Source organism: Taudactylus pleione, unplaced genomic scaffold (genome assembly GCF_031769625.1).
Source record: "Taudactylus pleione unplaced genomic scaffold, aTauple2 ptg000155l, whole genome shotgun sequence".
NCBI lineage: Eukaryota > Metazoa > Chordata > Amphibia > Anura > Myobatrachidae > Taudactylus > Taudactylus pleione.
In genome coordinates, this window is record NW_028284557.1 from 10,402,405 (window position 1) to 10,546,583 (window position 144,179).

A 144,179-nucleotide genomic window follows, 5' to 3' on the forward strand; every position below is an offset into this window, starting at 1 on the left:
GGCATTGTGTAAGGGACACCACTGCTGGGGGCATTGTGTAAGGGACACTATTGCTGTGTGCATTGTATAAGGGGCATTACTACTGTGGGCTTTGTGTATAAGGGTCACTAATGTGGACATTATGTAAAAGGGGCACTGCTGTGGGCATTGTGTAAAAGGGGCACTACTGTGTGTCGCAACATAAATAAGATAAACTACTTTATGGTGTACTGTGAATCAGGGGCACTATGTGCGGTGTAATGTGAATAAGATTGTACACTGTGACTCCTTGGGCGTAGCCCACTGTGTAAACAAGTACTGTGATTCTGCTGGCCGTACCCCACTGGGTGGGTGGGAAGGCCCAAGGACAATTCCATCTTGCACTACCTTTCATTTCTGCCGGGCTGTGTGGCAATGTGTCATAGATGTGCTTTAAACTGTGGTGTCTGTGTTGCTGCGCCACTGCTCTGTCGCTTGGTAACCAGTCAGCTCACAGCAACCTTTGGCCAATAATGGTGAAAACAATACTATAAGCTGTGAGGTGGTCTAAATTGACTGTAAATGACTGGAAATTAATGTAATTGAGGTTAATAATACTCTAGGAAGAAAAAAAAGCTCAATTTATGTGATTTTAGCTTTTTTTGTAAATTTTTGTAAATAATCCATATCCAAAGCCAGTCATCGCAGTTTGGCAAATCCAAAGCCGGACGAAGAATTAGAACCAAATCCAAATCCGGCAAAAATGGTCGGGCGCACATCCCTAGTAAATATACCCCTAAGTGTGGAAATGAAAGAGCAGAAAATACATTTAAAAACATCTGAAAGACTATGTGATCAGTAATAAATTCATTATGAGCCTATGTATAGTTTACATAAATGCTTTACTTTTTTGCATACTTTTGTGTTTTGCTATCTATCGATATCTAGCAACCATAGATGACTTGCCACTGATTGCAGAGATCTGATGGTTCTCCTCCATCGATGGCAGAGAGTGTGGCAATGTTTTTTCTTCTTAATGGAGCAGAGGCCAATGCACATTGCTCCGTTCTCATTGCGCCACAAAGCCGCCATCCCCTCTTCCCTGATAAGTCCACTGTCACCGAGTCTCACAAGCAGCGATGTTCATTAATGGTTTAAGTCATCAATGGTTTCTCATCATCTATGTAAATCACCAATGGAGCCATCTATGGCGCACCATTTGATGACCATCCCTACCAAATAGGCAACTCAGGATTAGATTTCAGTTTCACATGGGAAAAGGGAGGGGGCTTGAACTGCACACACTAATTGTCAGCATAAGAGGTGCTGCCATTCTGAGACTTGTAGTGCCATGCAGGAAAAAGAAAATGCAGATGCACATTATAAGCTTGAAGATTACTGATAATCAAAACAATAATGATGAACTCTACAATTAACATGGAGTGAGGTTCTTAGCACATGCTTGCCCATACACCACATCTAGATGATCCCGATCAGATGGGTCACAAACATCCCTAATACTAACACATTATATAAATTTATCAAGGACTTACCATATTAGTGCTCATTCTGATATGTAGACAGCAATGACCAGCTTACCTCTTGCAAGTCCCATTGCCATAGCCCTTGGTAAGAGTATTCTATTCTATTGCTTTTATGTGGGATAGAAACTAATATTATTAATGTAAACAACACTGGAGTTTCGGGACCTGATTCTGATTTGTACGCTGCGGCGATGTTGGACGCAGTGGAGTATTTTATTTCTTCTGAGCATGACCATGGGATGCGTCCAGCAGTGTGCGTGCGTCCATCACTGTGCATGCAGATTCCGTATGCACAGAGTTGGAGTCGTGATTGAGGTACACAGGAGATACACAGTTTCAAAAATGTAATTGATTGTTCCTGGGTGGAGATAGGGAGGTGGCTTAGCAGATATACGGAGATGGTCCATCTTATGGGCAGGTTATGAGAGTGTCCACATTCAGGCAGGGAAGGTTTGATGGTGTGATTAAAGACGTAAGAAGTGATATTTGAACTTCTGAAGACGCTCAAAGTGGGCATCTCAGTCCTGGCACATGCAGACACACAGATGTACACCAAGGAAGGACTTGTAGTGGTAGTTAAATAAAATCGTAGAAGCATTACCGGCAAAAGACACACACAAACGGATGCTGTAGCTTCCAACCCAGAATCAAGCTCTAGATGTCTGAAAATAACACTACATGGTAGAGAGTGAGCTGATCACCTGACAATCACATACAGGGCCTCATTCAGAAATGGACGCAGTTCCGATAATTACGCTGGTGAGCAATTATTGGGAGACTGCACGCGTCGAAATGCGCGCACACAGTTCCTCTGCAATCCCGCACGCAGCCCTCCTGGGATCACAGAGTGATTAACAGGAAGGCAGTGTTATGGGTGGAAATGGAACATTTTGGGGAGGTGACCGGGGATTGGTTGGATAAACACAGGTGTGGTGGAGTTGTTTTATTGGCTGGCATCTTCAAACACATACGCAGAAATCATAAACGTGTTTGTACAGCCAGCCCTGCTGCATGACCAGAAGGGTACTCCGGACTGCTAGCATCGGTGGTCCTCTGTATGGGCCGCTGCGGTGTGCAAAGCTGCGATACTGGTTGTGATGGCTGCGGTGAGTGTCTCCATGCTTTTTGGAGGTAAGTGTATTTTGTTTACAGTTTGGCACCTCCGCAGCTTGCAAACTAGCAGCTGCTATTGGACCTGCTTTCGTCTCTGAATCAGGAGCATAGTCGTGGAACGAGTCTCCCAGCCAGGGCCGCCATCAGGGGGGGACTGTCGGGACTACTGTCCCGGGCCCGGACACTCCGTCAAAAAAAGGGGGCCTGGCCGGCTCCTACTACCCGCCCGCTGCCGCTGCTACTTTGGATGAATGGGGCCACCTAACCCACCCTTGCTTCATGGTCCCCAAGGGAGCCTGCCGCCCGCTGCGAACGAGGTGCTTGTCTGCCCCTTCTGCCGATGTAACTTTATTGTACATCGGCAGAAGAGGCAGACAGGCCTCCCGTTCATGGCAGGCGCTGGGCTCCTTATCCGGCGCGCATGACATTATTACGTCACCACGCTCTAATGAAGAAGAGAGGAGCCACGCCATCACCAGCCTGCTGGCCCTGGAGCAAAGGCCCGGGGTAAGATTTATATGCTTCCTCGCTGGGGCTGCAAGAACACTGCGCAGGGATGAAGAGAATATATATGTATATTGTATGTACTGTATGTGTATATATATATATATATATATATATATATTGTATGTACTGTATGTATAATGTGTGTATATATATATATACTATGTGTGTATGCATATATACTGTGTGTATATATATATATAGGCACAAATGCTGCATGTGCAGATGCAGTTGTATATACCGATATGCAGGGGTATGCGACTGGTGCGGCCACACAGGGTGGGATCACCTGGGGGGTGGTATTAAGTTTCCATACTTAGGGGGGAGGGGGGCCCTGCCCTGCCTATTTTGGCAGTCCCGGGCCCCACAATTTCTGATGGCAGCCCTGCTCCCAGCCAATCGCTATAAATATTGTGATGTCATCAGGGTTATCCATCATCTTTATGAAACTATTCTACAAACATTTGCTAATTTATGATGTCGCTGATTAGCTGCAGATTGCACTAGAAATGTGAACATTTTAAATTTTTGAATGAAAGTATCAGGTGTGTCCTGAAGGGGGCAGTAACATACAACAAATACAGAATCACTAACACTAATAAAAGTTACATTTTAAACTTGTGTCACTCTCTTTTCTCATCTAGATGATAGTATTGTCCTACAGAAACATTTTCTTGATGAAGAATAAAAGGAATAAAATAAGTCACCCTGCACTCTACAAGTACCCAGAAGTTCAAAAAATTTATTTTGGTTCCATCCATTCCACCCTCCTATGTAATAATGTTCTACGGCACAACAACAGTTTAAACACATGAGGGCTGATGCAGAGCTGAACATGTCAGTTTTACAGGCATGTCTTGCATGTTTTCATGCTGGACATGCTCCAGAATTTAACATATACAATTTCAAAGCGCAGTGGAATATGCTGGCACTATCTATAGAAATGTTAATAAACAATAATAAATAAATAATGCTGAGTCATAGGCAAGTCAGTCACATCTGTACTTGGAGCTAGAGGGGTGTAACAGGTGATAGTGGAGCATTCACGTGTACAGGGGAGTCACCACAGAGAGCAGAGGGCTGTACGCAGCAGTAATATGCTGCATGGCTCCAGCCTTGTTCTGGCAGCACGATGGTGTCACTGAGGCCGCTGGACCACACAGGAAAACCTCTGTTGGTGGAGGGGTTGATTTGAGCATGGAATGGTTTCCTGATTGACCTCCTCTCCTTCTGCTCATTTTGAGCCATGTACACCAGTATGCCTGCTGGAGGCCTTTCAAAAGACTACATCCAAATACAACCACAAAGGCATGAGTGTAAGCCTTGGAGATAAAGCCCCAGCACAATACGGAGGATAACAGCTATAGAGGAGATTTGCCAATCCCTAACAGCAATATGGTTTGGCTGGTACTCACAGTCCTAGGGCATGACACTGCATCTGTCCCTGAGCCCCATCCTTAACACCTCTGTTACAGCAGCTTCCAGTACTTGGGCCACTCATAGACAGATTGTAAGAGGCAAAAGCAACATCGGCCCTATGTGAAAAAGATTAAAAAATAAAATAATAAATTTGCATAACAAAAACAGGAACAAATAAACAATGTTGCAATAATTATGCTGTTTTTTATCAATTATTACTAACTACTAAGTGACTACAGATTATCTTAAAGCAAAAAAATATATTGCTCTTAGTAAAGGTGGACTTTTCATTAGGTTGAGTTGAGAAACATACGCTTCATGGTGAAATGTGTGTTGAGACCAACAAGTAGCATGTGTCCTTTGTTATATACACAGGGCAGTTATATTTGGATGCAAGGTGCATATAGAATTGTGTCAAACACTCCATGAGATCAAGTCTGATGCAGAGAGGACCTTCCAGGCCAGGAGAGGGTAGAAGAAAAGCAGCAGCAGTGACCCTGGGTACATGTGGAAGATATGCAGGTTACTTACTACAGGCTTATCCATCTCTCTGATGGGAGATGCGTGAGGACCCACAAGTACAAACCGGTTAGACAAAAGAACAACAGCTGTTCTGCACACAAAAGAAACCTTTATGTGAATCGCTGACAGAATATAAATGTAAGTTCCTTCCTTGTTTGTTCCATGAAGATGCACGCACACCATTTTGGGACGTATAATCAAGGTTTTATAAAAGACCAAAGAAATATACAATACACTGCTACTGTAGTTATCTTATGATAGTAATTGTTGATGGAATCCTTTCACTGGGATAATTTACTTGCTGCATTGTAGAAAAATTACATGTTTATAAATAGGGGTGTGCGAGCGGTGCTGTCACACAGAGGGCGTGATTCAGACCCGGTCGCAAGCGCTGAGCGTTCGCAACCGGGTCGATGGTGGCCCACAGCGCATGCGCATGACGGAGCCGGCTCCGTTGTGCGCATGCGCGAGACCTGGCTAGCGACGGGCAATCCGTCGCTCCGGGTCTCGCTCCAAAGGGGGCGAGCTGTCGATGTTGAGTGACAGCTCGCTCCATTTGGTGGGCGGGCTGGGCGGGGGGCTGCCCAAACGGAGGCGTTCCCATGAGAACGCCTGCCATTTGGGGGCGGCCCCACTGACATCACGAGTGATGTCAATGGAGAGATTCCGGCTCTGTTAGAGCCAAAATCTCTCTGGGGCTTGCGGCCACGAGACCCTACCACAAGGGTCTCATCGCAAGCCCGATGGTCGCGATGGTCTAGACCATCGCGACCATCATAATGACCGCTCGCAATAGCTGTGGGTGGTCACCCACAGCTATGGAAGCGGCCAAGAGGCCGATCCAAAAAAAAAAAGCCCGGCCCAGTTGCAGAGCGAGCAGCTCTGAATCAGGCCCAGAGTGCAGGGATCTGTGACATATATACACACAAATATATATATATGTGTGTGATTTTATATATAAATATATATATATATATTTAGCAGCAGATGGGCGGCACTCGCAGGACTTATAAATAAACAGGAAAAATGATGGACCTTTAGGTCATTTTAATACCAACGTTTCAATCCCTCTCAAGGGATTTTTCAATCCGTCTCAGGGGATTTTTCTCAAGGCTCCCTGAGAGGGATTGAAACGTTATTAAAATGACCTAAAGGTCCAACATTTTTCCTGTTTATTTATAAGTCCTGCGAGTGCCGCCCATCTGCTGCTCTATTGTTTGGGGTTTACCCTACATTACTGTGGAGTGCCAGTCGTGTGGAGTGCCAGTCGTGTGGTAACTATATATATATATATATATTTATATATATATATATATATATATTAGGGATGTGCGCTGGTACATTTTTGCCGGATTTGGATTCGGTTCTAATTCGTTGTCCGGCTTTGGATTTGCCAAACTGCGGTGACTGGCTTTGGATTTGGATTTGGATTTTTTTTTTTACAAAAATTGACAAAAAAGCTAAAATCACATAAATTGGTCTTTTTTTTCTTCCTATAGTATTATTAACCTCAATAACATTAGTTTCCAGTCAATTTAGACCACCTCACAGCTTATAATATTGTTTTCAAAATTACTGGCCATAGGTTGCAGTGAGCTGACTGGTTACTAAGCGACAAAGCAGCGGTACAACGACACAGGCACAGACACCACAGTATAAAGCACATCTATGACACATTGCCACACAGCAGTGGCAGAAATGAAAAGTAGTGCACCCACCCAGTGGGGTACGGCCAGCAGAATCACAGTACTTGTTTACAAAGTGGGCTATGGCCCTAGAAGTCACAGTGCACAATCTTATTCACATTACACTGCACATAGGCCCTCATTCAGAGGCTGGTTAGGAGACTGAGGGGGGCTGGCTGGGGAGGCTTGCTAGAGAGACAGTGGGGGCTGGTAGGAGAGACAGTGGGAAGGAATACACAGTAGAGGATAACTGGATAGACAGAGGGGGCCCTGCTGGAGAGACAGTGGGAGCTGGTTGGAGAGAGATGGGGACAGGTTTTAGAAACACTGGGGGTGTTGACTAATGAGACACTGGGGGTGCTGGCTGGATAGACACTGTGGGTGCTGGCTAGAAAGACACTGGGGGCTAACTGGAGATACAGAAAGCGGCTGACTGGAGCTAGAGAGACACTGGGGACCTGGAGCAAGCCGGAGCCACCAGAGGGAGGGCACCACTATCTATTTTGCCCCTGAACTTATGCCCCTGCTTATAACTAAAGTACAGTACATAATCTAGAAAGGCGAGATCTTCCTGAGAGCTATATGTAGTTGTTATGTGCCTCTGGCCTGCATCTACATTCTCCTCTTTCAAAGGTAGCCCACACCTAAATGCAATATTATGAAAACTGCAAACAGACCAATAATGTTGTACACAGGCACATACATACGGCCTCCAACAGACTTGTCAAGACAGTGGATTAAGGCTGTCAGAAGAACAAAGCATATTGATTAGAAGAGAGGCCCATGTGCCGGTACCCCCTCGCACTGGCACAGACTCCAACATAATTTTCTCAGTGATTTTTGTACTATTTAATCTCCTAACCTGAGCTGTGATCTGTGACCAGATAATTTAGTAATAAAAGTAGTGAAAGGTAATATAAGTTAATTGGTAATAGTGAGCATTGCAGAATATCTGATAAGGTTAGATTAGTATTTGAATAATTAGTGCACGTAAGGCTGTCTTAAAACTGGAGATGTGCGGGCTCAGTTTTCTGAAAACCAAGCCTACAGTACCTGAACTCCCTCGATCTGAGTGAATCCGAGCGGTGGCTCGGCTGTACCGGCCTTGCTCGGATTCCAAATCAAGGAAAAATGTCATCATTCCGGAGTCAGATTCTCGCGGGCTTTTCATCTGCTGTACTGTATCCATCCTCTCCACTTCCAGTGGCTGCTGCTGTGCTGTGTCCACTCCACTGCCTGTGTCCAGTGGCTGCTGTGTCCATCCTCTCCAACTCCAATGGCTGCTGCTGAGCTGTGTCCACTCTAGTCCCTGTGTCCAGTGGCTGTTGTTGTGTCCATCCACATCTTGTGTCCAGTGGCTGCTGTGCTGTATCCATCCTCTCCATCTCCAGTGGCTGCTGCTGTGCTGTGTCCACTACAATCTCTGCGTCCAGTGGCTGTTGCAGTGTCTATCCACTCCTTGTGTCCAGTGGCTGCTGTGCTGTGTCCATCCTCTCCTCCTCCAGTGGCTGCTGCTGTGCTGTGTCCACTACAATTTCTGCGTTCAGTGGCTGCAGCTGTATCCATCCACTCCTTGTGTCCAGTGGCTGCTGCTGTGTCCATCCTCTCCTCCTCCAATGGCTGCTGTGCTGTGTCCACTCTAGACCCCTTAGTATTAAACACTGTTAATATTGAGTGAGCTAGATTTACAGTACAGTCAGATAGCAAATCATTATTCATTATTTTTTTATATTGCAGGAATGATCATAGTATTATTACTAGTCTAACTGTCACACAGTTGTGCTGCACTGTGGCCCCTCAGATAATACCCCACTGTGATATAAGCAGTGCGACTCCACAGTTGTCATTTGCAAAAAAAAAGTAAAAAATAAAATGACCCGGTTTTTTAATTTGTTTATACGTTCAACTTGTGTGCGCTTACCCGATTGCACTGGTTAGTTTGCGTACGCGCAGTGCAATGCATACACGTGCGCAGTTCCTTGCTGCATTCTCTCATGTGCGTTCCTTGCTGAATCAGGCCCTCTGTTTCCTAGATGTGCCATGTTGGAAGTTGAACTGTCATGTTTTTGTGCCGACCCACTGCTGTTGCTTAGCTTAATAAGGCAGCTAGCTCGGTGTAACCTTTTGGCCTAAACTGAATGAAAACAATATTGTGAGCTGTGAAGTGGTCAAAATTGACTGAAAATTACTGGAAATTAATGATATTGAGGTTAATAATACTGTAGGAACCAAAACAGGGTGTCATTGTGATTTTAGCAGTATTATCATTTAAAAAAAAAAATACAGATCCAAAACCAAAAACCTGTGAGGGTGGTTTTGCCAAAACCAAAACACGAAGTTATTACAGATCCAAAACCAAAATCCTGGGGTCGGCGCACATCTCTACTTAAAACCTTATGCATATGCTGCTACTGTTGAGGCATACAAATCTTTTGAGCTTTGTATTTGGCAGCAAAAAAACACTAAACTTGCACTTGACATAACTCTAGGCTGCAAACAGCATTTCATTATATTAAAGCTATTTAATTGATTGGCACCATAAAATGGCACCACCCCCTGGACATACACCAACCCCCCAGCACTGTATCATAGACTACCTCCCCCCTGGAACATAGACTACCACCCCAACCCCTTCTTCCATAGACTATGAGTGATCTGTGCTTTATTTAATGTAATAGTTTTCATGTTGAAATACATTTTTCTCATTTTATTAATACTATAGCAAAAATGTTGTCCCTTCCAAAAATGTTGCAGCAGTTACAGAAAAATTTATAGTCGAACACATATTTGTTTGAAAATGTGTCTTGTTACCCTGCCATTGATGTACTGTATGTATTGTAACCTGACAAACAAAGGAGTAATGCATACAGGAAGCATGCCTTAGTGAGCCTGTCATGTATAATAATTTAATAAATCAAGCTGGTGTCATAGATTTTATTTATTTAATGAGCTAGAATTTATACCAATACAAAATAAGTGCTCTATTTATCAAACACAAAATAATTTACTACATCATGCTATTTAAGAATGACTTAACTACTTTATGCACAAGCCTCTATGGAGACAGTGGCTTAACTGTATTTACCAAGCAGTGAAAAGCCTAGCTTTTTGCCCCTAGGCTGTGCCCGGGCCACCATGCATAGCTCCTCTATCCTATTGGGGCACAAAAATGTTACATATCTTTTGATGCTGACCCAGTATGAGACGTGATTAGCTCTGCCTTATGTGCTTTTTCCGTGCAATGAAATTCACCGAAGTGGCCATTTTCATGGAGACCAAAATGTAATTGAAGACTGACAGTTATCTGACAGAACATAACTTCAGTATTGGAGACAGAAATGTGAAGGACATTAGGGCCTGATTCTGCGTCGGATACAGCTGTGTCTGCATCTTTTGACGGTCGTCTGTGACCTTAAACAGTTACCGCTGCAAGTCCTTCCTTGGTGGACAGCTGTGCATCTGAATTTACGTGGACTCAGACACTCACTTTGAACTTCTTCAGACCCTCAAATACTGATTGGTGTGTCTTTAGATGCAACCATCAGTCGTCCCATCAAAACTCCAGCCCCATTATAGGAGCAGATTGTCATTCAGAGCATGGTCTTGAATGTGAGCAGCGAAGCATCTGAGATCACAACCACTTCAGTGACACACTTGTGACACTCCCATAACATGCTCTGTGCATCCGCATAGCCAACTCTCTCACCTCCCAGTCACCACCTAGGAATACGCAATACATATTCAACATCACTATATCAGTCTACAAATCACTTATCTGCATTAATAGCACAATTTAATTAATTTATTGAACAATAGGTGATAGGTATTATTATCTTATTTTATTTGAATGCACAATGTAAATGCTCCAATGACCCAGTACATAGACTGTGCTGAGGGCTTGAATCTTTGGACCCTTCCCAACACAGAAAAGGCCCTGTTCCTTCCCATCCCCCAGAGCGGGAGTAGAGACTTCTGGCCCTTGCACACCAAATCTAGGAGGGCCCATTGACAAGACCAGCCCCCAGATCCTAATGGCAATGGTTTCCAGACTCACCTTGGCTGCATGACTCTAGAAATTAACTGAAACTTGCCTTAGGGAGTTAAATATTCTGCTTTCCCCGAAGGAAGACTTTGATAACTTGGGGAGAGGGTTGCCCATACAAGTTTTCTTGAAATCTCTCAAAAACAAAAAACACAATTATGAGTACAAGTGTAGGATAAATTAAAGTAAATATGCTTTAAAGACATCAGTCTTTTGGCCAGGAATATAAAAAAATTGTCCTTGCCAGAGGCTGTTAAAGAGAGCAAATGTCCCATGTGCAGACTCTGTGTGGGTCCCCTCCTCTCTTTCAGTGCAGTAATCTCTGGATTTGTGCCAGAGTCAACTGCGGATGTACAAGGTCTCCGGGAACATTTTATTGTCTACTGGCATGCCTTTAAGCCAAGCCTACCTTGGAATCTACTCATAATCTTAGGCAAAATACCAAGAAGCAAAGAATATGACTACTTTTTTTTGTTTTCTTTTATTGAAACTCTACATTTGTGATCTAGTCACCCAGAGCAGTGATTACACTATGCTGAGGGCTTTAATCTTTGCATCTATACCAAGAGAAAAGTAACCTGGTCAACCAATCCTCTTTGGTCATAAGGCAGATTAAAGTAATAGGCATCTTCAGGTCATCCTTTAAAAAAAAAGTGTGTGTCTTTGACAAGGTATTTCAGGTCCACCTCCTCTGCAAAGCTCTGTAGGGGGGAACCTCCCAGGATTTGGGAAGAATGTTGCCTATATGGTTTTTCCTTAAACCCCTCAATAACAAAAATGTGATATATACATATAAAAAAACATAAACAAGTAAGATGTAAGTGCAAGAGTAGGATAAATTAAATAAATAATGACACAAAGGCCCCAACTTTTTGGCCTGGGGTATAAAAAATTGCGGGAGTACATGACTAGTACAAAGTGCCTTTCTCTGTGTATCAGTGTCCTCTGCCACTATGTGCGTTTTGACTCAAGTACCACTATGAGTAAGTAGCACCTCAGAATATAGGCAACAAGCCTTTTGGTAAGTGGACCAGGTGATGGTCCTTTGCTACTAATGGTGAACACCACAATATTAATATAAATATAAACCTGATCTTAGCCAAAAGACTGAGAAGCATGGACAAGACTCACATATCTCTTTATTGAATAATATATACTCTATATATATATATAAAAAGATACTTAAAGGCATTAAATACAGTGTCACAGTGCAGGCAAAAAAACACAACATGAAATATAAATCAGTCCCACATTATAGAGCAATACAGGGCATACAGCATTTGCTGTTACTCTCTACATCATGTACTGTATCATTCATTAATTACTTAAACAATACATATTTTTTTTTGCCAAGAACAATTGGTTTGATGGGAAGAAGGGAAGAGGAATATAGGAGTAATAATCACAGACTGGATGTTTTATTGAAAGCCAGACACATATAGGTTGAAGGGGAGAAGGAGTGGCGTTTACAGTGGCGGGCTGGGCCGGGGGGCAGGGTGCCATGTGCCCCCCGGGCCGCAGCGCCATGCGGGCCACGGGCAGTCTGTGTCTTTGTGACACAACTGCACCGCGTGTGTTGCGCTGACCGGATAGAGTTCGGTCAGCACTACACAGTGACAAACACACAGCCGCAGGCGCCAGCTGGGGGGGCGGGCACTACTGGTGGCACTACAAGGGGGGGACTACAAGGGGGGTGACTACTACTGGGGGAACTACAAGGGGGGGACTACTACTAGGGGCACTACAAGGGGAGGGGACTACTACTAGGGGCACTACAAGGGGAGGGGACTACTACTAGGGGCACTGCATAGGGAGGAGGGGACTACCACTGGGGGCACTGCATCGGGGGACCACTGCTGGGGGCTCTATATAAAGGGCAATACTGGGGGTACTGCATAGGGGGGAGACTACAACTGGGGCCAGTATTTAAGGGGCACTGCATAAGGGTTACCCCTATTGGGGGCACTGCATGGGGGGTGGACTGCTACTGGGGGCACTATATAAGGGGCACTGCATAGGGGATACCACTACTGGGGGCACTACTGGAGGCCTGCATAAGGGGGTCCTCTCCTGGGGCACAAGGGGCACTGCATATGGGCACCACTTTAGGGGGCTGCCCCTAATCTTTATTTTTACTTTACATTAATCCCATATGGACCGTCTTCTCCCTGGAACACTTGAGGGGGGGGCGCCGTAGCACGCACGTGCTCTAGGCACCCCGACTACATGCTACTCCTCTGCCAGGGCCACCTGCATGCATTTGCCCCCCAGGCTAAAAGTTGCCAGCCAGCCCCTGGGCGTTTAGATCCCTTCTTCCTCTGTGTTCCAGATCAGAGGTTTCCAAACTCCTCCATTACAGCCCAAGTTTTAAGGATATCCATGCTTGAGCACAGGTGACTTAATTAGTACCTCCATTTGATTTAACCATCTGGACTATAATGGCAGAGTTTGGGAAACTCTGCTCTAGATGACAATGGTCATACAAGAGTTTGAATGGGATCAATTTCCAAACCAGAAAGAGGACAGGCAGCTCAGTAAATTAAATTTCCTGACTGTATAGTAAAAGTAAATAACACTATATTATATTAAAACAAATATATTAATTTTGGTGATGTCTTTAAAATATCATTTATTTTATGCCCAGGAGCATTTATGTTTATACTGCATAGTACATACATGTTTGCATAGACAACATACTCTTCTCATTAAACCCTTAATTTATAATCTTGAATTTTTCAAGGACAGGCTCTCTTAAGAAGTAGCATAAGTAGCCTTGCATCACTGTGCATCGTTTATTCTTGTGCAACCACCTTATTTTTTGTATGTAGTTCACACACTGAAATCGCCATAAATAGTTTTACAAAATATTGAGTGTCACACCCTCTGTGTCGTATTATGCCTTACTTTCCATGATCTAACGGTGAGTAGGTATTGAGTCATTGCTGATTAACTCCTTCATTAGCAGCAATCCTACTATTACTTTGTGTACAGTAGCATGGGAAATTATAATTATTTTCTTTGAAAACTTGTGGTATTGGCATAATAGGATGGCTATGGCTATCACCCGAGGCTAGGAGAGGACTTTGTGCCTAATGGGCCCCATCCATCTGCGAAGGATTGCCGCGATCCCGCAATGCTGCAACCCGGCATTGCGGGATCGCAGAAATCCAATATGTTGGATTTTGCCGATTTGCCGATCGCGATCAAAAAATGATCGCGATCGTCAAATCACCGACATTTAACATGGCAAATGTCTGCAATCCGGCAACGGATCGCAGAACATCGATGGTGTGTAAACGCAAGTTTCCGATGGGCGTTCGGAAATTTCTGAGTGCATCCCTGCATTGCGACAATCCGTTGCAGATGTATGGCCACCTTCTCTGTTCCAACCCAAACTATATCTCATTGTATGTAGAATAATGACATGCTCATAATTTAGTCCAAACTATACCCATTGTGAAATGTTTTTAGCAGTTATAATACGTAGATAATCAGTCAGACCTTGACCTGCCATTGTGAAGGCTGTATTTGCCCCACTGTCTAATTTCTATAATAGTACAAGTTCTCAAACATTACATAGCCTGCATGCTACCATTACACAATTACAACCTCTTTTAACTTCACCTGGTAATTTGACACATTGTTGTTTAACATTGTCTATTACTGTATTCCTGCATTCTGTCTTCACACATTTTGCAGTATGGCATATCAGCTATTAATTCATTTTACCTTGTACTTTTATGTGCAATATACTGACTGCTTTGCATGTGTCTCCGTATTGTGGCATCATGGACCCTGCCCACTGTAACCTACGTAGTGCACCCAAGATGGCTGCCTCACTTGGTACTTTCAAGGGCAGGATGAACAATCCGAGGAACTATTCATGCAGTGGCTATCTTGCTAGTCACTGTTCATTTTATCCTGGGGGATGGGATGCATGACGCATCGCATTTTGAATGTGATGCATCCCGGCACTCTTCGCAAGCATAACAGCTTTATTATTTTATTATTATTGCTGTTATGCTTGAAAAAATCACAAAGAACAGCTCTCCCAGTAAGTGTTGTCCTTTGCAATAGAAGGACTTCCGGGTTTATGACCCAGAAGTCCTTCTACGCATGCGTCGAGTGACGCATGCACCACAGGGGGTGCTGGGAAGGATCCCTCTCATGGGGAGTTGCGAATAGAAGCCCATAGGTCTGCTAACTACATCCTCTATGACCGTGCCCTAATTCCATTACAGCTGAAAGGAGAAGGTGAAATAGTAAGAGGCAGAGACAGATACGCCCCCTGCCCAGGTGCTACATACAGTTGAATTGAATTGAACTCCGCTTCAATCTTAGTTCTGAGCTCTTTGGTAACCAGAACCCTATCAAATATTGTGGACATTTAAACTTTGAGAGATGTAACATTATACAGAGCCGCTCTCCTCCACACTGTCACCTGTTCTCTACACTAAGACTATGGCAAAGCTTATTACTGGAATACAAAATAAAAGACATCTCTCAGCCTGGGCCTGAGTAAATAACTAGAGTGCACTCTTTTATTATTTTAAACTATATATGTTGTATATTATATAGAGATTGTACTGGTAATTTATTGGAATATATGCTTATGTGATTGTTACACCTGATATAGCGTATATTGTAAGCTTCACCCAGTAAAAAATTTCTTGCAGATGGATATAGGAATCTGAATTGTTCCAGATCAATAATATTGAATTCTGTTGTCAATATCATGTTATGTATTGTGTGTATTTTGTGTTTAAATTGGACCTATCATATCACTTATACTAAGAAGGGGTTTCCCGAGTCATCCTCTCTACTCACTGACATAGTGAAGTTTATCGACTCGGGTGGAGGCACACCAAGGTGAGATAGAAGTCCAACTATTATAGGACAAGCTGTACTACAGTATATAGCAGTGAAGTAGCAGTGGGTACATGTACATCTCTCAATCAGGCCCTGAGCTCACAATCAGTTATGCGACAAGCCCATGGCACTTTCTTAACACACATATAATACAGTGCATCTCTGCATCTGAATAGCCACTGCCCAGGAATGACCAATAAATTTCCAATTAATTTCTCAGATGATGCATCTGAATCGGTACTGCAACTCTGTGTGACGCATGCGCTGTGTGAATTTTGGCATTGCATCTGAATCAGAATCACGTCCCCTATGTTTAGCTTCTCTAAGCACTTGGAAAAATTCAAACTAGTCACTATAGAGATGGATCCGGCCAAATTTAGGTGCAAATGCACAGTAGAAAAACATGTAACATTCAACTCTACGTGATCCCCATAGTTGCTATTTTCATTGCCTTCACTTGCCAATGCCACCAGGGCTTCCTTAATTAAAAGCAAATAGCTTCAAGCTGACAGCAGAGTTGCCGGGTGGCATCATTAGTCCCATGACCTAAGAGTTTAGCGGATGGTTTAGAAAAATCTAGCACTGATAATTCTTACCTCCTGCAAACAGATTTTTATCACCATAAAATACAGTATGTTGTATACGTTAGTGGTTCCCAAACTTGGTACTCAATGCACCCTAACATTCCAGAGTTTAAGGATATCCATGCTTATATACAGATGACTTAATCAGTATCTGAGTCAGTTTGATTATACCATCTGTGCACAAGCATGGATATTCCTAAAACCTGGATTGTTAGGGTGGCTTGAGGACAGTGTTTGGGAAAAAATGGTATATGCTCATATGCCCAGATCAGTTATTACAGCCAGAACAGGCACATGGTAATATACACTGCAGTGTTTATTTTAACTACATAAATAATACAGGTTAGGAAACTGCCCCAGGTGAAATGCACCATGAGCAGTGGTTAGTGGTTTATGTTTCTAGTTTGTAAAAAAAACCTTTAGTGATATTAATACTTTTTAGTATCATAGTGTAATATTATCCTGAAAAGCATGATTGTCACATCAATAGTATTACATTGACAGGGCAGCATTATGGAAAGTTTCGGGTTCTGTTTCCCTTTGGTTAATTTAACATCTTTTTGTAAATTGAGTCCTTTGTAAAGATGGTCCTCAGTGAGAATTAGGTTGAAGATTCATTGAAGCAATATGGCTGCCCTTTACTGGGTCAGTTTGCTTTAACCTCTTATTTGCAATACTTCCATCATGTTTCAGCACTCCCCACTGACAGTTGCTCTAACATTGTCAACTCCATAGAGACGCCCGGAATTGAAATATTACAGTGCGGAGACATTACTAGACCCTATGAATGAGGCATCTTATATTTTCTCCACCTGGTCCCTCGGTGAGAACATTCAGTGAGTCACAGCCTCTAAACTAATTCACCTAAGTAAGCACATCTAGCTAAATAGCTCTCAAGAGCATATATAACATCATCATAAACACTTGAAGTATGTCAACTTTTTTCATTTATTCACAATGCAAATATCAGTAAAATAGGAATTCAAATTAAGTTTTACCTCTCGGGAAATGTATCCTTAGGAGCCCTCAAGAATTTGCATCACATAGAGAGATGATGTCAATGTCATCGTATTGCATATATTGTACTTAGGAATGGTTACATTGGCATGGGTTACACATTGCTTTTGGCTGGTTACAGGTCTTTAAACCAACTTACAAACTGTTTTCTATAGAGAATTGATTGATAAACCGCATTTTATTGTGGGACTAAACCAAAAATAAAAAAGGACTTCTGTATGTAAATAATAGTCATCACTGTGAACTCTGCAGTGTGCCTTTGTGACTGGTTATTGAAAATGTGACTATTCTGTAATTGCAAAACACCTGGTAGTTCACTTTTTTTCAGCAAAATAGCTGCTTATTTTTAGTGTGGATATGTGTTCACCCTTACAAGCAATTCAGTGTGCTATTGTTTTATTATTTATGCTTTATGCTTTACCTAAAAAATCATTGCACTACACATGGGGGTATATTTACTAAAGTGCAGGGTTTATAGAAGTGGAGGTGTTGCCCATAACAACCAATCAGATTCTAGCTATTATCTTCTAGAAGGTACTAGATAATTATAAGTAGAAGTCATTAGACCAATCCTGTGATAAAAACCCTGATAACAGCACTAACATAGTGCATTGCTTGGTGAATTGGTTGAACACAAATATATGAGTTAGAGACGAATCAAACTTTTCAAGCATCTGAGCAACTGCAAGTAAGTCATTGGCCCTCAAATCAACCAGAGGGTGGGCATTCAGTATATTCTTTCTTTGACAGATGTTGAATGGAAAGTAAACCTGACCACCTTGATAGGATGGAATGCCCACTAGAGATAAATGAATGGAGTGGTGGCTGCTAACACAATACTTGCTATGGGAGACGTGCCACACTTCCAGGTGGATGCTAACAAGTAAATAATTATAGAGCATAATGGAGAGCTTCTGTCAATGTAAAATAAGTTCCAAACAGATTTCCTCTGTTAAACAATTGATCATTTCTCATTTAGTCAATGTTTTTGACCCTGTGCCATCATCAGTATTCCCATATACCTTTGCTCCTGAGTTACCGCTATGCTACACATCTGTTGAACTACCTTCCAAAAATAAAAGGACTACCTCTCCTGTGTCTCATCCAATACCCACAACCGCTATAACTGTTGCTAGTTTACCAGTGTATGAACCATTGGCGAGCTGTGATTATACATTTTCTGCAGCTGGCCATGTTGCAGAAAATGACTCTGATTCTGACTACTACTTCTATTTACTTTATTCATGTTCTCAATCTGTTGCCCCCTCCTGGACAAGGACTTTAAATCATCTGAAATCTGCTTGGTAACGGAAGGTATAATGTCATGCTCTAGATTCTATTTGCGCCAATGGTGCTGCTCCTTTGGTGTTTATGTTAGACATCCAGGCAATAGTTAATGCTATGGTTTGTTCCCAGCTAATCAACTACACCTGTGTCTGTGAAATACTTTCTTCAGCCAACAGCACTTATCAGATCATTGACTTTTCCTTGCAAAGCTGGGCATACAATTGTCATATAAAATGTCTGTCAGACCGAGCACAGCCTATAACTCACCAGATATCTCGGCCATACAATGTCAGATATGTTGCAATGCACGGCAACACGATATCTGGGCTCCTTCCCTGGGGAGGCGACATTCCACCATTTCTCCATTGGGGAGAAAACAGGATTAGTAATCCTAACGAAAGAACGATCAATACAGTTCTGAAACGTTGACATACTACACAGGGGTGTGTTGTCTTATTTAACAAGTCATCTATGAGTGATGCCCTCTCACCGGAATATTGTTTCCATTCCCTTCGGGCATGATAATTATATACATATATATATATATATATATATATATATATACAGTATAAATATTATAGACTTGTTATATCATTAATTATCACATTTTAATTTGCAAACACCTGTTGCTGTTTCCCCAGACAATGCTCCATTACCCTTGTAAGAAAGCCTATTGCACGTCTAACCTTATTCTTGCCTATGTTACGTATTTATTTGGGAGTTGGATTATGAGTGCGTAGCCTTTATGTGACACCTGTAACATTTAGCAACATTGGTGAGAACCTTGCCTGCCTTATTGCCCCAATGATCATAGCATTTTTTATAGCCTACTTTAATGAGCAGAGAAAAGCAAAAGACTCTCCAAAATACTTTTTCCACAGTTATATTTTCCCAGTTTAAAATCAGTAGGGTTTTGGGTATATATAAAAACGATGATATCAGTAAGCGCAAAGTGATTGTTTATCATAAGATATCATCAGGAATCAAATAAGATGAAAACAAAGTTTTGTCCACTGCACATTCTTTTTATTTCCTGATTTTAAAAGTTGCTCACTTTCTATATCCAATATATTTTCTTTTGGGTTCTCAATGATTACTATTACTTTTTTTAAAAATATGATTATTTTTGGAACTCCTCTAGTGCACCTAATAGACTCACCCTTTTTTGTATTTCCTTAGGAAGTGAGTGCCTGATTCAGACCCGGTCGCAAGCGCTGAGCGCTCGCAACTGTGTCGATGGTGGCCCAGAGCGCATGCGCATGACGGAGCCGGCTCTGTCCTGCGCATGCGCGAGACCCGGATAGCGACGGGCAAGCTGTCACTCCGGATCTCGTACCAAAGGGGGCGTGCTGTCGATATTGGGCCGGGGGAATGGCTGCCCAAACGGAGGCGTTCCCATGTGAACGCCTCCGTTTGGGGCCGGCCCCACTGACATCACGAGTGATGTCAGTGGGAGAGATTTCGGCTCTGTTAGAGCCGAAATCTCTCTGGGGCTTGCGGCAACCACAAGGGTCTCGTTGCAAGCCCGATGGTCACGATGGTCTTGACCATCGCGACCATCTTCCTGGCTGCGCTCTATAGCTGTGCGAGGGGCCAAGAGGCCGCTCTAAAAAACAAATAGCCCGGCCCTGATTCAGAGTCCGGCTCTGAATCAGGCCCACAGTTTGGAGTTTGCATGTCCTTATATTCTACACATAACACTATCGGAGGTCAAAGCCGCACCAGCTGTCCCGGACAGCTCCTCATAGTTCCTCTGCCCTTCGAGCTGACAGCTTTCTTTATTTACTTAGGCATGGTGATCACAATGCCCTTCCAACCAGGGAGGGCGGGCTTCCACCAGGGGCATAACTAGGTATTTGAGGCTCCATAGTAAAAGTTTGTAAGGGCCCCTATGTACCACCCAATAGTGAATGTATATAACACATGTAACTTTGACAAGGATGATGGACCCCCCTCAGCTCTGGGCCACATAGCAGCGGCAGCCCTTGCATCTATGGTAGATATGTCCATGGCTTCCACACTCCTCCATCATGGTTGCTGACATCTGTATCTCCTGTCAGTGCTGTAGACAGTGACGCAGCTCTCTCGTCTCTCGCTCTGTCCGGGACCCCTCTTCTCTTCCTCTAAGGCCACAGCAACAACAACTGTTGGCTGCCTCCTCCTATTTATGTTGTAGACTGTTAGCTCTTTTGCAGTGCAAGAGGTGAGCTACTAGAACATCCCATCCTCCAGCAACTTAGAGGGCTTGTTTACTTTCCTTGAGACATACTACCACTGAACAGAGTCCATCTTATTTCAACACTGTTTATAACTACACACATATTAATAAGCAGCCCAGCATGACTATTATTATATAACAACTCTTTAGTCCCTAAAAATGGTGTAAGCCCAACCTACCTGAATTAATATACCTACCCTGTATATAGGATTTACATTCTAATTGAGGTGGTCCCTTTGTACTAACTTGTTCTTCATTAGACTCATTGAAGCTCTCACAGCAGGTAGGTTACCTGTCCATTTATTCCTGGGAGAGGCGAAGAAATCTGGTCACAGATAGTCTTGTTCAAATCAGATTGTACCTACTGACTGGGTAGCTGTCAGTTCACTCGGTGGTTTGAGTTGGGTATAAAAAGGTCTCCCCAGGGAAAACCAAGTTCATTTTGAGAAAGAATGACCTACAGATGTGTCCTCATACATCTGGCCTGAATATGCCATGTGGAGCAAGATGCCTAGCGTGAATGAACCTCAAGGTCCTGTGTGACTCTGCTATCTGTTTGCGACTGAGGGCTATATTCAATTAGATGCAAAAAGCCGAGATCCACAGAAAAGTATCGCCGATCTCGGCTTTTCGCATGGCGGAAACTTATCTCCGTATTCAATTCCAGCCGCTTTTCGCGTATGCGGAAAGTCAATGCAGTGTAATAGGCGAAAATATTTGCCTCTTAATAGCAGGTGAAAAGAAGTGCAACATTTTTATGTTGTGGTGCAAAGCTGGGGAAGCCATTCAGAACCATTGGGACAGCCCCCCAAAGGACAACTGCGTCAAAAAATCCCCCCTCCAAAAAAACCTAAGAACAGCCAAAAACAGTACATTCTTTTTGGGGGCAGAAAAGTAAAAAGTGGGGGTACAAACATAAAAAACTAACGAATTAAACTTTTTGGGGATCTGCAAGGATGGGTCAGGTGTTTTTATGATTGCAGGTGACTGCAACAGGTGCATTTTTCATGTGTTTTTAAACATCACTTTAGAGACTTTAAAATATGCTAGCACCCATTTTCAAGTATGCCAAATTTGACAGGATTACTTATTTTAACCAAAAAATACTGCTTAATGCCATTCTTCACCACTTGTGCCAAGACACTAATAAGAAGCTATCGAAACAACTTAAGTACCCCAAATAGTTTTATTAGGGCTATTCGGGCACATCTACATTGATCCCTAATGTTAGTGCATCTTTTTGGGGGGTTCAGGCTAATTTCCCCATTTCTGACAGCACTTTCCGCCTGTTCTGGCGAATAGCAGAGACGCGCACCACGAGTTTCTGCGTCCAAAACACGTGATGTTGGCGGAAAGTCGGGCAGGCAAAACTTTATCGTGGCCCTGAGTCTGTAAATGGAGCACAATGGAACTTTGCGGGTAAAAAAGCCACAGCCGCTGCTTCTTAGCACTTCATATACAGATTCAGAGGCTCAGTCACACACAGATATACAAGTGTTGCATATCTACTTAATCAGTGAAATGAAATAAAAAAGTAAACAACTATTGTGGGAACATGAGTTCTATGAGGAGCAACAAGGGGAAACCTCCTAAAAGATTAGTGAGGAGTTTGCTGGACTTGTTCGCTGTATACCTCCGTGACTTCATGATCCAGGACCAACCTCTGATTGATAGGAATGGAAGTCTGCTATTAGTCCCAATTTCCAAACAAAGGCCTAAGAAGCATGATATACCATGTCTTGTATATCCAACTGTGAAGGGAAAAAGTTGAAGAAAACCTGCAGTTGCATTTCTGGCTTGTGAAATGGAATGTGATTTAAATATATTTAGTACAGAGAGGACCATCAACATCACTACTGAAGATCACTTTATCAGGGCTCTGATGAAGAATACTTTAGTCAGTGCAGTTTATGTTTCCAGTGAAATGTTGAGAGAATGTTTGACTTCCTGTGCTCACAATTTTCACTTGCAGGAATGTTGATGCTTGTTTTGAAAAATGTCTTTCCCTAACCCTCAATATCTTCCATTTCAAAAAGGAGACATCAAATGTGATGTGATGCTCATAATGTGTCCTGTGATGGATGGCAGTCTTGATGGAAGAGGAGTGTTGGAAGGAGTGTGCTCCTGCGTTGTCTCCCACCAGCATCCTGTTAGTTACACTGAGCCGGCAGTCAATAGGACCCACCGGATCTCAGTTAGAAATGGTCTGACTTACTCCACATGAGAGGCAACTCTGCACGTTTTTAATCCATTGCATCTATGAGGATAGGATGGACTCTGAGATTCTTACCATAGCGAGAGCCATGTCAGCACCCAAACATAACCAAAAGTTCCCTATACCACCAATATATAGTAGGAATATATATAGTGCATTTTCCCAGCTCACGGATGACGCACTACAACACCCAGCAACTGCCACAAATCACCAGAGTAAACTCCACAGCTTAGAGGTGAAAACCACAGACAGTATTCACGTGTTTCTAAGCCAACAACATGAAAAATTAAATGTAATAAATTTCCCCCTTAGGTTTACTTGATTTCAATATTTTTTTAATGTATTCGAATCACACCATTTTAATTGTTTATTTTGTGAGGCTTTCTCTCTATAGGTTTATAAGTTTTTAAGAGCTGGATTCTATGGGTCCTGTTGTCAATAGTGCTACGTTGAATTTGGTGTGAAGGGTTTTTAGTTTGCATTGTATGTAAATGTGTTGGCTGGTTGTAAAAATTAGTTTTCTCATGCTCCATTATCATTTAGGATAGCATGCACATTAACAAGAAATAATAATAATGACAACAATGATGATGATGTTGTTAATAATAATAATAGTAGTACAAAGCAATCTATCAATCCGTGCGTAGCATGCCTGTTATCTAAGAGACCACCTTTATCTTTCAAACTCCAATTGTTTTGAAATACAAAGTATCCACTATCAACAAAGGGATGGGAGAGACAGTGTGCTTTACAGATCTTTAAATATACAATTTAAGAATAAACACATTACATATGTAAGGTATATTATTTCGATAAGTAATATACTGTAAGTATAAATACTATGCATTTGTCAAAGGTTATATTATTTACAGTAGATGACTTCTACACATACATTCATGAATGTAGTTGTTGTAATCCTACCTGCATGTTAGGTATGCTCTTCTATAGGAAACAACTAGGTATCAACATTATAACATCAATGAATGGTATAAGATCATCTTACCTTAGAAAATGAAAACAAAATGTCTCACACAAAGAGTTAAACAAACTTTATTAAGTCAAACTAACACAGGCAAACATGTTGTCTTACAGCTTAAGTTTCCTATAACTGAATAGTTTCCACCCTTTCCTAGTCAATATTTTTCTTTCCATTTCCTTACCGATGACTAGTTTGTATGTATGGTATAACTGAAGGATCAGAATGAAAAGCGCCTTCTTTGTGCACAGGCATTTATAGTAAATTGCATCCTCAGTATTATTATGTCAAGTAATTACACACTGCAGCTCTTATGCAAGCTAATTATAATGTATGCTTTTCTTCACTCTGTATTGTACAAAGCCATTGATAGATGTCACAGGGTCTTATTCAGTATTTAGGTGCTTGTGCCTGTGTTGTTGTCAGTCTGCTCCCTATTCCACCTTTTCTTGAATTTCATTCATCTTGGTGGAAACTACTTTCCCATCTACCACTTCTTCAATGATTGTCTTCACAACTCTCGTTTTTAATGGATCTAAAAATATAAGAGGAATTTCAATAAGGTTAGATTTGAATTGTTAGTGTACACAGGGTCACATGGTCTTACATATTCAAGGCAATTCATCAGCATAGACTCTCTAGTAAGATGAGGCTTTGTCATCGTGATTTCATGTATGTTTTTTGTAATAAATGTAGCATGTACATGTACAGTATACAGTACATGAAGAAGCTATGCTGCAGTTAGTATAGTATATGTTGATAACTGATTATAGTATATTAAAGAGTGAATATTGAAATTATGGAATACCCCTGTAGCTCAAATAAATGTAATTAATAATAATAATAATATATTTATGTTTTATACCTGTGCTGTACACTTAGGAGACTGTCATGTAAAAGAAGTTACTCTCAGGGATCAATATTTGGAACATTAAAGTTTATACCAATTGATTAGGCTTCCATCATTTTCTGCACACCCGCGCACACAAGAGGGTTTCTGAATACTGTACTCAGAAACCACCCCTAACAATCCAATTTTTTTTTCAGAGACGGAGACAGCACTCTGTCTCCGACCTCTGCTTAACAATGCGGCTCCCTGCACTGCGAACACTAGCCACTGAAGCAATCGGAGGGTAAAAAAGCATCTGATCGCTCAGAGGCCAGCGTTCCCAGTGATGCACTGCACGGGTGACATCATGACGTCACCCTCCAAGTGAGGAGCCTGCTGGATCTAGACAGATCCAGTCAGAAGCAGCGGCGCAGTGGGAGCCAGCCGGAGTAGGAGCCAGCATGGTGAGGTAAGTACTTAGTGCGGGGGGCAGCACTGCATAATGGGCACTACTTTAGGGGGCCCTGCATATGGGGCATTGCATAATGTGAACTACTTTAGGGGGCCCGGCATATGGGGACTGCATAAGGGACACTACTTTAGGGGGACCTGCATATTGGGCAAAACTACAGGGGGCACTGCATATGGGGACTGCATAAGGGACACTACTTTAGGGGGCACTGCATATGGGGACTGCATAAGGGACACTACTTTAGGGGGCACTGCATATGGGGACTGCATAAGGAACACTACTTTAGGGGGCACTGCATATGGGGATTGCATAAGGGACACTACTTTAGGGGGCACTGCATATGGGGATTGCATAAGGGACACTACTTTAGGGGGCACTGCATATGGGGACTGCATAAGGGGCACTACTTTAGGGGGACCTGCATATGGGGCAAAACTACAGGGGGCACTGCATATGGGGACTGCATAAGGGACACTACTTTAGGGGGACCTGCATATGGGGCAAAACTACAGGGGGCACTGCATATGGGGACTGCATAAGGGACACTACTTTAGGGAGACCTGCATATGGGGCAAAACTACAGGGGGCAAAGCATATGGGGCACAAATGCAGGGGTCACATTACAGATACACATAACTAAAAATGGGGGTGTATCTCACATATATATATATATATGTGTGTATATATATGTATATATATATATAATTTTGAAAAAAAAACTAAACATACTGCGTTTGCCACTGCTGCACATACATTTCTAAGCTGGTTAACCTTTCATCCTCATAGTTCTGCATCACTCCATACAAAATAATCATTACTTTTATTGTTAATGGGGTTATTATTGTGCAAGGGAGTTTTAGTGAAGGTGTGCTGAACGTCATCATTACATTAATTACCACTGACTCATTTCCTTTCATGTTGTATGAATGGCTGGAGTTTCTGTAAGTTTCTAGGTAATGTGCTATAATTGATTCCTTTCCTGATTGTAGTGTAACAAACACACCAAATTAGAGTATGTTGAGTTGCTATATATTTATTCACCTAGCTAGCCAATGCTGCCAATAACAAGTACAGAAAACATATATATTTTGAGATTGTCAGAGCATTGTAGTGAGCGCATATAATGAGGATATATAATAAATGGAAAAGATACATCAGACATGAATTGTGCAGTATCATTAGACAGGTATGCAGCAAATGTAGCACACAGGTGTGCGCACTGCATTCTGGGCTGCTAACAGGACAGGATGTGTACACAGCTATCTCCCCTCTTTTACTTAGCTACATATACACCATCTCTACATTCACAGTATTATTTAAGTGCACAGACTATGTATATTCTTATTTGCAATCTAGTAACAAAGTTCTTACATTCCCCACGAAACAATTATTTCATATTTATGAAATCTATTATATTAACATTGACTATGCAATCTGTGTAACCCGTGTATATGACAGCCATTCTTCTTGCTTTCATCGCTTTCATAATGCCTATTGTAATTCTATTCACCATTATGATGTAATATTTCCTACAATACTGTACCTAGTCCTGCATACACAATGAAGTTTAGATATGTTAGCTTCTGTTTACTACCAGTACATTTTGTGTATCAAACCTTCACTTACCTTTCTTTGAATCTACTGATGATGTTTGTGACTTGACTTGCTGTGTATTGAAACTCCTGTGAATATAAAAATTGTAACTCAAATTATTATTATTATATTTGATGGTTCATAGTCCTTTGCGGCTTTAAACTGGCCACTCATGGATTGTTCCAGTAAGTCAGTTCTGTAATTTCTGATGAAATTACCCTGACATCACTGTGTGCTAACCAAAACAATTATTATGTTAATACGAAGCCAATCAGGATTGAGTAAGTTTTGATTATTGTTGCTTGTACATGTTGTTGGCAATGACGCACTGTATCAGTGGGTGTAATCCATTATCTAACAACCATGCAGGATACATTTGTTCAAGTAATGACAATATCTGCATAACAGCCCTCATATATCTTCCAAATAATCTCAAAGGGGTCAATTAAATTAGGTGCGACTAAGTCATGCCACGAGTAAGTGTGGCTACATGTCGCACTTACGGTGCCATCAGACTCGTGGATTTTTGTTGGCAGCCCCATGGGTCTGGAGTGAGTTTGGACTGTAAGGGGGGCAAGTTCCCCTCTCATATGATTGAATTGACGCCAAAGTATTAATAAAGTAATGCTACACTGTTAGGAATAACATGTAGATTAATGTCATGGTTTTGCACATGAATTAAAACAACAATACAGTAATTTGTCACACCAATATAATTGTCTTTACTTTCTCAGACTTCAATTTAGCAATTGGTTAAAGTTTAGTTGTATCAGTTATAACCATGCTTAACCCATAATTCTAAATCCACTCTCTTAAGATCTTTTGCTGTCACTTAATCATAGTCATCTGCAATGAATTTGTAGAGCGCATGTTGTGCTTACCCTAGTTCTCCCTCCAACAAGCGTCTGTAGGTCTCAATCTCCATCTCCAGCCTGGTCTTGATGTCCATAAGACGGAGATATTCTCCCTTCTGTCTTTCCATATCAATTCTGACCTGTTGCAACTGTTCTTCAATGCTGGAAATCTGAAGCTGGAGCTGACTGAGCTGAGCGCAGTAACGTCCTTCTGTCTCTGCTAATGTTCCCTCAAGGGAGCTTCTCTAGAAATGAGAAGGATGTGGAAAAAAGATGAAATCAAAAAGTTTCTCCCAAATTCATGCTAAAGAAATTCTATAAACATTGTCCTGAAATGTGCAAAGCTATCAGTGAACACATTTAATGTTATTTATTAGTTTCACACAAATCTTGCTCATTGTCACAGGTGTCCCAAAAAACCTTCCTTCTGTGAACAGTACATCGGTCAATGAAATAAACCATTCACACTGAATAAATGCTAAATGTTATTTAAATGCTAATTATGGATATTTGATTGTTTTATACAACTCCATGGATGTTGGATAGTGTGGTGCTTTACAGTCATGATATGTGATCTCTATTGAGAAGGATAAGATGGCATAACATTGTCTCATGCTTACCATGGACAACTGAGCCTGTAATTCAATTTCAAGACTTTGTAATGTGCGCTTCAGGTCTGAGATCTCAGTTCGGCTTGTATTGACTTCTTGCACGCCCATGGAAATGTCTTTTTTCAGCTCACTGCTCTGCAATTACATAACAAATACAGAAACCTAAGATTGTCTACATAAAAAATGTAACTCAGAAAAATGAAACATGATCAGTAACAGACACTCTACCTTCTTCAGGAACCAGTCTTCAGCTTCCTTGCGATTCTTCTCGGCCAGTGTTTCATAATCTGCTCTCATGTCATTCAGAAGTTTGGTAAGATCTACTCCGGGAGCAGCATCCATCTCAACATTGACTTGGCCAGAGCTACCTTTGTAGGCATTCATCTCCTAATCAGGCGAAATATAAATATTTATCAATAACCGAACTGTATTTATCCTCAGTGCAGTGGGAAAAGCCGTCATAAGACACAGATATGCCCAGCTATGTTGGCGCGGTGCATCGCACTATGCATAAGCAAGACGCACGCCCGCACTGCATACACGACTCCATAGGAATACATGGTGCGATCGCAGAGCACACCATAGTGAATGCAGGCACGTGGAAACACATGGTGCAATGCGTGCGTACGTTTGTGGAGCAATCATCCACAATGTAGCTGGGTGCATCTGTACATGTCTTGTACATATTCTAGGCACCCATTTTTACTCCATATTAATTTGTTGATTAATGTTGACAATGATGTCATCTATGAAAAGTGCCTGAGACAACATTGGTACTTATTATAGTTTATTTGCATAGCACCACATCATTGTGTGTGCATGTGTGTGCGCAAGCACGCGTGTCCATGTGTGTGTGAAAGCAGAGCTCCCATAGACAACCACAAGAAGCACAATGACAATATAAAGACTCATATACAGCTGGGGTCCTGGACTGGACTGAATAAAACTCATTTTCACATCACCTCAAGTCAGAAATGCTAACCACTGTGCCACCCATTAACCCATATATAATGTATGGCAGTGTACAATTTATCATTGCATTTCTTACCTCCAGATGGTTCTTCTTGAGGAATGCAAGCTCTTCAGTCAGGGACTCAAGTTGCAACTCAAGGTCAGATCTGGAGAGGGTCAGTTCATCCAGTACACGTCGGAGCCCATTGATGTCAGACTCCACACTCTGCCGTAAGGCCAGTTCATTCTCATACCTGAAATAAAATAACAATGATCATATAATAATTACATTTTACTTCAATTAAAATGATGAAATGATGAGTAATTTCCTGCATATGCAGAAATTTCTTGAGTTGTGCGTCAAATGCATCTTTTCACTGGCACAAATAGGGACTTTCAGTTTACAGCGCATGCGCAGAAGCATTCATGCCTATCTCCAGCCGGTTCTCAGTCAGATGTATCTTTGCAGCTTCTGGGTGTTTCCGGACGGGAACTGGGCAGGTACCTTTGCGATCGCACATGACTGTTCCATCTTGTGGGAGTGTCATGGGAGTGTCGTGGGTGTATATCTAAGGCTCCATGTGATTCTGAGTTGTGTATATGGGGAAGGGAAGCCTATCTCAGATGGATCTCTTGCACCCAGCATGTGACTGCTGCAAGTGCTGATACTAATAAGGATGGTTGTGGCTGTGAACAGAGAACAGTTGTAGGAGCAGCTTCCTTCTTGAAGCTGTACGATCCCCACATAGTCCCTACAGAACTTCGTTTTAGTATAAAGTAGTAAATCAGGCTTCCGCAGCATAACTCATATACAGCCACTTTGCGTCTGACTCTAAAGCAGCCCCTATGTTTCTCTGAAGTAAAATGAGGGAATGCTTATTTCACTACGAGAGAATCTATTATGACACACATAAGGTAGCATTTGACTAGGCTGTGATCACCTAATTGCTTTCCATCTCCAGCTCCTCCACGTCCAAGACGTACTCAGTTTTGGAGAGAGAGGAGATACACAATTCTGGTTTTATGTACTGTACTTTGTGAGTAAAGTCAAAAGATAATTACAATTTTTTTGCAACTATGTTTAATGAGAAAAGATCAGAAGAGATGATATGTTCATAGTGCTGATCCTCTTATAAAGAAAGTCATACTCACTTCATTCTGAAGTCATCGGTAGCCAGTCTGGCATTGTCAATCTGGAGGACCACTCTAGCATTGTCTGTACTTCCAGCAATAATCTGTATGACACAAAGATTTGCCATGAAAAGAAAGATCAGCTTTCATGTAACTATGTCCCATCACACAACGTGACTGATTTCATGTGTCAGATACTGCATGTGTCAGTTACTGTATGTAAGCTGTAGTCATATAGCAAATGTTGTGCCAAAATGGACAAGAAATACACGTCAGATATAATTTAAATAATTTTCTAGGTGTTTACACCTTCAGAAAATGTTGTTAGTGTGTATTGTGATTAAAGTGTTATTATTGTGATTGATTATTTATATATTTTATTTAAGTACTTATCTAGCATTGAAAATAATCAAAACATAGGATAAATATTTTTAACCAGTCGTATGTCTTAGTATTTTTATAGAGTATCCCAAATGTATACCTTGGGATAAAGAATCAGAAAAAAGGAATGGTTTAAAGTACTATACACAAAAGCTAATACATCATTATCTTCAGTAACATTCATAAATACTGTGTACATATAGAAATCTAGAAATTTTGGTAGGATTTTGATCATAATGTCATGAACACTATTCTTTTTCAATTAGTTAAAAGACATAAAAGCTTTGTTTTATTTGACTCAACTAAGCCTCATTCAAAAAACAAAATAAGTTAAGTCAGTGATAAATATCATCCAAACAGAATGGAACATTCTATGGTTCTGTCATGGTGTGGAAGATTTAACAAATATCAATAGTAAAAGAAACAGTGGGGGCATTTATGATTAGTAAGACGATTAATGTTGCCCATAGTTTTGAATTAGATGTTTGCTTTTATTTGCTAACCTGTAACTGAAAAAATATAAAATATCAATTTCAATCCAATTGGTTGCTAAGGGTATACACATTTTTAAAGTCACAGCAGTTTTCAGATTTGCCTCTACAGTGCTGTAAATCATTTTACTATGGATTTTTGGTTTAGGAGCCTTTATGTTTATATTATAAACCATGGAAATAAAAACAGCTAAAAGGGAGGCTCTTTCTTTATTATGTTTATGTCTATGTTTACACTAATTATATTATATTTCTATTATTACTGTCAGTTAATATGTTGTCCCTATGATACTGTTTCTCATAATGCACAAACACATCATGTATTGTTAGCTTTCTATGGGATCATGTTTTCATTATTCTTTAGTGTGTATTGGACGTGAGATAAAAGCTTCAGACATAGAAACCATCTCTATGGCAGAATGCCTCAGGGCAGCAGCATGGCAGATGTACTGTATGTAAACAGCTGAAATAGGAACATCCTGCTTCAAAGCATTGTGGTCAACTGAGACAGTAGCTTTAGTATCTCTTTACCACAAAGTAGTCTGTCATTCGTCACCACTGTTATAAGATAATGTAGTACAAATTTCTGTGCATTTAAAACCTTGGCAATAGAGATTACTGTAAAACATATTTTAAAGTTAGAAACATTGAAATTTAGGGAGAGCATTTTACTCCCAATTTACTAAGCGTTGGGTTCTAACCCTGGCGGTTTGGCGGCGATTTTGCTATCCACAGATTTACTAAGACCAAAACCGCAGCAAATTTTAGAATAGAATAGAACAGGGCTGTCATTTAGAAACCTCCACCAAACCCCTAGGGGTTAGAACCCGCCGTCAAACCGTCACCAAACCCCCGGGTTTGGAACCCAACATCAAACTGCCACCAAACTGGGGTTTAGAACCCACAGCTTAGTAAATGTGTCCCTATCTCTCTGTATAGGAACTCACCAATTAGAAGTATTTGAATTTTCATTATACTATCATTCATGTGATAACGTTTGTTATTTGTAGTCATTTTAGTTGTGTATAATAATTTTGTAAGTTTTATGTTGAATTGGGTCTGTCTTATGTAAAACATGCAAAACCGCTGAGCTACAATAAGCTCTTGTCTTTAAATGCAATAAAATTATTTTCGGTTTATACACCTTAAGCACCTCTTGGTAAGTTGATATATACTTTCATCTGATTATAAGTTAGCAACTTTTTAGCAAAGGTGGTAGTTACAGGTAATTTGGGCAGTATGTTAATATTGGATGCACACATATAGTGCTAAAGAATATAAATGAAGTACTGGATTATGAAGATCCATAGTTTATCAGAACCTGTGATCCGTGTTCTCAGCCCACTTTATGAACAACATGAAGTTGAAAGATATCATTCACCTTTATACGTACAAGACATACATTCATTTACCAAAATTATCATTCAGAAAATAGAACTGTGATAAATGCCATGAATGGTACAAGTGCAGAGATACACAGGCTGCAATTGTATTTACTTTTACACTGAAGATGACAATTTGTTTTTGTGCAAATTTTGATTTAAATATTAATTTCATATAAATGTTAACCTATTATATGTGGAGACAAGATGACTAGTTGAAATGAGTTATCTATCTCATAAACATAACAGTAACTTGCCTTGTTCTTCAAATCTTCGATGACTTGGAAGTATTTGGAGTAGTCTCGGGATTGGTTGTTGTTGAGAGCATGATTCTGTTCATACCATTCTTTAATTTTCTTCTCCAGCTCAGAGTTGGCTGACTCTAGTGCTCGCACTTTGTCTAGATAGCTGGCCAGACGGTCATTCAGGTTCTGCATGGTCTGTTTTTCCCCACCGTGCAAGAGACCATCACTCACACCAAAGCCTGAGCTACTACCATAGCTGAAGATGGCATTTTGAGATGAAAATCCTCCACCAAAACCAACTCCAGACAAAGAGCCACTGCTGAATCCTCCATAGCTGCTGGCCCTGTTGCCACTTTGCACCTTCTGGCTGGATGATCTAACCTGATAACTGCTTGAGTGAGACATGGTGTACAGACAAGCACCACCAACAGAGTTGATGTAATATTGGAGGATTGCTTAGTGAGTAGTCCTATCACTCTGATGCAGTGAGGATGCAAGAGTCTGTGCTCAGTGCTTTCTGTGTCACCTTTATATGGTGAAAGTGGGTGGGTCTCTGGGTGCTCATTGTGCACATTCCTCCTTTTCGATTGAGACATTTTTTTTATGGTCTGTTTACTGTACCTGTTAAGCATCTTGTGCCCACCTGTTTAAAACAACAGATGTATCAGGCATCCCTTTTGAAATGTGCCTGGAGCATTTTGTAGTCTAGTACAATAGAGCAGAGGCGGGGTGACATCTAACTTTTACAAGAATACTTTTCCTCTTATAGTGTCTTTACTAATGTCCTGGGCTTGCTGCTGCTTTACACACTATGCCTTAAGGCAGGAGAAGAGGCAATTTTAGCTGTATATTTTACCTATACTCTATCCTACCTGACCACAGTGACCAGCACTCTGTTACAGGTGAAATAACTTTGCCTTTTACACTTTATGTGGTTTAGAGCATCCTGATAATAATTTCTTGTTTTTCACAAATAATATTTTACAGTGTAAGGGCTCGTTACAATTAGGTGTGAAGGGGGCAAGTTGCGTTTGCAACAGCATAGAAATACCGGCAATGGCATCGCAATTCATCCCCATTGCGGCCCAATCTCACAAAGGACTCTTAGGGGCTGCAAACAAAATTATGCGAGTCCGGCAGTACTGTTAGTGATGCATACAGCCGCACTTACTCTCACTCACTGTGAGTAATTCGCAACTAATTGGATTGAGCCCCAAGAAATTTGGGTAATCCTATATATTTCCCAACTAAAAGAACACAGCAATGACTATAATATTACTTCAAAATAATATCTATTCAAAGTAATGTCTATACTAGGTTGCTTATATAAGAGCAGATGGTAGATGAAAGTGTGGCATGGTAGGACAGAGGTTAGGAGTGTTGCTTTCAGTGTCTGTTTCTTTAGTATTTGTATTCTTCCCATGTTGGCATGGGCTGTGTCTGGGTGCCACAGAATCCTCACACAGCCCAGACATTCTGGGAGGTGATGATTCCTGTGGTTTTTGTGTCTATAGTAATTGTTTTACAGCACTCCAGTGGGGCATAACTGTATTTGTCTGTATGTACAATACCACACTCACTGCTAAATTATTTGGTCTTATTAAAATAATGTATGGTAGTAATAATAAGAAGAATAGTATACTGTTGTATATGACATATAACCTAGGGGTCGCTATGTTGTTATTAGTGCTATTTATTGCCCAGTGATATCCTGGGTCCTGGGTAACCGATGGTTGCGATGATCATGATGGTCTCGATGGTGATCCCAGCCTGCGACTTCTGTCGCAGTGCTGGGATTGCAAATGCAGCTGGGGGTGTCATCCACCTATGCCTTTGCATTACTGCAAGGATCGCACTTGCTAAGCTGCCTGCGTGCAGCTTTGCAGTTGCGGTCCTTGCTGAATTAGTTGCAGTCCTTGCTGAATCAGGCCCAGGTGACCCATGAGGTCACGCAAGCCGGCCGCTGCATATGAGAGGCAGAGACCAGGAAATCGCCATTAGCCGACGGAGATCCTGGTCTCTTGTCTCCCCCCAACCGCAGCGACACACCTCCATTTTGGGAAACGGAGGCCATCGCCGACCCCTCCCCGCCCACAAACGGCAGCAGACTGTCAATCAATGACAGTCTGCTGCCAGTATACACATGCGCAGAATGGGTCAGGCGTCTGCACAGATTCCCTATTATCGAGAATCTGCGTTCTGCAGTGCACTAGCTGAATAAGGCCGTGAGACTCAGCAAGCAATAGCTAAGCCACTGATCCAAGGAAAACTTTCTTTCACAATTTTATCTCATCCGTGTACAGTACATTACTTAGTACTATGTACTGTGCAGTTGTCTCCAGGACATGAGCTGACATTATGAAAATTGCTCTTTTTTCAGACTCATTTAGAACTCCTGAAATTATTTGTTAAACAAAAAAAATAATTATCTAAAACACGGTCCTGTTACAATATGCAGTAGGCTATGGATCTGTGTTTAGCGATGTAGCAACAATTAATCATAATATGTGCAGCCAGGGTGTGGCTGCACCAATGTACATCTGCCATTCCTTTAATGCCTCATCACCTTTCTCTGTCATTCACTCTTATTATGATTCCAAATTGTGAAATGAAGTTTCCACACAAGTAAAGGAGATAACCATTATGTACTTGGGTGGGGGCAACATGTTGAACAATTTAGTATCTTGGTATGTGAATTCACAAAACGTCCCAAGGGAGATGATTTATCACTATGACGGGTGAGGCTCAAAGTTATTGCAGCTTTCTATAAAACTGACAGAGAACCCATGATGACATGATCTCCTATTCAGAGCCAGGCACCCATGAAAGCACATAAGAGAGACAATAATAATGTGTACCTAGTCAATTAAATGTTTGGTGCTGTTTAGTGTAATAAGCTTCAGGCACAAATGTGAATTTATTCTAGTTTATGTTATCAGTGTTATGTGTATGGAGAGGCAGAAGGAACTTTCATGGTGACTTAAATTCTGGACTCACATAAAACTGCATCTCCTATAAGATGAATGACTAATACCCCTTTTACACCAGAGCTAAAACCCGGGTAGCTCCTTGGTGTAAAAGGGGAAAGGGTTGGATTGCCGAGTCGAGTGATCCGCCAATCAAACCCAGGTAACTTGCAGGGTTAAACATGGGAATAACCCGTGATACCCTGCAGTGTAAATGGCGCAATCCAGGTTACGGTGACCTGGATCGTGCCGCATGCCTGCCGATTGGCCGGCTTCAGTGGCGCTTGGAGATGACATCATCTCCAAGTGTCCACTTCAACGCCGGAAAAGCCGGGTCTTTGCAGATCCGGCTTCGGTGTGAACGGCGCCAACTCAGGAGTATCCTGGGTCGGCTCCGGAGTAATTCGGGTCTGAGCCGGATTGGAACCCTGTTCCAACCTCCAGGTCAGACCCGGAATTTCGGTCTAAAAGCGGTATTATAGACATAATGGGTCATTTGCAAATCAGTGATGCATTTGTGATGTCCCACAAATACCATTGTGGTGCCACGCAAATTGTTCTGGACAGATTATGCACCAGATTCAAAAGAACTGAACCTGATGAGACTACATATTGCACAGCACATTGGGCAGATAATAGGAAATCGTAAAGGATAAGCTGCACAAAACAGGTATTGTGCATACACAAAGATGTTCCTGGATGTATGTGGTACTGCAGAATGTTATGCCACACAATATGACCAGAGAATTTAAGCTAGTTTGGAAGTGCCATTAAAAGAAACTTTGAAGAAATGTTAACAAAGTCATGTGAGCTACAGTATGCAGGAACAGGTACATAAACAATAAGATACAAATAAGCCTAAATATGCAAAGTAATCCATTGAGTTTAACAGAGGCATATTAAAATATTTATCATTTTAAATATTAGCAGCTCCAATGTCAACCTCTGTAAAGAGTTATAAGAAACATGACTGAGATAGAGAAAGAAGCAGAATATTGGGAGAAATGACACCTGTTGTTTTACTTGTTCTTAAATGTTGCCTGATGAGTTATATAGATATCAGTTATTACAGTCATTGGCACAGTGTGCTTGCTGTACAGCACTGTAGATAATGTTTATAGGGGGTGATTCAGCATCGGACAGAATTGCAAAGCTGCAATTCCATCCTTGCAAATATGCAAATGACACCCCCTTCTTCATTTGCAATCCCAGCACTGCGACCAAGGTCACAGGTTGGGATCACGTTCTCGAACATCGGTGGTCGTTGGTCATGATGGTGGACAATGCCGGGTCTCCAGCCAGTCGGGTAAATCTCAGCTTACTCAGGCTGGCTGGCTTGCGAGGCCAGGAAACTATATCCGTCAACGCAGTCCCTGGCCTTGCCTGTGTAACTCCCGGAAAACAGGGCGGACACGCCCACGTTTCCGGGAACGCCGGCCGCCCCAGCACCACACCTTAAATACCTCTGCCTGTCAATCAGGTAGAGGCATCGAAGGGGTGGCGTGTGATTATGTAGGACCCGATAGAAAATTTAGTAAAGGCGCCTTTACTAAATTTTCTATTAGTACACATATATCTGTGGAGTATCCTGACCCACATTGTACGGGCAGCCCAGACTAGACTGCACTATAATATACACACAATATTGTGTTATTCAGAAGCGCTCACTCGCACAATGGGTCCTGCATACGTGCAGATTCCCGTTAATTCAGCATGGCACTTGCATGCAATGCTGACTCATAGTGTCCTAATTTCTGAAATAGGATGTTAGTTGCTTGTTTGTATGACATATTGAAGCAGCATGTTATGTAAAGTCACCTGAAAATTAACCTTATCTCAGCCAGGTAGGGAGATGCTGTTAGCTCTCCAGGACTTTCTTATGTGTGAATGCATTCCTGGCTCAGCAGTGAGTCTATGTGTGTCTGTGAAAAAGACAGGGTGAAAATGTCTCCAAATAACCAATTATATTGTTGAATCACCAGTTATTATATATATTTTTAGATTACTGCATATTATTGTTCCCTGTAAAACTAACCCCTGTATAACAGTCAGTGCCAGATTAAGGCCCTCATGGGCCTGGAGCTGAAATTTACAAAGGGCCTATTGCGTGCTGCTGCAGGGGGTATGATTACTGATTTGGGGGTGTGACCAGTGGTGTGGGGGTGTGGTCTGGGGCGTGGCTAGCACCATGAAGTATAGCTACCCACCCCACCTACATTCAACTGTCTCAATCTCCCTCCCCTCTTTGATTATATGAACCATATACCACCTGGTTTATTAATAAAATACAACAAATTTTACTAAGAAAGTGTTTTAACAGAAACATATCTGAAAATTGCTAGTTTCCAATATCCACCATTAATATTTACAATTATTCAATATTTACAAAGTAAAAGGTGCAGAACATGAAAACATATAAATAATACTAAATAAATATTAAATAAAGCTAAAATAATATGCACATTATTAAATATTAAATAAATATGAAATATGTGAAGTGTGATTGCAAAAATGGCTCCATAAGTATGGGGCCAAACTGTTAAAAGGTACACGGGCCCTCATTCAGAGCCGTACGCTCTGAGCAGAGCGCACGCTCTGAATGAGGGCCGCCCTCCATGAAAATGGAGCGTCCTCCTGGACGCTCGTATAGCTGTGGGTCACCACCCACAGCCTATACGAGCGTGCATTTTGATGGCCGCGATGGTCGTGACCATCGAAACTGCGAGCCGGGGCCTGCGGTTGAGGTTTTCAACCGCAAGCCCCGGAGTGATTTTGGCTCTATCAGAGCCAAAATCACTCCCACTGACATCACTAGTGATGTAAGTGGGGCCGGCTTCTGACGGGAGGCGTTCCCGTGGGAACGCCCCCGTCAGGGAGGCACGCCCACCAAAGGGGGCGTGCTGTCAATCAACATCGACAGCACGCCCCCTTTGATCAGACACAACGAGCGAAGGACTTTCCTTCGCTCGTCGCGTCTGGCGCATGCGCACGACGGAGCTCCCTCCATCGTGCGCATGCTCAGTGCATAACATCGACCCACTTGCGAGCGGACAGCCGCTCGCGAGTGGGTCTGAATCAGGCCCTTAGTTTGGTAATTATTATGGACCTGATTCACTACGCATCGCAATATTGCGTACGCACGCAGTTCAACTACGATAGCAAGCCAAACCACTGCGATCGCAATGCATCCTCAGCACTACATAAGGGCGCCCACTTTACCATAAGCACATCTGTAATACTTAGCAGAATAGCGAAGCCATCGGTACAATCAAGTACCATCGCGGCCTCACGCACAGTAGGACAAGTCCTGATCTTACTCAGTAATGCTAACAGCCACGCACGCTGAGACCTCACGCTGAGTATGGCTTCGCAGTGACTAATTTATGCACCACCCTGAAACGGCGTGCGAACGCAGTGGCATGCCTGCATTTCCCCAACCACCCCACCGTCACCACCCACAAACAGCACTTCCTGTCAATCACTCTGCGATGGGTCTGCGTAGCCTTCGCAATGGCCGGTTCGCGCCCTGTGATGCGTACTCATGCGCAAAATGCAACAATCGCCCGATTGTGTGCGTAATCGCAATTGCAATCGGTAATGAACCAGGCCCAGTGTTTGTATGCAACCTGATAAAAATGTTAATCTTTCACCTCCCTTCCTATCTCAAATATTAAACTTTTATTTGCCGTTGTCCCAGACATGCAAAAATCAAACATGCTCTCTATATATATTTATAATATATATATATATATATATGTATATATTTCTATATATTTTTATTAACATACTTTTTTTATTATATATAGATATGTATTTTTATGTATATATAAATATATATATACATATGTACTAATATAGATATATATATATATATATATCTGCACAGCATATATAAAATGTGTGTATATATATATATATATATATATATATATACACACACACACATTATATATATACATATATATATATATATATATAGTATAAATGTGTGTATATATTATAAATATTTTCAGTACACTAATTCTGCTCTCCCTGCATTATGTGTACAATGTATACTACTACAGTACAGACAGCAGCAGCCAGGCAGCCTGGCCAGCAGGACTGACATGTACCTTACCTCAGGACTGCTGGACCACCTTCACACTGAGCTGCTGTGTGTGCCTGCTGGGTCTGCCCATGGCCATACTGGTGGATATAGCTGGGGGCGGGGCTGGCTGGGCTGCTTCAGGCTCTTGGTGCGGTGGTGGCGGACGGCAAGCATGTGACGTCACACGCAGTGCGTCACGTGGTGCGGAGGCGGCACTGCCGATTGACTGCGAGTTAGTGGCGCTTGAGGGCTACTAAAGCCCTCCGGGGGCCTCAATCATGTTGTTGCTTTCAACTTTGAGCCACAGGTGCCGCGGGTGGGGTGCGCAGCCAGGGGGCGGGGCCTCGGATAAGCACTGCAGGCTGCTGTAGAAGAGTAAAAAAAACCTGTGTCTACAGCAGTGCATACAGGCCCAGCACAGACCCTTCTGTGTGGGCCTATTCTGATTGTGGGCCTGGAGCTGTAGCTCCATCAGCCCCATTAGTAATCCGGCCCTGATAACAGTAATATGCAATGTTCCTGTGATGAAAGCCTGCTATTTACAGTATAAGACACCTGTCCTCTTTGAACTCCAGCCGAGAAATGGACTGGACATGCTCATGAAGCCTTTTACCATTGGCCCAGCCAGATCTAGTCAGGATTGGTTGAGTCAGTGCAGCCTACTCTATAATAGTTTGGTTCCTCTGCCCAAATATCATTCAGGATTACAGTAGTGCAGGATTTCAAGTGTATACACTGATATGTGGTGTCTAGATCAGTATTTCTTAGTAGACTCTTTCAAAAATAACTTGCTGTCACTCAGCTGCTGGTTTCTCCTTCCTATACTACAGCAATAATCTGTAAGCTATAGGCAGAGGGTAATGCAGAGAGGTAGTGATGGGTACGGAGGGGTCAGAGAAGTGGTGTAGAGAGGTAGTGATGGGTACGGAGGGGTCCGGGAGTAGGCAGAGAGGTAATGTTTAGTATGGAGGGGTCAGTAATACAGAGCAGAGAGGTAATGGTGAGTATGGAGAGGTCATGGGGAATCGTGCAGAGAGGTAATGGTGAATATAGAGTAGTCAGGGAAGTAGAGCAGAGAAGTAGTGCTGGGTATGGAGGAGTCCGGGAGTAGGCAGAGAGGTAATGTTTAGTATGGAGGGGTCAGTAATACAGAGCAGAGAGGTAATGGTGAGTATGGAAGGTACAGGGAGTTGCACAGAGAGGTAGTGCTGGAGTCTGCAGGAACAGGCTGCAGACAGGGTTAAATTCCCTCTAGGATTCTATTGTAGCACACAAACAGACCTGTGCATAACATGGGTTTAATTGATTTGTTGTTTTTGTGATTGGTTTCTAGTGCTTGGGTGGAGGATAAAACACTTTCTATTCTTGGGGGCGGGTGAGCGATGCCAGCTAGTTAACGGTGACTAGGCAGCCGAATTTGTGTCTAGCTAGAGTGAGGGTACCTGGTGTCATCCTCACAAAAATCTGCTGTGCAATTTGGGCTGTGACCAATAAAAAACAGTTTTCCAGCAAGAAGTTGTGCCTTCTGCCAGGTGACAATATGACAATATACATACATAAATTTATTCTGACTGCCGGGATCCTGACTGTCAGTCAATCTTATGTATTCCGTTTAAAGAACCATTTTTATTAGACACTTTGTTTGTCTTTTTTATATTGTTCAGGTTAAGGACACTTAAATGACCAGGTGCTGTCTGAGCATATAGTAAATGTTCATGTTCAGTGGAATTAAAGTTATTAACTGTCACTTTCCATTTTCTGGCTGTTATAGAGAGATCTTGGCACTCTTCCTACTAGCCACAGGGAGATCCTTGAAACTTGACGTGTCTTTCTCATATAACACTACGTTGTTAAATTGTTTCAAAAAGCATTGGAGATCTAGTGTTGACAGTTGTAAGGATTAGGACAGATATACATAATCTTTAACTGTTGGAGTATAAAGGTGTAATGATTATGACTGTACTTATTTAGTTCTATGAAACACACACACAAAAATGTTTAAGTGTTTCTCTGTTGATCTGTGCTCAGTTTATTTCTTATTCAGTGTACACATAATCCTCTGCTTTATCCATCCTTATCCTTGCCCTCTTGTCTCCTCCACTTGCTGTTTCCCCTTTTTGCTCTAATCAGTCAACCATCCAACCCCCTGCTTCTTTCCAACACCTTTCCTGTTCCTCCACTCTCAACCCTTCCTTCATGAGCTTGTTACCCCACCGCTAAGCCCCATTCCCTCCTGGTTCTGCCTGTCACCTCCAGGGCTGCCAAAATAAATTCTGGGCTCGGGTACAGCAACATCCCATGGGACCACAGCATGTTGGGTATGGCTGCACCAGTGGCGTAACTAGGGCAGGGCGAGCGGGGCATGTGCCCTGGGCACCATGGGACAGGTGGTGGCTGGGCAGGGGGGGGTGGGCGCCGCCGGCCACGGTACTGGCCCATCCTAGATAGCCAGTGTAGTGCCGTCCGCAGTGAGTGCGGTCAGCACTACACTTTTACACAGGACCGGCGTTAGGCTTCCCAGCGCCGGTCCTGTGCTGCACAGCTGAGCCCCTTCCCTCCCCCTGAGCGCTTGCCCAATAGCGCCAGGAGGAGGGTGGCAGGCAGGCTCATGCTGTGCATAACACACATCGCTGCCAGCGCTGGTGGCGATGTGTGTGTTAATCAGCAGCCAATGAGGGTCAGACAGACTCTCTCTTGTGTATTTGTCGGGGACGACGACACACACTTATACTGGGCCACTGCATCGGGGGGGACTACTGGGAGGGGACTACTACTGGGGGCACTGGTTTGGGGGGGCTACTACTGGGGGCACTGCATTGGGGGGGCACTACTATGGGGGTACTGCATCATGGGGGACCACTACTGGAGACTACTACTGGGGGGGACTACTACTTGGGGCACTGCATCAAGGGGGACTCCTACTTTGGGCACTATATAAAGGGCACTGTATAGGGGGGACTACTACTGGGGGCACTGCATTGGGGGGGACCACTACTGGGGACTACTACTGGGGGGGACTACTACTGGGGGCACTGCATCAAGGGGGACTCCTACTGGGGGCACTATATAAAGGGCACTGTATAGGATGGACTACTACTGGAGGCACTGCACAGGGGGGACAACTACAGGGGGCACTGAAAAGGGAGAACCACTAAAGGGGGCACTGCATAGGGGGGACAACTACTGGGGGCCTGCATAAGGGGAACAACTACTGGGGGCACTGTATAAGGGGCACTGCATATGGGGGATCACTACTGGGGACCTGCATATGGGTGATCACTACTGGGGGCACTGTATAAGGGGAACTAATGGGGGGCTGCATAAGGGGGACCACTACAGGGGGCACTGTGTAAGGGGCCCTGCATATGGTTGACAATTACTGGGGGCCTGTATAAGGGGAACTAATCGGGGGCTGCATAAGGGGGACCACTACTGGGAATACTGTATAAGGGGCACTACTGGGGTCCTGCACAAGAGGGACCACTACTGGGGGCATTGTATACTGGGGGTACTATATAAGGGGTACTACTGGGGGCCTGCATAAGGGGGACCACTACTAAGGGCACTGCATAGGGGGGACTGTATAAAGGGCACTGCAGTAGGGTGCATATTGAAAGAAATGTTCCCAGTGACAAGAAAGGGGTGTGTGTCAAGTTGACATGCCCCATTTTTAAGTGGCCATGCCCCTTGTGACCACTCCAATTTTCCAGCGCTCGTCTGCAGCGCACACACATGGGGGTTGGGGCGGGCTCCATTTTAAAATTTGCCCTGGGATCCAAATACCCTTGTTACGCCACTGGGCTGCACCCATTTGTGGGTGGGTCTAGTATGTGAGAAGCACCCACTCTCAGGAGCATGGCATAGCACCCAGCAGCTGGGACTAAAGTATTCACTATTAGGATGGTGGGGCAGTCCCATAATAGCTGCATTTTTAGCTGGATGTACAGTATTTAGATGCTAAAATGTAACAGACAAAAATTAAAGTGCAACTATTTTGTACATCCCTCATATTAATAACACATAAACAAAATCTATTTTTTGTCATAGAGATAGATGAATGACTGATTTCATTTTCACATAACATCAAGTCATCTTAAACACACACATTCCGCTGCTTGTATCCTTTCCCACTGCTCCATGCTCCTTCCTCACTATCTACCCTATCTGTGTCACCCCTGTCTGTCTGCCCCTCCCCTTTAGAATGTAAGCTCTCACGAGCAGGGCCCTCGTCCCTCAAGTGCTTCTCCTTCCCCTACTTATATTATCAATTACTCCTAACTCCTCAATTGCCACCTAACACTTGGTTGCTGACGTGCTGCTGCTTGTGTTATGCAGCTATGTTTATAAACCATGTCCTTGTCCTGCATTGTTTTGTATTACTAGTATTAACTGTTTTTCTTGTGTGCTCATTTATGTACTGTGTAAGGCGCTGCAGAACCTTTGTGGTGCCATATAAATAAAGGATAATAATAATAATAATATGATGTAATATGATATATGTATATTATGTAATATGATTCACAGGTTGACCCTAATGTGTCTTTTTCCGCAGTGTGACTGTGCCTATATACTAATGCCGCTACCGATGGTATTCATAGAGAGACGTCCACCGGCTGTGGCACTTATCTGCTGCTTTTCGTATTAAGACGCACCATCGATCCCACATCGGTTGCACCATGAACATTGCACAAGCCCTATGGAGGGGCAGAATGTCTGTCTGACCATGGCTGCTGAAATTAGTGCCCTGTGGAGGCGCAGAATGTCTGTCTGAACATGGCTACCATAATTCGTGCAACTGCGGAAAAAGCCACGGTCATTGACCACGGCAAAGCCACAGTAGCTGACCACGGCACAGCCACGTCTGGCTAGCCACCCCCCTGTTGCCACTGAAATTGATTCTCTCACTGTTCATATTTATTCTGCTACTTTTGGCAGTAACCATCGCAACGCATGCACAGTGTGCCTCGGCGGCGTGCACAGACTGAATAAATCGCCCTCTTGCATAGGGATTATTATATTTGGGAATAGTCAGGTTTCATAAAATCCATAAAGTACTGTAGAAAAGAGTTATTAACATTATTCATAATAAATATGAAAGAATGATTTGTGTCACTGAAATAGCCATTGTGATTTATCTACAGATCACTGTGAAGATATGTATTTGCTTATATGCTGTATATTATGGATTATCAATGGGGTTGAAGTCAGGGCTCTGTGGCGGCCAGTCAAGTTCTATTACACCAAACATGGCAAACCATTTCTTGATGGACCTCACCCTGCTTATGGGGGCACTGTCATACTGACACAGGAGAGTTTTTCCCCAACTTGTTACCATAAAGTCGAAAGCAATTCATTTTCTTGCATCTCATTGTAAGCTGTAGCATTATGATTTCCATTCACTGGAACTGAGGGGCACAAGTCAAACTATGAAAAGCCCCAGACCATTATACAGTGTACTATAACACTGCTATGCAAAGCCCCAGACCATTATACATTGTACTATAACGCTGCTATGCAAAGCCCCAGACCATTATACAGTGTACTATAACACTGCTATGCAAAGCCCCAGACCATTATACAGTGTACTATAACACTGCTATGCAAAGCCCCAGACCATTATACAGTGTACTATAACACTACTATGCAAAGCCCCAGACCATTATACAGTGTACTATAACACTGCTATGCAAAGCCCCAGACCATTATACAGTGTACTATAACGCTGCTATGCAAAGCCCCAGACCATTATACAGTGTACTATACAGTGTACTATAACGCTGCTATGCAAAGCCCCAGACCATTATACAGTGTACTATAACACTGCTATGCAAAGCCCCAGACCATTATACAGTGTACTATAACGCTGCTATGCAAAGCCCCAGACCATTATACAGTGTACTATAACGCTGCTATGCAAAGCCCCAGACCATTATACAGTGTACTATAACACTGCTATGCTCATACTTGCCGATTTTAGTGAACTTCTCTCTGGGAGAAGGCCAGAGAGGAATTGCTGCTGACAGTTTCTGGGGAAGGCGCCAGACTGTAGATGTCATTAGGCTCCAGCACAGCAGTAATGTTGTGATTCACAGGTCTGCGAGGAGGTGGTGGGGCTAAACGACAATGTTTGCATGAGTTTAGCACTGCCTCTCTGTATGTACGGACTCGCAAATTCTCTGCATAATCTCCCCATCCTGCCCACTTCACTAGGAAGTGGGAAAGATGCAAGAGATTAGCCTACTCTCCCGGGAGTGTGTGGGGGGGGAAGGGCTACCCAAAAAATCGTGACTCTCCCACAATTTCCGGGACAGTAGGTAAGTATGGCTATGTTATGATATTGCTATGCTGTTACACTAAGCTGAGACTATTATGCTATTATACTATTATCCATCAATACTGCTAAGCTGATCCTGTGTCACTGCCATGTTACTGCTGAAACACTACTGTGCTGCTGTGACTACTAAATACAGTACCAGTGTGTTGATTTATCATTATCACTGTGAATATTACTTGAAACTGGCCGGCTTTATGACCTATACAATCAAAATGAAAGTAGTCATGCAGTAGTTCCTGGTGCTTTTTAAAGATCAATTGAATGATTTGCTGTCACTCTTTTTGGAAGAGAGAGCTGCACATCAGGAAGAGGTGAAAAAGCCTTGATGGTTGGAGTGGAAGCACCAACTGACAACTTGCCATTGGATCCCATTATACCAAAAATAAAATTGGGTGATAATTCAGATACCTTTCTGACGGAATCAGTATGATTTACCGCCGGCCGCCCAGCAAGGGTGACAATCCCGATCGTTAATTAAGGTAAGTATCGCTGACCTTTCTCCCCCTAACTCTCCCTTAGGGGTGCCTAACCTAACCTCACCTCCGAGTGCCTAACCCTAACCCCCCCTCTAAGTGCCTAAACCTAACACCCCCTTCCCCGCAGCCTAACCCCAAGTCTCCCGGGAAGTGCCTAGCCCTAACCTCCCCCCGGGGGTGACTAACCCTAACCCCCCATTCCCCTAGCCTAACCCTCCCAGGGGGATGCCTAAAACTTAGTCCCCCCGGAAGCCCCTAACCTAAAACTATGGCTGTCCGCGCCCGGCGCCCGGCTTACCTTCGATCGGGATGGCGGGAGTCGGGCTCCCGGCATAGGTAAAATAACAGGTGTCGGGATTTCGACACCTGTCATTAGACCCTTGCCGGGATTAGACAGTCAGGATGCAGGCGGTTGGCTTCAGACCATCGGCATCCCGACTGCATACCTTTCTGACAACTTTTGAATGTGTCGCCATTATGCAGAAATGACCTAAGGATACCTGGTCAATTTGATTCTCTCTATTACTGGCAGGAGAGGCTAAACTAGCATTTACAGCTCTGTCTGATAAGGAGCCAGTGGCCAAAGAGGAAATAAAATGTCAACTGTGAACTATCGGCTTTGGATACAGAATCTTATCAACAGAGGTTCCGCACTAAGGCCCTCATTCAGAGCCACTCGCTAGCGGCAGTACGCTCTTTCCGAGCGATGTTCGCACATCTGCGCATGCGTACGGATCGTTATACGCATGCGCGAACCAGTCAGTGCGGCCGAAATTCATGTGCTCGCAATATAGCGAATGCCTGCTATTTTGAGTGACAGAATGAGGCGTATGTGGGTGGTAACAGGGGAAGGTGCTTGAAAATGGGGAGTGGAGATCCGAACGCAGGCGTGCTTAAAGGTCAAAACGGGCGTTTTATGGGTGTGCATAATTAATACAGCAGCGTCATTGACCATGTCACTGGGTTATTTTATAGCCAGAACTGCTCGCAAGATTGTGGTAGCAAAAACCAACCACAAGAATAGCGAGCAGTTCATAAGCTGGTCGATGTACTCGATTAATCTAATAAATAGCGGACATGACGTATGGTGCGAGCGGCCAGGGGGCGTTTTTAACAAATAAACGAGCGTATGTTTTGCTCACTCGTTCAGACTTAGAGGTGTGAACAGACTGCAATTTGCGAACGGATCATTTGAATAGCCACCCCTTGTTTTTGAACGAACGACCGCAAATAGCGAACGGCTCTGAATCAGGCCCTAAGTCACTGTCCTTGGCACATGTAGATTGATGGACCATGCTTCTAAGTGGCTGCAGCCGGTGCTTGATACTACATAACAATTAATGGAGGTGATTGTGGTGTGTGTTTATTTACCTACTTCCAGCTCGGCTGGCATACTAGGTCATGATTCATCAAGTGGAGAAATTGACTGTAGCAATCCATTTGATGGAGAATGCTCTGGCAGCGGAGAAGTAGGTTGGTCCACTGCCAGCACTGGGATATCCTCCGTTTGGGTCCTAACAGGTTCAGATGTGTACTCCTGCATCTATTCTCAATGCGATGTGAGTAAGCCACCAGGTCCCGGGCAACTCTGCTTGCGTCGAGTGTCTTTTTGTGCAATGCGCTGTGACTAGATGCACCAGAAGGCTGTGCTGATTATTTTGATATATGACACTTGTATATCTGTGTGCAACTGAGGGCCTGACTTAGAGCCGCTCGCTAGATGCGATCGCTCGCTCCCAGCGTATGCAAATCCAGCGCACGCCCAGCAAGGCAGGAGATTGCATGGCAAGGCATTAGCTCGCCCACTATGTCTTGGCGAGCGATCACTTTGTGTATGCAGACGCCCACCAGCCATTCATAAGAGGCCCACTTGCACACGTCATCTCCTGAAAGAGCATGAAAACATTGGTACATCGAGCACCATCGGATGTGCTCGCAGCGCTTGAGGTTGACTATACCTGGCCACAAGCACTGCGATCACTTCAGTGTGAAATACAAGCAGGTGACGTGTACAATGACGCTGCCTGTTAATTATGCACGCCTATGAAACGCCATTAAAACACACAGGCACGCTTGCGTTCGTACCTCCACTCCCCCGTTTCTACTGGCCTGCCCCTGTTACCACCCACAAACGGCCTCTTCTGTCACTCATTCAACTGGGCTGTCTATGTTGGACGAGCGAGCGCTTCCCGATCTGTCACAGTGGTTCGCGTATGCGCATTGTGATGCATACACATGCGCAGAATGCAAATATCGGCCAGCTACGACCGATCGCATCCTAGCGAGCAGTTCTGTATCAGGTCCTGAGTCTGTAAAGGGAACTTGGCTGCAGCCGTTGCATCGTAGCACTTCATATCCTGACTGAGAGAGTCAGTCGCACACAGATATTCAAGTGTCACATATCAAATTAATCAGCACAGTCACCTGGTGCTCCCAGTAGCGTCTCATTGCAACTTAGATGCATTTTCAACAAAACAAAGGCAAAAAAGATGCCCGGCACTAGCAGAGTCTCATGAGACCTGGCACACTGAAAGAGGCTGTTTGACATGGCTGCAGCAAAGGTGTGCGATCACACATATGTAGTTCAGCAGAGGTTGTCACCTGCAGCTTGAATGCCATCACTTGTATTTGTGATTCCATGGGTGCCTGAATCTAATGCATCACGGCTTGCGGTCTATGGTTTCTCTCTACACCGAGAGTTTTATTGGCCAGTCAGGGAAAATCCAGTCCCATTTGGTATGGAGTCAAACCTGTGTCTGGTACTGGCTGCCACTGTGTATCCTTCCAGTAGAGGGAGCATACTGAGGCTAACTGTCCTCAGATGAATTGGAAATCTTTACTATGGGTACACCAATGATTCAGGTACTGGTTCCAATTGAACATAAGTTGGCCATGAGCATGGTGAATTTGGGCCCTGCCAACACTTTAATTATGCAGAGTCTGCTCACCAATGAGAAAGTTTATTATGATCAACCTATGTGTATTGGCTGCATACATAGGGATGTGCAAACATATCCAACTGCTCTAATCCCTTAAACTATGAAAGTGGAAACTGCCACATTAAGGGCACGATCCAGAGGTAGATGCTATTGTAGCCACAGCTGCATTTATTTACACAGCTTTGACTGCGTCTTTAAGCTAATGCCGTGGGCTTCCTACTCAGACACCCACCGGCTGTATCACTACATTAAGACGCACCATCAAATGCATTGGTTGCACCATTGTATGCATTGCGGAGATTGCACCTACCTTATGGCATGTGCAACTTCTCTCTCTGAACATGGCTGCCGGAGTCATTGCATCTTTGGATGCAGTAGTTGACTGTGACACACCCACAACATGCCCGCGTCTGGCTAGCCAACCCACTGTTACTTCACAGAAATGATCATTGAATTTGCATGAATCTGCATGCACTTTGGTCTGTGCTTTGTAATTTAACCATCAGGACGTATGCACAGTATGACTTGGACGTATTCACAGACATAAAACATTGACCACTGGCATGCGGAATCAACAGTACATGCACCTCTAAATCATGCCCTAAGGGTGGAGAGTTACCCTTATTTGCTGGCCTCTGTGTTGCTTGGTCAGGATTGGCCAATATTTTTCTCCCTTTGTGAAGAATAGGATAGTCCATTGTAATTCCCTTCTGAAACATGTGGAGAAACATTTCCCCTTTCTCCTGATCATTTTTCTAACTGGGTAAATATTGGAGCTGGAAACAGATAAAAATTTTTTATAATGATTGGGGACCTGATTCAGAAGTGGACACTAATGAAGTAGTGGCTGCGACTTTTGTTGCATCTGCTACTGCAAATTTATGCTAATGTGGCAGCTGTAGGGCTTCCTACTGAGACACCCATGGCTGTAATCACTATGCAAATAGTCACACAATCAAGCGGACATTTGCCACACCATCAGACATTACAGCAACCTTAAGGTTGCTTAGAATGTCTGACGGTATATAATTCATAACGCTGGGTATTAGTACTAATTGGTAACAAGCAAAACTGAATTGAACTGCTGCATGATCACAGGTTTAAAGCATATGTAATGTCTTTCTTTCCAACTGATACAGATCTTAAGATATGTAAGGAGCTCCTTGCGAGCAAGTTGTCAGCTCAAGTGGCACATGATAACACAACATCGTCTACTGCTTCAGTTTCTCTTGCAAATGCTGCTGCCAGTAAACAATTGACATTTTTCAATAGACCCACTAGTGATGAGGATGAGTCAACTCAGTGCACTTGAGTGAAACTACATTATGATATCTTGTCAGGCTTAAAAGAGTTGCCCACAATTATTGACACCTGCACCAATACTCAATCTGATACATTAAGCGTCAATAGAATGGTGGAGGATTATTTTAATGACGGTGTACAAATTAGCATATCACACAGTCCCTTTGAATACCGGGAGGAAAAAAGGGAATTTGGAGCCACTTGTATAAACTAGCTTTGCTTTACAGTGTGTACTCGGAAAGCCAGGAACCTTGTGAGCAAAATGAATATGAGGCTATCTCCTCAAAACTTGAAAAAACTTATGTTCATAAGTGGGCCTTTCACGATCCAGTCTGACACTGGGAGACAGGTACTTCTTTCTGGATTCAATTAATACCGCTGACTGGACTACAAGAAAAATGCTATAGTATTATGTTTTCATGTTTACCTACTGTTACAATCCTATTCAGAACTCAGGAGGGGTTTCTCTGCCACAGTTCCCCACCCCCACCCCTTCCCTCAGGATGCCTCTGCAACCCTGTATCAGGCCTTATGTGTATGCATTCAGTAGCTGACTGTTCTGATGGGGCACTGTAGGAAGTGAACATTTAACCTTACTTAGTATTGTTGATGTATATTTACTGAGGTTAGAATATGATGCTTTTATTACAACCACATTGCATATCTATCCTGTGAAAAACTTTCATAATTTAATTTAATTTATTTTAATGCCATGTCCAAGTGGCAGGCTGAGACTGTGGATTAGCCGCATGTAGGAAAGTGTGTCTTGTCTGTTGTTACAGTATTCTTATAGTTTCAGAAATTTTTTTGTATTATATGAATGCCAAAGCCAAACAATAGACCAGCAATGTTGTATAGCTGTATTTACACATGCACACCAGTTTTTCTTATGTCTTCCTTTAACCTTTCAGTTTATCTTCATTTGGATATTGAGCTGTAAAATAAAAGAATGTGATGTTTACAATAAATACAGACCTAGGAGCCGTCAGAGCAATGTCAGTCACACCTATTCCTAATCCTGCTTTACAGCGAGTATGACATTATGACTGAGAGGGTGCAGTGGTGATATTGTGAGTCCTTGAACACTAATCCCCGTGTCCTTACAAAACTAATTTCATGGCCATTACAATAAGCTTTGAGACATAAAAGAGAACGAACTTTGCTGGAACTTGATCATCTAATCTACAGTACTTGCAGTCTAATATCTTTTAATGTCTTTTTTTGCCCTTTTGAACTGAGGTTTTCATTATCGAAACATTATCGATTTATGCTGCATTCAATATTTTAAATTGCTTTACATGTTATTATCCTAAAATGTAGTTCTAGTGATATCACAGGTGCTGAGGTTGCTCATAATCAAATGCCCACTGTTATCATGTGTTTCCGTACCATTGCCTTGCATCCCCTGTTTGGCTTTCTCACATTTTCTTCTTTAGTTTTTCCAACTCACCTTTTGCTTTTTGCACTGATTGCTTAACCGCACCCTTCTCTTCCCATGTCTCAGTGCAGCCTATATGGGAACCCCAAGAAGCAGCTGCACTAAGGACTGAGGGCCTGATTCAGCAAGGAGTGCACGGATGCAGACGCACGCAATCAGTCGATGGTTTTGCTCTGCGCATGTGTATGCATCGCAGTGCACTTGTGCGAACTAGCTATTGCGATGGGAACTGCATTTGCAGAGGCTACGCAGACCTAGAGCACAGTGATTAACAGGAAGTGGCATTTGTGGGTGGTTGGGCAAGAGCAGACGTGCCTGTGCGTTTGGACAGCTTTTCAGAGGCGTGAATAATTAAGCCCTTTCGGCGACGGACGTAGCCTGAGGTCTAGTTGCACACAGGAAGTCTCGCTATGTCTGCGGGAGGGTCTGGTCAACCGCTATTGTGCGTATGGGTCCGATGGTTCTCGATGTTACCGATGTTTCCGCTGTTTTGCCAGGTATAGAGGACGCAAGTAAAGGGATGTGGGTGGTATTATGTAGTGCTGGGTGTCTGCTTATTCTGCTACGATTGCCGTGCGTATGCATTCATTAGCATATTCTCACGGTGGCCGGGTGCGTGCAGCTGATCCGTGTGTTCCTTGCTGAATCAGACGCTGAGATCCCTCTTAGTGACCCTGTTTATAGTGCAGCTGGAAAATTACATCACGTACAAATCACAGTAGAAGTCACCATCTAAGTTTACTATTTGCCAAGCTCAGTAGAGATTCTTTTTGTTTACATAGGATACACTAATTGGGCCTGATTCTGAGTTGCATGCAATGCAGATAGTTGAGCAAATGGTTGATTTTTTTCATTTGCACATGCAGTAGCTAAAATGTTATACCACACATGCATCCCATGTTGTGGGCACACAGAGTCGCAGTAGCGATTGTGACTGGGAGGTGGCTATTCAGAGGCACAGAGATGTACCATCTTGTGGATGCGTTATGGGAGTGTTGTGGGCATTGTAGGACTGGGGCATAAAGGGCCCACCGGGGGAATGCAATGATAGGGGACCATGCGTAAAGGGTGTGGCCAGCCTCCACAGTAGCATGACTCTCCATTAGGCAAATTTTGGTGTAGTTTCTATAGAAGCAAACCAAGAACCGATGTTTAGCAGTGGTCCTGCTTGACCTGGTAACTGACCCTCTAATAGAGTAACAATGTAGAATTCAGTGCACAGTCTGAAACACGGCACCTAGAGGATGGGGTGGGGACCTCAGGCAGTGGGGCCCACCAGCGATTTCCCCTGTACCCCTGTGGGCCAGTTCTACCCAGCTTCTAACTGTCATTTTTTAAACACTTAACAGTTAGGAACTGATTGGTTGGAGCACCATTTAGGATTAGCAATGAGTGATAACAAAAATATCACTCATTGATAAATGAGGCCCTTAATCACCTACTGTACATTGGAGGCCATACTCTCATGCAGAATCTGAATCTAGCATGGGCGTCTGATGGAAGCATCTAAAAATACACCAAGCAGTATTGCTGCATCTAAAGACAGACAAACTGTGCATCTCAGTCCTTGCACATTCAGCACACACCAGGGGAAGGGCTGATCCCAGCATTAGCATAAACTGTCAGAGTTCGTCAGAAGGCGCTAAAGCAGTTGCAGCAGTGTGTGACTCAAACTCATTTTACGGTATTTCAATTGTCCTATTTTGGCTGGGATATTACAATATGTAAGAATACTTTTATACTATCCATACTTTCAATTGAAAATTCATATCCACTAATTAATTATAAGCTGACTTACAAATTATTGTTATTATTAACTTTTTCTGTCATCTCCTCATGGGAAAATAAACATTAAATTACTTGTCACTATAAAGCGCGCAAGCTATGTGTAAAGTTTAGCTTACTTGTATCAATTTCAAAATATAGCAGTCTGTGCTCTGACATCACACATCCATCTTATATATTATATATTATATATATATATATATATGCAAGAAAGGGGTGGTATACGGCGCTAAGTCCTTCAATAATGTCACTTAAAGTCTTTTCCTCAAGTGAAGCACTCCCCAAACATCCAAGGTGGCAGCTCCTTTTCCCATCCACTGTAGTTCCAACAGCTTAAATTCTACAAAACAAAAAGTGGAAAAGGGCGCCTCCTAGTGCAATATCGTACAATAGCCAAGATACCCTTCACCAGTTAATTCACCTTCTATGTGGTGGAGGTGTACCTTGTAAAGTGGAATTCACCACAGTTTTGACAACATGAACAATCAATATCCATCCTCAAAGCTCCGTACTCTCATTCAATGATAGCACATGCAGAGAGGCCTATATGGGCTAGATGTCAATAACTTGATGTCCCTCCTCTTCAGGAGTATGAGCTCTTTAACAGCAAGTTAGCCCACTTTTGCATTATTACCCAACGCATTTCGTCAAATATCGACTTTTTCAGGGGTGTTTAATATCCAAACAGATATGCCCAATAAATACTTCAATTCTTTATCTGATGCACTGCCTGACAAGGGAACTGAGCACACATGCAGAGAATAGTCATCCTCACTGAATTGAGTACATCTGAGGAATATTAATTCAAAACCATTGCCTCAAGAAAGCTTGAAACACTCATTGGAAATTAAGCATATCAAAAAGGAGTGATTTATTTAAACCAGCGGTGGCCAGATAAAGAATTGAAGTATCTATTGGGCATATCTGTTCGGATATTAAAGGGTATCTTGGCTATTGTACGATATTGCACTAGGAGGCGTCCTTTTCCACTTTTTGTTATATATATATATATATATATATATATAAATATATATATATATATATATATATATATAGGGCCTACTGATTTTCTTTTATTGTTGCAATAAGATTGGAGTTCTCTGCAAAATAGCTACAGCAAATAGACACATATTGGGCAATTGTGGCCGCTTTCCATATAAGAAATAAATTAAATTCTCTACCTATATTCAGAGTTTGCAGCATGTATGCTACCACACTACCCCATCAATCTGCTGAATCATAATAAGCGTGCATTTGCATGAACCTTACGCTTGGTGCAAGATATCCATATTGAGTTCAGACTGATCACTGTTCAATGCTGAATAGTCTGCAATTCCATCAACATGCCCACAACATGTCCAGGCCACCATTACCCTACGAGCGAAGCCTCAGTTGCACACACTCACCTGCAATTGGAGATATTATTGAGATCTGTACTAGTCTGAATCGCCTGAAGTTGCTCTATGTTGCGTATGCAGGCTCAGACACGTGCACAGTTTGCTATAATTTGGGAGTCCTGACCGTAGAAGAAATTGCGCTAAATGCTGATTCAAGCCCATTGTTTACAACTGAAGTTAACTATACTGGAAAATGCAAAAAATGTACAATTCATTTTGTCTGTTGAAGTATATCATTTGTGCTAAAACGGTGCTTTCATTCTAAACAAGCTAATGAACACTGGGCCTGATTCAGACCCGGACGCTATTTGTGTCCGCTCTCTGGCTAAAAGGGGCCGGCTATTTAAATCATGTGCTCGCACTGTGTCGCATAAAGCCACCCACTAAGTAATAGCGAGCGGCCGCACTATGCGCTCGCACCTGTGTAAAGACGCCCCATTGCCACTCGCAACACACGTCCTCTCCAGCAGTTGTAGGATTAATTGGGAACATCAAGAGCCATCGGAGCTGCTCGCAGCGCTTGTGGTAGCCTTTTCCTACCACAACATTGCAAGCAGTTCTGGCTAAAATACAACCCAGTCACGTGTGTAATGATGCTTCTTTGCTAATTATGCAAACCCATTGAACGCCGTACTGATGGTCGGGCACGCCTGCGTTCGCACAACCACACCCCCGTTTTCAAGCACCTTCCCCTTTTACCACCCACAAACGGCACTATCTGTCACTCAAAATAACGGCCCGACTACGGGCTACAGGCAAGCACTTTCCCATCGCAAAGACTGGTTTGCGCAAGCGCATTGCAACTCATACGCATGCGCAGATTGCAAAAAATCGCTCAATACGAGCGAGCGCAGCATAGCGTCCGGGTCTGAATCAGGACCTCTATACCTTAACTGATAGAGTCTGAGTTTAGGGTGGCAGCATTATGAAATGCCCTTTCTATGCACATCTTATTTTTTCTTCTGCATGTATTGCTTACAGTACAATAAACAATGCATATTTAAAGTACTAGTAGACTACATCTATTTGTTTTAATCACAAGGCATTTAGGTGGAAATCCAATTGGCCATGGGGATAGAAGCATAGAAACATAGAATTTGACGGCAAATAAGAACCACTAGTCTGCCCCTTTTCATGTATCCTTTTGACAACTTCAACCTTATTTGCTCCTTAGGTCTCTCTTAAGGATATTCTTATGCCTATCATAAGCACGTATAAATTGTTCCCTTCCTTTACGGGAATGTTCTCTGCTGTGCATGGCCTATGCACCGTTTTAGTTGCCCTTCTTTGTACCATCTCTAATGTATATCTATCCTTCTGAAGATATGGCATCCAGAACTGAACACAGTATTCTAGATGAGGCTGTACCTAGGACCTATACAGTGGCATTATCACTTCTTTTTTCCTGCTACTGAATCCTTTCTCTATGCAACCAAGCATCTGCCTGCCTTCTAGTCATCTGAAATGGTGACTCCTAAATTCCTTTTCTCTTCTAAATTTTCCATCATAGTGTCCTTGATACTATATTTAGTCTTTAGGTTATTGAGAACCAAGCAGTGGCGGATCCAGGGGGGGGGGGGGGGCGATCGGAGCGATCGCCCCCTAGCACAGTCCATCCTTTTTCTCTCCTCCGTATTATTGTGTGCCCTCCCCCTGCTCTGATCCTTGGTCAGTGCACTGTGCTGTGATGGGAGCTGCTGTGTAAGCGCATCGCGTTACCATCTGGGGGGGGTGTCATGACAGTCTGTCGATAGGAAGCCAGGGAGGGAGAAATGGCTGGTCGGAGACTATCATCCCTGCACTGTCATCCATTACATGGCAATCCCGCCCAACACGTCCTCAGCACAGGCAGGTAATTGGCTGCCGTGGTTCGGCAGGGGCACCACTGCTGTGTGTGTGACTGGAGGCACCTGGAGATACAATAGACATAACAGGAACTTTGATTTGAGTACTCACAGGGGTTTTGGAAAGGAGCTGGGAAGGAATAACAAGGGAGGGCTGCTGCTGCTGAGATAAAGCTGTCAGGGATCAAAGGCTATTTCTTCCCTGACTTGTACAATTGTGGCATTAGGCTGCTCGTAACGCCGTGTTTCTAGCTATAAAAAAAAAATTCATGCTTGTCAGACAGTGCAGTGTATACCCAGGGCCATCTCTTCCATTGGGGTTGTTGGGCAGTTGCCCAAGGGCCCGAAGCTTGTAGGGGCCCACCAACCCGCCCCCCTGCAGCTGCGGTCAGTTGGTAAATTTGTGATATTTTTATAAGCCAGCTGCCGGTGCACTGTATTCTGTCGCGGTTTCACTTCATCCACCGGCTTTAGACCAGTCAGACAGAGTTTCTCTGCATGTGTGGGAGGTCTGATGGGCATGCAGGAGGATTTAATTTTATTGACCATTTAAATTTTTTTCCCGTGAATGGCTGGGTAGGGGCCCCAGTGAATTGCTTTGCCCAGGGCCCACACTGCTGTTAAGACAGCCCTGTGTATACCCACAGTTTCAGTCCTAGCAGCTGTGTACTGTCTGTTACAGTATTCTGTCCTAGACTGTCCCACTGCTGCTGTTGTCCTAGAGGTACTGAATAGCCATAATTCATAGAGCAGAGCTTCTCACCTATTTTTTATTTTTATTTTTTACATGTGCCCAGTGTTACAGTAAATGTTTACCAACCAGGGGCAGCTCAATGCCCAGACTGATAGGCTTGCCCGGAGTGCCATAGTCTGAAGGGTGAAGTCTTGCCTCAGCCACTGGCTGAACCTTTTTAGAGGGACACTCTGTGTAGCTCACCACGGAGGCGCAACCTTTGACATGCGTGGTTTCCCAAAGCGGCTTTCCTCTCCTGAAGCTATTGGACGTGCCCAAGTATCCCATATAATGAGGAGGAGAAGGTGTCAGAATTAATCATTAAATCACACCCCCTAAAATAAGAGTCTAGGGGCCTGATTCAGAGCCGCTCGTAAGCGGCCGCTCGTTCGCTCCGAGCGATGTTTGCCCAACTGCGCATGCATACGGATCGTTATACGCATGCGCGAACCAGTCAGTGTGCTCGCAAAATAGCGAATGACTGATAATTTGAGTGACAGGAGGAGGCGTATGTGGGTGGTAACGGGGGAAGGTGCTTGAAAACGGGGAGTGGAGATCCAAACGCAGGCGTGCTTAAAGGTCAAAACGGGCGTTTTAAGGGTGTGCATAATTAAAACAGCAGCGTCATTGACCACGTCACTGGGTTATTTTATAGCCGGGTCTGCTCGCAAAATTGTGGTAGCAAAAATCAACCACAAGAATAGCGAGCAGTTCATACCCTGGTCGATGTACTCGATTAATCTAATAAATAGCGAACATGACGTAGGATGCGAGCGGCCAGGGGGCGTATTTTTTAAAAAAACGACCGCAAGTTTTGTTCGCTCGTTCAGACCTAGAGACGTGAACAGACCGCAAAGAGCGAACGGTTCATTTGAATAGCCACCCCTATTTTCTGGACGAGCAAGCGCTAATTGCGTCCGGCTCTGAATCAGGCCCTAGATCCGACCCTGGACCCAAGTACATGATTTTGAATTTTTTTACATTAAACTGTAGTTGCCATGTTCTTGCCCATTCCTCTAGTCTACCCAGATCCTCAGTCAATTGTTTTACGTTAACCCCGTGCGTCATTTCCCTTAGGTGGACATTTCCTCATAGCTTCAGGAGCTGCAAGGAAAAGTCCACAAGGAAAAGGCGCCATTAAGGGTTTAATGCAGAATCAGGGGGTTTCCATGTGTTAACCCCTGCTTTACTTGCTTTACTGCATGTGGAAAATTTCCCCGTGCGGTCCAGGTAATTAGTTACTGGGTTTACTAATTGGATTTCCCCCAATGAAATTTATGGATTGACTATACAGTAAACATGGCCTAAGGGATTTTAGATGAAATTTGGAAAAACCACTGTGCATGGGCATATCTACAGTATAATGGGTGCATGGTGTGTGCTGCACAGCCTGTACTTATTCACGACATCTACCTCTCCATTGGCAACACAGAAGCCAGCTTTAAAATGGCACAGGTGCTATATTCCCAGAGATCTGCGCATGCTGAGCAGATTGGGGAATGTGCCAGTGAGAGGGGAGGGGGGGGGGGCTGCCTTTGTGATTTAAATATACAGTGTAGTTTATAAACATATCTGCAGTAACTGATTTGGGGCCTTCTGATCCATATCTGTAAAAGTCCCTTGTCTAGTCAAACTGGCTCCTCCTTCGAATTTATACACAAGAAAATTAATCTGTATAATGTATTTATTATTTAAACAATTTTTTCCAAATTGAAATATAAAATAATATTTTGCAATGCAGCCTTCACATCCCAAAGCTGCTTTGCAAGATTGGAAGTCCTTTGAGAAATGGTGTTCCCCAGTGACATGCAACAGCATATCAAATTGTGGGGCATAATTAGACCAGTTGGACAGAAGACCTACAGGTGGGTGCACACTAGACGATGTGCTCATGATGCGATATCGTGACCGATTTCCCTTGAACTCTCCCCGGCACTCCAGGACATAATATGGTGCATAAAAACGTCCAATCTGACCAACGATCTATTGTGCGTCCTTAATGATTTCCAGTGCGTTGTGTATGAGATTGGCAGATCTTGCCTGCTGTAGGCAAGATCTGAAGATCCACGGGTACGCACATTGCCATCGTTATCGTGAGTGGATACTAACGATTTGCACATATTTTACACAATTTGTCATTCTGATGCGTCGAAATCGGACAAATCGTGCAAAATATCGTCTAGTATGTAGGCACCATTAGATTACACCCAGTGTGGATACGATTAAACACATATTTCTCTCAAAAGAAGTGACTGTTGGATTGAATTAGGTCACATAGAATAAAATTTTAATACCATTTATATACGTTACCAGCATAAGCAGGAGGTATTATACGCTAATCAGATGGGCCTTTGAGGTTATCAACCCCTGCTGAACTAGCCTTTCTTGCAAAGTATATTTGGGTGTATCCAGCCTGTACCTTGCACATATGTGTCTGGTACAGGCTGGATACATATATGGGTGTATATGTCCTATTTCTATATTTGGCTTTTTACAGATTATTGTTTGCGCCCAACTGGACATAAACCCCCTAGGTTGTGTTATGACCTATGAGATATTTTGCTACTATATTGCATTTGCATATATTTAAATTATACTACTTGCAAATTATAATATGTAATCGCATTATTCCAGAAAATCTAAACAGATCAATAATTTCAGGGAGGTTAATAGTATGTAACAATACCTTACCTACCTAGCTTCTCCATCCAGTAGACTACGGTAGGTTGCGATTTCCGCCTCCAGCTGGGTCTTTAAGCTCAGCAGGATACTAAATTCATAGACTTGGTGACCGACATCGCTTCGTATTTGCTGAACCAGCGTCTCTATGTTAGTAATATTTCCTTGCAGTTCTGCCAGCTGCATGGCATATTGGGTGTTTACATTCTCCAAAGTGACATCTGCTGCGTTTTTCTGCCAATACAGCAATGGGCTGTCAGTAATTTTAGATGGGCAAATAGAAGCAGAGAGAAACGTGAATGGAAGTTAGGATTGAACATCAATGGTATATAAGTTCATTTAAGATGTTCTTGGGTCTGTGTTACTAACCATACACAATGGGGAACATATTTAAATTAGGGATGTGCAGGCTCGGTTCTACTCGGTTCCGTTCGGTTCTTTTTACCGAATCTTATTGGCTATCCAAAACTCGTGACAGCTGAAACCCAATAAGATCCGGTAAAAAGAACCGAACGGAACCGAGTAGAACCGAGCCTGCACATCCCTAATTTAAATATAGTATTATGCCAAAAATTTAGCAAATATTGGGTGTGCACAGCTAGAACATAATTTATCTGATAACACTGCACAACAATGAAAATGTTTCCAATGTGAAAATAGTTACTTCTAATTGATTTCAGCATGCAAAGAATGAATATGACATTTAAAACTCTCAGTTAGCTCTGAGTTCCGAGATATAACCCATTTATGACGATGTAGGGGTATTCCTAGTGAAATGGGCAGAATGGAGAGAATCTTACCAGCAATCTGCATTCCGCGCAGAGGGGGCGGGGCCTAATGACCCAATTAAATGAATCAGTTATTTGTCCCCTCCCCTATTCAAATATATGCGATTCACGCGATTACCCACACAAGATAACTGTGGTGCACTGAGTGACAAGCATAGTGAGCGATTCCACCAAGACATTTCAGCAATGGAACAAAGATATCAGGGTAGGTGGATCACTACTGTTGGACAGTGACGAGATGCCCCAGAAGAGGAGTACAAGCGACAAGCAAAGAGAAAGCACCCTCATGAATAGGCCAATATATTAGATAGTACTTTTGTATGCTGTATGTTTGTTTCGTATGCTGTATGTTTGTTTCGTTTTGTGTTATATTTTTGTGATTGATTGAATTAAAACAACTGTTATTTATTTTCTATCAAGAAAATATCAGATTATTTTAAAATATCTTTTCACTATGACTATATTACTAATGTACATACAGTATAGTGCAAGTAGTGTAGCTCAAAAAATAGAGCTAGTAAAAACATTCTGAAATCATTTTAGTTTTTCTTGACCTCAAATTAGTAATGTATGACTATTTTTAGAAAGGAAACAAATTAAAAGTATTAATTTGTTGTACAGTGTTATTCATCATAATAATCTGCATTAATAACATTCATGCTGCAGTTGAATAGGATAAGAAATTATGGAGAAATGTCTTTGTTAATGGAGAATTATTGAAGTGCACAAAAAAAAGTTATCTGAAACAAGAAAATGAATTATTATCTTAAATTAAAATATATATGAATGCCAAATATGAAATCATGTTTTTGTACGAGTCTGTTCATACATTGAAAAGTGATAATTACAAGCACATCAGTATGACCCCTTACACCAGGTCACAACTATTATGCAATTCTCCAACTTATTGCAGATGAGCGGTCTATGCATTCTATGCGAAAAGAATAAGAATAATATCAAAAGAGATAAACTTAATATTAATGAACGTAGGGCTCTGTAATCTCTCAAAAATGATCAAACAATAGTTGTTAAGGCTGCAGATAAAGGGGGAAGGGATGGTAATTCAGGATAAGAAGGATTATCTCTCTGAGCAAACAGACAGACAATGATAAATTCTATGTAAATGCTACTTACATATAAATTTTATGTAAATACAAGATCCCACATCTAGATATCTACAAGAGTTAAAATGCATGTTAATGTAAGCTCGGATCAAGGGAGCAATATCAGGGGAAGAATTTAATCATCTTTTCAACCCCTTTCCATTATTCCCACTTACTATGACCTCCCCAAGATTCACAATTGTCTTACTACACCCTCCTGGTTGGTCCATAATTTCTGGTGTTGGATCCATCACCACTAATCTCTAGGCTTTTGTTGACTCCTTTTTGCAATCTCCCTCCTCTCCTATATTACAGACACTGCCCACTTCTTACAGCTAGTGGGCAATGTGAAGTGGTGGCAATGATATGTGGTGTTGTGGAGACACTGTACACCATAATGGGGGAGTTGAAGCCAGCCACCACTTCCTGTGCTCAGATGGGGAGCTGGAGGAGAGATGGCATAAGTTCATTCTGGAGTCAATAATATGTATTTTATCAAAACTATTTTTTGTTTAATTTTTTTGTTTTTTTTGCAGTTTAATGGTACCACCATGGGAACCGAATTGCCCCAAGCTTTGCCAACTTATATATGGGTCTCTTCTTGAGGTAATCTTTGTGCTCTATGGGCAGTAAATTGATGATCTTATTATATTTTTTTTATTTATTTAATTATTTGAGATGGGGACTCTACTTCCATTTCATCTTTTCTTCTATATCTTAATTCCAACTCTTTCAGGCTTGTTTACACATTCTACTCAAATGAACTTCCTTGATATTGCTCTCTCATCAGGGACAATTTTATTTTGACTAAGATCTTTAAGAAGCATATTGACTGTAACAGCTATTTGAATTACTCTAGCTGCCACTATTACTAACATCCCTAAGGGCCAATATTTGCAGATCAAACATAACTGTGTTGATGATAAATTTTTGACCAAGCAAAAGATCTCACAATTGCATTAAAAGATCAAGCTTACTCTGATTCTTTTGGATCAGGCACTGAGAGAGGTTGCTATGAGGAATAGTAGTTCCCTACTAATCTCAGACAGCACATAAAGTGCTAGACCCAAATATGATGGGGTACAGGATTGGCTGGATATGGAAAAACATGGACTGCTTGAGGTCCATCCTATCCTCTGATGAAATCGTCATTTGAATTTGATGAAGAAACGCATTAGGAAAGAGATATTATTTTACTATCTTTGTATTTCTGCTCCAAAGTCTTTCCACTGAGGTGAACAATTGCTGTCCACTGAACAAACTAGATTGGAGGAGTCTGTAGCTCCACTGAAAAGCATTAAGTATCTGGGCTGTGTAAATTACACCGACTGTTCCTAGCCTTTGTATGCCGCAACTGTGATCAGAGGTAACTTGGACTTACGAGGTTGAGCAATGCGTTAAGTCACATACTAACAGTAGCTAGTATTCTCCTTCTGCCCCCAGGTCACTGGACTCAGAGCACAATGGAGACGTTGAGATTGTGTACAGCACTGAGCCAAAAACCAACAGAAGTCCAGCAATCTCCCTCAGCTCCTAACTTACTGGATATTAAATATAGACAGAGTAAAGGGTGACATATTTATAAGCTTGAATGAACATGTGCCCTCCCCTGGGTGTTCTTATCTACAACTTTTTTAGATTTGCTCCAAAATAGCAGCGAAAAAACGAATATTTATACCACAGACTGGAGTATCTTGTATACCACAGATACAGACTGTCGATTATCTGTGCTATTAAATCAATTCTTTGAATGGGATAACCAACGAACTTCTTTATGAGAGGTTATGAAACTTACATTTTTTTATTGATTACATTAATGTCTTTTTATTGTTTTTATTATATGTTATTTTGTGACATGAATGTGTGCTCATATTTTAATTTAAGGAATACATTCTATTTATTTCACAATAGAGTAACTAATGCATTGTGCCCTCCTGATTAACGTGTTTATTATCTTAGCATAGTTATTATTGTAGATGCATATGTGGATTTAGATAATTTATGAGAAAGGAGTTTCTTTTTATAACAATTAATTGATTCAGGTATAATAATCAAATAAATTAAGTGGGAATTTGAACAATTTTGTGTCATAGGGAAGAGGTCATGTTAGTAAAGGTGTATTTGTTGAAGCTATTAGCATTTCTGTCTCACAGCACTGAAGTCATGAGTTTAATTCCAACCAGGCCTTATCTGTGTGTGGTATTTATGTCCTCCCCATGTTTGGGTGGGGTTTTACAGAGTACTCCAGTTTCCACCCACAAATACTGGTAGTATAATTGGCTCCTGAACCTTTCTGTGTGTGTCCATATGGTAGGAAATATAGATTGTAACTTCTACAGAGGCAAGGACTGGTGTGAAAGACTAAATAGTCTCTGTAAAGTGCTGTGCAACATGTGTGCACAATATAAACAACTGTTAACCACTTGCCTAGTGTGCTCACCCGAGATGTGACCATGCCAAGCTGGGCTTTTCTTCACATGGTCACATCTGATGCGACCGTGTCAGAGGAGCCAGCCAGAAGCTAATCTTCCAGCTGCTGCTGGCCTCAGCCCACCCAGCCAACACCTTGGTTGCCGTGACAACCTCCCACCAGCCTGCTAATGCCAGTCGGACTACAGATTGGGGACAATCCTAAAATAAATGCCGACCCGAGGCTACAGGAAAACAGTCTTCCTGCAGCCCAAGCTCAGGGGTCTCAGGGAAGCTGTGGGTTCCCTTCTCTCCCCTGGCTACAGTCACTGCTTTTTATATAATCCAAACAGAATGCCCATTATTTGGGCACTACAGGTAGGCAGATATACTGTATGCTATGTTCATTGCACACAGCAGAGTTTTGCTGTACCCAAGAGCAATATAAGTAAAAAAAATATTAATATTATGTAAATGTTTTATTTAAAAACACAGAGGAAAACTAAAAATACATAAATATATTTAGTAGATATATCTTTAACATTGCTCTAGAGAAATGTGTTATTCTTTTGTCCATAAAAATCTATTGTACCATCTGTTAGTATAAAAGACCAGACTCAGATCCAAGTGGCAGACACACTATACAAATTATTAATTCAATAATATGGGCCTGATTTAGAGATGTACGCTAATGTGATCGCAGCTGCGATTTTGCATAGAACGCAGCTGCGAAAATATGCTAATGTTTCCAAACTTTACCCAAGCATAGGGACACCCACTGCTGCCATCTCATCTGCGTCTGATGTTGTGTACCTCCATCGGTAACATTAACGCACATCGACCAGCCATGCAGAACTTGCAGCAGGTATGATCTGTCCAAGGATGGAGTGGGGCTCCTGATCAACCCTGGGAATAATCCCTGTGCGTGCAAAGGAGGCATGACCGCATCACACGGGGGAGTGACCTCACTGCACAAGGATGTGACCTCGCCACACGGGGGCATGGCCTCACTGCATGGGGGCGTCCCTTAGTATCCCGGCCGAGCAGTGCACCGGGAGGATGAGCTGCTCGGCAAGGTTTCAGTCCAAACCGGCCCGTCAGGTCATCAGCCTTTCTGGCTTGCCAGAAGGGCCAGATGGCCAGTCCAGCCCTGGACCTGTCTGAAATACGTGGAAAAGGGCCCTAGACTGCACATCCTGAAATACAGCAGCTCTTCTGATGCAAAACACTCTGCATAAAAATTGCTTTTGAGTACATCTCTGAATAAGGCCCTATGCTACTACAATACACCTACCAATGACATCACCCCACCAATCCATTTCCAGAATACCAGTCATGAGCATACACATAATCTGCGTTACACCGAGCACATGGCTCACTACTGACCTTGCTGAATTCAGCCTGAGATTCTATCTCCAGCTTTTGCACATTTTGCCTGTATTCTGTTAATTCCCTCCTGTACTTTTGTAATTCACTTGTGCTACTATGTATCTCCATATTCCATTCTTCCACCTGCAATAGAAACAGAGACATGGTTTTCCAAATAGTTTTACATTTGGGTGCTGTAGTGTGTATAATATGTATACATCTTGGGTATACTTTGACAATATCATAAAACAAAACAGTTGCGATTACTTATTTAGTTTTTCTCGTCAAAACTTCATGGATGAGAGGTTTCAAAATACAGTATGAGTTTCTGTACCTGAACATGATTACCATAATTCTGGAAATTTGGGGATTATTTATTATGGACTAATTCATTCAGTCAAAGTGGAAACTTATGCTGGGTACACATCTAGCAGAATATGGATCTGCTGACCAAGCGGCCGATTGGTAAACTTATACACACTTAACAATCTGCCGCTAACTATGTCTGACCTGTCATCACAAGTGGTTGGGCAGCAGCCAGTGTACAGGCGGGCGGTGAGTTGCCCGTACACACAGCCAGGTATATCATTATATCTGCAAGATATACAGAATTACAGAAAAGTCTTTCCGGACAAACTCACTTTTTTCTCAAACAAAAATTTGGCTTCCAAGCGATATTTTTCCACCAACTGCTCATACTGTGTTCTCATCTCCTCCATCACTTTACCAAGATCCGCAGCGGGAGCAACGTCCAGAGCCACATCTATGGCACCATTTGATAGTTTGCGTAGCTCATCTATCTCCTGGGCAAAAATTAAAAAGTAAATAAAAAAACATTCAGGTTCAGTTTCCAGTAAGCTTTTACTAATTTAATGCAAATAAAAGAAACATATGATTGTTTGGTAAGGGTTACGAGTATTTGCTTTGCTCCACTTTATTATGAGAATGCCTGTTGTATCTACACTCACCTCAATGTGGTTCCTCTTGACATAAATTAATTCTTCATGGAGGTGCTCTATCTGGGCCTCTAGTTCTGTCTTCAAGATGGTGTGATGATCAATGACCTTTCGCAAATCAAATACATCTTTTTCCACTGAGGCTCGAGCTGCTTGCTCATGTTCAAACCTAGAGCACAATTTGGGAAGCAATAATTAAAGTAAAGGGGCCCGTACATGAGCAATCAATTGGGGCAAGTCTGCAGATGATTGTGCAAAAAAACTGGCAATGTATGAGGTTCACAGACCGCAGACTGCCACAAAAAATAGTGATTGGAACTGGTGAATCAGGTTTTCCAACATTTTAGATTTCACAGACCAATCGATGCTGCAGATTGCTAGTGTTTGGTAACAAGTAGCCAATTTGCAGACCATTACTAGTATTTTAAGGATTTTCAGATCTGGTCTTTGGAAGAAAATGATCTACGAATCACTGTAAAATATATGCGATTTATGGGCGCATATTGGTGGTTCTAGGAAGGGCAGGATGCATCAAGCCCAAAATGCGGACAAAGCTAAACTTTCCGGAGCTTATACACCAAAAGCAATGCCATGTATAGATGGCATTACCGAATAGAAGCCAAAGGGCTTCTTACTGCGCCAAACTAAACTTTGCGGAGCTTGTACACCATAAGCAATGCCATGTATAGATGGCATTACCCAATAGAAGCCAAAGGGCTTCTTACTGCGCCAAACTAAACTTTGCGGAGCTTGTACACCATAAGCAATTCCATGTATAGATGGCATTTCCCAATTAATGCCAAAGGGCCTTACTGCATAATTCCCTGAGAAGGATCCAATAGGATCCCTCTCAGTGTCCCCCGCGGCTCATGCATGCACAGTCTGATGGCGCTCATGCATAGGAGGACTCCTGGGTCATAAACCATGAAGTCTGCACACAAGGACAGCTCTTATCGAGAGAGCTGTGATTTGCCATTATAATCGCAGTTGTACATGCATACGGCATTACTAAACATCGCTATGCATGCGATCAGTGGCGGGATGCATCGCATGCAAAATTCAATGCTTAATGCATCCTGTCCCAAGTCTTGATACATCTACTCCCAATTATTTTAGTTGGGAGATGTATGAAATCTTTGAGAGAGATAAAATAGAGAAATTGCCCATAACGACCAATCACCTTCTAACTGTCATTTTATAGACTATGCTGTGACAGTTGTTTTGGGCAACTGCTCCACTTTACTTCTCTCCAATGCTTGATACATCTGCCCTCATGTGCCTAGCTAGGTTTATATTCTAGGAAGCATAAAGCATGTAGTGTAATATCCTGACGCAATCTTTTTACATGTGTAAAACTCATTTGCACTTTAAAAAAAAGCCTAGTTTTACAAATGAATGGGTATATGGCTCTATAATACATTGCTATTGTTTTCTGCATCTTCAATAAACACGTTTATGAATATTAATTTGGTGAATGCTATGATAACTTGTTCTGGTTTGCCATATGTAAGTGTACTGGAGCTATTGCAATGTCAATAATGTTTCCATTAATGAACTACTGGACCTCAATAGAATGTGCGATGTTTTGAAAGCAGTGTAATACGCTGTGGGTAAGAATGCAGGTGGTGTGGTGTTGGTTGGTGGAAGCTGGCAGCAATTCCTAACTCAGCCCATGCCTCGTGGAGGCAAGGGTTCCCCAACCAGACACAGACAATGGGAGACAAAACTTATGCAAAGCAATCTAGATTTATTTCTAGTATCCCAAAATTTATGGAATGGGTCACTGCTATAAAATATACATTTGGTTCAATAAACACACAAATGCAACTTCCCCTCCAAAAGGTAGGCACAGCAAACAATTGGACAGGACTTTCAGCCTGGCTTTCTATGTGGCACTACAAGTCCCAGACACTCTTCCATTTTTCTCTGGCTCAGCTTCTTTAAACGGGATACAGTTGCGATCCCGGCGGTTTTGGTGGCTACGCTCAGAATGCAGGCATGGGAATCCCGACACCTGTCAGAATCCTGGCACCAGCATCCTGACCGCTGGCATCTCAATGGCAAGTATTGGGGTTAGGGGAAGGGTTAGGATAAGTCTTAGGGTTGGGCACTAGAGGGAGGGTGAGGGTTAGTCACTAGGAGAGGGTTAGGGTTAGGCTGCGCGGAGGGGGTTAGGGTTAGGCTGCGAGGTGGAAGGTTAGGTTTAGGCAGCGGGGAGGGAGCGTTAGAGTTAGGGGTAGGGTTACGATACTTACCAACAGGTGTCGGTATCCTAACCATGTTGGAACATTGGCGTCGGGATTCTGACCACCGGGATCCTTACCACTGGCATCCAGTACCCAACCCCTTTAAACTTATTTCTTCTTCTGCTTATCACTGTGCAATGGCCGCTCCTCAGCTCTCCTCTCTGCACAGCTCCAACTGTCACTCGACTCATCTTTTATAAATCAACTTTATTTTTAAATTACACTGTCCTTCAGCCTGTTTAAAAATGGCAACTGCAGGGTATCACAGAAGCATTTGTCGTAGTACATTATATAGAAGGAATTGGTATGTTATGCCGTCTGTCGGTATGCCTCCTGTCAAAATACCAACAGTGGCATGCCGATGGTCGGTATCCCAACAGGGGTCAGGTAAGTATACTTACCCTCCCCATTTCCCCCTAACCCCCCCTTCTTGTAGCCTAACCCAAACCCTCCTTACCCCGCACCCTAACCTCCCCCAGTGGTGCCTAACCATAACCTCCCCACTAGGTGTGCCTAACCCTAACCTCCCGCCAAAAAAACCTGCTATTGTACCTAAACCTAACCCTCCTTCCCCTGCGGCTAACAGTTAAGACGCCCCGGACTTACCTGGTTCGGGCAAGCATCTGTCTGTGTTCCAGCGTCAGGATTAAGATAGGCATTGGTATCTTAAGTCCAGTGTTGGACTTCCAGTGTCGGGATTCAGACTGGCGGCACGCCGTCCGCCAGTCTGCTAACTACATCCCCTATAGAAACATTGTATTTACCCACAAAATCACTACTCTGCTTCTGTTTTTGTCTTCTTATGTGAATTATTTTATGTTTTTTATTTATTTTGTTTGCCTTTTAATAGTTGTATTGCTTATTTTCTTGTTTGCTGAAACAGTTAATCCTTTATTAGGGGTCAATTTAAAAAAACAAAGTGAAAAGTGGTACAAAAAAAAATCCCAGATTTTTTCTTTGCAATACCTGACATATTTATATATATTTCTGAAGTAAAGGGCTGTCCTGGTGAGGAGATTTCAAACATCTTTCGCATTCGCAAAAGATGTTTGAATGCTCTGTACATGCGCCAATCGGCGTCTGTGACATCAGATCAGTGTGGATCAGTGAAGCAGGTTGTGGAGCAGAGAACACGGAGTCAGCCTGGGCAGTGGAGAAAAGCAGAAAGAGAATGCCTCTCCTCAGGTTTTCTACATTTATACATGTAAGTAGATACATAACTCTATGTAGAGATGGTGTTATTGTGTGTCTCGCAAACAAGATGTCTATGTAAATACTGTACCATTCCTGCACAGACCCCATTGTATCCACTTGGGGTTGCAGGATTAGAGAGGAGAGATGACAAAGAGGGTAAAACAGTGATTTCTCTGCACTTCGTTCTCATGTGACTAAATAGAGACAAACAAAAGTATGGCTTTCTCCATCTAAAATGCTAGAGAATAGCTGTATTTTTGTTTATTAAATAGACTTCTTAGTGACATAGGATTTAATTCACTGTGATGTGCTGCTCGCTTAGCTGTGCACGTATCAGCCATTTATGGTAGGCTTTACATCGCAAGTTTTCCTGCGCACCTTTATGCGATGCAAGACAAAACTGGAAATGTAGATGGCTATTCTGGAATGGGACATCACTGCCATCATGCTAAATTGAATCGCCACCATAATCTTAAGTCTGCCATAACTGTATGAGCCCCCGTCAGCCCTGTCACTTTCCTTCCCACTACCCATTCCCTTATCTGTTACAGAACATCTTCTTCGCCAAGTAATATAATGATGTGTCCTCATAAACCTTTGCTCTAGGCGTATCAAATAGCCCTCTTAGCCGCAGCAAGCATACTATTTTTTAAAAGTTGCTTCATATATGCACTGCTAAAAACTGCAACAAGCAAATAACTACATTACTAGTATACACTGACTAGGGCTTGTGGTAATTGTACATCTATGTGCAAATAAGTCACAAATCTGTGCAAAACAGGTTCCAATACGAGCAGCCATGGCCATTCCTCCCATCATATTCTGTTATACTGAATCTGCAAATTTGTACGTGCAGTAGGTTGAAACAAAGGCCCTCATTCAGACCCGCTCGCAAAAAGCGAGTGGTCGCTCTGAATGAGGGCGGCGCTTTTTTTTTAAAGCCGGCCTCCTGACCGCTTGCTAAGTTGTGGGTGACCCACAGCTTTTACGAGCGGCCAGGTGATGGTCGCGACGATCGCGACCATCGGGCTTGCAACAAGACCCTTGTGGTAGGGTCTCATCTGCCACAAGCCCCGGTGAGCTTCCGGCTTTAATAGAGCAGGAAGCTCATTACTGACATCACTCGTGATGTCAGTAGGGCCGCCCCCAAATGGCAGGCGTTCCTTCAGGAACGCCCCGTTTGGCCAGCCACCCCCCCCGCCTACAAAACGGGGCGAGCTGTCGATCAACAAAACGACAGCCGCCCCGTTTGTAGCGAGCCCTGGAGCAAGTGGGAAATTCACTCGCTCCGGGGCTCTACAAACGGGGCGGCTATCGATGTTGATCAACATCTTGCCCCGTTTTGTAGGCAGGGGGGGGTGGCTGGCCAAACGATGCACAACCATCGACCCGCTTGCGAAAGCATAGTGCTTGCAAGTGGGTCTGAATGAGGGCCAAAAGTCGCAATCTAGAAACTCTTAATACACTGTGAGCAGCTTTTTATACAGCTATGATGTGACTAAGAAGCAATATTTAGTGAAAAAGTACGCTATGTTAACTGTGTCAGAGCGTCTCAGTCACGCCAATTGTATTACTCCATTTGGAATAAGGAAGCTAGGCGTACGAGGACACATTTGTATTAAGTTATTTCACTTTATTTTAGTTTTGTACTGTTTTAATCTTCATTGAGCTGTGTGACCGGATGGCTTCCAGACCGGACTCCCGATCACAGGTTGGGGGGTTTGATCCCCACTTGACCTTGGGGTATCAGGGATTCCCGCTTACCGTCAGTGACCGCCTGTCTCTTACTCTGCTCACTGCGCCGTGGGCATAACGATGCTGCCACCACCGAGCTCCTCCCATCGGCACTCGCAACCGCTTCCGAAAACCCAGGTTCCTACCTCGGCACCTGGAACCACTTCTGCTGCATATGCGTTTGACTAGCTGCGGCCACACCCCCTGATTGGTGTCGGCTGATTCCTCCTGATCCCTCACAATGGACCAGGTCTGCACGGTAGCTTGGCAGAGGGCTTGAACTTGGAGACATGGAGCTCTTACCCAGAACAGCCGGAGAACGGAATAGCGTTTGGCGCAATTCTATTGGTCGCAGGATTGAGGCAACTGAAGTCAGGCAAGATGTTTATTGCTCAAAGTCTTAAAAAAGACTCAACCTTCCGGATAAAGGGGTACATTAGCATACAGGAAGCTTATCAGCATTTCTTCTCCACAAAGGATAAACAGGGTTGTACAATATTACCAGGCACGAAGCCTTCTTTTATGCCACTCCAATACACATTTCCACAGGGGGTAAGTCTGCCCTGTGGTTTACAATCAATCACCTTAAGTGTATTACCTGTGCATGTGCTGGCCATATACATGTTTAATATTGTCCCCTATGGACAGTGGGGAGTGGTCACTCCCCTGAGCCTACCTGGTGTTTTGGTCGCCACCCAGGAGTCGGCTCGTCTAGGGTCGGGGGAGGTTTCCCTCCAAAATCCGACTTCCAGGAATCTGCTAAGGGACCAAGCCTGCCATCTCTGCCTGAATCTGAGCTCCAGAGGTGGGCAAGCAGGGTCCCCTGGCACGGTTTCCTGGTCATGGAAGGGAAGCTATTTGAAGCTCCCAAAACCCACTTAGCTGGCCGCATTAACCAGCTTCTTATGCACCCCCTCATACCACTTCCAGGCATGAGGCTGCATATGAGGACATTTAATTTCCTCTGGAAGGGGCTGGGGGATGCAACAGCCCACCGAGGACTCTGGATCCCCTGGCCATTCAAAGCATCACAGGTTAAGTGCATTTTTCCTTAAATTATACATTTTAAACACTTGCAGCACTGCAGCCCGGGACCTGTTGTCCGGGCTCAGTGCTGCACATATATTGTAAATACATTTATTTTTAACGACATGTACATCTGCTGTTGTCCCCCTTTCCGTGCTGGGGTTATAGGGAGCTGACTCTCCCTGACCCCAGCAGGCAGCTACGCTCCCGGTCCCCAGCGGTTAGTGCGCTGTCCTAAATAGCAGCATACAGGGAGCCGGCTAGCCCGGTCTTCTCATGTGTGGCTCTCAGCACTGCAGTCCTGGACACTTGTCCCTGCTGCAGCGGCATCTGCCCCTCTCTGCATGGGGTATCGGGAGCCAGCGCTCCCGAACCCACGTGTGTGGCCACTCCGCGCCGCTCTGGGAGCTGGCTTCCCCGGTATCCCAGTGTGCGGCTCCTAAGCCCTGCAGCCTCCGGGGTGGCCAGGGCTGTAGCGCAGCACAGAGCCCTTGGCCCTCTGGCGCCGATCACCTTGCCATGGGGCTGGGGCACTGGGAGCCAGGCTCCCGGTCCTCAGTCTGATGCCCACCTTCTCTGCACAGGGGTCGGCGCTCTCGCCCCCTCACGTGCAGCTACGCTGGCCTGCAGTGTGGTACGGGGGTCTGGCTTGCCCAGTCACCCTGCATGTGGTGCTCAGCCCTGCAGTCCGGGTCACTCGTCCCGGCTGCAGTGGCTTCTGTCTGCCCTGGAGCGCCGGGAGCATTGCTCCCAGACCCCGGCAGTCAGCTACAGCTCCGCAGCCTGCTGGTGCGCCGGGAGCTAAGCTTCCCCTGCACTGTCCTGTGGAGCTGGGGTGCCGGGAGCCAGGCTCCCGGTCCCTAGCGTCGGTCCTATCGCACTGCCGCAGCCGCTGGGGACAGTCCGGGGCTGCGGGACAGCAACATGGTGTTCGACACCTGAAACACTCGGCACCCAGCATCGGCAAAACATTCAAAAGATGACGCCTAGCGCCAGTCATTCATATTGTTACATTTAAAAATGGCGCCGCAGCCCGGGGGTTAAGCCTTTCAGTGCCTTTGCCGCCATTATCCACGTCACAGTTTGTTTCCACAGGGGGGTGGGGGGTGCAGAGTAATACCCCTTTTCCACCTAAATTCCGGGTCTGACCCGGAGTTGGAACAAAGTTCCTATCCGGATCAGACCCGGAATTTTGGCGGCGCCGACTCGGGATATTCCCAATGTCAGCGCCGCTCACACCGCAGTCGGGTCTGCATAGCCCCGGTTTTTGCGGAGTGAAAGTGGTCGCTTGGAGATGACGTCATCTCCAAGCGCCACTGAAGCCGGACCAATTGGCCGGCTAGCAGCGCACTCCAGGTCATCGTGACTTGGAGTGCGCTGTTCTCACAGCAGGGTTTCACACGGGCTGCGCCCGTGTTAAACCCTGCTAGTTACCTGGGTTGGATTGCCGGGTGACTCGATCCGGCGATCCAACTCTCTCCCCTTTTACACCAGGGAGCTGCCCGGGTTAACCCTTCAAAAACCAGGGTTTTAGTTCCGGTGTAAAAGGGGTATAAATGATAGAATGCTGGTGACTATACTGAAGGCTGCATGGGACTACAAGGAATCTATAGCCAGTGTCCCAAATAATTTGCTTAATTGTAGGTTATAGTTGCCACTAACATTGATAGTAAACTTATGGTACTGTGTAGCAGGAAAACAAACATTTTTAAGCTCTAAGTCATAGAGGAAGAATGCTGGATCTGGACTGTAGAAATGGGTAGAAGGACTATAATTTCAAACCTAGGAATTAGCACAGATAAACATGATACAGCATTACTTGTTTCTTACTTTATTTTGAAGTCACTACTTGCCAACTTCACATTATCTATCTGCAGCAATATGCTGCCATTTTCCATAGTGGCATGCAGAATCTGGAAAACAAAAATCAAAATAATACATATACACATACAGTATATACTAGAAACATAATTGTTTTGGAACAAGCCATGAAATTTTAAATTATCACAGCTCTGAGGCATATGCGATTATTAATTATAGCTTAACGTAACTTTCACTGTTAAAGTTTGTTCAGTGTGTGCAACGGATACATTAATCCCGGATTTAGAAACCCTGCTATTCATGTCACCTAAAAGTGAAATAGTGGCTGATGCCATATTATTTAGGAAATGGTGCACATAGCAAAGCAAGCTGTAGCTATTAAGTCCTAAATGTGAAAACTATGTGTATGTATAAGTCAAATAAATTATTTTAGAAGGTAACAGAAAGGTCTAGTAGGGTAATAGAAAAGTACTGTAGCATAACAGGAGTTCAGGTGTTAAATATTGATAAACATTTTATACACAGATGTAGCAATGACATATTTAGTGTTAGCATGATATGATCTATCAGAAGAGGTAACGTATATCAATTATATATGGTTCTGGAAATGTTTATATGGGATACATTCAGTATTCCGGCACAGGGGATGCCGACGTTTAGAATACCGGCGCTGGAATCCCGACACCTGTCAGAATCCCGTTTATATATTGAAATACAATCATCATGGACCAACCATGTTTCATGAGTACTTTATTCTTATAATATGTTATGAAATATGTTTTATAAAACCTTTTACAAAAGGTTTTTTTATGATCCCTTATCATCATATGTTGTATGGGGAACAAATTAATACTTAGTTTAAAAACGCTTATAGAGTTTATTTGTGGGCTTGGTCATTGTAATTGTCACTTGCTGGAAATAATGCTATCCTTCTAATGAAAAGGTCTTTAGAACTATGATATCACTACATAGAGAGTTTGCAAATGAGTTGGTGTGGACTTTCCTGGCTAGAAAAGGCAGCTGGAGAAAGTGATCAGTAAGAATGGTTTACAAATAATTATATTCCTAAAACGTCCACCTTCCAAATCTTTCCAAACCACATGTTGTCAAAAGCATTAGCAAACCAGAGGTGTATGTTCAATTCCCTATAAATATGTACAGTTTCATGTTCATACACGAAAAATCACATGAAACGTCCAAATACTGGCATTAATCTCCATGTAGAAGAGAAGAACTATGCTAATCTAGAATTTTACATCACTATAGGGCCTATTCATCATGTTTATTATCGGGGGCCGGGTGGCCCCCAATAATTAAGTATCCAACTCTCTGTGAGTAGCAGCTGTGGATACAAAATCCATGGAAAAATTCAACTGCTCCAATGCGAAGACAGGCGATCTGAAGATCAGCTGTCCCCGCGATTCCTATTCTAGCACTGCTCAATCTAGAACGCATACGTGAACTGGGGTTTACACATGCGCACAAGAACCCTGCGTCTGGCGGAAGGAGCCAAACACTGCAGAGGGATCCAGTTGGAGCGGATAGGTGTGAACAAATGCCATCTGAAGATGGCGAAGGTTCCAGCTGTCAAGGTCTGAAAATGTTGTGTTTTAGTGGCTTGATGAATTTAGGTCCTCATACTGTTTTATGGGAACTGTGGTACAGATTGGGACTGAAAGATAAGCAGGAGATATGCGTGAAATCTCCTGCGTTAAAATCATAATGAATGGCCCTGATACTTAGGACCTCATTTATCAATGTGTTTTATCATAAGCAACAAGTTTTAAAACTCATTCATTGTGTTTGATAAATTGTGCTCAAGCTAATCAGATCCCAACTGTCATTTTTCAAACAGATGACAGTTGGGAGCTGATTGGCTGGAGCACCATTATCATATGCAATGAGTTTTATCACTCGTTGTGAATGATAAAACTCACTGATAAATGAGACCCTATATTTCTACAAAAGTAGGTGAAAATGTAAATTTTTACCTACTTTTGTAGAAATTAAGGGATGATGAATAGACTTCGATATGTTGATTTAAATACAAATGAACGGCTCATAAAGTAAGGCACTTAAAACCAACCATCATGTCACTTGTTGCCACACCTTGGGGCTGACCACATACAGCCTTTGTCAATAAACACATTATTAAATAGAGATGCAAAACTGCAACTGAGTAATAAACAGTGTAAAGTTACAACAAATCAAACTAGAACATGTCTTATTAAAATTTACATGTTTATATATTGATCTCTGAGGGGCAGAGCAGACAGGGCCAGATTAAGGCCTGTTGGGGCCCTGGGGCGACTAAGATGTGCAATATGTCCGCAGTGCTCCCCATGGTGGCCCCCTTATAGACCTCTGCTTCCCAAACTGCACATTGTTCCCAACTACAGTGTCTATCCAGCACCTAACCCCCACACTAACCTTTTATGCTTTCCAGCTGCTCCCCGCGGCTTCTCCGCTGCCTGCTCTCTGTCTTTAAGAGGCCAGGTGACGTCATGACATCAAGCGCTGCACCAATTAAACAAAAGAAACTTTATTGCACCGATCTGTGCAATTAGGTATCACTTTCAGCGGCTCCTCGCACTGCCCAGGTATCGGTAGCTGACTGCGTCCTGCTGATCATGCAGCTGAGCAGGCAGTGGTACACCTGTCACACTAGTCCCTCCTTTGCTGACCGCCCCTATCGCCCCCCCTTAATTCGGCCCTGAGAGTAGATATGGGGGCATATTTACACTAAAGTGCGGGCTTTTAGAAGTGGAGTTGTTGCCCATGACAACCATTCTGATTATACAGTAGCTAATATCTTCTAGAAAGTGCTAGATAAATGATAAGTAGAATCTTATTGTTTGCAATGGAACATCTCCACTTCTATAAACCCACACTTTAGTAAATATACCCCATAGTTGTGCAATGTGTGGGCATGGTGGCACCAAACAATGACATGCCTAGTGTTTCCATAGCACAAAGCCATCCTAACCTTCCCTCTTGTCACTGGTGGGCATGCATTGGCATTCCAATGATTGGCAGGGGCATACCATAATGAGTGGAGACATACTTACCCTGTTGTCAGCAGTCGGGATAAAGAGCCCACTGGTAGGATGGCAGGAAGTATGTATGTATATATATATTTAGCTAAGCTGAACGACCATGTTACATTTTTAGTCTAATGAGAATGCTTTGAAAAGCATAGAGACAAAACTTTAAAATACATTCCTGGGAATATACTATACTTGTTTTTAAATTGGTGAATCGAATCACGTGCACGTAGGACATACCCTCATGTCCTCATACACCTAGCGTCTACATATCATATGTGTGAGATACATGGGGCAACTTATCCGCATCACAGATACAGCGAAGCGCCACTCAAAGTGTACTAGAGACGCTGGGCTGTGACTTAAATCACACAGGAATCAGTTTTAAACATGTACAAAGTCGCAGATGACGCACAATGTAACTTGGCATGAGAAAAAGGCCATGGCTGCTGCATAATACCACTTCACATACTGAGTCAGACTCATTCGCACACAGATGTACAAATGTCACACATCAAATTGATCAGTGTAATCTAGCAATGTAGTTTTGTTGCTTCCAGTTGTTTTATGCAAATAAGATGCACATTTTGAGTGAGAAAGACTCTTGGTGTGGCCGAATCTTCCAGGACCTGGTGCCGAGATGGAGCCACATTGTATGAGGAGGATACATCTGTATCTCGGAGCAATACCTCCCCAACCATGACAATTGTAGTGAGTTGTGTTATATCACGCTTTTTAGCAATTTACAAATGCCTCTTAAATAAACATTAGAATAAAAAACATAGAAAATAAGAACCAATAGTACGAACTGCACTCAAAATGCTGAAAATCAAGATTTGTATTGCGCATTAGGCCAATATGACACAATAAGGATGTTTCCAGGGACCAAAAATCCAGGAAAATCTATTTAAAATCTGCCTCCGTTCCAGGAAATAAGAGACATCTGTCAACCATAAAATGGCTACATAAGAATCTGCTGTTTAGTACAACTCAGCGCATTGGAGCTTTCTTAATAAGTACAATTTTGAACACTTTCCTTTCTAGATCACTAATATAATAAAGAACAGAATATATCACCACATACAGTACTTCCAAACCCTTTAATGTGTCTCTGTACTAGGACTGACCTTTCTTTTTCTCCCAGCGCTGGCCAGCAAATGTTTCCCTTTGTGACACAAGTACTTATTTATCCATTGTGTAACATTAATCTAAACCTAGTTTAACTTATGACAGTGAGGAGAAATTACCTGGAGCACTGTATGTCCAATGAACACATTTATTAAGAATAATGAGCTTATAAAACTGTCAAATGAATAGATTATAGCTTGGAATTAATTTAGCGGTTTCCAAAGCATAATTTCCCCAAAAATATTTTACCAGTCATCTTACATCATTGTAAAACATTATAATTCCTTACAAGAGTACCAAATTAAAATAGGCAAATAAAGCAATACTGCTGTACTGTTGAGCCACTTATTTATCAAATACAGAAGTAGCACACCTCCTCAAGGTAGAAGTGCATCTATATTTATGGAGAAGAGGTGCACGGTGCAATGTGTAAGAGTTATATCTACGTCCATCGTACGACTTTAAAAAACACCCCACTAAATTAAACTTAACGTTTTTCTAGTACAAAACAGATTAATTGAGCGTCATTTAGGGCCTAAATTAAATATGCAAGTGAGGGGAAGACAGGACTGTATTTATTACATGTGGCACATTTGTGTTTTTGAATCTTTTTATTACATTGGTGGGAGAAATGTACTTCTCAACAGAAGTGAGAATGCACAGTAAATCCAATGAATCTAATACGAGAACACGATAAGACCGGATGACCAAAGGGTGTGTGAAAATTCAAGTCTGTTTGTGCACTGAAGGTGAATGTCCCCTCACAGCAATATATTATTATCATTTATTTTCAAGGCGCCTCACACATTTTCTGCAGCGCTGTACAGGCAATATACAGGAACAGTGACAATAGACACATCAATTGTACAGTAAATGTGATCTCTTGTACTGTACCATTGGAACAACACAAAGCAAATGACTGACAAACTACAAAGGACGCGAATGGGGTGACAGTTGGAAGACAGGCATGAGGCGGTGAGTCACGGTAGTTGAAGGCAATTCAGCACTCAATGAGACTGTACTCTATGGGAGGAAATCAAATTAATTGAATGAGATGTTGAATAGTGCCAGGAATGAGTACCTGGAGCTATTCAATTGTACACATAATGCCCGGCACTTAAGTCGGGAGATGCAGGTTACTGCGCCTAATACCAGGGGTTTGGTCATTGTAAAAGGTTGACTTAAGTGCCAGATGAAATGCATTTAGTGCACACGATAAGACCACAACTAGCATCGTGGCATGAGTTTAGTAAGATTTCTGCTCGCACTTCGGCATGGGATGTCTGGATGCCGGCGGTCGAAATGCCGACCGCCAGAATCCCGACACTGAAAGCCCGATATAGGACTAAAGATAGGTGTCTAAATACTGATGCCTATCATTAGCCCCACACCGAAATCCTGACACCCAACATACCAAACGTAGGTTAGCCAGACACCACAACGTGTTAGCTGTAGGGGGGGAGGGTTAGGTTTAGGCACCCCCGGGGGGACTTAGGGTTAGGCATTCCCATGGGAGGGTTAGGCTTAGGTTAGGGGAAGGGGGGTTAGGGTTAGGCACCACCGGGTGGAGGTTAGGCTTAGGCACTCCCCTGGGAGGGTTAGGTTTAGGTTGCGGGGAGCAGTGGTTAGAGTTAGGCACTACGGGGGGGACTTAGGGTTAGGCACCACTCCCGAGATTTAGGGTTAGGCAACCCCAAGGGAGGATTAGGGGGGGGGGAGAGTTAAATATACTTACCAGCCAACATCGGGATTATGATGTGTTGGAGTACCAGGGTCAGGATTTGAACCGACGGCTTTTAAGCCAAATGTATTTCTTACCCAACCCCTCAGCAGGATGCAAGTATAAATCCACTAGTCACAGGTTTACAGTGCGCCCAATTGGATAGTTCTGGGGCAATCTTTTTCGGTGCTATACAGAAAACTTGAGGGATGGCCAGGAGGGAGATGTTCTCTACCAAAAGATATAGAGAAGGGAAGAGGAGGGAGCCCTGATAAGAGGAAAGTTTGTAAGTTCTATTTTGTACATGTTTAACTTGAGAAAACACTGAGACATCCAGGATTCAGAATGAGAAACCTAGAGGCAAGAAGATGCCTGGGCGAGGACTGGTGGAGAGAGGTCAGAGGCAGATAGATAAATTTGAGTATTGTCAGTATAAAGATGGTATTTGAGAACAAATTAACTGATAAGTTTACCAAGGGATGAGGTGTAAAGTGAAAATAGGAGAGGACCATGGACAGAGCTTTGAGGAGTACCAGGTAGTGGAAGTGTGTGGTTTTGTTAAAAGTAGAGACAAAAAATTAATGGTCAACGAGGTAAGGGTTAACCAAAAGAAGACAAAGTCACATAGAACAATCGGTGAAGAGTTTGAAGGAGTGTCAAAGCAGCCAATAGATGGAGAAGGATTAGAATAGAGAAGTGACCATTGGCTTTGGTAGTAAGGAGGTTATTGGTGACCTTAGTGAGGGCAGGTTCTGTAGAGTGAATGGGGCAAAAACTGGACTGAAGAGGGTCCAGAAGGCAGTGGGAAGAGTGGGAGGGGACGAGTCAAAGATAAACAATCCTTTCCCAGATTTTAGGAGCAAAAGGGAGGAGAAAGATGGAGCGGTACTTAGAGATATAGTCAGGAGGGTTTTGAAATTATAGGTGTGACAAATGTGTGAGTGAAGAAGGAGAGCACAGAGAGACATGTTAAAGAGGTGGGCAAAGTGGGAGTATGCAACAAAAGAGAGGGAGTGAAGGAGGTGACAGGATGGAGTCCAGAGGACATGGATGAGTAAGATGATGAGAGGAGAACCCAAACCTCCTCCCACGTAGTGTGGGAGAAGAAAGACAAATTGAAGGAAGAGGAAGGGGAGGGAAGGTATATGAGAAGAGTAAGCTATCCTTGCAGAAAGTATAAATCTTGGACATGAAGAAGGTGGCAAAGTCAAGGACTGAGATGGAGAGAGGTATGGAAAGAATGGGAGGATAGAGGAGGGAGTTGAAGATAACAAAGAGATAATGATTAAGAAGAGATTAGAGTCTTCAAATGGGACTGTTTAGCATGGGCAGAGCAGTAGTAGGACACTATGAATTTGAAGTGGAGGATATTAGAGTGAGAGCATGATTTTCTCCAGTACCATTCAGCAGTGTGTGAGCATTTCTGCAGGTACTGTATAAGCCTGGAGTGCGAGGATTGGGGGGCAGATCACCCGGGTTAGTGGAGTCAAGGGCAGAAGTGAGGGAGGTATTACAGAGGGAGACAGGAAAGGAAATGTTGGAGTTGGAAGAGAGAAGGGAATCCAGAGATGAAGAGAATATGGCTGATTGAGAGAATCAAGGTTGAGTTAGGTTATAGTAACCCAAGGAGAAGGAGGGATGATTGGGGAAAGAGACTAAAGGAGAAAATATGATGATCAGAGAGAGGGAATGGGAAGTGAATGGGAAGTTAATGATGCCTATGGCCAAAAAGGTGGCCTTTTACAAATGTCTGCTCCAAAACAAATACGATTCTCTTGCTCTACCAAACCATATACTTTGGTTCATCTCTAGGAGTACCTATCCAATTTGAGGTGCTCTGCTATATATAGTATTGACAATTTCCTGCTATGTATATAACTTTCTCACAGCTCATTTCATATGTCATGAATAGCACCCACAGATGAATAATGAGCACCAGAGGAACTATAAAGCTATAGATATGTTACTATAAGCCTATAGATATGTGACTATATGGCTATAGACATGTGACTATAAGGCTATAGATATTTGACCATAAGGCTATAGACATGTGTCTATAAGCCTATAGATAAGTGCCTTTTTTGATGTTTGCCGACTTCCATTCTCTGTATCCCTGTACAGTTTTATGACTGGTCCTCCAGTGGATGTACATTATTCTGCAATTTGAGGTAACTATCGACTGGTTCACATTTTAGGGTCACTCACAAATTAGGGAAGAAGAAAAAGTAGAGCACAATGCCATTTCTTCATTTGTCTTGTCATTCACCTATTTTATTATCATATGTGCACTACATTCAGGTGACATTGTTACCTTTACCTACATGCACATTACTATCTTGTAGCACAAACCTATGTATTCAAAGTATCTGCTTGAATGAACATTAAAAGAAGATTGATGGCATTCAACAGCATATGAATCTGGAGGACAAATATGCATTTTAGGGTGTCTATAAAATAAAGCATACGCAGGGCATATGATAAGAAGCATGGACAACATATTTGAACCATAGCAGTATAGAAGTTTTTAGTCATTAATATTTAGTTTAATAGTTAAATTATGATGTTAAGTTACCTGTTTTCTCAGATCCTCAATCGTTTGAAAATAATGGTTGTCATCTCTTGCCAAGTTTCCAGTATTCTTGTTGTTCCACTCCCTAATGTGAACCTCTAGCTGGGCATTGGCCTTCTCCAAAGAGTGTACTTTGTCTATGTAGGTGGCTAAACGTTCATTCAAGTTCTGCATGGTCTCCTTCTCATTCCTGATGACCCACATGTCTCTGCTCCCGTGTTTCAGATGGCTTCCTGTGACTACTACATTTTGTGAACTAGAAGAAATTCTGGTGCCCAGACCTCCGGCTCCAGCATAAACACTGGAAGCATAGCCACCTGCTGATACTTTCGCATAGCTTCCACTGCTAATGCTGCTGGTCTGTGCATGGCCAGCTTTGATAGCACTGACCTTCTTGACAGTAACGTGACCGTACATTGTGAAAATCAACTGAAAACTGGACTCTTGGTTTCTGCCTTATAAATGCTATAAATTAGGCAATGACACTGAATTTTTGCAGGTAGCTTACAAAAGCCTGATGGGATATTTAAATAGTAAAAAATGCCATTTGCTGTTTAAAGAATGATAAGCTGGCATGTATCAGTAACCTTCAAATTCATATCCTGTAGGTCAGTGCTCTGTTTCAGGAATGTCTGGTTTATCTTCATCTGCAGAACTCAGTAATGAAAGTGGAAATTATGAGATCACCCTGGAGCTGATTCTTCCCTGGCAACTTGTTTAATGTTTGCCAAACTGAACTTTGCCCACTCCTCATGGTCGCTGAAGCTTTAACTTAATAAATAATTAAACACATTAACCAAGGGACACTATTTTATTAGCAGATCCCCTGAATTTGTAAGTTTATTATAATTGCTTTTATAAAATATTATTTTAATAATAATTTGCAAAAGCACATAGGAGTTTAAGGGGTCTATTTACTAAGCAGTGTTAGGAGAGTGAAAAGTGATAAGGTGCCAGCCAATACGCTCCTAACTGCCATCTCACAGGCTGTGTTTGAAAAATGACAGGAGCTGATTGGCTGGCACCTTATCACTTTTCACTCTGTCCCCTAACACTGCTTAGTAAATAGACCGCTTAGTACACAATGGAAAATCCTAACTATTATCAATACAAAGGAAATTTAATTTTTACTACTAGGCTGGTAATGAGACAAGGGTTAAGGGCAAACAAAGCCTAATTAAAAGAGTTCAGAAAAGTAAAAATAGTGGCAACATGACATATTAAACAATGACCAGATAGACACTAACAGAAGGCAGACGCTACCTAGCAAAAAAGACAAAGACACAAAGTATACTGTAAGTCTACATAATAAAATGATAAAGGATAATATAAAGCCATAGACTACTTAGGATTCGCCACAGTTCAAAGAGAACCAGGATCTGGCTGGAGACAGGGACTATGCCTCCAATGAACCATGAGCTTCCAGTGTTTTCACAAAAGCTTGGAGTCTGCTAGGAATTATCTGGACATGACCTTGTTAATAGATAGGAAGGAGCTATCTATCAAAGTGGGGTTAAGTATGCGATTTTAAATCCGCCATCAATCATATGTCGTTTCAAAACAAACAGCACTATTTGATCATCTCTGGTTTGCATAAAATGTAATCCTATGCACAGAGGTTTTAAACGTTGGATTTACAAATAATTATTATTAAATTTTTCTCATCTGTACCTAGAAAATTCATATTATAGGATATTTGTAAGACAATAGGGGAAATGTATTAGACCTTTTAAAGAGTGGAGAAGTGGGCAAGTGGAGCAGTTGCCCATAGCAACCAATCAACTTCTCCCTATGACTACTGTTCTTTAGAAGATTTAATACTGAACGTTTCCCCCAATGTATCGAGCTGATCAGACACTATGATGTTTTCCATTCCGTATCATACAAAGCATCAGACAGTTTGTTTAAGACATTTTATTTGGAAAGCTTTGTCAAAAGTATGCTTATTTTAAGTATTGCATTTGCATGACTTTGTCCTTTTATTGATATAGACTTGGTAGTTTCTCTTCAATCTCTTTAACTTCAGTGGTTACAACTTTTCCATCAATCATTTCTTCTACAATAGTCTTTATCTTCCTGCTTCTGTTTAGTTCTGGAATGAAAGGAATGGTTTGAGATCGAGCATTATGAATTAGTGCATGTCTTATGCAGGTGTCCATGTAACAGGACAACTGAGCTGCCAACATTTGGTCAATTTGGAAAACCAACCTGAACAACCTGGAGCAAATCTGCAAGGAAGAATTGGCCAAAAATAATCACTCCAAAAAAGTCTGCAAACCTGGCAGAAACTTAGGGCCTCATTCAGAGGCGGTCGGAGGCTGCAAGCGGTCGCTCAGAAACTGGGCGGCCACTTGCATCCTGACCGCCCGCCTCTGTTGCGGTCGTTAGGCTGTGGGTTAACACCCACAGCTCTAATGGCCGCTCCGGTGATGGTCGCGATGGTCAGAGACCATCGCGACCATCGGGGCTTACGACGAGACCCTAGGGTAGGGTCTCCCTTGTCGTAAGCCCCGGAGAGCTTCTGGCTCTGTCAGAGCCGGAAGCTCTCCACTGACATCACTAGTGATGTCAGTGCGGCAGGCGTTCCCATGGGAATGCCTCAGTTTGGGCTGCCACCTCCCCGGCCCACCTTCCAAACGGGGCGAGCTGTCAATCAACATCGACAGCTCGCCCCCTTTGGATCGAGACCCGCTACGACCGGCGCTGTCGGTTGTAGCGGGTCTCACGCATGCGCGCGACGGTGCCAGCGCCGTCGTGCGCATGCTCTGTGGGGGGCCATCGACCCGGTCCGAGCGCATCGGCGCTAACGACCGGGTCTGAATGACCCCCTTACTCCTTCAGCTTAAAAGCTGTCTGCAGTTTTTGAATACTAATGCAATCAGCACTTTTCAGTTGTTGTTATTAATTATTATTGTTATTATTATTATTATTATTATTATTATTATAGCCATATCATCCCTTTAATTCGGGATAAATATAAATTACACAGATTCTGTGGCTGGTTGACTTCAAGGGGTATATTTACTAAAGTATGTGTTTTTAGAAGTGGAGATTTTGCCAATAGCAACCAATCAGATTCTACTTATCATGTATCTAGCACCTTCTAGAAGATGGTTGCTATGGGCAACATCTCCACTTCTAAAAAACCGCACTATAGTATATATACTTAAAAATCTCCATTTTACCTGGTTTTAATCAGCCAGAGAACCTTAATAATTAAATGTATCCCTGATTAAAGGCATAATATGGCAAGTCTAATTATTATCATTATTATTATTATTATTATTATTATTATTATTATTATTATTTTAAATCTGAAAACAAATAATGAATTTTAGCCTACAGGTTAACAATACAAATACTGAACAATGAGCAATCTGTGTAAGTGCAAGTTGTAAAACAGACAAATCTGTTCACTTTTTAAGGGGATGAATACTATTGCAAGTCACTGTATCTAAGAAAGAGGTATCTGGTAACATACTGGTTTACATAATTTTTGTCCTATTAATAAGTTAGTGAGTGGTGATGTGGCATCAACATTCACATACATTTGTCAGAAGGCAGTTGTCCTATCAATCAACTTGAGAAAACATCGTCCTTTGTACGATATTGTAATTGGTGTCTTTTTCAACTTTGGTTCTACATTGTATGGCGTAAACATTGTGCAATTCACATACTGTATAAACCAGATACAGTATAACTTCCCCCTATTGTACTTGTTCCCACTGTTGCTGGATTTCCAATTGTTTTATTTCATGGTGTCAGCTGAATGAAATTGGTTTGTATGTACATTTTTATTTCATGCTTACTCTGTGTAAATTAATCTAGTAATATCAATTCTAATTGTATTACCTCTTTGCTCCTCTTCTAATTCCAACGTCCTGTAAAATGATAAAAAAAATTGTAATATGTTAAATATCAGAAGTTATACTTACAAGTATTTGTGGAGTACTCAGCAGACAACATGACTTGTATTACATGTCACCTATAAAACTCTTATTTCTCACACATGATAATGCAGAAAAATAACTTTCAGTTTAACTCCATTCAATGCGGGGGTGGCTCAAAAGAGTGGCCTGACAGGGCCGTCACTCGGATTGATGTAGTGGCAGTCACCACCAGCCCGCAGCATATAGACGGGATTGAAGTTCCTTTTGTGCACTGCCCAGGACAGCTGATAATGCAGGCGGTGCTGCTTTCTGCCGTGCCATGGCCATCTCTGATCCAGGTTATGGTGTTTACAATGTATGGCACTGTATTGTGTACATTGTGATGTCGTCATGCCGCAACGCCAAGAGGAAGAGGAGCATGAAGATGAGCATGCTGGCTGTCACAGTAGAAGGTAAATTGGAGGGGGCCATGGAGGGGGTTGGCCCCTGAATTGGCATAGGGGACAGGAGGCTGGAAATACACGGGGCCAGAGGCTGGAAAGGCAAGAGGCTAAAGTGACAGGGAGCAGGAGGCTGGAGTGACGGGGCAGGAGGCTGGAGTGACAGGGGGCAGGAGGCTGGAATGACAGGGGGCAGGAGGCTGGAGTGACAGGGGGCAGAAGGCTGGAGTGACGGGGCAGGAGGCTGGAAAGTCGAGAGTAGATAGAAATGAGGCAGGAGTGATGGGACAGAGGGCTGGGATAACGGGAAAGTTTGCTGGATATACAGGCGGCTAGAGTGACAGGGGGTAAGAGGCTGGAGTGACAGGAGGATGGAGGGGACACGGGGCAGGAGGTGACATGGGGCATGAGTCTAATTTAACCTCTATTGTATGTTGATGACATTGGTAATATTCCCAAAAACAGGCATCTTCAAGGCCATGTGATCTCCTGCATGAATAGTGAAAACATTGTCTGCCTAGGGAGAATTAATTTCTTAATAGGTTCCCCATTGCAGGGAAATCCCTGGCGAAACGCACATCCATCTACTCCCCCAGGGGTACCTGTGTGCACACAGGAGATCCCCTGTGCACCACGAACTTCGATCATCATAGGCACCTTTGACAGGTAATTTAACTCTACACTTGCTGCACTCTCAGGTGTCCTCTGGCATTACTATCCTGCACTGCTACGCATCAGGAGATAATTAGCCATATGGACCCTAACAGCAGATACAGCCTTTCTTTCTTATTCTGTATCAGTGGTCGATTATTGTACTCTCATCTCCTATTCACTGTCCAGCACATGGGAGACAGCAGATTTTATAACACAGAAGAACACAGGCTCATTGTTTCTCACTATTATCTAATGATCATCGGTGTTATAGTAAACCAGTGTGCTTCACTATATTTAGGTATTGTAATTAGGAACAATTAACATTTGATATTATGTTTGTGGTGCATTTTTCTCTCGCCTCATATAATATCACATCACTTATATCAACACATAGGGGCCTATTCATCTTACCTAAAAAATTGAGGGAGGTAATTAGGTTTAGAACTCGCATGGAGTTCTACCTAATTACAGAAGGAATTCATTATTCCTCCTCCCCATAAGTATCTATTCCGAAAAGCTGTCATTTAGATACTTATCCCTGTCTGCTCTAACTTACCGCAGCTGTAATCAGCGCTGCGCATGCGCTGTAACAATTGTAAACCCAGCGCATGCGCAGCACTACCTACAGCTGCGGTGAGTTTGTGTGCGCCCCCCCTCCACCCTATGCTCCCTCCCCCCGTCCCACACTTACCTGCCCATTGCAGCGCCTCCGGCTCCGTCCTGCTGGTCTGACATGTGGTCTCCAAGCAGCCCACAGTGCAGTTTAGAAAAAAAAAACATTTTTTTTTTCTAAACTTTATTGTGTCCTGCTGGTAGAACACAATGTCAGCATGGCAGACGGAGCCAGAGGACGCACCAGAGCGCCGGAGGAAGACTCTGGGGGACCTGCACAGCTGGAAGCAGGTAAGTCTGTCCTGCTATACGCCACCTCACAGTGGCGGATAGTAACACCATCAAATTATGAAAATACATAATTTTCGGAATTTGATGAATACCATAATTTCCATATCCCCATACTAATGTATGTGGACTGTGGAAATTAATGCAGGGGGACTTAGCAAAGAGATATCAGTGATATCTCCTGTGCTAAGTGACTTCATGAATACTAAAATAATGTTAATTAAGGAAAATGTCCTTAAAAACGTTATTTTAGTGTTGATGAATAGGCCCCTTAATCCTAATGTAATCATTGAAGTGTGACCCTTACTATGAGTACTACTGTTCTCTCTCCCTTCTCTTGGTAACTATAACTCATAGGGGCACCTCTGATATTAATTTATTCAGTGGTAGTTTCACTTTGAATGTTCATAATTAACTGCTAAGTTATTTTCTCCTGTGTGTCATTTCTTTCTTCACTCTTCCTTGTACTCCAGGTAAGGTTTATTTTTAAACTTACACACAAAAAACACAGTATAGATTTTTTTTAAGGGGGGCATCAAAGGGTCTTTTTGCCCTGGACTCTACTTGGTCTAGAACTGGCCCTAAATCAATGGTTCTGTTTATGATGCAAACGGGAGGAAGGTATGAAAAGTATTGGGGAGGTATAAAGGGTTAATAAGACATTTGCATTTGGAACTGCCTGATGTAATTTCAGTCCAACTGTCTAGAGGTAAAGATCAGATGAATAAGCAAAAAAAAAGTACATGCAGGATACAAAAATATTTTTTTCTGTAAAAATATATCTGGAGCTTTACTGCATTTATATCTGCCTCTAAATATCAACTTATCATGATGATAAAGATGTAGCTTTCACAGAAGGATGCTGATATATGTACTTGGTACATTATTAATTGACCAAGGCAACTTAAGTATTGCTAACTCGGTATCATTCAGTGACTAAGGGCTCTGTCTATCAATTTTTGTAACTAAAATAATGTGATAATGTGAAAAGGGGTGTTTTCAAACCCTTTTCACATTATTTTAGTTTCACTGAAATGTATTGAAAGGCTTTTGGAACAGTTTTCGTGAAAAAATTACTCCAAGCCCTTTAATTCATATTTCTTTAGCAAGCAGATCGCATTTCCCATGCGAGGAGGAGGGGTTGCGGGGGGAGGGGGGAGCGGTAGTTGGCGGCGTTGCATGCTCAGACACCTTCTCATGGTATTTTTTGCGAAAAATACCATGAGAAGTGTGCGAGGAGGATTCTCAGGGAGAGAGCTTTATCGCAAGCTCTGTAATCTGCATGCAGATGTTAGTATATCCATGTGATGCTTCCTAAATTTGCAACTTTATTTTAAATACGGATTGTAGTAAATAAGGGCCTGAGGGCCTGATTCAGAGCCGGACGCTCTGACCAGAGCGCTCGGTCTGAATCAGGGCCCTCCTACCTATTCTTGGAGCGGCCTCTTGGACGCTCGCATAGCTGTGGGTTACCACCCACAGCTTATGCGAGTGTCCATGATAATGGTCGCGATGGTCAAGACCATCGTGACCATCGGGCTTGCGACGAGACCCTGGAGTAGGGTCTCGCTGCCGCAAGCCCTGGAGTGATTTTGGCTCTATCAGAGCCAAAGTCACTCCCACTGACATCACTAGTGATGTCAGTGGGGCCGGACCCAGACGGTAGGCGTTCCAATGGGAATGCCTCCGTCTGGCAGCCATGCCCCCGGCACGCCCACCAAAGGGGGTGTGCTGTCACTCACCAATGACAGCACGCCCCCTTTGGTGCGAGACCCCGAGCGACGGCTTCCTCATCGCTCGCCGGGTCTCGCGCATGCGCACGACGGAGCTCCCTCCGTCGTGCGCATGCGCATTTGGGTACCATCAACCTGCTTGCGAGCATCCTGCGCTCGCGAGCAGGTCTGAATGAGACCCTGAGGCTCTAATGAGCATATTTCTCAATATTATTTTTACACATATGTTTTCACACCCTTTTCACATTATTTTAGTGTCACTTAAGTATCACTTAAATTAAAGGGCTTTTGGAGTAGTTTGTTTCAGATTTACTAAAAGAAATTGTAAAAAAATACCAGGAGGGAGACCTGCGATAGTAATGCTATCTGGAGGTAGAGCTAAGCAGGGTTCCACCCCAGTTTCCCCTACTTCAGCTCAGCCTTGCCAGCAGAGCTTGGAGAAGGCTTCTGTGATCAGCCATGTGTGTCTTATAGGCCACAGACTGATCATAGTAAAAAAATAATTTAATATTAAAAAAAATCATATTAACACTTACGTGCACCAGGGGTCAGTGATCGGTGATCCAGTGAGAGCCTTGGTGACCTGGTCACCTGATCAATGTGCCCTGTAACCCCAGTCAGCTGATCTGTCTGGTGAACTGAGATGCTGTGAAGTCCCGGCTGGCATCTCAGTATACAGTACTGATCAGATGACCAGACTCACAGAGTAGGAGCCCAGAGATCAGATGACCTGATCCCCGAGGAGCTCACTGATTACTGGCCCCTGGGTGTCGGTAAGTTTGAGCTTAGTGGAGCGGAGCGGAGAAAAGGGAGGTGTAGTCAGTGGTGCATGCACTTCACAGTCTCAGCGTATTTTTTGTGAAGTGCAGGGAGAGCATTCGCAGGAACAGAGCTTTATTGCAAGTTATGTCCCTGCATGTGATATTTGTTAGATCCTTGCGATGTATTCAAATATTGCATCGCACATTTGGGCAATATTATACCATCCACATCTGAGATACGTGTTGTGATAAATATGCTCCCCAAATCTATGGTTTTATTCTCAGTTTATATTGTGTTATTCAAAAAAGTACAAAATAATTTCAAAACTAATGGACAATAGTGTCTTGGGATAACGGAACCCCAAGTACATTTCATTATGTGTGCTTCTTTGAAAGAGTCAAGATAATTACTGTATAGCAAACAATGCTTGGTTTTGTTTTTATACTGTAAGTAAAAACCTTTACTCACAATGTCTCTTCCCCCTCTAGTAGACGACGGTATGTGGCTATCTCCATTTCCAGGCGTATCTTGATGTTCAGGAGAATCTCATACTCTTGAGTCTGGCGTCCCATGTCCGTTCGAATCTGAAGCAGCTGGCCTTCAATATTGCTTATTAATCCCTGTATCTGGGCCAGCTTTGAGCCGTACTGAGCATTTACATTTTCAAGGGTGACACTTAAAGCATTTTTCTGCAGGAAGAAACAGATACGGTACATTGGATGTGTTGTAAAGCAGGAGGGATTAGCTTTTATGTAACTATGTACATACAAAAGTAAAAAAAAATTCTGGAGTATAGTTTACATTTTTTTACAGTCCAAACTTATTTGTCAAATTTAGACTCTAGATTCTAGAAACAATAGTCTGTTAACTAGAATACAGAGTAGACAAAGCAATAGAATACAATACAAAAAAATAATGGTTTGACATTTTTGTGAATTAATTTACTGTAGTTCAATATGATCTTATCACTGTATATAACATATATTAGAATTAATTATGATTGTTATGTTGACAGTTATACAGTACCTTGCTCTGTTCTGCTTGCAGCTCTATTTCCAGCCCTTGTACACTGCGTTGTAGCTCTATAAGTACACTTCTGTATTCCTCCACCTCAGTCGTATTTTTATATATATCCGTGTTTATCACTTCTAGCTAGAAAGCAACAAAAATATTGTGTATATAAATTGAAAAACTATATTTCTGAATAATTCTTCTTGTATGAAGTTGATGGTAGACATAAATCTGCTCTTCTATATGCAGGTATTCCCTATGAACCTGCCGGCGCTCTGTGTACACTGTGGATCAGCTGCAGTTATGGTGGACAGCTAGACCCAGGGCCATAACTAGGGTAGTGGCACAGGGCACCACAGGGCAGGGGGAGCAGTTCGAGCCTTTCAATTTTCTGTTTATAATCATTCTCACTTGTACAGGGGCATAACTAAAACTTTGTGGGCCCCATAGCAAAGTTTCTTAGGGCCACCCCAAGTCAGGTATCCACCACAGTGGTAATGCCTAGTGCTGGTATAGAGTGTATAGGAGACTGCCTGTGGCTGTACTATTAGTGAGTAGTGTAGGGGATGGAATACTGCTGGTATAGAGAGGAGTGACTCTATACCAGCAGTATGCCATCCCATCACACTACTCACTATTAGCACAGCCACAGGCAGTCTCCTATACACTCTATACCAACACTGTATCTTATCCACCCTGCTGCTGTCTACCGGAACCGCTCCCCACATCAGTGACCTGACCAGCTACCCCCGTGCGGCCTGCCCCGCTGCTGCCTACCGGTAGTACCGGAACAGCTCCCCAGCCTCCCCTCCCACTGGGTCATTTCAGCCTGCCGATGTGAGTGATGGCGGGACCGGGACACCACCTGCGCAGTGAGGAGGACGCAGCCGCCACGTCTTACCTGAATGCTGGGCGGCGGGCGTTGTGCTTCTCCTTCCTTCCTGGACTGGCTGTCACTCGCATGATGATGAAGTCGTCATTATCTCGCGAGTCTTGCTGCGAGCGGCTCTCCTCAGTGCGGTAACGGGTCCGTCTCCCAGTGAGAGTGAGACGGACTCTAAAGCAGTGCCAGTGGGCCTGGCCGGCATAACTACAGAGGGTACAGGGCCGGCCCGGATTAAATAAACTTTAGTAAAAAAAAATGCAGAAGCTGGATCTCGGGCCCCCCCAAGTGGCGGGCCCCATAGCAACTGCACCCCCTGCAGTTACGCCACTGCACTTGTAGCTTCCTCTTATTTTATCCTCAGCATCTCCTGGCCTCCCCATCTTTCCCCTGGCCCTTCCCCATGAGGCCATGCCCCTTTTTTGGGTGCGTTTTGTCCCCATTTGAAAAATAGGGGGGGTGCCAATGCTCTTTCTGGCACAGGGCACCAAGAAGTCTAGTTACGGCTCTGGCTAGACCTGTTAAATCTGTTCAGCGTGTCTTCTAGAATGAAACAGGAACTTACATTATACTATAGGTGAATGAAACATGCAGTATAATATGTGCACTTTAGCTTAATGTGGAATGTACATGAGGGAGAACACATTCAGAAAAAACAATAACATTTATATAAAACTAATTGCATCTCTTAGCTAACTTTATTTAAAATCATAGCCATGATTTTAGTTTTACTTACGTAACTGCTTGGCTCTCTCATATGCTTTATGATAGGAAGCGGCTGTGTAATACCATCCAACTCAAATGCAAATGCAGCAGGAGGTGTTTGATAGGAAATAGATATCTCCTTGCTGCATCTGCGGTCTGAGTGCTGCATCCGTAGACGCTGCCTCAGATCACCATCAGTAGCAATGGAGACCACAAAATATCGGAGATGTATGCAGACCATCGTGTTTATGTACATCTCTGAATCAGGCCCTCTGATCGATGGAAAGTAGATTACAGCAGTGCTAGTTAGGCCAAGTCGGTTATGGGTGCCCCACTTCTCTACTCAAAGCTGGATTTCCATTAAAACCTGGTTAGGCTACTGTGACGACAATGATGCTTAAAAGAATATATATCTCAATTATTTTAACAATATTCATTTAACTTTTTAACATGCATCTATTTTCCAATCCCACATTATGCAAAAGTGTGAGTTAGAAAAATTATTTATATATGGATAAAACTAGAAAACCTATTCTTTTTCAGTGGAAACTGTGCTATGCTGGGCTCACATGGGTCCCCAATGATCTTTTTTAAATCAATACACAGGACCTTTTCTCCCTATAATGTAAACTCCTGATGGACTCAAACTAACAGGATAACTTGGAATATGTAGGTTCCAATAACTGTTTGACTTTATCTGAGGGACAAAAAATGAATATGGTGTGTATGTAATGAATTCATGTCATATGGATGACCTTTTTAATTCACATTGATGGGAGTCCTACTTATATGGGGAATGTAGGCCCAGATGGGCATTGCTAAATAGTACAAAAACACTTGTATAGCAAACTAATGAAGAGATAACATCTGTACCTGTCACTATAGTGAGATATATGAATTATTTTCAGGAGGCAGTTGGCACATTAAAGGACTGGTACCTGGATTGTGCCACTGAAGGGGTGCAGTTGCTATGAGGCCCAGAGGTAAGGGGGTCTGGCAATGCCTGCCCATCCTCCCAAGGCTGGTGTTTACACAGAAGAGCAGATCAGAGTTCTTCTATCAGTGTCAGGGTTCTCAGAAGAATGGTCTGGTATCGCTGGACCCCTCCCCCACCCACAAATATTGCCATATTCCTTTATGATTTCACGTAAAAGGTGACTTTTGTGAGCTTGAATGTGAGATTTAATATAAAACATCCATTCACACTTTATATATATAGTCACACAAATTATCACTGTCTGTGCAGCATACATACCTGGCCTTCATGTTGTTCCTTTGCATCTTGCCTTATCTTTTCTACTACTGATTCACATTGGACTCTCATGTCAGCCAGAACCTTGGCGAGATCCAGAGAGGGAGCTGCATCCATCTCTACACTGACTTTGCCTCCAACTTTCTGGCGCAGGGCTCCAATCTCCTGTACACAGATATACAGAAATATATTTTGGGTCAATTATATCTAGAACAGTTTCTAACTTTAGAACTGCTGTATTTTGTATTTGTAGAATCACCATCATCAACATTGCAGTGCTTGACATTGACAGTCAGTTTAATAAAGCAACCACAAAAACAAATGAAACAAATACACAAAAATACATAAAAACAAATTATACCCAATAACAGAACAAGTACATCTGAAGTTGTCTTTCATGATTGTTGGCAGTGTTATGTTATTTGCAATATAGAAATATGTTCTTTTTTTACTGTTGTTTCAGTCCCACCAAATAGCACCTCTCGGAGTGCTGGATGCCGTGTGTCGCTCTGTCCTCACTCTCGCTTAAAATCTGCATCTTATTTGCATATTTAAAAGACGTAGAAGCAACAAAACTACATTGCTAGCAGCAGAGGCTCCTGCCCTCTAACCTGAGGGGGCTACCGCTGCTGCTGGCTGGTCTGGCTGGCCGGGTCCACAGCGCCTGCGCAATAGATCTGGCAGGCACCGAGATCAGCGCATGCGCATAAACGGAGGTGGGGTCGCGCATGTGCATAACACTGGCTTCTGGTGGCTGCAATGACTGCAGCCCTGAGAATCCACGTAGAGTTGCCCAAAAGGCAGAGCAGCAGCTTCCACGAAGCCGCTCTCTGCTAATTGCAGCCTGAACTGGCAGTCACAGGGGGAGGAGACATCTCCCTCTGGGGCTGCCTGTCCTGTGCATGACTGAAGAGTGGCGCTTCCAATGGGAAGCCACCTCCATTCACAGTGTAGCCAGTGCAGTCATGGACTGCACTAGCTCTCTGACGTGGTTGATTTTATTGGGGGGAGGGCTGCCCCTAGGTAAAATCTGCCACTGATTGTTAGTGCACACTGATCAATGGGGTATGCAACATTTGTGTGAGACTGATTTTGAATCTATGCATACAGGGCTCCAATCAGGGACGTAATTATAATGGGTGCAGTGCACGTGGGCCCCTGGCTCCAGGGGGGGTCCGCACCGCACACCCTGCACCTATAGTATACTTACCTCCCCGGAGTCCCACATCGGTGCTGGTTTCTGCGCTGTAAAAAAGTCTAGAAAATGGCCACCGTTGCCATTTTCCCATCATTTGCGCGTGCGCTATAGACTCTGGGCACACTCTAGTGCCCAGAGTCTATAAGTGCAGCGCTGGCTGCGCAGCCGCCGGACTGAGAGGAGGGGGCCCATGATGGAGACTGCACACGGGACCCTCCTATATAGAACGCCTCTGGCTCCAATGCAAACTGCCGCAGCTTTTCCTCTTGCCAAATTCTGTTATGCTTCAGCTGTGACTTTGTACGTGTGTAAAATCAATTCTTGTGCGGTTACGGTCGTAGCCTAGCTCCTCTAGTACACTCTAAGCAGCTTTTCATTGCGTCTGCGACAGGACTAAAATGCAAAATTTAAAGCAAAATACGACTTGCAACTCCACTTGGAGTGTCTCAGTCATGCCTGGTGTCTCACTCCATATGGCGTAAATAACTCCAGTAAGTGAGGACACAACTGTAGGGTAATGTCCTGCAATTAGTGTCACAATGATAACGTTCATGTTTTTCTCTATGCTCTGCTGATTACAATTTACTGCATGTTCTGGTAAACTCAAATATCCTGGCTCAGCTACCAGGGCTATAGACTTTACCATCAGTGCCTACTGTTTTTCAGCACAATGAGAAGGGAGATGTTTATTGGGACTATGACTAAAGACCACGGGGTTGATGTATCAAACAATGAGTGGAGAAGTGGACGAGTTACATTTTAGCCATTTTGTGGGCTAAACCGATATTCATACAAATGTAACCTAGTATTTTATGCCTCAGTAAGAACTAGTTCCTAGTGAATTTAATTGTTTGAACCCACTAAATAGGTAATATTATAAATGATACCCAATTTAATGGCAATATGTCGATAAAATGAAACTCACATAAGCATGGTTCTTCTTGAGATAGGCCAGCTCCTCCTGCAAAGACTCAATCTGCACCTCAAGGTCTGCTTTGGCCAAGCTGAGATCATCAATAACTTTACGCAGTCCCATAATGTCTTGTTCCACACCCATTCTCAGGCTCTGTTCAGTTTCAAATCTATAACACATTATTAAAAAAGGAACATTTTAGATACAGTATCATGAAGACAAAATAAGCAGCTAAGCAATTAAAACTCCTTAAGGGAAATGATCTTTTTCATTATGTATCTGTAGTACAGTATTCATACTTTCTGCAATTAATGTAGGTGATTAGTGATTCATCTACCTACATCTACGACATTATCTGGAATTACAATTGTATCAAGATCTATTTTTACTGTTTGATCAGTGAATTAATTTGTTGCCGTTTTTGGTCATTATGATTTTTTCTTATATTTTTCCTAGGAATCCACTTATCCCTTAAGTTCAACATGAAGGCACAAAATGCATCCTATTAAATGTATAGGACTCTACTTAAGTACTGTATAGCACCTCTAGCTTTGTGAGCTGGTGAGAAGGGAAATACATGTTTCTTCGTGTACAGAAGTTAGCCATGCGTTCCTCTGTACTGCAATGTATACTCTTAATAAATGTGATCTCCTCATCCTTTTATGTCATTTTAATAGCCTTGCTTTGTAAATATAAATCTTATTTCAGCATTGGTCTGCAAAATGATGCACTGGCTCACTCTACTTTCCCCTTTCATGGAAAGCTTTCACTGAGACCAGCTCCTTCCCTTGTTCTGTGCAAAATTCTCCTTAAAATCCATCTTGGCCCGCAAACCCATGCACCTTGGTGAAATTCTTGGAAAATCTGAAAAACTGAGGAACACAAACAGTGGCATCACTGGGGTCGGTGTCACCCAGTTCACAAAATAGACTCCCCTCGGGCGCCAAAGGTATGCCCACCCGAAAAGAGGACGTGGCCTCACAGGGAAGGGGCATGGTCGTGAGGCATTCATCACTTTCGAGATCCTGGGATGCCCCCAAAGATTCTGTGACCAATCAGAAATGCACACTGGACGGCTGCCAGAAGATAATCTCCCAGTACCTCTGCATCCGTGCACACGCCCCCCAGTGTCTGCCATGCTGCCGATCACTGTTGATCGGGCAACACAGCAGGACCCCCCACCTGCTGGCTACAGAGGATCAGCTGTCGCGAAGTTGGTGGCTGCAAAGTTGAGATGTTGCAATGGTCCGATCATTAATGGTCTGATACTGTTGGCCAATATTTACAAAAAAAAATTATGTTTTTTTTATAAAATTGTGTTGGTTAACTTATAAATAAGTGAATAAGTGTTATTGATGTAATTAAATCATATAAAAAAAATAAAAATTTTTGTGGTTTTTGGAAAAAATATTAGCCAGTTATATTGCCCTTCAAAGCCTTCCCTTAAAAATAAATATGGGTTTGGCTCCTTCAAGCACTGTTGCTCACAAAGTAGGAGAAATGCTCTGATTTCTCCAGCTTTTTAGCTTTGTTAAATATGGGTAAAACCTAAGTCTGTCCTTAAAAATGCAGAAACAGCTGTTTCTTCATGATTTAAGGTTGAAATTAGTTTAATAAATAGGCACCTTAAGACTTTGTGATTAGTGGCTCAGATAAATGTCTTAAAAAAATCTGAATAGATCTCTAGATATTTGTAATAAAAGAACAATGCATGTACTTGATTATAAACAACTGGCTAACATGGGAAAAAAAAAACTAGATTTTGCTGTATCTTTTGATTGGCAATTACAGTATCTCTAGATATGCTACTAACAGTTTTTTTTACTAAGTAACATATTTGCTTTTTTTATCAGTATAATCTCATAACAAAGTATTTTTATTCCTATGGAACTTTTATTTTCCCTCTGTATATACTGTAGAGTCCATTGGTGTCTACTTAGAGAAAGAGCTTTTACGGTAAGGTTATTAGATTACAGGATTTAAAGATATGTACTGTACTGTATATATAACGGTAACCAGGGGTTAAAGTGGGCCGGAAATGGGTGAAACTGCGTTCTGTCACTTCTATTTGGAGACGGAACCAGTTCCGCCTCCTCCGACTCACCTTAGACTGGCGCCGCAGGAAGGCTCCATTTGCTGGGCGTCTGTTGAAATTTTGTTACCAGCGGGTGCCTGGCTCCCTCCTCGCAGCATTAGTGGCAGCCTGAGGCTGGAGCTCAGTCTTGAGCTCCGGCTTCCGGGTCCGCTCCTCCCATGGGCACTATGAGAGAGATGTCATGATGTCTCTCCCATAGTAACTTCAGAGGACTCGGAGCAGCCAGGTGGACCAGAGCCACGCAGAAGTGGGGCTTAAGGTAAGTATTATTTTTTTTTTGTGTAAGTGGAGGGGGCACTACTACTAGGGGCATTACACAGGGGGCATTACTACTGGGGGCATTACACGGGGTACTACTAGTACTGGGGGCATTACACAGGGGGACTACTACTGGGGGGGCATTACTACAGAGGGAATTAATACTGGGGGCATTACTACTGGGGGCATTACACAGGGGGCACTACTACTAAGGGCATTACACAGGGGGCATTACTACTGGGGGCATTACACGAGGCACTACTACTGGGGGCATTACACAGGGGCACTACTAAGGGTTTTACACAGGGGGCATTACTACTGGGGGCATTACCCAGGGGGCACCACTAGTACAGGGGGCATTACACAGGGGGCACTACTACAGGGGTCACTACTACTGGGGGGCGTTACTACCAGGGACATTAATACTGGGGGCATTACTACTAAGGGCATTAAACAGGGGGCATTACACAAGGGGCACTACTAGTACTGGGGGCATGACTACTGGGAGCATGACTACTGGGGGCATTACACAGGGGGCACTACTACTGGAGGCACTACTACTGGGGGGCATTACTAGAGGGAGCATTACTACTGGAGGCATTACACAGAGAGCAATACTACATGGGGCATTACTATTGGGGGCATTACTTTGGGGCATTGCTACAAGGGGCACCACTCCTGGGGGCACTGTATAAGGGGCAGCACTCCTGAGGGCACTGCATAAGGGGCACCACTCCTGGGGGCACTGAATAAGGAGCAATACCACTACTGTGAACTCTGCAAAAAGGGCACCACTACTGGAGGCACTGAATAAGAGGCACTGCATAAGGGGCACCACTACTAAGGGCACTGCATAAGGGGCACTACCACTACTGGGGCCACTGCAAAAGGGGCACTACAACTAATGGGGGCACTGCATAAAGGGCGCCACTACTGTGGGCACTGCATAATGGGCACCACTACAATGGGCATTGCATTTGCATAAGGGGCACTACTGCTATGGGCATTGTATAAGGGGCACAAATGTGGGCATTGTGTAAAAAGGGCACTGCTGTGTGTCATAAATGAATAAGGGACACTACTATGTGGTGTAATGTGAATCGGGTGAATCAAGATTGTGCTACTGTGTGATGTAATATGAATTGGGAACACAATTGTGTGACCACTCCCATTTATTTTGTGACCACGCCCCTTTCTTTCAAGACCACGGCCCTTTTTTTGCCGTGCGACAACCGCGCGCACTGTAATTTTTTTAGAGTAGGGAGGATGAGTTCCCCCACTTCTCTAGGAGCACTTTCAGCACTGACAGTAACTCAGGTTTTAATATACTGTAGGAGCAGATTTTTTGTATGTTAATATTGTTACTGTCTGTTCCACTTTAAGACGTAGACAGATATGTACAAGAAGGAGGCAGCCACAGTCTTTGTTACACATGGCAAATAAAACACGTCATCGGATGAATGGTCTGAGTACTTTGTAGGTGTTTTCTTTCATGAGCAAAGGTTAGTTTGCATGTTGTATAGGGCATGGTCTAGGTATTTCACCTTTAGTATATCTGAGCTGGAAGTGTAGCCGTAATATAAAGTGATCTGTATTGTGTCAGTTATGAGCACACAATCATTTGTTGGAAATTGAATATCCAATCAATTATTTAGAATACAGAAAGCTCATAAACTAAGATTGTAGTTTTTGGGCTAGCTGGACAATCATTAGTTGTATGACACAATTGTATTTATAGTTCACATCACAATGTTTTGAATAGTCTATCTTCTATATTTAGAGGGGGATGTAGTGGGTATGCCGGCATGGGATGCCGGCCGTTGATATACCGATGCTGGAATCCCGCTGCCTGACAAAATGCTGACGCCACTATCCCAAAGAGGATCAGGATACCGGCGTCAGCATCTCGACCACTGGAGTCCCGAACGATGGATCCGGTAAGTATGCACGATTAGCTGGGGAAGGAAGTGTTAGGTTTAGGGACCCCCAGGAGGAAATTAGAGTTAGTCACCCTCCGGGGAGGGTTAGGCTATGGAGAGGGGGGATTAGGGTTAGGCACCGCAGGGGGTTAGTGTTAGGGTGTTGGGAAGGGGGGGTTAGACTTAGGCACCACCAAGGAGAGGTTAGGGTTAGGCACCCCCAGGGAGGTATGGGTTGGGGGGGAGAGGGTTAGGCTACTTGCCACCGCCGTCGGGATTCTCCACCTTCGGGCCTGCACTGTCGGCATTTGAACCGGCTACTCAGCTGCCGGTATTTCATACCCAACCCTTTTATAAGTAACTTCTCTCTCTCTCTGTATGTGTATGTATATATATATATATATATATATATATACTGTATATCAGTTTATCCTACAGTGTGCTGGCAGAGACTAGCTGTGTTAACTTCTAGCAATATTGAATATAATTGTGTAGGGCAACAGTAGAAGCTACAGTATAGTCATAAGTCGAAGTCATGTACCGTAGATAGAGTGTGCTTACTTGAGTCTGAAGTCATCTGCTGCTAACTTAGCATTGTCTATCTGCAACAGTATTCGTGCATTGTCCAAGGAGGAATTCAGAATCTAAAAATAAAATCCCAGTTAATGATATAACTTATTTTAGTACATTTGCATAAACTTTGATGAAAATAGCCTAACAGTGAGCAGCTATCACTTGAGTCACAAGTTATATTTGTACATCGGATGCTCTTATTAAATGTAAATTATTCTTAATTCTTAATAACATTAAGTTTAATTGAAATGTACAGTTATTTTAATAAATGAAAAATTAGTCTTGTGCTAATCAGTACAGTGAGCATATTATATATATATATATTATTATTAGATTATGTTTATAGGGTGCCATCAGTGCTTGGCAGCGCCATACATTTACTAGACAAAAAGACAGCACATGGTAAAACAGTACAGTACCATATCAGTACACTACAGTAACAAATAATAATTAGCACTACAAATCTCAGTACACAATGCAGCTACAGAAGGGATGGGGGCAACTAGACTTCTAAGTTATGGATTGGAAACTGTAGATGAGGTCCTCAGTCCAATGAAAGGAAAGTGCTTTCTTGGCCTAAAATCTCTTGGGTCATTAAATACCTGATTGAATCTTTTTCTTTAGACCTTACATTATTCCAAGCCCTAATCCAAACCTAAATCGGAACATTAAACCTATCAAAAGTTGTAAAACTATATGCAATCTTTAAAGAGCTCTAATTTGCCTTTCTAAATTATAAAATGTAGCAAACCCAAGAATAAGGACAGAGCATGTTTTACTTTCCCACTACCATCATTTGCCTTGCTATTAGCTCCATATAAACTTCTGCCTCACTTCCGGTGGTGAATTTTAACTGCCACCCCCAGTGAGTGATGCTGGCACTGGCAGTGTCTTCCTATTAGAAGAGCTGTCTGCTAATCACAGCCAGACAGGCAGTCCCATGGTAGATGTTTTCTCCCCCTGAGACTGCTAGTACATACCATGATTACCAGACAGAGGGCTTCCAATTGGAAGCCATTCCTTTGCCTTGCCATCTGCCCTACCTGGCTTCTAGGGGGCTGCAGCCGCTGCAGTCCATAGAAGCCGGTGCTTCTGCACATGTGCTGGTCGTGGGCCCTGCCAGATGCATTGCGCATGCTCAATGCACCTGAGAGGCACCAAAGAGAACAGGAGCTGGCCAGTCCGCCTGTAAACCTGCTACACGGGCAGCGCCCCCTGACATATAAAGGTAGGAGCTGTCTCTTCTCTCTTCCATTCAGCTGTTAAAAAAAGAACGGTAGAGAGACAAAGGAAAATGTTTTTGATTTCACAATTTTTTGTTTTTCTGCCCAAGTGTCATATATTTATCTTTTTGCTTATACAGTATCCTATAGTTTGTAAAGTGGTCTAGGACTCCTAATATGTGTTTATCGATCTACTGCACTGTAGGCTAACAAGTATCCTTTCTACTGCTTGTAGTGCAACATTTTATATTTAGAAAGAAAGGTCTGTCATATTTTCACAATATATTCTGTTTTTGTATAATTTATGTTTTCTCTTTTATAATGAATACTTACATTTATATATTATTTAGCCAGAAAGTATAAAATTATAATGAGCATAAAGCCAGCAAGTATTACATCAGAATAGATCTTATTTAGAGAAAGCGGTAAAATGCAAAAACCACATTTCTAAAAGAAAATGAGCAAAAAGCCTATGTGAAAGTACAAGACAACAGTAAAAGAACTAAAATAAGTAGTTTATTTTTTTAACTAAAATTAAGCTACCGTGAACCATAAAGACTGTGGGCCTGATTCAGACCCGGATGCTAAGGAGCGTTCGCTCGTAGCTGCCGATGGTTCGCATTGTGCACATGCGTTTGCATTGCAGTGCGTGGGTGCGAGCCAGTTACTGCGATCGGGAATCGTGCACTCGTAGCACAAAGACTGAGCGCTACCTTGAGTGACAGATAGTGCCGTTTGTGGGTGGTAACAGGGGAAGGTGCTTGTGAACAGGGTGGTGGTGCGAACGCAGGCGTGTATGGGCGTCAAAACGGCATTTAAAGGGCATGCATAATTAGCATGGAGGCATCATTGTACATGTCACCTGCTTGAATTTCAGTCAGCACTGATCGCAGTGCTTGCGGCAGGGTAGGGTCTACCTCAAGCGCTGCTTGCAGCTCCGATGGCTCTCGATGTTACCGATTAATCATACACTTCCTGGAGATGACGTGTGTTAAGAAAGGAAAGTGGACGTCTTTATACACCTGCGTTCGCTCACTGCCGTTGCTCTCTAAGACATAGAGGGCGTCCTTACACCACGCAGTGCGATCACAGAATTTGCATACCCAGCCCCTTTTGGCCGCGAGCAATCGCGGCTTAGCGTCCGGGTCTGAATCAGGCCCTGTATTCCCTGTAGAGTGGTCTCATTAATGGGCGACAGAAGTTTTTCCAGCTCTTGCTATTACCTGGTATCTTATAGCATTGCTTCAGAGGTAAACAGAAGCGCAATTATTTGTTTAATTAGAGAGTGGTTTATTGATTAAAGAGAAAGTATCTCCCTCACTGTAGGAAGCATGTGAGCGTGCCCTTATTACAGAACAAGCTCCCTTGCCAAAAATAAATTATATTTGTCTAACACTTAAAAAGCTGGCAGATACCAATTATAGCACATAACTCTTATCAATGATGCTAAATATGAATGCACTAGATTGACTGCTGACAATGATTTCTTTGTTACATTTTCTTTTAGCCATTTATGTCTGAGCTGGGATGAGGTGTGGAAGGGCGCGTTAATAATACTTCTCTAATTTTACTTAGGTTTCCTCATACAATGTTCTTTTCACAGTGGTGGCTTTCTCTATTAATCATTCAGCTCTTTGTATTCTGATGTCTTATTGTATCAATGTGTTTGATCATATATCAAAGTGTAAAATCTTCCTCCCAGATTTTGGTGTTAGTCATGCAATGTCAGTTACTGCTTCTGTAATATGTCATTCTAAATGGGAAATACCAAAGTCTCCTGGGAGTAAATCCCCTTGCAACTCTATATAGACATACATGTAATTAACAGAGTAGAATTTACATTTTCAAAGAGAATGTTGACCCATCTCTTTTCACACAGCCATAGTAAATAGCTTAAAGATTGATGTCTCTGGGGCCTATTCATCATACCTAAACTTTCTCTGGAGGTAGTTAGGTTTAGAACTCGCATGGAGTTCTACCTAATTACCAGAGGAATTCATCCTTCCTCCTCTCCATAAGTATCTATTCTGAAAAGCTGTCATTTTTGCGATGACAGCTTTTCGGGAAATAGATACTTTTCCTTGCCTGCTCTAACTTATCGCATCTGTAGTCAGTGCTGCGCATGCGCTGTTACATCTGTAAAACCAGCGCATGCGCAGCACTGCCTACAGATGCGGTAATTTTGTGTGTCCCCCTCCGCTCACCTCCCCCCCGTCCAGCACTTACCTGCCCGCGCAGCAGCCTCCGGCTCCGTCTGCTATGCTGACACGTGTGTTCTCCCAAACTAAACTTTATTGTGTTCTGCTGAGAGAACACAATGTCAGCATAGCAGATGGAGCCAGAGGAGAGACCAGAGCGCCGGAGGGAGACGCTGGGGGACCTGTCCAGCTGGAAGCAGGTAAGTGTTAACTACTATACGCCACCTCACAGTGGCGGATAGTAACACCATCAAATTCCGAAAACACATAATTTTTGAAATTTTATGAATACCATAATTTGAATGGAAATTAACGCAGGGGGACTTAGCAAAGAGATATCAGTGATATCTCCTGTGCTAAGTGTGTTCATGAATACTAAAATAACGTTAATTAAGGAAAATGTCCTTAAAAACATTATTTTAGTGTTGATGAATAGACCCCTCTACCCTTCCTGATAATTAAGTATCCTCATGTTAAGAGTTCAACTCAGCAAGCATTTTATTACCTGGGAATACATACAGTAACTACCCATGGAGCGAATGTTGCCGTAGGTTGCCCATTAGAAACACTCACATAATCTGCATCATGTATGCAAGATGATGAGCTTCTAGCATTGCATGGTCTAAGTAGAATCAGTTGGTACCCAGTTTGACATACTGGATTCATTTACAAAATTACATTGCAAGTTTCAATTGAACAATAACTAAGAAAAGCAGGAGCAGGCCACTACTACTGGGAAAATGAGGTCATATTTGAAGGTATATATTTTCTTGTATGTTGCATAGTGTACAGTTTACTGTACGCTAAATTGGTCTGAGCAGCACTGTGGAGTTTTATGCCCATATAAGGTAAAAGAAATCTAGAGAACAGGGTGTGACTGTTGGGTGTGGAGGAAGATAAGTTATATGTTAACCAATACATTTCTGCCTTGTGTCATATATGTTAATATAGTGTATACAGGAAAATCCATATGACTGTTTCAACGTGACCACACACATGGCAACTTTGATCGCCTATTAGATCATTTTACACTGAAATGGCTGCATATCAAAATAAGTTATGATGGTCATTGCAGATTATAAATGCATGTGGACATTGACTTCATCTGAATATATATGTAGTTATTTTCCAACTGCACTCTGGGAATGGAGCATGCAGCCTGTGCCTGATAGCACGCATGCTGTATAGTGCATACATAAAGAAAACAAAGGTTTGTAATAGAAAATAAATACAAATAAACTTGTACCCAGGGTTATGACTAGAATAGAGGGCTGCAGGGGACCTGTGACGTTACACCCACGTGACCCGGCATGAAGGGGGGAGGGGCCACAAATATTCATTCCCTCTCTATGCCCTTGTGGATGGTGACGCAGGAGCGGTCCAGCCTCCTGCAGCGGTCACGTGGTTGATACGTCACAGAGGTCCTTTCTGCATATAGGATCTAGCATCAACCTTGTACCCAGGGATCTCTGATCGGTGGGCTGCTCCTGTGAGCCAATCATGTGGTCTGTATGGTCAGCTGAGGATGCCGGCTGGGACTTTTCACTACATCTTAGCTGACCACAGAGCTTCAGCTGATCAGGTTATAACAGCAGCCCACCGATCAGAGATCCCTGTGAGTAGGTAACTTTTATTTGATTTATTTCCTATTGGGACAAGAACACTGGGATAGTGTTTGAGGGCAGGTATATTTGTCTTAGCTTTCTGACCTACACATTATAAAACCCCAGAAAGAATGTTAGTGATTGTTCTCCTGAGAGCTTTTGGGCTTTGATAGAAGCTGGTTAAGGGTTCCTGGGTTATGGATGGAGAGTGAGGATGAGCTCCATCCATTAGGCCCAGTTTAGGTCTCAGGGCCTTTAGCTTTAGAGAAGGCTAATGATTTCACCTTCATGAGGGTGTTAAAAGGCTGTCAGCCTTGTCATTATCTCTCTCACTGACTGGGGAAAGGGACTACAGAGTCTCTGGGGGGAAGGGACTGCAGAGTGTGAGAGAAACCTGCTACTGGATACAAGTGAGCTTGACTTTTTTAAACGCCTTATGTTTTGTAGTGTTAGGCAGGAATGACTTAAGTTTAGCAAGGTATTTATTTTATAGTTTTATTTTATTTTCCTGCTTAATAAAACTGGCTGAAGTCAGTTGCACCATAAACCTTGGGCTTGTGTAATCTCTCAGCTGCTGTGCAGTAGCAGGGTAGACACTACTGAGATGGTTCCTGCTTCCCTAACCCTGTTACAATATTATAACCATTTATTTTCTATCTGCATGCAGCCTGTGTACTTTCAGACACCGGCTGATCACAGAATCCAGCACTGGGCTCTGCTCTGCCTGTCAGATGTTAGGAAGGGCAGAGGAAACAGACATAAGCCTCTAATAATTGCATCTGAATTTAGCGTAATTTTAGAAGTGCTTGGTCTGAAACAATTTAACAATAGAAATTTGGAGATTTTTACAAAATCTTCTCCCAAAGCCCTGTGATAAATATATATGAAACTAATAAAGGTAAACCTTGAACACTGGATGGGTCTTAATTGTTTTGGGGTGTGCTGCTGATATGGGAGGTAGCCCATAAACCTCCAGATATGTACAAATGATTACAAGCTCAGCCCCTATATATGTGATTTACAATTGTCTTCGTATGTGTGTGGTGGTAAACCAGGTGTGGATGTATATGTAGGTAAGAATGGCTAACTAATGGATAGAGAAAAGGATTTTATTGGTTAATCACAGTCTTAATCGGCTGACATACAATGTTAGCATGCAGGGGGATGAGTACATGTCCTTATACAATAGATAAAATGCAGATGGGGGTAGGTGCATATAGTAAATTACATAATAAATCTTGAAACAATGTGCATGAAAAATGTAAAATTCGGGAATAGTTGTCCACAGTGATTCAGAACAGTCAGTATTATTATAAATTAGGGATTGGCGGTTCAAATCCTGACGCCGGAAGACTGGCACTAGTGAAGATCTCGACTGCGCAAAAGGTAAGTATAAACTAACCAAACCCCCCTCTCTAACCCTCCCTTAGGGGTGCCTAACCATAACCTCCCCCCCAAGTGCCTAACCCTAACCCCCCTCTAAGTACCTAAACCTACCCCCCCTTCCCTGCTGCCTAAACCTAACCCTCCTGGGGGGGTGCCTAACCCTAACCTCCCACGAGGGTGTCTAACCCTAACCCCCCCCTTCCCCTAGCCTAACCCTCCCGGGGGGGTGCCTAACCCTAAGTTCCCCCCCGGGAGCACCTAACCTAACCCTCTACCCCTCGTGGCTGTCCACGCCCGGCTTACCTTTGATCGGGATGTGTCTGCATCCTGACACCTGTCATTAGACCCTTGCTGGGATTAGACAGTCAGGATGCCGACGGTCGGCATTTAGACCGTCGGCATCCCGCCTGCATACTGATAAATTGTGTGCAGTCTCGTACGCTGGTTAGAGAATAGTATGCCAGAGAGTGGAGTCCCGCTGTGCTGCTAGAAGGTATATACAGTTCCAGTCTATTGCTGGTCTTCTTTAAATGAGTGATAGGCTTCAGTTACCTCAGTTTGTGATGTATCCACACTGAAGTCATTGGCCTGTGGCAATGTGGAGGGTTGGCGTGTCTGCCTTTCAAGAAATGCTGCAGATGGTGTACCTGTTTAGGGAGGCCCGTTGGGCATCAATCTATCCAAGGGGTCTGCTGGCCGTATAGGCGTTGCCATGAATTGCTCGGGTGTGGAGCTTTTCGTGGGGCATCTTCTCTTTCCAGTCCCGTTACAGCTGCAGATGTGGTGGTTACACCACTGGATGTGGTGGCTCATAGCGCCCCCTCCCCAGCGCGCAGCGCCGCTGCAAATATATATTTTATTTTTTCTAAGGGGGACATGGACATGCCTCCCCACTATTAAGCCTTGCCCCCACGATAGTAATGGGGCCCGGGCCGTCTGTTACCATGGGTGTTAGCATATGGGGCATATTCGTGATATAAACCAGGCACATGGTATCTGTGCAGACCTCTCTTGTCTCTGCATATGTGCATAAGTACACTACTTCTATGTGCACCTTTGTTGAGTATAAATTACAACTCTGAATCAAATCCTATTTGTTTTTACCTTGTTGGAAAATGTCTTAATGGTTAATGTGATTCTGTTTGCATTTTATTGTTTACAGTCCTCAAATAAACCATTTATGATATTTTGTGTAAAAGTCTCAGAAAGGCAGGGCCGATGTAAGCATCGCAGGGAGGGGGTGATGGGCTGAACAGCATTCCCTCCCTGCTTCTTCTTAACCTGGCTGGTGGGAGGTTTGGTGGTCTCATTGATTCTTCAGGCTAGCAATTTGACTTATGGTTGTGACATCACAACTAAGTACCACACTCCCTGCACAACATAGACATGGAGGAGCAGCAGCCAACAGGTTGGTGCTCCAAGAGGGGACACAGAAAGGGCATTATAATCACTGGACACGTCACTCATTCAATGTTTTAGGTGCAGCCTAACCATTGACTCTCTAGGTAACATCCCAGGTTCTCCAAATGATAGCTCAAGCCCTACAATAGGACAGGGGCATTGAGAGCGCATGGAAGGCATATCTAGCATGGCCATGACTGCTTGCTTCTTCTGCATTGATGGGGCATCACCACACCCTAACATGTGGCCACACTCCCAACTAGACCGTTGCTATTGCTTCAAGATTTATATTATCAACCCTGACTGAAAGTTCCATATTTGCAATATTACCATACACAACTGGAGTTCACTTGTCTCTTAATGCCTAATACATATCACCATGATGGATACATCTTTTCTCTTTCATTACTAGTAAGTTCTGTATTTACACCTTTGTTCTTTTATTACTCATAAGGTGTATTCAAGGTGTTCTTAGTCCATAAAGATGTTGGTTTTAGAGATGTATATGAAGCAGATCAGTAAAGACAAATGACTGATGCAGAGTGAGCAAAAATTAGTGTAGCATATGTAGTGACAAATTGCCCAGATAAGCAGATGCAGAAGATATATATGCACCTGGAGATGCTGGTAAAGAGAGTTCTAAATATCCAGTAATGGCATAGTTGCACAACTGTAAAAAGATGCAAAGCAGGACACAGATGCAAGTAAACTTGAGAAAGCTGTATCATTTATGAGAAGGTACAAACAGTGGATGATGATGATGGTTGACGGCACTAGTGATTGCTTATGACTGGTTGTTTGTACATGCACCGCTGATGCTGATTGATGCATTCTTCTTCACTTTTGCATGCATTATGATTTTATGAGCTTGTTTTTTTTTATATTTGTTTATTAAGTACAGGAGAAAAAAATACAACTGACTAGAACTGTCGTACATCATTAAATTTTGATATACAAAAAAATTAACTGGAAACACATGTATGCAATTCAGCGAGAGAGAAGGAAAATAAAAAAACTTGCATCAATTAGAAACAATAGACCCATAAAAACGGGAAAAAGCGGTTGTGCTCAAAATAACCGTGGTGGGTCTTAGTTAGCAACTTTTATCGAAAGAAAGTAAAATAGAAGGTCTTACAAAAAGGGAGGGGGGAAGGGGGGGAGGGAGGCAAACGAGTCAGGGGGATAAAAGAGAAGAGAATGAGTATAGCGGGAATGTTCTGGGAGGTATTAACTGAGACCTGGGAGGGGAACATTATGGTGGGAGTACCAGGGGTTCCAGACAGCTTGGAACTTCCGTATAGTATTATTCTGTAAACTAGTAATATATTCTATTTTTGAAATGAACCATATCCTGTTAAGGAGTTCCTGGTGGCTGGGAGTATTTTCCACTTCCCAATTACGGGCAATCTGGTACTAAGCTGCACAAGATATGTGTAAGACTAGTTTGTTGGAGGCGTTTGAGACATGATTGATCGGGGCACAGAGTAATAAATTTTCAGGAAAGAGGGAAATCGGGGAATTGATGAATTGGGAGAGCCACAGTATTCCAAAAAGGAAGGATAAGTGGACATGTCCACCAAATGTGAAAAAAGGTACCGACATGGACACAGCATCTCCAGCATAAATTAGAGGTATTCGGATAAATCTGATGGAGGCGCTCTGGCACCAAGTACCATCTGGTGTATACTTTGTAAGAATTCTCACGAATAGTCACACACACTGATGGAGCATTTAGAGATGGCTGTTCGTATAGCATCCCAAGTTTCGTCATCAAGGGAGAGGCCCAGATCTGATTCCCAAGCCTGTTCATGAGCCTTGATTGGGGGAGACTCCAATGCTAGAATAGAATGATACAAATGGGAAATAGCCCTTTTATCGTTAGGTGTATAAATACAAAATCTTTTTAGGGGTGAGGGAGCAGATGGAGAGGAGGCAGGAGAAGATGAGGTGGTAAAATGGCGAATCTGTAAGTATTAATAATGGAGTGAGTTGGGGATCTTGTATTTTTCCTGAATGTTGGCGAATGACAGAGGGGCAAAATTCCCGACAATATGTTGAAATCTGTAAAAAACCTACTGAAACCTAGGGACGAGCCATTGTGGTGGATAAGCCCGGTGGAAAAGCAGGATTATTTCAAATGGGGGTTAAGGGAGACAGATGTGAAGAGAGATTACATTTTTTGTTAAGCGAGTCCCAATTGTTAAGTGTCAGGGAAATAGTGGGAATCAAGCTAGCTGGTTTCGGCCTTAGTTTACGGGGTAGCCATGGTAGATAAGAGATCGTGTGTGTCGGCCAGGTCACTTTCAAAGTCAACCCAATGTTTAACATGACGAGGAGAGTGCTAAGCAATCACTTGACTCATTTGTGAGGCTTTATAATATCGATGGAGGATGTCTAACCCTAGACCTCCATTCCATGTGCACTTGTCGAGGATATCTCGTCGAGTGTGGTTTGGAGAGTATTGATAGTATGTACGGGAATGAGCACTGGAAGGGTCTGGAATACATATAGTAGTTTTGGAAGGATGTTCATCTTCACAGCGTTGATGCGGCCGATCCATGACAGGAAGTATGATCGCCACTGCTTTAAGTCCTTAACAATAAAATTGATAAGAGGGGGTAGTTAGTTTTGTAGAGGGAGCTATATGATTTTGTGATGAAAATCCCTAGGTATTTTAACGAGTCTCTCTTCCACTGGAAGTCAAAATGTAATTGTAACAATGTCTTCATGCTCCCTGGAAGATGAAGGGGAAGAGCTTCAGATTTGGAGTGGTTAACTTTTTAACCTGAGAGGTTGCCATAGAGAGAGAGAGTTCACGAAAAAGGTTTGGGAGGAATGTGAGCAGTTTTGTCAGCGTAAGGAGGATGTCGTCGGCAAATAGGGAAAGGGTGTATTTGGAGTGTTTGATTTCTACGCCAGCTATATCAGGATTAGCCCGTATTCGAGAAGCAAGTAGTTCAATGATAAGAGCAAATACAATTGGCGATAATGGACAGCCTTGCCTACTGCCATTGGTGATCGGGATAGGGTCAGATATTAGACCACCTGCCAAAACTGTGGCAGATGGGTTATGGTAGAGGGCTTGGATAGCTGTAAGTAACTTCCCCCGGAAACCTATATGACATTGTGTCTGGAACATGAAAGGCCAGGTGACCCTTGATTTTATGAGCTTGTTTACGCACAAGATGGGGAGTTGTATATGCTGTATTCAAGAGTTTTATTTTTATGCCTAATAGTAAATGTATTTGTGCAAACAACAAAGGTTACAACAGGGTTCAGTTATGTTTTGTCATCATTCTTATCTAAACACTATTATGCCAATGGGTACAAAATATCAACAGATTTTTTTTAAGGTGTCGACATTTTAACCATGTCAACATTATGTTAGTCAACATAATGGAGTCAAACTTTTGACTGACAACATTGTGATTGTCGATATAATGATTATATACCATTAGAAACATGGAGTAAGAGGGTTGTAAGTGTATGTGAACTGTGCCTTGCCTTAAAACGTCTTATAAAATTATTGTATCGGCCAGTATACCGCTTGTAATAGTTACATCTTAGCTTATAATTAGAGTTGCATCTTTTTAGTGAAGGAAAATAAATTTAGGATGCCACTGCGGAAAACTCAGTTTCAGACATACAGTATTTAAAGTTATTTATAGCAATAATGTTTGCTTTCTTTTCTGCCATATTATGTATTTGGTGAAAACTGTGCCATATCTCCAAACATTGGAGGTCTCCAAAGCAGGATGGGGTTTGGCTGTGGCACACTGGGGGCATAGCCACAGTGGGGTTTTGTTTGTTTTCTTATGAAAATAAAGAAATGTATGCAGTATGCCATAGAAGCATCCCCCAACAAACTGTAACTTGGATTAAACATCCTGATTGAGGGACAGTCCCACAAAATTGGTACAGTCCTGCCAAAGGCTGAACTCTGGAAATATGTCTTTGCTATTCCAAAAACTTGACACTTCAGCTCCATTATGAGGACTCTAGCAATGTTTATGCAGTTATGCTGTAAATATAGTAACTACAAAGGTAGGTATATTTCTAGTAAGACCTTGCAAAGTAATGCTACTGAACACCAATATAAATAGTTCAAGGTGTGTAGGTTGGCTTAGGGGTAGTATAGTGTACATTATGAAATCTGCTTATCATAACATAAAATTGATTACCGGTGAGATGTCTTCCATTTTTTTCATTTGTAATAATCTGAATTTCTTGGAAATACCCAGGACAGTTGCTGATAGGTAGTTATGGCCGATACTATCACAGTGAGTCATCACACCTATAGTTCCTCATTAATATAATTTTATCTTTTCACTTCCTTCTGCAACATTTGTTCCTACAGTATATAGACCTGTGTCAGGAGAGGTCAATAAACTGCATTAGCACCTTAGCTAATTGATGTAACTTTATTTAGGCACCCATACCGAGGAAGTCAGAAGCTTCTAATAAAGGGAAATAGTATGTTTTACATGTCCAAATAATGCATATCAGGCTATTCATACAGTTTAATGTGGAAACTTCTCATCAGCGGTATTATCTCTATTTATAACCATTGCAACATTTTCCTCACATGAATATTTAATGCATATAAACAGCATGGTCCTTTGGACATAATGTCACCATTGTATATGCACAGCATAGAATAAATATATCTTGAAACTTTGTTGCTCTTATAGAAAATAATAACAGTAACCCCCTACACTGGGGGAAAAATGTTCTGGGTGTTTGTACAGTACATGATAAAAGATGAGAAGTGATAAAGGGTGGCATGGAGCTGTAGTGCAGTGACATTTTCATTATACTGTACAGTCACACCCTCTGCACACTGACATTAAAAGGCATGAAGGGAAGGACTGTAGGAACAGCAAGTAGTTATAAACAACCAATAATGGGCCCCATTTACAAACGAAGTATAACCCCTTTAGCGCTTGCTAAAGGGGTTATAACGTTTTGCTGTATTTAGTAAACAATCTAAGCGGTAATCTAAGATTACCGCTGTTTGTACAGCAACGCTCTCGCCATCTAAAAGATGGCGAGAGCGATGCGGGCCCCATTGCCGGCAATGGAGACCCGGCGGTGCCTTTCCGGCTTCAACAAAGCCTTCCAGGCACTGCAGGGTCTCCCTGTCATGCACATGTGCAGACGGACCGTCGCACATGTGCATGACCCTGAAGCCCCATCGCTGGCAGCGTTAGGCTGCCAGCAGCCCAGCAGAGGACCTCGTCGAGGACGAGGATTCCGCTGGACTTCGCGGGACCTCGCTGGAGGGGTAAGTATTACTAAATACCAGTGGAATTTTCGTTTGTATCACAGTGATACTAAATGAAAATTGCCGCTGGTATTTCAATTAGTTTGTAAATGGGGCCCAATGTCCTCCTGTGGGACAAGCATCACCTATTGCCTCTCCTAAAGTCTAGTGGACAAATACACTAGAGATCTACTACACAGCCACAAAAATAGCATAAACAGATATTAATCTCCTGAATAAATGCTTCTGTACGCTGTACTTAGATTAATAGTTTCTCACTTTTAGCTATACTTGGATAATAAAACATAATAAATAATTTTTTTCAGACACATATGTGCACAAAGCTACAGCATATTCACATACGTGTTTATACTGTAGCTGTGTGCACTATCCTGTACGGTAATTAGATAAAACAATTCTTGTATTCAGTAATGCATGAAGAACAGTGTACTTTTCTATACTTCAGTAAGAGACTGCTCATATTCACCAATACTTAAGTTTGTGCGTCTGGTACAGTTTTATAGCAATAAAATGTCAAGAGCACTCTGTACCCTTATATTAATAGAAAAAAAAAACATTTTATGTGAAAAATGGTTTGGAATGTTCCAGTTCTCAGTTGTTTCTATACAAGAATAATTACAAATTAAAGTTATTCTTAGAAACCACTGTGCCGAACTACTGTTTATGCATTAAGTAATTATTCATGTTGTTTACCCAGTAACTAGGAGTAGGGTTATGCCAAAACCAATACAACATGAAAAGACTGTCTTTGTTACATCCAATGTACTGTATCTATTGTTGTCTACATACATAGACTAGTGGGTAGGTAGTGTTTACATTGTATTGTGAAGTACCTGTATGATGATTATTGTAGAATTAATAAAAAATAATTGGTTTTAGGAACTAAGTGACAATAAACATTAGTGACTCACCTGGTTCTGCAGTTCTACAATTACTTTGTAGTAATTTTGGTAGTCACGCTCCACACTGCCAGAGTTCTTGCTGTACCATTCTTTGATCTGGAGCTCTATCTGGGCATTGGCACTCTCCAGAGACCGTACTTTCTCCAGGTAGGAAGCCAGGCGGTCATTCAGGTTCTGCATCGTCTGTTTCTCATTTCCACTGAGTAGAATATCACTATTGGTGCTAACTTGAATTTTGCTGAGGCTACTGCCCAAGCCACCACCATAACTTGAGCTGCTTGAGATTTTAGTGCCATATCCACCAGCACCACCATAGACACTGCCAGCATATCTGACGGAACCTACCTTACCGTAGTTCCCTCCACTCAAAGTTTGTGCTCGCTCTACAGAGGCCAGCCTCTTGTATTGGACTGCGTTGTAGGACATGGTTGGTTTCAATTGTAGAGCAGGTGAATAGGGACCTGAGAACAATGATCAGCCCAGAAAACAGAAACTCATGTACTGCGTGTATAACTCTTTATATATCTGGAACCTCCGCTCCTCCTCCCCTATAAAAGCACACTATACCTCCATTGCTGATAACAAAGCCAAGAAAAGAACTATGCAAACAAAACCTTTGAATCCTATTATTACTACTCTTTTCTTAGTGTACAATTCATTTCCAGATATCAGAAAAGCATTACACATTTTCTGTGTCTTTATTTCTTAGCTTGTCCTGTTGTACAAACAAAAGAAATGACTTACCAAACATGGGAGTGACACAAATTATTGTATGCTTCTCCTCTATTTAATCTTCACTATTTTCAAGGCTTTAAATATACATTCTCTATACATTAGTCTACTCCACTTCATATACCTTACAACAAATAATTGGTCATTTATATCTACATACATGTGTAATGTTATAACACCGCTCACCTTACAGCTAAGGTTAAAAGATCCATAAAACAAAAAATAGTTTTATATGAAGCTACTAATAAAATTCACAGCAACATATATGTAATTTCCATATAGTAGCAGAATTGGAGATATTTGATATTCCATTTACATTTGATATTCATTGGAGTGTAGACTATTGCTCACTGTTAGTCAATTTCAGAGAAATAGAGGCTGATTGTCATCCTGTACAAAATCCAGTCAGGATTAAGTAGATTTTGATAACATTTTCCAGAGCTTTGTATTTGGCAATTGTGTATGTGTTTATCGGCTAGCCCCATGTGTTCCTGTTATACTAGCAAACCAGCAAACACCAGGAACCAACACATGTGCACCCTTATATGTAGCCAATCTGGACAGAGAAAGAGTCGTTGGGCAGCATTATATAGCAATACGTGTAACAAGCTTTTCACAACATGCTTACCAGTGGCGGCTTCAGTGCTGGGGCTGCAGCGCAGTCCAAAATTCAATTAGGGGAGCCACACCAACAGACAGTGAGCCCAGGCCGGCGATGTTTGGAAGGGCAGTTGGTGTGGCTCCCCTATTTGAATTTTGGACTGCGCTGTAGCCCCACCTCTGGAGCAGCCACTGATGCTTACTGTACTTTGTTAGACTGCATATAAACAAAATAGAAGAACCCCAGATTTGTACAGTTTGTGTTGGCGCTAACAATGGGCACAATGTGCGTTTGCATTTCATGTTTAGTTTACCACACCTGCTATCCATTTGCTCCACAGATTGTTTAATGGAGAACTAACATGTATAGTATTCCCAAAAAAACCATTGATACATTATTTACTTTTCTATTCATTATATATATATATATATATATATATATATATATGAATGTTGCTGCACATCGCGATTATTAGCAAAATGCTCATGGGCCGAGGCAATGCGAAGCAACTCAGCAATTTCTCAATGATGACTAAACGGGCATTACTGTGTGGCTATTGGGCATTCACACATAAAAGAATCATTCAGTAGGCATGTTTTGGGGGTGTAGACAGAGTTTCAACCTATGCAGAGTTGAACATATACAGAGTGCATTACATTTAATTTTTAATTTGCTGTTAAAAGTTTTCTAAAAAAAAACAAAACAAAACATGGTTGCTATCCAGAGACAGACAGAGTATTATGTACACCTCCTGTCTGCCTTCCCTCTATCACTAATTACTGTCCTCCCGTTTGGCCACAGCAAAATCATTTAATCCCAGATGACATGATTGAAATGGCTGCTGTGTATCTGGCACTGAGTGTCTGATGCTGCAGCAGCCACCGTGGGGATGAGGCTGCAAGATAGCCACAGCAGGGGATAAGGCTGCTGGATAGCCACAGGGAGGGATGAGAGATGAGGCTGCTGGAGAAACACAGAGGAAAGAGGCAACTGGAAAGACATAGGGGGAGTGGGGCTGCTGGAGAGAAACATGGAGGATGAGGCTGCTGGAAAGAGACACATGGAGAGGCTAAGGCTACTGGAGAGATACATGGAGTTGGGGGGAGGCTCCTGGAGTTATACAGGGGGAGCTTGGGAGACACAGGGGAGTGATGAAACTACTGAAGAGACACCAGGGAGTGGGTTTGAGGCTGGAGAGACATAGGGGAATGAGACTAGAGATTAGAAACAGGCAGGATTAGAAGAAAAGACTGGGGCACAGTAATCTGCAATGAAACACCAATTCTAAATACTGTTCAGCGATATAAAATTGTTAGATCAGTGAAATTTACATTTTGTCCTGCCTCAAAACTTTTGTTTTATGTATTATCTGGTTGAACCTCTGCTGTATTATGCGTGGTGGCAAACAAATGAAAATAACACCGGCGCTGACAAGGTTGTCTCTCTAAGCAGCTGCTATAAAAAGGGGTAGTTAATCCCTTTGAAGAGCCAAAAAACTAAATGTAAAAAGCAGCGCTAAAATTTAAACTCATTTATTGGATAATACCAAAAACACATTAATACATAAAAGATGAAATGATATTAAATGTCAATCAATCTATAGACAATACTTGCAAGTATGAAAGAAATAATATAATGAGATAAAAAATAAAAAAATGAAAAAATGCTGAAAATTAAAAAAGAGGGCACTGATGAATTAAAAAATCGACATGCATGTCAAAAATGGTGATGACTGGATAACCTTAATAGATACCCATTTCAGGCACTACACAATATACTGCACCATGGGTAAACAAGAAAATAGTTCTGTTGGTGGAACCCGATGAATCGATCAGCCAAGGATGGAAATCCAATAAGGGACTGAGCACATATAGTCCTCACCGCTAGGACCCTCCTGTATGGACAAATATTACCTCTGTGAGTCTCTGAGAAATGGTCCAATATGTAGTGGCGGTGGTCTGGGAAGGAGTACTCAAAGTCGTAAGTCACTATCCACAGTTTCCTGGTGCTGTGCTGATGGTCATGGGAACTTCCAATGAAGAAAAATCCACAGATGTAGAACTTCCAAATGAAGTACAGGGATGTATAGGTGCAGGTGCTGGTAATGCCTGAATCCTGGTGGTACACCAACGCGTTTCACTGCTCCTCTGGCTGCTTTTTCAAGGTGTTTTGGACTCTCTCAAGTGCCTCTTAAATAGTGCCTTTCATTAAAATTAATTAATTTCCACTGAGTGTAATTACATTACTCACATCGTTTAAGCTCTCAAAAAAGCGTTAAGCATTAACATATTCTAATTTTAATAAGCCATACACATAAAAAATGGATGGAGGCAAACCGATCACTTATATAATAGAAAAAAAGAATGTTTAAATCACTTACTTATATTCCAATCGTGCAAATAATTCTTCCGTCCTAGGAAGAAGTATCTGCTTATCACTCATTGGTGTATGCAGACCACGTGTTCTGTAGCAGGGAGAGATCAATATGGCAAGGGGCGTAGTCCAGATGACGTTGCGTCTCAAGCCTCAACTTGATCCTCCAACCCTTGAAAAAGCTGCCAGAGGAGCAGTGAAACGATGCGTGCGCAGGTTTGCAGCATTGGCGGCAAAGATGAGCAAGGATACATCTACAGTACAAAACGAGGCATCTTCCTGAACATATGATCTCCTGGTTGAATAGAGAATACCAACTGAAAACATTGTCTGTCCTGGGAGGCTCAATTTCTTCAACTAAACAATTCATTTTCCTGCACTAAGCATTAAATCCCAATATTTAAATAATCTACTAAAGTAAATTAGATAAATAGTTTGTAGGCTGCTTCTCCCCTAGATCCCCTGTTAGTACAGGAACTAAATTACACATACACAAACAAACGCAAAGAGGACACCAACATTGCTTGTAAAAGACTTCAATCTTTATAACCCTTTAGGTGATGATCCTTGTGATGTATACTCAGTGACACTTATCTGAAGTCCTTAAATAGGCTAATAAATTCTCAGTAGAGATAAAGTTCTTAAAACAGTTCGCTCCTCTTTAGAGAATTCTTCCTTTTTAGTGGATCACTGAAAGTATATTCCTTTATTCGGATCCTGGAATCAAACCCTCATACAAAGAAAGCACCCAGAAAAATGCCAAGTGGCCACACATTAATTTCTATGTTAAAATATTTTATTCTTAAAAATTGGTATTTAAGAACATGCTTACATAAAATCACATAAGTTGCAGTATAGCCCCACTGGCGGTGTGATGTAATAAGTGTTAATATTAAAATGAACCTTTATATACCCCTGCCTGTATCTTCTAATATCCTGCCTATACCTTCTAAGTATGACGCTAATTTGCGTACGCAGTCATACAGTAAATTAAAACTTAGACCTGGAATCTGTGGTTCCAAAGCACAAGTATTATTCAAGTAAAAGTACAGTCAATTACACGCTATTGATCCAGACACAATTAGACGCAAAGGAATTATACAGACCCAAGTACAGTATACATACGCAGCGCTCCCGGACCCCGTCGTCATTCAGCATTCAGCAAGAAGACTAAAATCCCAGCATTTGAGCACACATATTTATACCCCCCCAGAATAGACCGGACAATAGAGAAGTTTGTTGCTGATGTCATTGGTTCCCAGGGCAGAAGCATATGTTACAGTGCATTTAACAGGCTGGTTCAAATAGACTCTCCCTGCCTCTAACAGCTGAGGGTCTTTCCCCTCCCCGCCCCCATGCTACATCCTAACAGTTGTTCCTAAAATATATATTTTGTTGCTTGTAGTGTCTGCGGTCCATAAGTTGGGAATGCATGATGCGATCTCCACACCGATAGTACCGGAATTCTGTTGAAAGAGTATGCATCAGTACGAACCCAAGCACTGCTGTCTTAACATGTATAGAACCTTAGTTATCAAATATCTTTATTTCACAGCATTTAAACTAACTGAACCAACTTAAATCATATACTTTAAAGCTTATTAAACCTTATGTGTGAATATGTAATGTGTGAGTATTCGGGGTTTGATATAAAGACGTATTAATGTGTGTATGAGGAAGGGTGCAGTTAACTCTCACTGAGTGAACATCTTAGCAGTGTGACATGCAGAGCCAGATAGTTCCACATGCCCACTCTGTGAGCAGTCCCCCCCACCTGTCCCAGGCTTCAAAAGAAAAACTCTTTATTCTCCCAGTCTCTTGTGTGAAATGCAAATATCCCAGCTACAAGAGACAGACCTAAGATGACACTCTAGCCTTTGAAATCATGTCATTGCAGGAAGCCTGCTAATGTAAGGTGTGTATTCTAGCCAGACAACCTGTAGTGAGGGCAAACACTATCCAGGAAGCTTACCTACACATGCCAGTTGTCACCTGGCCACTTGCTCTAATGCAATTTTGGCATACTGTAAAGCCATTTCTGAAATATATACCCTTTATACTACGTAAAGTAATACAATGGTCTTTTGGTGAATCGTCTTAACCTATGGCGATGGTCACAGATGCATTCGCATGATGCTAATAGTATTATCGCCACATGTACTAAAGTGTGAGTTTATCTAAAATGGCGCTTAGGCGACCATTTCGCAAAATGGCGTCTTGCGGCCAGTCGCAAGATGGTGTTGCTGCGATTCAATTTTAAACTGATCTTGTCTCAGCCAATAATCCAGTTTTGACATAAGCCTTCTGTCTCGCCCCCAGGAAAGGGTGCGAACTCTCAACGGTGCCTGCTAACTCAATGGGTATTTCTGCAGCTTCATTCTACGTGTTTCATGTTGTGATAAGACTTCTTCAGGGGTAAATTAGATAACAGATGAAAAGGTATCTTACTATCATACACTAATCTGCAACTTCATTGTCAATGTTGAGATGTGAACTCTAGTAAGTCAGCCAGCAGAAGCCATTATATAAGCCATATACACTATATATACAATGAACAACTGAGAAAGGGCCATTTGTTAATAAAACATTGCTGACTTGCACAATAAGCACATCTTGTTTATTGTCCTGTTCCAGGGTAACTTCTATTATTTGCTCTCTCTACGTTACACTGGAATTGTCATCAAGACCTTATTTTTTACAAGAGAGAACTTACTTTGTTAAACGATTTAATTAGAATATAGACATATGAATGTGTGTGTGTGTGTGTGTGTGTGTGTGTCACGTAGTGACTCTTATTTTAGTTCTCCCTAGGGTGTCTATCTTATAGGAATAGCTATTAACTCTTTTTTATATAGAGAGATTTCACATTCATGACATCACTAAGTGACCCCTATTCTCTTTAGTAATGGGGCTTCACATTTACAGTACATCATCACTAAGTGCCATTTTCGTAATTTGTAATATTATGGTTACATTAACAAGGGATATTTCCCTTTGTTCAAGAATCTCACATTACACTATATACCTCGTGCAGACCACAACCTGCACAATACTGGTCACGCCTCCTACATCGCTAGTCACGTCCCCAGGGCACTGATTACACCCCTTGCAGCAGCAGACAATAGGCCCTTCAATCATAAGGGCCCATATATACCTTTATCTGGCACTGCGGTATAGTTGGAACTACTTGTCTATGTTAAATACAGACTTTTTTTATGACTCTGACGTAAAGTGATGTTTTACATGGAAATAAGTTCTGTTCAAGTGCCTCAATACCCTCTACGGTCACCACAACTGCCCCTCGCCTCAGCAAGGAGCGACAGGCGCTAACCATACAAGAACTAGAAGGTGGTAATACAGTGTGAGATGTAAAATAATTGAGTGTGACACAGTGGGATGTAATATAATATACTACGGTGACAGCTTGGCGTACAGCAGTATAATGGGTGACAACATGTGGTTCAGCAGTGTAATGCAGATCAACAAAGTGGGTACAGCAGTATAATGCAGTGTGACAATGTGGGTACAGCAGTATAATGCAGGGTGACAATGTGGGGTTCAGCAGTACAGTATAATGTAAGGTGACAGTGAGGTACAGCAGTACAGTGCAGACTGACAATGTAGGGTGCAGCAGTATAATGCAGGGTGACAATGTGGGTACAGCAGTGTAATGCAGTGTGACAATGTGGGTACCGCAGTATAATGCAGGGTGACAATGTGGGGTTCAGCAGTACAGTATAATGTAAGGTGACAGTGAGGTACAGCAGTACAGTGCAGACTGACAATGTAGGGTGCAGCAGTATAATGCAGGGTGACAATGTGGGTACAGCAGTATAATGCAGTGTGACAATGTGGGTACAGCAGTATAATGCAGGGTGACAATGTGGGTACAGCAGTATAATGCAGTGTGACAATGTGGGTACAGCAGTATAATGCAGGGTGACAATGTGGGGTTCAGCAGTACAGTATAATGTAAGGTGACAGTGAGGTACAGCAGTACAGTGCAGACTGACAATGTGGGTGCAGCAGTATAATGCAGGGTGACAATGTGGGTACAGCAGTATAATGCAGTGTGACAATGTGGGTACAGCAGTATAATGCAGTGTGACAATGTGGGTACAGCAGTATAATGCAGGGTGACAATGTGGGTACAGCAGTACAGTATAATGTAAGGTGACAGTGAGGTACAGCAGTACAGTGCAGACTGACAATGTAGGGTGCAGCAGTATAATGCAGGGTGACAATGTGGGTACAGCAGTATAATGCAGTGTGACAATGTGGGTACAGCAGTATAATGCAGGGTGACAATGTGGGTACAGCAGTATAATGCAGTGTGACAATGTGGGTACAGCAGTATAATGCAGGGTGACAATGTGGGGTGCAGCAGTACAGTATAATGTAAGGTGACAGTGAGGTGCAGCAGTACAGTATAATGTAAGGTGACAGTGAGGTACAGCAGTACAGTGCAGACTGACAATGTAGGGTGCAGCAGTATAATGCAGGGTGACAATGTGGGTACAGCAGTATAATGCAGTGTGACAATGTGGGTACAGCAGTATAATGCAGGGTGACAATGTGGGTACAGCAGTATAATGCAGGGTGACAATGTGGGTTGCAGCAGTACAGTATAATGTAAGGTGACAGTGAGGTGCTGCAGTACAGTGCAGACTGACAATGTAGGGTGCAGCAGTATAATTCATGGTGACATGGTGTGCAGCACTGTAATGCACAATGACAACATGGGTTTCAGTGCCTTGCATGGTGCAGTATACACTGTGACACCCTGATGTTAAAGCTTCTGATGTGGGGCAGAGATGAGAGAAACATGGGGGTAGGGGGACAGAGAGGAGAGAAGAAGACGGGGAGGGGGAACAGTAATGTATGTAATAGCAATGCACAACTTCCAACAGTCCATATTTTGGCAGTAGAGACTAGTCCCAATAATCTGAATTAGAAAGAAGAGTGTTTTTTGGTGTGCATATTGTCAGGGCTTGTATTGTATTAGGCAACTGCATCAAGTAGGTAAAGACCGGAGTAGATGTGATTTAGGAGCAGAGCAGATCTTGGACGGGATCCCCATTATGGCCGTACGGCTCATTCATTTTAATTTCTCCAGCTGCATGTTTCTGGGAATTATATTTACATGTACTACACTTAAACAAGTACAACTACATTATATATTACAGCAGATCCTGTGTCAACTTTACTCATAGAAACAGATAGGTGAAGAGCAAATCTCTATTATATATATATATAGCAATAAATTACTTCCTGTCCCTTCCCTGGTCAAAGTCCAAATAATGTCTATACAAATGTTACTGAATAAGTGGGTTCTAAAAGGAGTTACACATTTCTAACATTCTCCTCGTGTCTATAGTTAGCACACAATGATTTCCAATTCTAGTCCTTGCACCACCCTTGAGTCTAATTATTAAGGCTATCCATGCTTAAGCACAGATTGTTAAATCAAAAAGGCTTAGGTGCTAATTAAGTTACCTGTACTCGAGCAAAAATATCCTTTAATTTTGAACTGCTACAGTGGCGTGATAAAATTGCTTTTTTTTTGTGCTGTAAATGCACTTGAAAAAAAAAATGTTTGGTGACTAAGGTATTAAATGTTAAGTTATCATTAGAGATGTGCGGTTCGGATCCCCAGAAATCCAATTCCACCTGATTTTTGTGAATCTGGACAGATCTGTGTCGCGGTTCTGAGCTAATGAGGAGATCCGGACAGATTTGAGTTTCATTTCTGATATTCCTGCGGTACAGAATTCAGATTTAGTTCTATATTTTGGGTTTTGGATTGCAAAAATTACATATTTTAACTGTTTTTAAAAACTTTTTATCATTTAAAAAAAAACAAATCCAAAAACAAAACATTTGAGGGTGGTTTTGAAAAACCAAAACATGCAGATGAATCCAGATCCAAAACCAAAAACATGGTGGACAGCGCGCATTTCTAGTTATCTTGCCAGTATAAGAAATGGATATGTGTATATGATGATAGATTCAGTTTTACCGGTATAAAAGTAAATAATTAGCATGTGAGCTATAGTAAGAAGAGTATAGCTTGGTATATCATATTTATTTTTTTAATGTTCAATGCATGACATGCTGTGTACATCCAACTCATCCATCATACAGTATATAGACCACGTCCCACTCATACAGTAATCCCCATACCCAAACACATACTCTCATATAGGGGTCTATTTACTGAGCAGTGTTAGGAGACAGAGTGAAAAGTGATAAGGTGCCAGCCAATCAGCTCCCAGCTGCCATCTCACAGGCTGTGTTTGAAAAATGGCAGTTGGGAGCTGATTGGCTGGCACCTTATCACTTTTCACTCAGTCTCCTAACACTGCTTAGTAAATAGACCCCATAGTACAGTGTAGCGCTATTTGTCTCAATAAAGCACTATTTGTAAACCCCCACACAGTACTCACATCCATTCCATTCCACTCAGTCACAGGACAAGGCTGCGATTCGTGGGTCCACAAGGAGGGGGTGGAGCTAAATGATGTGATTCTGAAACTTTAAGCCCCGCCCCTCCCTACTAAATCGCTAATTCTCTGTAAAATCTCCCCACACTACCCACTTCACTAGGAAGTGGGCGGGATGCGGGAGATCTGCCTATTCTTCTAAGGGTTCAGGGGGCTTCCCGAAAAATCAGGACCCTCCTGCAACTTCCAGGAGAGTAGGCAAGTATGATTTGAAGTAGTGTTAATTTGGTTGATTTGGAATATATTAGTTAACACAAGCAAAGAGAGATGCTTCCCATCCACAGTTTTAATTCAATTATTGCATACTAGTATTTTCATTTAGCGGGTTGCTAGCTGTCATGCCCAGCATAGCAGGGTGGTTTTCTGTCTTCCCCCAAATTTTCATCTCTGTCCACCCTCTCCCATCTGTTTCTCTCTCTCATCTTTGTTCCCCCCCTCCTCATCTGACTCTCTCTCTCCACTCTGCCTCTCCCCTCTCCTGATTTATCTCTCATGTATGTTCCTCCACGCCCATCTCACGCTCTCATCTCTGTCCCTCTCCCTTATCTCTCCAGGTATTCATGTGTGAGTGGGAGATGACTGTGACATTGTGCCAGGTATATTAAAATGTAAATGGAAAATGACTGGGGATGAGTATTCATGTGTCAGACCTGGGCTGAACAGAGTATTCATGTGAGATTAAGGTGACTGGTGCAGGGCAAGGGTATTCATGTGTCTGACTGTGGTGGGGTGCCAGCTCAAGGCTCTAGCTCCATCCTTCAGTGCATGTGAGTAGGACCATACTTGATCTCATTCCTAGCAGCCACTGAGATCTAAAGATGGCCATTGACCATAAATGGTTAACTACCATTGATTGTTTGCTATTGAGGGTCAATAGTTTAGTCCATTGATGGTGGAGATCTAATGCTTCTCTACCATCAATAGCTGTCAGATGGCAATGTTTTATTTCTCAGCACAAGGAGCAGGGAGCTTAGTCCACCCCTAGTGACCAGCTAAGCCTGATTGGCCCTCTGCCTGACATTCCCCACAGCAGGTTTGGCCATTGCCGGGTCAAAACCATCATTGTTTCCCGTTTTATGGTTTTATATCATTGATGTTAACCACCAATGGTACCATCCTTCCAATGATTAACCCACACTGAGGACCTCATTCAGAATCAGTCGTAGCAGCCGCACGGTCGTAAGGGAAAAGGGGCTGGATATGCAAATGATGCACTCGCAAGTTGCGTCCTTAAGATCGGATCGTTAGCTGGCCGACCAAGGGGAGGATGCGGCCGTAAGACAAAAAATATGCCCCCTTCTTGTACGCATTACATGTCATGTCCGGGCATATAAGGATTAATCGAGACCATCGGGAACCATCGGAACTGGTCGTAGAGCTTAAGGTTGACCATACCCTCTCTTAAGCACTACGATCAGGTCAGTGTACAAACCACCCATGTCATGTGTGCCATGACACTACTTTGTTAATTATGCACTCGCATAAAATGCCGTTCGCATAATTAGGCACGCCTGCGTTCGGATCTCCACTCCCCCGTTTTCAAGCACCTTCCCCTGTTACCACCCACAATCGCCTCATTGTCACTCAAACTACCGACCTGGCTGTGTTCAAGGAGAGAGAAATTTCTGATCGTAGCAGCTAGTTTGCGCACGCGCATTGCGAACTTTACATATGCGGCCGCTACGACCGACTCGGAATGAGGTCCTGAGAGCTGTGAGGTGAAGCTGGGCCTTCTCTCAGCTGTAGTGCACAATTTCTTGACATGACATTTAAGCTCATTATATTGCAGGTAGTTGCCTATTGGTTAACACTGCTTCCTTACAGCACTGGGACAATAGGATTCAATCAAATTAGGACACTGTCTGTATGTTTCCCCATGTGTCTGTGAGTTTTCCCCCACATTTCAAAAACATATACAGTACTGTAAGCTCCATTGAAGCAGGGACTGATGATAAATTATTAAATATTCTCATGCTGTGTACAGTGTCAGACTGGGACATGAAGGGCTCACCAGGGGAATGCAATCACAGAGGCCCACTAAGGGGTGTGGGCAAGTGCTGGAAGGGGTGTGGCCATCTGACCAAAGAGGAGTGGCCAGCCATTACAGGAGCGCAATAGTATGCAATAGTATAGTATATAAATAAAGAAAATGAACCTTTGAAATAAGGCCAGTTTCACATTCATCATTGATTCCCATCAGACAAGCAGGACATAGCATCATCTTTATCACAGTATCTCCCTGTGCAGCCCTTATAACTGTTAGAGGGTCTCCCTATGTGGCCACCAAAGTGTATCGGGTTGGCTATCACTGCCCTGGCGGATGGTCCTCCAATAAATCAGGCAAATACTGTACTAGTGTTTTCTCCTGGCTTCAACCTGTCACATAGTGTATACTACTCTACTATTCTCTATCCATACAACTGGGGCATATGCTGTTACAGAGATGGACACAGATTGAGGTAGGTCCAGCTCTGCAAACTGTGAAAACAATACATCTTTTCTTCTGGACTATTTTATGCTGCGTATGTGGTGCGAAATGTGTCCAACTTAACATTGGCCCCTCGGTATTTTATGGTACTTAGGACCTGATTCAGAGCCACATGCAATATGCAGGCATTGTCGATGTTCCCGTTGTTGATGCGCATGAATTTAAATTTCTAAAAACCTGTATGGCTCATGTGTTCCACAGAGTGTATGCATAAAGACGTTGTTGTGATCGAGATAGACGATATCAGAAATGTTGTGGAAAGCTGATAGGAGTTCCTGGCAAGTGATTGGGAGGTGGCTAGAAATGTACGCAAAAATGGTCCATTCAGTGGGCGTATTACAGGAGTGTTTCGAGAGTGTCAATCAAGTGGCCATGGTCAGACTGAGAAACTGTACCTGCCATAGGTCTGGTGCAAGTTTCTGTGGTGCGACCAATGGTGTCATCTAAGATTGCATCAATCGGTATTACTGCATGCACATATGCTGAAAGTGGGTGTCTCAGTCTTTGCACATTTGGCCTCATGGATGTACAGCAGGGAAAGAGTAAGTAGCAGTATTTGTATAAAGTCACAGAGTATGTAGCAGCAGTTGCTGCTGTGTGCGCTTCTGCACCTACCTCTGACTCACACCCTCTGTCTGATTTGCATAGAGATGTCTTTTTCCCCCCATGGAAAACAAATGATAAAGTTTTAGGGGTCTATTTACTTTTTTTACTTTACTTTTTTTGCATTATCAGGTGCTCATCAATTACTCCAATTCAGATTGCACAAGATACTCAAATGCACTATTTATTCAAGTAGTATTTTTTATTTAGTTTTTTATGTTCATTAGAGTTTTATGTTGCAATTTAAGAGACAGTGTATTTGACAATTGAATGTTTGTTTTTTATTAATTGAAACATATATATTTTTATAATGAAAGGGTGTATATTTATATGTTTGGAGCCATGACTATTTTTTGATGCATGTGAATCCTGCGATCTAAGCACTAATAAGGCGTATTAGCGCAGTCTGTGAATAATTCATGTTCTCTCTTTTTTTGGGTATTCACAAATCCCATAGTTTAAGACTTGCTGCTTCAATTTAATTAATTACAGACATCTGTGTATTTAATTAAATTTATTTATTATTTTCCTGATAAGCGCCAGTATCATTAGTTTGTTGGTCTATTTACTAAGCAAAGAAAGTGATAAGGTGCCAGACAAACAGCTCCCAACTGTCATCTCATAGGCTGTGTTTCAAAAATGACAGTTGGGAGCTGATTGGCTGGTACCTTTTCGCTTTCTTATCACTTTTCACTCTGTCTCCTAACACTGCTTAGTAAAGAGACCCCTTAATGTTAATGGGATCAGTGGTCAAATGAACAGAGAACTGTATTTGTATACACCAGTGATTTTTAACCTTATTAACCCAGCAGCATACCAAACAAGACTTTAAAATGTAAACAAAAGTGATAATTAGTGCGCAATAAAATCAAGGATGCAGCAAGGGGTGAAAATACAAAAGAGTAGACACCCACTACTCAAAAAGAACATGCACAATAGAATAGATGTAAATCACCTCCTAGCGCTCCCCAAATCACAAGTGCACATAAAAAAGATAATCACCATAAATCGAATCCACTTGATATAGGATCACATAACCATATAGAACTTGCAGTCTTTAATGGTAAATGAACATAACTTTTCTTATCCTCCAGTTATATCTATATGGTTATCTGATCCCAAATCAAGTGGATTCGATTTATGGTGATTATCTTTTTTCCTATCACATATGTGCACTTGTGATTAGGGGAGCGCTAAGACTTTAAAATTGCTAAGATACACCATCATTCCCTCCACGGGGAAAAAACACACACTTTGTCCCCATTGGGAAAAAAACATACACATTGGTCCCCATGGGAGAAAAAAAACACACACATTGTCTTCCACGGGAAAAAAACACACTCACATTGACCCCCACAGGAACAAAAACACACACATTGGCCCCACAGGAAAAATAATAAAGACATTGACCACCACAGAAAAAAACAATCGCATTGGCCCCACAGAAAAAAACAACTCATATTGGACCTCAGAGGAAAAAAAAAAAAAACACAATGGCCCTTGCAGAACAAAAAAGAACACATTGCCCCAAAAGAAAAAAAATAAAACACATTGGCCCTCACAGAAAAAAACATAAAACACAATGGCCCCCATATAAAAAAAACCAAACACATTGGCCCCCACAGAAAAATAAGCACACATTAATTATTGCCCCAGCCCCCCCACAAAAGACTTTCCTGACCTGTTGGTAGCAGAAAAGAGAGAGAGGAGCTCCCAGTCCATCACTGGACTGAGATAGTGGGTCATTGACTGGGAGGGAGTGGGGAAGGGATAGCAGACAGGGAGCAGGGGTGCTGGAACTGGGCGAGGAAGGAACAGCAGACTACAAGTAGTAAGAGAGCAAGAGTGCTGGGACTAGGAGGGAAAATACCATTGGATTGGGAAATGAGGTGCTGGCACTGGAAAGAGGCGGAAGTGGAACAGCAGACTGGGAGCAGGAGTGCTGGGTTTGGAAGAAGGGGTAGTGGGACTGGGAGGGGAAGAGATAACAGACTGGGATAATGTGTGCTGGGACTGGGAGAGGGAGGAACATCAGCTTGTAGGAGGGGAGCTGGTAGAGGTAGATGAAGCAGACTGGGAGTAACCAGGGCTGCCAAGAGCCGGACCGGGCCCGGGATAAGGGGGCATGGTCTAAATGCGGGAGGTGTGGCCACACACCCTTAAGAAAAAAGAAAAAGAAAACATTAGATGCTGCGTGCTGGGAGGGGGGCGCTGTGAGCCCCTCAGCACATCGCATATCCAGGGGGGGACGCGATCAGGATGAACGCTCCCCCCCACAGACAGAGGAGAGCAGGAGCAAGCAATCTCCCTTTGCAGCCCAGCACACAGCAGTGTGTGCTGGGCTGCTCAGCTGACAGGGAGGAGAGGGGCAGCGTCGGACCCCCCTCCCTCTCAGCGCCCCTGGGGATAACACTGTACTCACAAGAAGCCTCTATCAGCTGGCAGAGCTTCAACAGCCTCACAATGAGTCACTCCCATGAGGCTACGCTGCTGATCTCCACGGGTCAGCAGCGCATGTGATGAGCTCAGTACGTGCTCCTCTGACCCATTTTCAGAGTCTCATGGGAATTACCCAGTAGTGCAGTGCCGCGGTCTTCATTGTGTAGCTGACAGCCGTGTAAGTCAAACCAACCTTTGTGATTGCCTTGCCAAGCAGCTGCACTATATTGAACATCACTATAGACCCCACCTTCCTGCGATAGAGAGTGTAGCTACAAATCAGTGGGGCCCACTGGGGATCTCCCCAGCGGCCCATCCAACCCTGACTGTGTAACATGTTGATGCAATAAATAAATATATGTTGCTATGCATTACAAATGCCCCCTCCTGTGGTTGTGTACTATGGGCCTAATTTATGCTATTGCTAATGCTATCATAACTGCAATCTCTTATGGATCACAGTTTCTAAAATAAGCTAATTCCTTTCAAAGTTTATCTGACAATAGGGATGTCCACTTCTGAATTCTCATATCCGTCCGATGACATACAACAGTATAAACATTTGTAACATCGACGCAGATCAGGCAGCCATGCAGCTTGTAAGTCAAGTCTGACCTGCCTCAAACACTGCAGTTCTCCTGACATGCAGAGATCTCTCATGTTGCGAAGGAGATTGAAATGGCTAATTTATGCAAGCCCGTGAAATGGAGTTTAACGGTCCCTGACCACCCCCTGTTACCTCTCCCAAATGCTGACTACCTGTCACTCACTTTGCAAGTGAATCATCTGTGCGAGTGTGATCGCAATACAATCACTGAGCGTGCACAGAGCGGCAATTGCTTGATCTGCGTAAATATTGGCATTGCATAAATTTGGGAATCAGACCCTTATTTTAAACATTGTGACTGTACTGCTTATCGTGGGACAGGTGGGAGGTATGCTTTCATAAATAAAGTAATGCTGCCCAAACATTTTTTACTGACGTTTTTTAATGTAAAAAAAATTAACATAATAGCATCAGGATAAAAAAACAAAATATTTCAAATATGAGCCTCAGAGCTAGATGTAATTTTTTAGATCAATCTCAAACCTGTTTATTGAAACAGATCTAAAGTTGTAAAATTTTGCCTGTTTCAAAATTTTGATAGACTAAAGGCGCACATCCACTAGCAGATGGGTTCACGACAGTACGATTACGACATCGTAATCGTACCGTCATTCCTCATCCCCTGCAGTGCCTACACTGAACGATTAGTCGTTCAGTGTAGGCACCCTCTCTCATCCCCAAACACGGTCAATCTGTCGTTATCGGAAGATTGACAGGCATGTTCGGGCGATGATTGATGTCAGAAATGACCAGCGGTCATTTCCAACATTTGCATGCCCGATTTGTGCCCGATTAACGAGTGATTGAACGATAACGATGTCGTTATTGTTCAATCGTTTTGTTTAATCGGGTAGTGAATACGCACCTTAAAATACTCAAGCTAAATTTGAGTAAGGTGTGCAAGATGGCTATATAGTATAATATTTTTAGTTTAGGGTTTGTTTTAAAAAATGTTTAGTTGTGAGCTAGAAAGTTCAAACCCCAACTTTGAATCATACATTTGATATTGATGTTCACCAGCCAAATGTAAAATCTGTAGCAGTCAAAACCACATAAATTATCAAATGGAAACAAAATTCACATTCATATCAACAAACAAGTTCAAGACACTCAACCAGGCCAAATATGATCTACTTTTGAACTGATTTGAATAATTTAAGCTTCTATAATCCCATATTCTGATTCAAAACAATTGGTATGGTAAATGCTATATGAAATGACATACAGTAATAATAATAATAATTCTATTTATATAGCGCTTTTTCCTAAATGACTCAAAGTGCTTTACATTTACAGTACAAAATACAAAATAAGCTTAAACAAGGGACATTAGTGAAATGCTTGGGTGAAGAGGTAAGTCTTGAGTCTATTTTTGAAGGATTCTAGAGTGGAGGCCTCTCAAACTGTGCAGGGAAGTGAGTTCCTTAAGGTTGGAGCCACAAAACTGAAAGCTCGACCCCCAGACGAATTCCGGTACTGTTAATAGTCCTTCGTAAACGGGTCGCAGTAATCAAGAGGGACAGTACGGAATCAGAAGCTGCTTTAGGTACCTTGGGCCGTGGTCATGTAGGACTTTGTAAGTTAGTAAGCCGATCTTGAAAACAAATCGCCACCTGATAGGCAGCCAATGAAGGGAGTAGAGAATGGGTGTTATGTGGCTGGCAAGGGGCTGGTTGGTTAAAGCCTGGCAGCTGCATTTTGTACCATCTGCAAGCGGTGCAATTCTTTTGCTGTGAGACCCAGGTAGAGGGCGTTGCTGTAGTCTAGGCATGATGATATAACTGTATGTATGATTTTAGGCAGAACTTCTGAGGGAATTAAGTGCTTGATTATGGCTATGTTCCTCAGATGAAAGACTGAGGATTTGATTGTGGCTGATACCTTATGTTTAAGTGTCAAGCCACTATCCAGGACAACCACCAACATTCCGCATGTATGCTGCAAAAAGTATGGGCGATAGTATAGAACCCTGTGAGACACCGCATAGAAGTGGCAGTGGTGATGAAGAGTTTACCCCAGAAGAAACTCTTTGTGACCTGCCGGTCAGAAATGATTTGAACCAGCTAAGAACTATGCCATCCAGTCCACAGAAATGTTTCAGGAGCTCAATTAGAATGCCATGGTCTACAGTATCAAAAGCTGCTGAGAGATGCAGAAGGATTAAGATTGAACAATCACCTCTGTCTCTTGCCATCAGAAGATCATACACACATACCAGGGCTGTTTCAGTGCTATGTCTTCTCCTGAATCCTGACTGTAATGGATCATAAATACCATGTGTAGACAGGTGGGTTTCCAGTTGCAATGCCACCACTTTCTCAATGACCTTTCCTAGAAAAGGAAGGTTTGATACTGGTCTATAGTTGGTCATGCATGCTGGGTTTAAATTAGGTTTTTTAAGAAGTGGTCTAACAATTCCTTCCTTTAGTGGTTCTGGAAAAATGGCTGATTGCAAAGAGCATTTAACTATTTATGCAATTACAGGGCCAATAATGTCACTCTATGAGAAGCTTGGTTGAGGCAGGGTCCAGGTGGTGGGTCGCAATATTCTGATAATTTTAGCAATGTCTTTTACATCCATTATGTCAAAGCTGTTCCAGGTAGACAGGTGGCTTATCTTGGCAAGCTTGGTGGTTTGGCACTCCTTTGATGGCACTGTGGGGATTCCAGCCCGGATGGAGGATACTTTATCTGCAAAGAATTTTGCAAACTCATTGCATCTTGACTGGGAGAGGGTTTCATCAAGCTGCATGTATGCTGGTTTGCAAAAGCATCTCCACTGTACGGAAAAGCTGAGCTGTACTATTAGAGGTTAATCTATTAATCTATTATTATTTTTTTACTAATCTCTGATTTTTCTTACTGACAGGCAAAAATATGAAATTGTATTTTAATCAACGTTAAGCACATTTAGCTTATAGTCAGCAAGTATGGTTGAGATTGCCCCAAGGGAGTAATAATCATTTTTCTTAGAGCTTAAGGTCTAAGGAGTTGGATAAGATGAGAAAGGGTGGTAGGTCCTGTGCCCAGGGGTGTGTGCCAATGAGGTGGGGAGTTGCTCTAAACTGGATGTGTCCATTCTCCTGGTACCGTCCGAGTCCCAATTGTGTTTTATACTATTTCTACCTATATTAGATGCACAGTGTGCACTGTATAAAAGTCTGTGATGGGAATGTTATTCTCAATAGGTGTATGTGGCTCACTTAGGGAACACCTCCTGTACATACCTGGTCTCTCCAGTCTTGACGTATGTCCTCCTAAGTAGCTACTGTGTAGCTGTGGGATTGGTTTCCTCAGGAGAGATCCTCCGGTAAATAATCTGTGTGCGCCCCGCAGTGTGGGTCAATGATGACAAAGGGTGGGTTGGATGAGGCTTGTCCTTAGTTACTCTGAGCTGCGGTGACAATAACACTCTCCTCACTGACTTTTATTCCTGTTTGTTACTGAGAGCACTGTACCTCTCATATAGGAATAAACAGCTTAAATCACAATTGGGACTCTGGGGCTAGAATGCAGATTCCCGATTATTGGGAATCTGCGCATGGCCAGGACCCATTCTGCGAGTGTGCAGAATGGGTCCTGCTAACATGCACGCTAGCCCTTGAATGCCTCAGCCTGATTGACAGGCAGAGGCATTTAAGGGGCGGTGTGGGGGTGGGGACGGCCGACGTTCCCAGAAATGGGGCGTGTCCACCCCGATTTCTGGCATATGCCCAACCCAGAGACTGTGTGGACGTACGCAGTCTGCTGGACTCGCAAGCCTGCCAGCCTGAGTAAGCTGAGACTTACTCAGCTGGCCGGCCGCCCAGCGCCGTCCACCATCACAACCATTGACCACTGCTACAGTGCTGGGATCGCAAATGCAGCAGGGGGTGTCATATACCTCCTGGTGCATTTGCATGATTGCAAGGGTCACATTGCAAAACTGCCTGCATGCAGCTTTGCAATTGCGATCCTTGCTGAATCAGGCCCTCTGCCATCATTACCACATAAACACACACGAACCCATACAGACCCCACAACCTACATACACCGGTTGCACTGCTCTAACCAACCCATTTTCTCAGGTAATGGTTATATATTTATTTAGAGCCAATGGAAACATAATATACATATAGGAAATATTAGCACAGCCCTATAAATAATCCACAGCACTAAGGGGTGTATTTACTAAGCCTTGGATGGAGATAAAGTGAACGGAGATGAAGTACCAGCCATCAGCTCCTAACAGCCATGTCACAGGCTGTGTTTGAAAAATGACAATTAGGAGCTGGTTGGCTGGTTCTTCATCTCTGTTCACTTTATCTCCATCCAAGGCTTACTAAATATACCCCTAAGCTCCGTATAGGACGAGTCCCATTTCCCAATAGCTGTGGCTCCCAGGCATCAAAGCATGGCAAAGCACTGTCAATGTCTACTTCATATTCACTATCTCATGAAACTAGGATTTTTGTCACCCAGGGCAAGGCAGTAATTTGCCCCTCCCCTCAAAAAAAGAGGCTGTTCTTCTGTGCACGTGCTCCCGAAAAGGGTGTGTGATTTCATGACACAGTAATGCCCTTTACACATTATGCCACACTCAGGGCCGCTAAGAGCCCAGGTGAAGGGAGCGTGGTTTCATCATGGCAGGCGTGACCATGCCCCACTTCGAAGAAAAAAAATAAAAAGTAGTTGCAGCACTGCGACGCGACGCTGCGCTTTGGGGATGGGGGTGCTGTGTGCCCCTCAGCCCAGCAAAAATCCAGGGGGGGCATGATCAGGATGATCGCTCCCTCCCCACAAGTAGAGGAGACTGCTGCAGCCTTTGTATTCCAGCACACAACAGCATGTGCTGAGCTGCACATCTGACAGGGAAGAGGGAGGACATCGTCAGTACCGGGCCCCCGCCGGGCCCCTCCAGCAAGCCCAGGCCTGGGTAATTAGTACCTGCTCCCCCCCCTCTCAGCACTCTTGGCCACACAGTAATGCCCCTTATAACATTATGCCACACAGTAATGCTCCTTATAACATTATGCCACACAGTAATGCCCCTTATAATATTTGCCATAGTAATGCCCCTTACACATTACACATTATGCCACTTAAGGTGCCTATCCACTAGAAGACAGGCAAAAGACTGCACGATTATGACATTGTAATCATGCAGTTGTTTGTCAGTCTGTGATGTGCCTACACTGAACGAGCAATCGTTCAGTGTAGGCACAATCAATCATCTGCAAACATGCTGAACCTGATATTATCGTCAGGTTGACCAGCATGTTTTAACAATGATAGATGTCTAAAAGACCAATTTTTTAAACAATTTGCAAACTATTTCAAACGATTATCGAACAATGATCGAACGATATCGATATCATTATCATTCAAATGCTCATTTTAATCGTCTAGTGGATAGGCACCTTTACACTTTATGCCACACAGTAATGCCACTTATAAGTTCAAACACATTATGCCACACAATAATGCCCCTTAGAACACATTATGCCACAGAAATCCCCTTATACATTATGCCATTGGTACACGGGGTCCTGAAAATAGTTTATGATTTTGTGACACACTAATGCCCCTTATAACACATTGTGCAACACAGTAATGTCCCTTATAAAACTATGCTACACAGAAATGCCCCTTATAATATATGTCACAGTAATGCCACTGTAAAACATTAAGCCACAGTAATGCCCCTTACACATTATGACACACAGTAGTGCCTCTTATAACACATTATGCCACAGTAATGCCCTTACACATTATGCCACACAGTAAGTCCCCTTAAAACACATTATGCCACTGTAATGCCCTTACACAGTATACCACAGTAATGTCCTTACAGTAATGCCCTTGCCACACAGTAATGCCCCATATAACACAGGTGTTTGAGGGATGCAGCTGCTCCTCCGCCCTCTCTCCCCGCTGTGGCCACTCCCAGAATGTCATGAGCTGTGTGACATCATCGAGTCCGGCACTGGCATTCTGGGAGACTGGGACTCTTACCAGCCGCTGCCAGAGGCAAAGTTTTCATAGTATTGGCGGCGGGCGATGGCGGGGTGACTGCGGCCTGCACCCGTGATCCCTCAAATTTGGCATCTAGCACCTAGCCCCTAGATACGGCCCAGCCTAAGTGTAAGCCATGCATAATGCTTACCCTTCTGTGACAATCAACTTACACCCTCTCTCGGGTCAGACCCATTGAACTCACTAAATTCAAGACATGAGCAATCTAACTACTTGTATAATCCACCCCTCCACACAATAAAAGTTTGAGAGCCTGTAAAGTGGACATCTTATTGTGTATAGTGTACACAGGGCTTCATTCAGAGATGTATGGAAAACTAATGGTTAGCATACATCTCTGATGTTGGGGTGCCTGCCATTGCAGAACAGATCCTGTGTTGTAAGCACGCAGTGCCCATTTGGTGGTGGGATGAAGGTGGTGCTGGCCTCTCTTGTGGAAAATTAATACCTTTTGTCCCCGTTTTCTGGATGTGCTGAGGTCGGGGTCTGGTCTTGGCTACGGAGCTGGGAGGGACAATTGGAGTAACCTCAGGGTTACTTAGATGGTCTGGCAGATGATCCAATGCTGCATCTTAAGACACAGTACTTGGATCTGCAATGCTGTCAGAAGGGGTCTATTCTCCTGAGATGCCTCCTACTACATTAGCATATTTTCACATTTCTGCTGCATCCAAAAATGCAGCAGCGATGTTAACTGTGTCCATCTTTGAATCAGACCCAAAGATGTAGCCTAATTCAAAGGTGCACACAGTTGCTGGTGCATATGTTTGTGGAGTTGTGGCAGCGATAATATGCAAATGCTAGTTTCACCTTGCCCTTGTGTACTAGCGTGCACCTGAATGTGCAAGCACTGAAACGTCCACTTTCAAATCTACTGCATGGCATAAGACGCTCCACCATTGGCGCACCTTTGCATGCACCATCAAAATGTGCACCTGCCTATGGCAGTGTCTCCATCTGAACTCCATGTAAACATGGCCTATGTGGCTGCTCTCTGCATCCAGGGGCAGATTTGGAACTTTGGGCCTGATTCAGACCCGCTCGCGAGGACTGAGCGCTCGCAAGCGGGTCGATGTTGACCAAGTGCACATGCGCACGAGGGAGCCGGCTCCGTCGTGCGCATGTGCGAGACCCGAATAACGACGGCCAAGCCGTCGTTATGGGTCTCGCACCAAAGGGGGCGTGCTGTCGATGGTGATTGACTGCACGCCCACTTGGTGGGTGTGCCGGGGGCGTGGCTGCCCAGACGAAGGCATTCCCAATATGAACGCCTACCGTCTGGGGCCGGCCCCACTGACATCACTAGTGATGTCAGTGGGAGTGCTTTTGGCTCTGATAGAGCCAAAATCACTCCAGGGCTTGTGGCAGCGAGACCCTACCGCAAGGGTCTCGTCGCAAGCCTGATGGTCGCGATGGTCTTGACCATCGCGACCATCATTTTGGCCGCTCGCTATAGCTGTGGGTGGTCAACCACATCTATGCGAGCGGCCAGGAGGCTGCTCCAAAAGGTAGGAGGGATGGCCCTGATTCAAAGTGAGCGCTCTGTCAGAGCGTCCGGCTCTGAATCAGGGCCTTAGACTGGCCCTGGAAAAATTTCTGAGAGTGGCCTCATTTAAACTGTAGGCTCCCTAACACAAGCATAAGTGGTGCTAGCAAACAGCCAACTTGATAGCTATACAATACAGAAAGCATCTTTGTGTCTGCCATACTGCACAAACAGCATCCCAGTCAAGGGAGTAGCTAAAGTAGGTGCAGAGAGTGGGGCTGCTATGGGACCCAGGCCATCTCCTGAGCCCCAGCTTTTATATTCTCAACAGAGAGCTGCTGCAGGGCATCTGGGCCCAGAGCTGATCCAAGCTGCAGCCATCTCTAGCTGCTGCATACATGCATTGTGATGTCACAATGCAGGTCACAGCCCTATATAAAGGATGCTCAGCTACTGGCAGCCATTTTGTGGTGACATTTTGTCCTACATTGATATGCTATGAGTAGTTCCTGCTTTATTTAGGCGACTTTGTATAACGACTACTGATATGAATTTTGGATTATATCGTCCAATAAGGTCCAGAACAGCAACATTTTCAGAAAGAGAATCTGAATAACATCTTCAGGTAAGGACTTTATAACAAATTTTGGCCTGTCACCCTTACCCCTTCAGATACCTACCTCCATTTTATCTGCAGTTTTTTATTTAAAAATAATGGATAAAGCAAATTTTTCATCTGATATGATATTTCATGACTTAAGATGGATACACACTTGTCTAATCCTCTGAGGGTCCAACTCCAGACCAGACTGTTGACACAATCCTACTGAAGACCTGGATGCAGATTCAACACCCAGTATATGCCTACGCAGCTGTCTGATTTTGCAGCAGATCTCAGACAGTAGGGGCAGAGAATGAGGCTGCTATGGGGCCCAGGCCAACTCTCAGTGTTGCTGCAGGGCATCTGCTGTCACTAACCCAGCCATTTCTGCCTCCATCTCTCCTCACTAACTGATTTATTAGTGAACCATGGCCCTCATTCAGAGCCGCTCGTTAGCGGCAGTACGCTCGTTCCGAGCGATGTTTGCACATCTGCGCATGCGTACGCTTTTTAGTACGCATGCGCGAACCAGTCAGTGCGGCCGAAAATCCTTTGTACGCTATATAGCGAGTGCCTGCTATTTTGAGTGGCAGAATGAGGCGTATGTGGGTGGTAACAGGGGAAGGTGCTTGAAAATGGGGAGTGGAGATCCGAACGCAGGCGTGCTTAAAGGTCAAAGCGGGCGTTTTATGGGTGTGTATATTTAAAACAGCAGCGTCATTGACCACGTCACTGGGTTATTTTATAGCCAGAACTGCACGCAAATTTGTGGTAGCAAACACCAACCACAAGAATAGCGAGCAGTTCATACGCTGGTCGATGTACTCGATTAATCTAATAAATAGCGGACATGACGTAGGATGCGTGCGGCCAGGGGGCGTTTTTAACAAATAAACGAGCGTATGTTTTGCTCGTTCGTTCAGACTTAGAGGTGTGAACAGACTGCAATGTGCGTACGGATCATTTGAATAGCCACCCCTTGTTTTTAAACGAACGACCGCAAATAGCGTACGGCTCTGAATGAGGGCCCTGCGTTCGGATCTCCACTCCCCATTTTCAAGCACCTTCCCCTGTTACCACCCACATACGCCTCATTCTGCCACTCAAAATAGCAGGCACTCGCTATATAGCGTACAAAGGATTTTCGGCCGCACTGACTGGTTCGCGCATGCGTACTAAAAAGCGTACGCATGCGCAGATGTGCAAACATCGCTCGGAACGAGCGTACTGCCGCTAACGAGCGGCTCTGAATGAGGGCCCATATCCTTCTTATATACCATGTTATATACTGTAATAAACATTTGGGATTAGAGAAATTATATAATTTGAAAATATATATTTTTTCATTTATAATGCTTATCACCATTTAATCCTGCTTGTTAGCTAAGTAGGAAGATAGTGCAAATATTAGATCATTTACCATCAAAATGTATAGACTGCAAAATTATGTGCATGGGAAAGGGCTTTGGAAATTTGCTATGGGGCCCCAATAGGTCTTGCTACGCCCCTGATACAGTAGAAAGAGCATCTCAGTCACCGCCACAAGTATAGAGACCAGATTGGTTACCATCATAAAGTACAGAGATCATTCTATGGATTGCCATACATTAAACTGAGAATCCTAGTGACAATACAGCACAAACCGTATCCTATTTACCAACATACAGCAAAGACTGTATCTCATGATCACCATACAGTACTGAGAGCATCCCAGTGACTGCCATAATGTACAGATAGCATTCTATTAAAATGCCATACAGTACATTGAGCATCAAGGTAATGCCATACAGTACATAATAATGTACGTAGCACACCAGACTTGTAACTTGATTACTTCTGAACGACAAGCTCTTGGAACAGCACTCTGGCCATAGCCCGTGTCCAACAGACTGTGTGGAGACCAGCATGGGAGATCACTATGCTCGTATGTCTGTGGACTTGGACCCTTGGTGCCCAATTCCTGTTACATGTTAGACAAAAGAATTTCACATACATCTACCAGTGCAGCCTACGACTAGTCCGCTCTGCTGTCTAGGTGTGCATAGTTATTCTAGTCAGTATTTGAAGTAATTGTTTCCTATAGTTTAGTAAAATTAGCCAGTATTTTGGTTTAAGTTAATATATAGCGGCAGGGGTTAAAGTGGGCCAGAACGGGGCAGAACTGCGTTCTGTCAGTTCCATTTGGAAGTGGAACTACTGTGGGCACTGCATAAGGGGAACCACTACCGGGGGCCCTGCATAAGGGGCACCACTATAGTGGGCATTGCATAATGGGCACTACTTCTGTGGTCATTATGTGTAAGGGGCACTATTGCTGTGGGGATTGTATAAGGGTCACTATTACTGTGGGCATTATGTGTATTAGGAGCACTACTACTGTGGGCATTGTGTATAAGGGACACTAATATGGGCATTGTGTAAAAGGGGCACTACTGTGTGTCACAACATGAATAAGTGACACTACTATGTGGTGTAATGTGAATCAGGGGCACTATGTGTGGTGTAATGTGAATAAGATTGTGCTACTGTGTGGCGTATTTTGAATTGGGGATGCTATTGTGTCAGTGG

At 42.9% G+C, this 144,179-nt stretch overlaps 3 protein-coding genes across 4 annotated transcripts; all 3 read right to left on the minus strand.

Moving 5' to 3' along the window:
• Positions 1–24,011: 24,011 nt before the first annotated feature.
• Positions 24,012–33,385, minus strand: LOC148521798 (keratin, type I cytoskeletal 12-like). Its single transcript, XM_088474665.1, has 8 exons — positions 32,906–33,385; positions 30,416–30,498; positions 29,361–29,517; positions 28,541–28,699; positions 28,322–28,447; positions 27,729–27,946; positions 26,881–26,936; positions 24,012–24,488 (listed from the first exon to the last, which is right to left on the minus strand). The coding sequence occupies exons 1-8, from the start codon at positions 33,296–33,298 to the stop codon at positions 24,388–24,390; spliced, it is 1,293 nt and encodes a 430-aa protein (XP_088330791.1). The 5' UTR covers positions 33,299–33,385; the 3' UTR covers positions 24,012–24,387.
• Positions 33,386–51,132: 17,747 nt separating this feature from the next.
• Positions 51,133–84,624, minus strand: LOC148521799 (keratin, type I cytoskeletal 19-like). 2 transcript variants are annotated; one of them, XM_088474666.1, is made up of 7 exons: positions 83,983–84,624; positions 75,528–75,610; positions 67,510–67,666; positions 67,183–67,344; positions 66,560–66,685; positions 60,890–61,107; positions 51,133–51,931 (listed from the first exon to the last, which is right to left on the minus strand). In XM_088474666.1, the coding sequence occupies exons 1-7, from the start codon at positions 84,394–84,396 to the stop codon at positions 51,916–51,918; spliced, it is 1,176 nt and encodes a 391-aa protein (XP_088330792.1). In that variant the 5' UTR covers positions 84,397–84,624; the 3' UTR covers positions 51,133–51,915. The 2 variants fall into 2 exon arrangements, with proteins under 2 accessions (XP_088330792.1, XP_088330793.1); XM_088474667.1 differs by having other exon boundaries at positions 60,886–61,107.
• Positions 84,625–85,878: 1,254 nt separating this feature from the next.
• Positions 85,879–117,661, minus strand: LOC148521800 (keratin, type I cytoskeletal 19-like). The gene is made up of 8 exons (XM_088474668.1): positions 117,173–117,661; positions 103,154–103,236; positions 98,333–98,489; positions 96,213–96,374; positions 93,385–93,510; positions 92,827–93,047; positions 87,832–87,860; positions 85,879–86,071 (listed from the first exon to the last, which is right to left on the minus strand). The coding sequence occupies exons 1-8, from the start codon at positions 117,587–117,589 to the stop codon at positions 85,959–85,961; spliced, it is 1,308 nt and encodes a 435-aa protein (XP_088330794.1). The 5' UTR covers positions 117,590–117,661; the 3' UTR covers positions 85,879–85,958.
• Between the last annotated feature and the right edge of the window lie 26,518 nt (positions 117,662–144,179).

Coding starts and splice junctions, on each gene's coding strand:
- LOC148521798 (XM_088474665.1), bottom strand. CDS start 33,298: ATGTCTCACTCAAGCAGTTATCAGGTTAGATCATCCAGCCAGAAGGTG. Junction 28,448..28,540: donor AAGACTGGTTCCTGAAGAAG/GTAGAGTGTCTG, acceptor ATGTAATTGCAG/AGCAGTGAGCTGAAAAAAGA. Junction 24,489..26,880: donor ATCAGTAGATTCAAAGAAAG/GTAAGTGAAGGT, acceptor TTATATTTTTAG/ATCCATTAAAAACGAGAGTT.
- LOC148521800 (XM_088474668.1), bottom strand. CDS start 117,589: ATGTCCTACAACGCAGTCCAATACAAGAGGCTGGCCTCTGTAGAGCGA. Junction 96,375..98,332: donor TCAAGAAGAACCATGCTTAT/GTGAGTTTCATT, acceptor ATCTGTGTACAG/GAGATTGGAGCCCTGCGCCA. Junction 87,861..92,826: donor CTAGAGGGGGAAGAGACATT/GTGAGTAAAGGT, acceptor ATCATTTTACAG/GACGTTGGAATTAGAAGAGG.
- LOC148521799 (XM_088474666.1), bottom strand. CDS start 84,396: ATGTACGGTCACGTTACTGTCAAGAAGGTCAGTGCTATCAAAGCTGGC. Junction 66,686..67,182: donor AATTTTTGTTTGAGAAAAAA/GTGAGTTTGTCC, acceptor TTTCTATTGCAG/GTGGAAGAATGGAATATGGA. Junction 61,108..66,559: donor CTCAGGCTGAATTCAGCAAG/GTCAGTAGTGAG, acceptor CTGTATTGGCAG/AAAAACGCAGCAGATGTCAC.